General features: G+C 33.3%; 5 protein-coding genes across 7 annotated transcripts; 2 read left to right on the top strand and 3 right to left on the bottom strand.

Moving 5' to 3' along the window:
- Positions 1–44,994: 44,994 nt before the first annotated feature.
- On the top strand, positions 44,995–71,940 carry LOC143911128 (putative protein kinase C delta type homolog). Its single transcript, XM_077429890.1, has 6 exons — positions 44,995–45,421; positions 52,879–53,045; positions 61,152–61,267; positions 62,876–62,961; positions 63,377–63,512; positions 71,490–71,940. Exons 1-6 carry the CDS (start codon positions 45,329–45,331, stop codon positions 71,561–71,563), a joined length of 672 nt encoding a protein of 223 aa, XP_077286016.1. The 5' UTR covers positions 44,995–45,328; the 3' UTR covers positions 71,564–71,940.
- Positions 71,941–78,615: 6,675 nt separating this feature from the next.
- On the top strand, positions 78,616–94,519 carry LOC143911113 (uncharacterized). 3 transcript variants are annotated; one of them, XM_077429862.1, is made up of 10 exons: positions 78,616–82,443; positions 86,319–86,420; positions 90,734–90,811; positions 91,570–91,706; positions 91,819–91,992; positions 92,683–92,837; positions 93,100–93,238; positions 93,463–93,651; positions 93,729–93,869; positions 93,972–94,519. In XM_077429862.1, exons 1-10 carry the CDS (start codon positions 78,951–78,953, stop codon positions 94,119–94,121), a joined length of 4,758 nt encoding a protein of 1,585 aa, XP_077285988.1. In that variant the 5' UTR covers positions 78,616–78,950; the 3' UTR covers positions 94,122–94,519. The 3 variants fall into 3 exon arrangements, with proteins under 3 accessions (XP_077285988.1, XP_077285998.1, XP_077286007.1); XM_077429872.1 differs by lacking the exon at positions 86,319–86,420; XM_077429881.1 differs by lacking the exons at positions 86,319–86,420; positions 90,734–90,811.
- Positions 94,520–95,837: 1,318 nt separating this feature from the next.
- Positions 95,838–103,320, bottom strand: LOC143922791 (uncharacterized). The gene is made up of 16 exons (XM_077446124.1): positions 103,086–103,320; positions 102,767–102,933; positions 102,546–102,706; positions 102,041–102,459; positions 100,591–100,817; positions 100,043–100,145; positions 99,810–99,934; positions 99,440–99,730; positions 99,077–99,361; positions 98,505–99,004; positions 98,222–98,405; positions 97,940–98,135; positions 97,090–97,853; positions 96,801–96,993; positions 96,206–96,319; positions 95,838–96,072 (listed from the first exon to the last, which is right to left on the bottom strand). The coding sequence occupies exons 1-16, from the start codon at positions 103,126–103,128 to the stop codon at positions 96,005–96,007; spliced, it is 3,840 nt and encodes a 1,279-aa protein (XP_077302250.1). The 5' UTR covers positions 103,129–103,320; the 3' UTR covers positions 95,838–96,004.
- A 7,703-nt stretch (positions 103,321–111,023) lies between these two features.
- LOC143919252 (uncharacterized) lies at positions 111,024–117,034 on the bottom strand. Its single transcript, XM_077441467.1, has 16 exons — positions 116,591–117,034; positions 116,314–116,480; positions 116,084–116,244; positions 115,565–115,983; positions 115,244–115,470; positions 115,074–115,176; positions 114,871–114,995; positions 114,500–114,790; positions 114,094–114,378; positions 113,526–114,022; positions 113,276–113,459; positions 113,000–113,195; positions 112,169–112,929; positions 111,845–112,037; positions 111,639–111,752; positions 111,024–111,562 (listed from the first exon to the last, which is right to left on the bottom strand). The coding sequence occupies exons 1-16, from the start codon at positions 116,763–116,765 to the stop codon at positions 111,495–111,497; spliced, it is 3,966 nt and encodes a 1,321-aa protein (XP_077297593.1). The 5' UTR covers positions 116,766–117,034; the 3' UTR covers positions 111,024–111,494.
- Positions 117,035–120,230: 3,196 nt separating this feature from the next.
- On the bottom strand, positions 120,231–138,537 carry LOC143917015 (voltage-dependent calcium channel subunit alpha-2/delta-3-like). Its single transcript, XM_077438379.1, has 24 exons — positions 138,428–138,537; positions 138,275–138,356; positions 132,111–132,441; positions 131,903–132,034; positions 126,604–126,866; positions 125,720–125,989; positions 125,463–125,645; positions 125,236–125,376; positions 125,072–125,155; positions 124,919–124,999; positions 124,770–124,844; positions 124,596–124,700; positions 124,416–124,487; positions 124,102–124,307; positions 123,900–124,033; positions 123,320–123,416; positions 123,129–123,245; positions 122,783–123,053; positions 122,404–122,652; positions 122,210–122,330; positions 121,973–122,130; positions 120,725–120,798; positions 120,420–120,618; positions 120,231–120,341 (listed from the first exon to the last, which is right to left on the bottom strand). Exons 1-24 carry the CDS (start codon positions 138,535–138,537, stop codon positions 120,231–120,233), a joined length of 3,666 nt encoding a protein of 1,221 aa, XP_077294505.1.
- Between the last annotated feature and the right edge of the window lie 4,225 nt (positions 138,538–142,762).

Raw genomic sequence — 142,762 nt, 5'->3', positions numbered from 1 at the left:
TCGAGGCGTTATTCCATACAGGTGAAGCATAGGTTAATAATGGTAATATGAGCGCGCGATAAAATTTTATTTTATTTAGCGTTGATAAAGAACTATGGCGATTAAATATTGGGTATATTGAGGATATACCCCGCATCGCCTTGCATTTCGCAGCCTCAATGTGAGGTGCCCATCTCATTCTTTTATCAAACGTTACTCCCAAATATTTTATCACTGACTGCCATTTCAGACTTTCTCCAGAGGGGATTTTCAGATCTGAACTTGGCTTATGCTTTCTAACACTAAATAATATGGCGTTTGTTTTGGTTTGATTAATTTGAATTTTCCACTTAGTTCGGTCATTGTTTTAATTGCAAATTCAAGATTTTTAAGAATAGTGTCTGGTTTTTTGCTACTTGTGAATTAGGGCTTCCAAACCGGTTTTAGCCGAAACCGAAAAGCCGGCTTTTTGACCATTTTTCAAAAAACCGAAAACCGGCTTTTTGGCTCGATTAACCGGCTTTTTAAGGTTTTCTTTAATTAATGGTTTTTTCCTCAAAATTAACAATTATGAATTTTAAATTTCTATGAAAGATCAAAATAAATGTGTATAAACGCTCTTAGGTATAGGCGTATAAAAGCTACACTTCTTTCTTTCTTGAGCGGTTTCTTTGAGATTTAGTAATGGACCAGGTCATAAACCAATAAAATATTATTGAAAGTATGTAGTTTCAATGGCCTACCCAACTTCAGGTATAGAAAGCATCCTTATCTATCGCAAATCCTTGTACTTGAAAACATCAAAAAAAGTAGTCAAATGATTTATGGCAAAATGCATAGGAATTTCCGAAATATAATTGATTTTTCAACGAAGGAATTGCCCTTTAAATATTGAGGCCACATACCTACTTTTATTATGGATTTAAAATGTTCGTGATCAAATGAATTTGCCGTTTCAAATGAATTTGTTTCCGAAATTTGCAACGGTTGCTTTTGGATTTTTTAAGCTAAAACAGATGCGTAAAAACAACTTTGAAATCTTTGTATCTATAATATATCTAGCTTATTTAAATCATTTAATTATATGTGCGTATTTAGGATCTGCCATTTTACGACTGTGATATATGTACATATAATACAAATTTTATTATTTGTAATATTTGTAATAATAATATAAAGTAATGGTCTTATGAAAGTTCATAATGTTTATAACTTTATTTAATTTATAAAAAACTATTTTTTTTACATAATATAGATATATATTATGCAAATATATACATATTTACATTTTTTTTTCGATATAAAAATTTTAAACTTAAAAAAATAGTATTTTTCTAAAACCGGTGAAAGCCGGCCAACCGGCTTTTTATTTGTAAAAAAACCGAAAACCGGCTTTTTATTTCGGGCGGTTTTTTGGAACCCCTACTTGTGAAGCAAGCTGTATCATCTGCATATAGGGCTATGTGACAGTTTTTTGGAATAGGTATGTCATTTATATATATGGAGAACAAGAGTGGGCCAAGCAAGCTCCCCTGCGGAACGCCAGCTGCGATTATTTTTGGAGACGATAATTCATTATTTACGCTAACCACTAGCTTTCTACGAGTTAAGTACGATTTGATGATGAGAATTAGGTAGTTTGGTATTTTGTTAATAAGGAGCTTATGAATGAGTCCATCGTGCCAAACCGTGTCGAAGGCCTTTTCTATGTCGAGACATACCATTCCGGTACTTCTCTTCATATTAATGTTTTTCGTCACGTGTTCAGTTAGTCTTGTTAGTTGTTGGGTCGTGGAATGTCCAGTGCGAAATCCGAATTGTTCATTTATTAATTTCTTATTTACGACTTTAAGTAAACGAGTGTAGATTATTTTTTCCAGAATTTTTGAAAGCGTGCATAGTAAGCTAATGGGTCGATAATTGGCCGGGTTTTTTGAGCTTTTATCAGGCTTAAGTATGGGAATTACGTTGGCTGTTTTCCAGTATTCTGGGAAATACCCGGTGAGTAAACATGCGTTGAATATTTTAGATAGTGAGACTAAAGCTTTAAATGAAAGTTGTTTGATTATGATGTTATCTATTGAATCTCGCCCAGGTGCCTTTTTATTTTTTAAATTACGTATTATATTTTGGATTTCACACGGATGCACCAATTTTATATTTTTAGTACTGTTAGTGGGAGTTTTTGTGATGATTTTAATGGACCGGTTGACTTTATTATGCGTTGGTATGTGATTGTAATGTTGTGTGAGTGTCTGAAAGATTTTGATAATAGTTCTGCTTTGTCGCAATCACGCGTCACTGAGATTTCTGCATCATCTAATGGAGGAATCAAGTTTTTTGTCCTGCGAATCGCTTTAGCTAATTTCCATAGAGAGCCATCAACTGAGCTTAATTTTTCTAATTTTTTAGACCAAGCTTCATTTTTGATTTCTTTGATTCTAATTTTAATTTGATATGTGAGCTTATTTATTAATGTTTTCAATGCTGGATTTTTTGATGTTTGCCAAATTTTACGGAGTTTATTTTTAATTTTAATTAGATTTGCAACAAAGTCAGTTATCTCTAGTTTGTGTTCAATGTATTATGTCTTACGTGTGTGAAGGTGTTTGGATCGAGTTATTGATTCCGTCAGGTGTATTATGGAGCTGTCGATTTCTGTTTTGTTTGTGAGTGTGGTAGAAGTTAGAATAGTTTGGTCATTAAGTACGACTTGAACTCTCGCCAGTTAGCTCTCCCGTAATCCCAACTATGCTTGATGATTTCCTCGGGTTTCCCGTCGATTGAGAAGATTATCGGGAGATGATCAGACGACAGGGTTTGAAGGGCATTTGGTGTCGATATTTTTGGGCAGTTCTTGACGAGGACAAGATCTAGTGTGGACGGTTGTGAGTTATTTGTGGGATAGTGTGTGAATGTATCCGGATGAAGTAAGATTGTATCTGTTAGTTGAATGTATTTAAAAAGAGTTGTGCCTTGTTGGTCAGTGTTTACGCAACTCCATAATGGATGTTTGGCATTAAAGTCACCAGCTACCACTACCGAACTACCAATGTTAAATATTTTGTTAAGATCGGATGCCAATAATCGTTTTTGGGGAGGATTGTAAGCGGATGCTACTATGTGACGGGTGTTGTTAATTGTTAGTTCGATGGCGGTTAGTTATAAATTTTTTAGTGGCGGAGTTATTACGCGACAATGTTTAATTGAGGATTTTATAAAAATGGCAACTCCCTCTCCATGCTGTTCTCGGTCTTCGCGATAGCAGTTAAAGTTAGGTAGGTTAATACGGATATGAGGTTTTAAGAAGGTCTCGGAGATTAAAACTATGTCAACACAGTACTCACCGATCGCCGACTCTAGTTCGTCAATCTTATTCTTAAGTCCACGAGCATTCCAAGCTAGAATGTTCAGGCGCCTCCCGTTAATCAAAGACATCGAGATATTCGACAAGCATGAGTGCCAGCTCTAGTTTGTCGGTGCAATCCTGGAGGATCTTCAACATCTTCGCCATAGACGCCATTGAGGTTAGGTCTGTTGTTGGTTGAATGTTGGGATTGGTTGGTTGGTGGGGTTTTTTAGGGATATTTGGGATATTTGGTGAAGGAGTTTAAATGGTCGGTAGCTTTGGGAAGTTATGATCGTTAACGACCGGGATATTTTGTGACTGCACCACTGGGAGTTTCCAGGGGTTGGCTTTGACAATTGATGCTCCATTCTTCCTCGATTCCAGCATTTTCAGATGGCTCTGTCTTTTTGGACAGTCTTTGAAGTTAGCGGGGTGAGATCCTGAACAGCCTGAGCAGACAGCAGGGGTAACTATCCCTTGATTGCATTGTGCGGTGAGGTGAGCGCCGGCACATTTGACGCACTTGGCCTGCCGATTGCAGTTTTTCGCAGCGTGTCCATATTCTTGGCATCTGAAACATTGAGTAATATTTTGAGATTTACTAGTATACTTAACGACACTGACCTTTGTGTAACAGGTGTACCGGATATCTTTAATCTTCTTTGCCGATACCGATGGCTCGAAGAACACCAACTATAGCTCGGTGGCGTTGCTCCTAGGCTCCTTCGTTTTCATCTGTATGACTTTGGTTACTGGAAATCCCTGTCTGATGATGTCATATTTAATATCAGCTTCCGGCAATTTCGGCAAGCCACGTACGACACTGTAGGAATCTCGTCATCGTCATCGTCATCGAAACATTCGAGCATATTCCACAACAACAAACCACATTCCTCGCAGAACTCGCACACGTAAACAACACGTGCACTTCTTGGAATCAATCGCCAAACGTTCTAGTAAGTTCCACCCCTACAAGTCGAGTGGAACAAAACCGGTCGAAGCACACCTGCAGCCATTAAACCAAAATCGCTGCGTCGCCGAAACCGCGATGTAACTACCGCTCGACTCTCCGAACGCGTCCCTCTGGGAATGAGAAGCTGTCCTAGCAACAGCCAAATAAACAAAACAGTGATAGTGACAGTGACAAGTGACAAGTGACTGTGACACAACAAACAAACAAACCCACCCACAAGATGGCCAGTGTGCGGCGTGATGGCCGTGGTGGCAGTGACACTAGCGCTAAAACGCATAAATTCACGGAACACGATTTTAAAAAACTCGTGAAGGCGAACCAAGAAATGAGGGAAGAAAACGCTTCCCTCAAAAAGTTAATCGCGACTCACGCAGCCCAACGAGCAGCTGACCAAGCAGCCCACTCCGCCCAACTGGGAAACCTCGCGTCAAACATGTCGCAGGCCCAGTCGACGACGACAACGACCACAAAGACAAAGGACATGGCTACATCCCCCCAGACGTCACCCCGCAAAAACGGTAAGCGTAGAATGACGAGCCCACCCAACACCACACACACACAATTACAGTCGCCCCCACCCATCAGCAATAGATACGCGGCACTCGCGGAATCCGACTTCGACTCCGATTCCGACTCCGTGCAGTCTAACAAAATGGAGGTTACTTCCGCTGCCAAGTCCCCACCCGCATCAGCAGCCGCACATGAACCCACACAACCACCCACACCTACACAATCACCCACACCTACCCAAACACCTGCACCACAACCGGAGGACTACTCCTTCCCTGTTGGCATCATCCGAAATCGGAAACATATCCAGAAGCGTCCAATTCACAACACACCCACCCAACAAGCGGCCCTCAGCACACCGTCGGCAAACACGCCCCAAACCCCTCTCACAGCTCAAATTCGTACACCCCCCTAGACCACAAGCCCCGCTCACCCATCCAGAAACACCGTTTCGGATGTGCTTCCCAAACCTAAATCTTTCTAAGGTTGCCATCGGACTACAAGTTAGTTCAAAGGAAACTCGACCGACGTAACCACAAATTCACAGCCGTCTACTCTGAAAACAGAGTAAAAATCACACCTTGCACCATCGATGATTACCGCCAAATCACCAAAGTGCTCCAAGATGAAAAATTTCAATTCTATGCCCACCCTCTAACGGTAGACAAACCACTCAAACTAGTCATTAGAGGCATTAGCCCCAACTATTCCGAGTCAGAAGTCCTCGCCGAGCTGGCCAGTCTTGGCTACAAAGCCAGTAAAGCCACCGTCATGAAATCACGACGTGACAAGCGCGACATGCTCATGTTCACTGTCGAGACCACACGCGACGAAGAGGGGAAGAAGCTGTTCAACCTCTCCAGCATCTTCGGCCAACTGGTTCGCATCGAATCACTTCGCCGTGGTGACACTGTACCGCAGTGCCACCGCTGCCAAGGCTTTGGTCACGGCTCCTACAACTGCCATATCGCCCCCCTGTGCATCAAATGTGCAGGACCCCATTTGACCACTGACTGTGTGTCAACAACCTCCACTCCAACTTGCACCAGCTGCAGAGGCCCTCACGTTTCCAGCTACAGAGGCTGCCCTTCAAATCCCAACAACAAAAGCAGGAAGAACTCCCGTCAACCCCGAAACCCCAACCCCTCCCACCCCCACCCGACGAAGACCAACGTACCGCAATATAGACACGAAAACTCAAATTTCCCTCCCCTAACCCCTCCCACCCAACAACCCAACATCAACACTAGCTGGAACCCAAACCAAGACCTTTCAAATCAGATGAGCAAAATCGAACAGTCCATTGACTCGATAAATGCCATCCTGCTCATGCTCACCCACCAACATAAAAAATGACTTGCTACCTCAAGATCGTTTACTGGAACGCTTGCCGCATACTCAGCAAGCGTGTCGAATTCGAGCAATTCTTGCTCCAACACTCCATTGATATCGCACTAGTAAACGAAACTTGGCTCAAACCTGGCAATCGACTACACTTCCCAAACTACACCACATACAGAAACGACAGAATAGGCAAAGCCGCCCGCGGCCGATCACCACAGGGATAGAACTGACATCGGTAGAAGTTTGGACTAACACTGGCACCCCACTCATCCTCCACGCAGCTTACAACCCACCAAAACAACACTTACTCACCACAGACTTGGACAAAATATTCAACACTAACAAAGCCACCATTGCCGCAGGTGACCTTAACGCCAAACATTCCAGATGGAACAGTCAAGCCACTAACAATAATGGGAAAATTCTCTTAAGTTATTCCCAACTTTCAAACCCAAAAGTTTCCGTCACGGCCCCAGACGAACCCACAAGAATCCCCATTAACTTCAAAGGCAGACCCGATATCTTAGACATCGTTCTAACTCAAAATTTTCCGGGCGCGCAGTCCTTGACTGTAATAAATGATCTTTCTTCCGACCATCACCCGGTCATACTAGAACTCACCAACACCCCCGTAACTATTAACCCCATCCTCCGAAGTACCATATCTTGGGAGAAATTCTCAACGCTCCTTCATCACACCGTCACTTACCCCCACTCAATTCACACCACCCAAGAAATAGACTCCGCTATTAACATACTCACGGATGAAATACAGTCAGCCCTAGACGCCAGCATCACCACCACACCCCACTCTCCTCTGCACCCGCAAGCTTTACCCCCCGACATTCGCGATCTTATTCGCCTTAAGAATAGAGTTAGGAAGGCATTCCAAAGGAACAAGGACCCAATCCTCAAACAGCGAATGAACAGACTTCAACAAGATGTTAAAAACGCCTTGTGGCAACTACGAAACGACAACTGGGATACCAAACTCAGAGCGTTAGAAGACGGACATAACGGTTTCTGGAAACTGTCAAAAATCTTCAGAAGCAACGGCAACAGGATCGACAGGATCAAAGTTGGAGATAAGTTCATCTACTCCACCGCCGATAAAGCGGAAGCCCTAGCCGACAGTCTCCAGGACCAATTCTCTCTCTCAAACTTTAACCTGCAAAGTGACTTTTGCCAAATGGTTGAAAGCTCCGTCAACAGCTACCTCGAAAACCCAGCCCCAGTACCCATTGTCGTCACTTCGCCGCTTGAAGTCCTAAACATCATCAAAACTATCGCCGCCAAAAAGGCCCCTGGCCCTGACGGAATTTCCAACAAAGCTCTAAAAGAACATGAATTTCCAACAAAGCTCTCGAAAAGCCATCGCTGCACTCACAGCAATACTAAATGCCACCAACAGAATCTGCTATTTTCCGACTCAATGGAAACTCGCCAATGTCATTCTCATCAGAAAACCCTACTCGAACCCCTCCCTCGCAACAAGTTACCGACCCATCAGCTTGCTATCCTCACTGAGTAAGATCCTGGAACGGATCTTAATCTCAAATCTCAACAGCGAAATCGTAAAAATTGACCTTCTTCCCAAAACACAATTTGGCTTCAGACCCCCAACATTCTGCCGTTCACCAGATTCACAGAGTTGTTGAAACCGTTATAGACGGCTTCGACCACTACTGGAGCAATCTTCCTAGACATTTCCAAAGCCTTCGATAAAGTCTGGCACTCTGGCCTCCTTTACAAAATGATTGCCGCCAACATCACCCCCCACTCAATACGTTCTATCGCATCCTTCCTAAGAGAAAGGAGATTTCAGGTCAAACTCAAGGACCGCATATCAACTCAGCGAGGCATCTCCGCTGGGGTACCCCAAGGCTCCATCCTCGGCCCCACGCTATTCAACCTTTACACACACGACATACCCACTCCTACACATAGGTACACAAACATCGCACAGTATGCCGACGACACGGCCATCTTAGCGAGCTCCGTCGGCCCCAAGGGAGTCTCGCTCGCCCTCCAGAAGTACTCGGACCAACGGTAGCGTGGTACGATAAATGGCTGATGAAAATCAACCCGGATAAAAGTCAGGCAATATTCTTCTCCAGACGTAAAAAACGGTGCAAACCAGCCAAGCCAGTCATTATAAACGACAAACCAGTCAACTGGACCACGTCTACCCGCTACCTGGGGGTAATAATCGACCGCAAATTAACCTGGAGACCCCACATCACTAACGCGGTGCGTAAAGCTAGGGCAGTTGCGTCAAAGCTTTACCCACTATGCAAACCAAACAGCAAGCTCTCGCTTAAAAACAAGTGCTTGCTGTATAAATCCATCATCCGCCCACAAATCACGTACGCGAGCCCCGTGTGGGCTCACACTACCATCTCCAACAGATCCATACTCAGACTACAGACAATTCAAAACAAATTCTTGCGTGCCACGGGCAACTACGACTGGTACACAAGAAACACTATAATTCACAATGACCTAAGCATTGACTACCTCGACAAACACGTACACAAACTTGCCGTGAACTACTTCAAGTCTCTCGGCAAAATAGACAATCCCCTGATCAATTCCCTCAGTGTGACCAAACTCACGTTCAATCAAAGACCCATCGACATTCTGAAGATAGGTATAGAGTAAAATAGCACCCAATTTAATTAACCAGACTCAACCACCTCCAAACGGTCCATACCCGTTAACCACCCACTAACACACTAACCCCGACAGTATCCCACAGATGATGCACTAATTTTGCTTAGTGTTCCAGATCGACAAACACCCCACAAGCGAGGAGCCGCCAGCCCGCACCACAAACATCACCGAGAGTCCGATCCCATACAACACGTTCGATAGATATGTTAAGGGAGTGCCACTACCCTATAAACTATCGTTAAAACGCAGCCACAATGAAGAAGAAGCAACCACAGTCGACCCACAGCAGCAAGCGTCGACACACAGCAGCCGACCAGTCGACCCACAGCAACAAGCGCCGACACACAGCAGCGGACCAGCCGAACGAGCCAGCAACACACTGCCGCATCCAGAGACCTTCTGAACATAGCCGAATGCCGAGCCAGCAACACACTGCCATATCCAGAGACATCTGAACATAGCCGGATCCAGAGCAACGACACATTGCAGATCCAGTGGCCCGCACGACACCAAGTCAACAGCCAATAGCCGCTTCAAGAAAACTTCCCCAAATATTCTAATACACTTGTACAATATTTAGGCAAACAATAAAACAACTTTATTCAAACAAACAGCAGTATTAACCACTAAAACGCAGACGAACTCGTCTATAATACATGGCGGACTGGTGGTGAAGAACACCTTCACAACTAAATCAGTCCCCATAACATTTTTTATTTCCTTTTCCTCCTTCCTGGAAAAGGTATGGAATTGTCGGTCCGGTGTCAATCCATCCCGAAGTTTTTTAAAGTCTTCAATACTTTATGGGGGATGAACAAATGAGACGACTGGCATGTTAATGCACGTGTTTTATTTATGACAGCTAAAGGTAGAGTGAGTAGCCGCTCTCCGGACCCAGCCGAGTTGGTCCCCACTCGCAGGAAGGTAACCAAACTCGACCATGTCGTATAGCGAGCCGCCACAACTTTTAAATTGTATCTTGACATCATTTTGACCAATGTAAGTCATTGTGAAGTCTTTTACAAACTTCTTGATCGACTCAATCATGCTGCCGTGAGTGCCAGTAGCTGTCATGATGATGGGCGGGATTCTTCCACCGCTTCTGGGGACATCGGAAACTTCCGAGAGCCCTTCAAATTTGTTTTTCTCCTGAATTTTAAATTCAGGAGCAACATCTTTCACGTTCTTTGCCGTATGTTTTGGAAACTGCCACTCGGTCTCCATCTGAGCGGTCTGAGAGCAGCCTGGTTGAGGAGCTTCGGTTGTAGTTATCAGTGTCTTCTTCAGTCGCTTTTTCAGGTTGGATCCTCGCATGGTGCCAACATGTGTTCTTTTGGTGTTCGTTTTGTGGGAGGTGTTTGTTGTGTATGTTAAAAGGTGTGGGTTTTTTGACGGTATGGCGTATCGCTGTATTATGAGCGCTCGCACAGAGAGTACGTCTTCGGTACGTCCGTTCGCACGGAGCGTCGAGAGACGAGTGTATCAAGTATGATACGTGTAATATGTTCGTATTTAATACTATACATAATTAGTTTGAATCAGAGGTCAATAATCAGTACCTTTATTTTAAATGCTTTTAATCATAATAAATTGAGGTTGTGTCAATTGGCTTTATAAGAAAGGGGTCGTAGGTCGCGTTGCTGCAGTTCAAGTGTGGTTTACTAAGTATTGCCACGCTATTATGATGCAGTGCAGTTCCGCCTAGTGCAGTTGGACCTTAACAGGAATAATAAATTTCATGCATTGATATTTTAAAATCTCGAGTTGGAATTTTCGCATGATCAAGTAAATAAAGTAAAAAAAGTTTGTAGATAAAGAAAAAATTTCAGTCTGATCTGTTCAGCGGTTTGGGACATAATTGGATCCAAAAACTTAAAAAAGCTATAAGGGTACGATTTATGGTCATCTTAGAAATTTTGAAAAAAAATTACGTCGTATCGATAAGCATTTTAGTAATTGATACTAAGTTTCAGTTCGATAGGACTAAAGGCGTGCAAAAGATCCTAAAATACACAGACACACATACTATCATTTCAGTGTATAATATTTATTGAACTAAAAGACGTTTCAGTTTATTGAACTGAGACGTTTCAATTTATTGAACTGAAACATTTCTCAGAAACGTTTCAGTGTATTGAACTGAATCGTTTCTTTGATTTTGATTTTTAAATGCTTTTTATTATTAATAAATTATGTTCACAATACATCTTATATATATTTTAATAGCTACTGATCTACTGATCATTTTCTATTTTAGAATTTTATTTTATTTGGTTAGTAATCATAGTATTATATTATTCTAATTTTAATGTACAGCATAATAGGAAAAACAGCTCAAAAACCTATTTACAATTCTTATAAATGCTCATAATACATCTGATACATAATATTAATTAAAGACTCTCTAAAGTCGATGACCTAAAGCAGATTGTGTTTAGGTAATCTTAAAAACGTATCAGTGTATTGAATTAGATCTTTTGGTCCTGATTTTATATTAAAAAAGTAAAAACTGTAAAGTGAGTCTGTTATATCGTTTACTTTATATTTTTTTAATTTTTCACGTAAATCTTCACTATTTCCTGAATTATGGAAGTACACAAAGGTCAATCCTATACATAAAAAGGATGATAAAATTTATATTGGGAATAGTAAACGGGTTACATCCCAAATGTGAAACATTACTAGGATAACCGCCGCTACGAAAATCGCGAGTGGGTCTCCTGTAAATAATTAAATTAGTGCAAACTTCGTTTTACTAGAATAAAAGTGGAGATCCTAAATTTTCATAGCACATAAATTTGATTCGACTAAAATAGACACAATGCATTTAAAAACATCAATTTGTACAAAAAAGTAAAGAAAACTTAAGTGACAGATTGAAACATATAAAATAAAATTTTAAAAGGAATAAAAAATTAGTTTAATCTAGTATACATACCTTGTTCTTCAACGTCTATACAAAAACACTTTTATACAAAGCATAAAAATAATGACAAGGAAAATTATTCAACAACAAAATGCCGCGAGCAAAAATAAGCTTATCACACAAATGACAGGATTCGACTGCGACTACATTTGGCTAGTTAGCTTAACCCAGGTAAGAACTCCGCAGTTTAACGTCAATTTATCTACCTGCTTTGGGACCCCAACATAAACTCAATTTGTGAAAATTTGAATTTTTGATTTTTTGCCAGCTTTTGAGGCCATATACCAGTATGTGTGGCGTAAGAAATGGATTTGTTGCTATTTTGAAAGGAAAAATTAATCACGAGGCACATGTTTACCACTGCATTATTCATCAAGAAGCGCTTTGTGCGCAGACATTTCCAGAAGAAATTTGCAAAGTTATGGAATCAGTAGTTAAGATTCAGTAATTAATCAGTAATAAGATAGCTCCATTATAGCTAATGTTCTTAGTCATCGCCAATTTAAAGATTTTTTAGTTGAAATAGAAAATGAGTACGCAGATCTTCTGCTGGAGAAAAGAGGAAACGTTTTAACACGTTTCGCTTCCTTATTAAGAGAAATTAAAACATTTCTCCTTGAGAAGAGTGTACACTATCCTAACTATCCGAACTAACGGAATCAGTGGATCCAAAAATTTTATTTCATGTTAGACGTTACGTCTCATCTAAATCAGCTTAATTTTAAACTACAGGGTATAGTATGGTACAGGGTACCATTTTGATTGACTTTTCAAGTTAATTAACACTTGATTTTTTTTATAAATATTTGTGTTACCAATATTAGGATACATATTTTTTAAGTAACGAAAAAAGCGGGGGGGGGGGGGGTCGTAAAAATTAAACACCACCCTGATACTTTTTATTTAGCACTACACCACTTTTTTATTAAACATTTTTATTTAGCACTACACCACTTTTTATTAAACACTATACGCTTGATTGTCATGAACTTATTTTATGGATACCTTACTTACAATTTAATTTTTATTAATAAATAAGATTATTATTAAATATTATATTGAGTTTTGTTTAATGTTTCTATAGTTTAATTTAGACTTGAAACTTAAATTTTAATAAACAGTGTACCTACCTAGTCCGTAACGTAATTTTAGATTTGATAATAATAAAAATCTCGTAAAAAAAGCATATGCTGAGTAGTATTTGGGCAGTTTTTGTACGGCAATTTTCCGAAGAATTTTCGTGCGTCAGGAGACCAGTTATCCTGACGATTTTCGTAGCGGCGGTTATCCTGGTAGCAATTCACATTTGGGATGTTATCACCGAACCATTGGGAATTATGGAGACTATTTAAAATCATACTACATAAGTATATACTATCATTCTAAGCAGACTCTGATTGATCAGCAACATGGTTTTCGACCTGCACGATCCACGACAACTAACCTTTTATCATTCTCTAACTTTGTTTCAAGATCCTTGTTACAATATTTTTTACTTTTCTATGATGAAAAATAGCACTTAATTAAATATAGGTTAATGAAATTTAGCGACTTTTTTATATTTATCTTATTGATACAAGGATTGTAATAGAATTTTCTCGCGAAGAGCACACATATTTAAAGGGAAGAAAAATCAAACAAGAGTAAATTTCCACTTCCAGTTGAGGTGTGTTCACCAAATTTTTTATACATATAACTTGGTATTTAACTTAAGCTTTTAGATATGAAATTTTTCTACCAAAGGTTTTTGAGAAAAACAAAAATTCTACTTCTGGTGAGCATATGTACATATATACAGTGGCGGCTCGTGGATAAGATATCTGGGGGTGCTGCGGTTGATTAAAAATAAAAAAAAATGTTTATTTGGATTATATTTTACTACTAACATAATATTATCAAAATTAAACATTATATGTATTTTATTTCATTATAAAATTGATTCTTCTGCCTTTTTTCTTTGAAAAAAGATCTATCACCTTTTCGTTAATTTTTTTACTGTTCATAATCATTTTTTTTCAATTGACAGCATAGACAAAGCCGTCAATCTTTCCTGAACCATTGTGTTTCTTATTCTCGTTTTTTTTTTTTTTTTTTTTTTTTTTTTTTTTTAATTTTATTTTTTTTATTTCATACCAGGAAGGCATTACAGGTAAACCCCAATGCGCCTTCCTGGCCAATTTACAAACAATACAGCATTTTTTATTATATACATAAGTCGCTAAATTACGAGACACTGACTTAAACTCGACAATTAACGAGACATCTATGAATTGTACATACATTTTTTTATTGTAATATTTACATTAATCATACTCAAATAGTGGTGATATAGTGGGTAGGAAGGATTTTTAGCCAATTTTTAATCGGGAATCGTTTCAACAATGAAATCAGAGAAAATTGGCAAACTCTGATAGGAAACGATCAACCAGGAGTCACAAATCCTGGTCTGACCAGCAGCATTACAGATATACTCAGAAAAATTCTTTTCAATCGAGGTCAGCTCAAGGTATATGTATGTCTTTATTCTATTTAATGATGAAAAACACCGTTCTGGCTCAGAGGTAGTTGAAGTTGTAAGCAGAATTTGAATAAGTTTTGCTATTTCCACACGAACTTTGCATAAATTGATTGCAAAAATAAGTTTTAAAATTATAAATAAATTGTTAATACTATGCATTTCTTTCCTTGAGTAAAACACTTCTAATTCAGTTTGAAGTTTTTCTTTATCTAGCATTGGATATGATTCAACGGTTAGTAGTAGATCTTTCATTGGCATTAACTTTCAATACTTTTCAAAATTTTCTTTATTAAATAATTTCACAGCTTTTAATTGATTAGAAAATGTATATCTTTCTTTTACATCCTTAATAATAACATAGCACATATTTTTGGCTTCTATAATATGTGCGATAATATATGCATCACATATTTTTGGCTTCTATTTTTTCTCGTATTTGTATAATGACATTAGTAAAACTTTTTAAGTTTTCTTTAATTGAAAATGCATCGATATTACTAGATTGCATTGGGTTATAAATAATTTCTACATGGGGCATTAACTTGTGAAAAAGTTCTGACTAAAATAAAAAATTGTATTCAGTAAATTGGTAGAATCTATTATTGTTTTATCAGTATTTTCGGAAGAATATTTAAGTTCTTGAAAACATTGGCTCAGCTTCTCTTGATTTTTATACCATCTTAAATACTTAGAGTGACGTGTAGAACAGCGGTTTCCAAACTTTATGCTACTACGCCTCCCTAAAAAAAAATTTTTTTTGCCGCGCCTCCCCACCTTTTATTTTTTAATAGATATAATAATATAGACACGCTTTAAATAATAAACCTTTATTTAAAAAAAAAATACTTAACCCTACAATAGACAGAAGATTAAAAAGGTTTTGCTATAACATAAATTTATACAAACACGTATATTTATTTTTATAATAAAATACATCTAACACATCAAAATTTAATGCGACGGATGTTGTTGTTTGTTGGCACAAAGTTTATCAAATCTTGGGGGCAATATGGAGAGTGCCACTCGTAACTCCTTTTCGACTATTAACCTGGCTCGATATTTGGTTTTCATTGCAGCTAGTGCCGAAAAGCCCGTTTCGCATAAATAAGATGTTACAAACGGTAGAAGCACTTGCATTGCTTTGCAATACAAAGATTCATACTCTCCACTAAGATTCATCCAAAATTTAATTATGGTTTCATTTTGAAACTTTTGTGTTAGAGAGCTATCGCATGATAATTCTATCAATTTTTCATTTTCGATGGTTGTCAGCTCAAATTCGTCTTCTTCATTGTAATTAAATGGATTCTGTATCCACAAAAACTTTGAGAAATCAAGGTCTTTGAAATAATTGGAAAAATGCAGCACTAAACCATCCAAGTGGTCAATAAAAAGATTTTTACTTGCTTCAATATTGGCTGTGGCCCAGAAATCTTTGGAAAGTGAAAACATATCCAACTCATTCTTTTGTAAATTTGATTTCCATAACTTCAACTTTTTAATGAAAGCTTTTACTTTGTCTTTTTGAACAAATGGATGTATTTGTGATCCCTGCATTGATTTATTTAAACCGCTCAATTTTCCAAAAATTTCAACCAAATAGGCAAGTTTAACAATAAAATTGTCGTTCATCCACAAATGTGCCTCTTCATGTTGGTTTTCTTCGAGAAAGGTTGCTATTTCTTCTTTGAGTTCAAACACCCTTTGAATCATTTTTGCACGAGATAGCCAGCGAACTTCACAATAATACAAAATTGAGGTATAATTAGCTTCCATATCAGCACACAGCTTTGCGAACAGCCTTGCTCTCAAAGGACTGTTCTTAATGTAGTTTATAATTTTTATAACTTTTGTAAAAATGCTGTTCAATTCCTCGCTCATATTTTTTGACACTAGAGCTGCTCTGTGAAGCATACAGTGCGTTCAGATAGCATGTGGTGCTTTCTTTTTGACCAATGCTTGAAGACCTGCTTTGTGTCCGGACATTGAGTGAGCTCCATCGGTACACAGTCCAACGCAATTATTCCACTTTATGTCGTTTTCTTCAAAAAACTGTCTATTATATTAAAAATTTCAATGGATGTGGTCTTCCCAAGAATGGGTTTGCAAAATAATATATCTTCTAATATATTATTATCCGCGACATATCGAACATATGCAATTAAATGGGCATCTTTAGCTATATCAGTTGCCTCATCTACTTGTATTGCGAATTTTGAAGTACAAAGACGAGAAACTAATTGATCGCAAATATCTTCAGATATATCATTGATTCTCCTTCCGACTGTATTATCAGCTAGTGGAATTTGTCACAACTGTTTTGTATACGATTCGCCGAACATTATTCGAACCATATCAACAGCTGCTGGTAAAAGTAGGGTTTCTCTTATTATATGTGCTTTCTTACATTTTGCGATTCGGTAAGAGACATGGTACGAAGCCAATAATGCGTTTGGTGTAACTGAAAGTATTTTTTTGAACGTTTGCTTCTGAATATTTATCTCATCCAATTTTCTTTGAAAAAATTCTATGGGCTTTTCAACGTATTCAGAATGTAGAGTTTCTAGGTACCGTTTTAATTTGACTGGTCTCATACTATCTGAAGCCAAAACTTTCGAACACAACACATTGGTTTTTCCAAACCTATAATAACACCTTTATCTATAATAACACTTTAAGCTTTATCTCCTTGTCCTTTTTTGATTTTATTTCCACTTGTATAAGCATCAGTATCTTCATTATTGTCGACTTTTCTCTTGTAACCACTCAAAAATTTATCCATTCGGCTAAAAAATATTTTATTGATATAATTTAAACAAATAATAATGAAATGTAATTATAAAAATATACTAACTATTATTTTCAGAAAGAAATCACGATAAAAACAATATCACATCCCGACAATACGCTTCAGTTGACACTTCAGCCACGAGTGACTTTTAAATTTGAGGTTATTGTTTCATGCAACTAGCGGTCGCTTTGTGCATTACCGAAAAAGAGCGTTTGCAAAGGCGCGATTTTTAAAATCTTCCTCTCCGGATATTTTTTTATAGGAATTAAATGTAGATATAAAAATGAAAGAAAAATAAAAATAAACATTCATGCATTGAATTTTTACTGTTAAGCTACGATATGAAATTTATTTGTAGATATTATGGTTTGAAAATTATTTTTTTATAAAAGTTTTGGCGCCTCCCCTGGCAATAGTCCGCGCCTCCCCAGGGAGGCGCGCCTCCCAGTTTGGAAACCGCTGGTGTAGAAGGTGTAAGAGGTGTAGAAAGAAAGACAAAAGGTGCAGAAGAAATGACGAAAAGTGAGGAGCGTGTCGAGCGCGCGGCGCAGCGCGCACACGAAAGCAACAAGAAATGTGTATAGCACTGTTGGGAGTGCAGTATGGACCAAGCTTCTAGCTGCCCCCGCGCCCCTCCTTCACCCACTCGAGCAAATCCATCGAAAACCGTACTGCAAAAAATCATACACGATGCCTCACTTTCTGATATTAGTACCGCGATGTATGATCATTATTGGATATATCGGTGTGCGGGCGAGCTTAATACACGCTTAAATAGTATATAATAATATTAAATTTTTCTCAATTTCCTTGGGGGTGCTGCAGTACCACAGTGCGTATGGACGAGCCGCCACTGCATATATATATAAACCCGATTCCATGTTGCACAAAGCTATCTCACAACGCACATAGTAAAAGAGTGAGATGCAACACTAATTTCCGCCTACCAGCAGGCGTCCCTCTCTTTGGTTCACGCAAAAAATAATAATACCAGAAAAATAATAAAAATACTGACCAAAAATTGATATTACTATGTATGAAACAAATACATAAATAATAAAAACATCTTTAACAGTTAAGAAAAACTTCATGTTTCATTCATACTAAACATTACGCAAAAAATTATTTATGAGTATATTAGTCAATCAGTTTATTGAACAAAAACATTAAGCGATAAATTTAAAATATTCTAGATAGTTTCGAGATTCTAATAAATGATTTCTCGAGAAACGAGAAACGACAATTTTCATAATTAAATATTCTAGAGAAATGAAAATCTCGAAATTTCACAAAAAAATATTCTCGACAAACGAGAATCAAAATTTCTCGAGAGTTATCAAAAAATCTCGAGACGAGATTTCTCGGAAAAATGCACTCGAGATAGATGCACTCTCGAGACATCTAAACTTTCAAAGATGCTCAAGGAGACCTAACGCAATAGAATTCCACAAGAGGTATTTGTATGTTATCGGAGGGTGCTAACCTTTTTTTGTGGAATTCTATTGCGTAAGTTCTTTTGAGCGCCTTTGAAAATTATGACTTCTCGAAACTGCACTACCATTACTATTATACTATTCTACTAATATACTATACTATACTATTCAGTGCAATTTAGTGCATCTTTTCGGGAACCGTTTGCGACAGCTAGATGCTAGGTTTCGTTATGCGCAATGCTTATAATTTTAATAATCAGTATCGTCGCTACGGTACGCGACGATTCGGCGATGAGACCGACTGGGCGATATTTATAAGATAACAAATCATCTGTACCTATGTACATATTCTCCGAAATAATATAATAGAAAAATGATCGATTGAATCTTTCGCGCAGTGCTTTTAGTTTGTTTTCAAATGGACACACATTTTTCTCTTTTAAATGTTATATTTCAGTTTTATCTACTGGATAAATTCACACCCTATTCTCAATTTTCTCAACACTGTAATAGTTATACATAATTACAAAATATCGCAGGGCTGAAATAACGCAGTGCCCAGTAGTCGCATTGTCGAGTAAAACCTATCGCCCAGTCGATCTCGACCGGGTCCCCGTTGCTAGGCCCGTGCGGGGGGGGGGGGGGGTCCACACTGGGTGTCACCATTTATGGGGTGGCACCAAATTGTTCAAATTGAAATACGCTAATTCGTAAAATTCGTTGTATGTATAATACATATGACGTTCCTCGAGCGACTACACGCCTCATTGTAATTTATGTATATACATATATACAGCTTTTTATATTTATACAGTTATTGCGACATCCATCGAGTGGCGTAAGTGCGGGGGTAAGCAATGCCCACGGAGATAGGGGGCCATAAATTTCATGCCAGAAGAATCGCTCCGAATTAAAAAAACAATGACAACATTTGATTTTGCATTTATTTGTGTATGTTTATGCAAAGTGATGAGTGACATTAATTATGATTCAAAATTTTATAACGTTATCTAGTCTTAGATAAAGCTATTTTAATATTAAATTGTGTCCATAAAAATTTAAGTGACTTGATAAATTCCTATGAAGATATAAAGTTAGAAGTTAAAACATTAACAAAAAAGTGGGTAGCATTTTGATGAATTAACGATTTCATATCGATTCAGATTATCGATTTGACAACAGAGAACATACATACATATATTCAGAGTTAATTTTTTTTCCTATGTAATCGACAGTAAAAATATTCAAATTAACACTTTGTATGCGGGCGATATTTTAATTGCTCATCGCCTGACAGCGGGAGATTTTGATCGAAAAAATCGTAAACTGAAGAAAAATTTCAAAATATTTCAAAAAAATTTTGAAAACTTTTATAAATGTTTTTAAATTGAACATAGCTTTCAAACCTATCGACTGATTCAAATAAAATTAAAATTAAAATTCTGATGATAATTTAGAACCTTATAATCACTCGATTAGTATTTGGACAATCAAACTTCCCGTTCGTGTTGACTGCACAGGGGTTGGTGTGGGGTTCTTCGTAGCTGGTGTAGATGGATTGGTGTGGACTGTATTTTGATAGGTTGCTGGTTTCCGCTATAGATATTGCGGAATTTGTACTCGTCGTTTATTGTCACAGAATAACACACACGCAAGATGGTGGCGGGCGAGCACCAGTAAAGCCAAAGATGGCTGGGGCGAAGATACAACACGTGAAGGGGTGGCGACACCGGTGGGGGGGGTGAGGGGGGGAAGGAGTACGAGGAGCGGGTGAGGGGGGGGGGTGAGACACGGACGTCGCGGCAGTAGAGCCTGACGCCGGCGAGACAGCACGAGCGTGCGGCCTTGACCGTGACTGATTGATTTATTGGTGCGCACGCTATTTATAATAATTGTCCGACCCCCTCCTCCCATAGTTTCGCACGCTCCAAGGTGTCTCAAACTGTGGGAGGTCATCGAACGCAACAAAAATTCTTCCATACTCCCGGGCGTGAAAAGTATTTTTCACTTGTAGTACTAAGCTGGAAGAATTTGATTTTTATTCGCCAGGAGTGATGGTTGAATTCTTGCTCAAGAGAGTTAACTGGTTCAAGTTGATGTTCTTACAACTGTGATTTTCATTGATCCATCAACTTGACCTTGTTACCATTGATGTCGTGTCATAGGTTAAGGAATAGGAAGTTGCCGCCCTGGATGATCGCTAAGTTAATTATTATAAGCTATTACATAGTTCAAAATGAAATTACATGTAATCGCTAAAAATAAGTATGATTTGAAATGAATCTGGATGTACACAGTACATTGATTCAACCTTGAATAAAATTACAAGCTATTTTTGTTCACAATTGTTTAGAGTGCAAGTTGCATGGCTTGTTACACGATAAGTTGTTACTGCATGTTGCCTGCCTCTAATCATTGATAATGAGCTAGTGTGCATCATAATATTTGATAATAATTAATTTTGAGATGATTTTACAGAATGCATCGACTATAGCGATTATGCAATGCGTCTAAGAGCCAACAGCGGCTGTATTGCGAACATGAATACGCATTGCATTTGTTGAAATGACCGAATTGGTCATGTTTGAAAGCAGACACTCCAAGAGTTATGTGTCGCTATACAAATTAACATTCATTAGTTGATTTCAATTGAATCATGTTAATTAACATTTGAGGAAGCAAATTCAACATGTTGATCACCTAACAGTTGGTGATGCAACCCTTTTAAACTTAAATCTAATTGTTAGATATGTTATTAAAAAGGCTTAGTTTTAATTACCTATAAATATTTTAATTTAAGGTTAAGAATTTAATTTTGACAGGTGTGCTGCCATGTTGACATTGGCTAGCTGTCACCTGTTTGTTTATAAAGTCCTGTCATAACAAACGGACCTTCTTTTGGGGTTAAATGTTGTTGACGGCTGATGGCCGCCATTGTCTGTTGACAACCGAACTGTCACAAACGTTTTCACTAACTCTCTTTTATTAAGAAGGGAACGAAGCTTGATTTTGATTTGGGACTCTTCCTTGCTCCTCCTGCGGTGATGAAGTTGTGCTGGAGGGTAAAGGGGCCAGCGCGTGAGCTGACGGACCACTCCGCGGCTGGTCCTGACGTCCACGACTCGTACTCGTTGATCAGGACCGGGAAACGTCTGGGTCACTCGTCCTAGTACCCAACGTGTTGGTTGTAGGCACTCCTCTCGTAGCAGTACCAATTGGCCTGCTGTCAGGTTTACTCCCTTATCGTCCCTCCATTTTGCTCGTTCTTGCAACGTTTGGAGATAGTCTGCGGACCAACGCGCCCAGAATGAGGTCGTTAGTCTTTGTATCTGCAGCAAATGTGAAGAATCATTAGAGGATGAAACATTTTTAACATTGGGCAGGGCGAGCAGGGGTCTACCGATTAGGAAATGACCAGGAGTTAAGGGAAGGAAATCTAGAGGGTCGTTGGAGAGAGGCGTTAGAGGTCGGGAGTTCAGGCAAGCTTCGATCTGTGTTATGACGGTTGCAAGTGCTTCAAATGTGAGTGGCACTGCTTTCAACATTTTTCTTTTTCCTACGACTTTTGTTGCACTATCATTTGTCACTTATCACTTTTGTCGTTTGACGTAAAATATGATACGTGATCGTTTCGACAGGCTTGGCCATTTTGCGAACCATGGATTACATGGGACCGGGATTACTTTTGTAGCCATTTTAAATTTTAATTTAGGTTTATACTCTGAGTAGCCATGACATGGTCGGTGCCACGTGGATTGCTGTTTTGTGCGGTTGATCTCTTCAATCACCGCATTATTCTGGAAATGGCAATGAGTTTGATTTAGAGTTGGAGTTTGGCAATTCTCCATGTGCTCTAAAGTTGTGACGACGTGTTCGTCACACTTTGTTTTTTCCGGCGAATGGTTACTTGGAACGTCAAGTGGCTTCGACGTTTTTATCGGTTCCTTGAAGTTTACTTCCGATAAAGGACACTCCTTTGGGTTCCTGGGGATGGTCGGAGTGTTGCCGGTTTTGGATTGTAAGTCAACTTGTGCAGTGGTTGACCAGGTTTCCTTTTGTATGAAGTCTTGTGCGAGAGCGCTGATGGTTTGTGTATTATACAGTTTTGATTCGTGGATGCTTCGGTGGTGTTTCCCCTTGCATATTTTGCATCGATATGTAGAAGTACATTGGTGCGATGGGTGCTGTTGCGACAGGCAATTGGAACAAATTTTATTTGCTTTTAGGAATTTGCGTCGTTGCGTAATTGTTTTTTTATGATAGTTGTCGCAATAGATCAAATAGTGCGGCAGTGAGCATATAGGGCATCACGGCTGCTGAAGTGATCTATTCGAAATCGCTTCATCGGAAATGGCCACGTGAGATTTGACGTGTTTTGTAGATGCTGCATCCGATGCTCCAGCCGATTGCAAGGCGTTGCATCTATTATTCATAAATTGCTCGAAATTTTCGTAGCGTGGAACATATTTGTGCAGCAATGACATCTCCCAATTCACTCTGATGCGTTGAGGGATTTTCCTCAACAAGATGCAGATCAGGACACCATTCCATTCGCCGTCGGGTTGCAGATTCCACTCGAGTGCTCGTATTGACGCGTTCACCTTGTCCAACAACGTTCTAAGCTCTTGATAATTTTCCTTTACGATCGGAGGGATATCTAAAAGAGCGTACATTTGCATGTTATGGTTTAACCGAGGATGTTCAAATCGGTCGGTTAGTAAAGCCCATGCTTCTTGGAAACTGTTATTCGAAACTTTTATGTCGAATCCATCGATCAATCGTTTCGCCTCTCCGCGCATTTGCGACTTCAAAATTAAGAATTTCTCCCATTGGTTGTACGCGTCGTTTTCTCCTACGAACCGGGAAACAATAATTTGGAATTTTTGCCACTCATTGATGGACCCATTGAACGTTGGTAGGGTGATCGGCGGAAGTTTGATGAATTCGCTTCTAGTCTCCGTTTGCGGATTCCAGCTCACTCGTTCGGTGGCCTTTTCTATGGTGAGGGCTTCCATGCTGTCTTTCAAGTTGCCATATTGATTGATCAGCTGATAGCGTTCTTCGATGACGTAATTGAGTTCACCGTCATCATTGTTGGCGTCCTTTTCCCGTTGCGCACTTTCTTTAATATAGTTGTTGAACGCCGATTTCACTACGTTGAATCGGAGTTCGATTTGAGTGCGGCTGCCGGGAACTTGTAATAACTCGCCATAATCCTTAAATACTTTGGTCACAACCTTTAAATTCTGAAATTGTTTGATATCCTTGGCGGGTGCAGGTACGGCCATCGGCGCTGCATTTCCGGTGTTAGAAAGGGTCTGCATTTTGTCTTGCAGTTCGTGGAGTGACATCTTGAGTTTTGAAATGTCCAGTCCGGTTGTGGCTTGTGATTAAGTTAATTATTTATTGATCTACTATGCGAGAATTGTTTATGTACATGCATGCATGTAAGAAATATTCATCCAACGAATTAATTGAATGAATTGGTTGATGATTAAGGTACACGTTGCACAAAGACTTTACTACTCGTAGTGTGCCGTGAACAAAAGGTATACCGCGTCGTTGGTTTACATTGAACGTGATATTATTATTAATTAAAAAATATTTTATTTTTAAAAGATTGGGGATCTGTGACGATCCACTTATTGCATTGTTGTTATGGTCCGTACGCACCAAACCAACGACGATTTTGGGCCAACTTTTAAAACCAGTAGCGTTCAAAATATCGAAATAAAAATTAAATAAAAAAATTGAAATTAAATATCAAAATTAAGCTAACGAGCGAGATTGAGCTAAAATGAGATCATCGTTGATGTTTTGAATTACAATAATGTTTTGAATTATGACGATGCGCATTACAACCAGAGAAATATTATAATTACGAGCGAAAAAAACCTTGTTATTGTTTCTTTTAAGTCGTCACGATAACTACAGTGTTTCCCCCTTCGGAAATATTTAACCAACGACGATTTTGGGCCAACTTTTAAAACCAGTAGCGTACAAAATATCGAAATAAAAATTAAATAAAAAAATTGAAATTAAATATCAAAATTAAGCTAACGAGCGAGATTGAGCTAAAATTAGATCATCGTTGATGTTTTGAATTACAATAATGTTTTGAATTACGACGATGCGCATTACAACCAGAGAAATATTATAATTACGAGCGAAAAAACCTTGTTATTGTTTCTTATAAGTCGTCACGATACACCAATGTGTTTCGCCGTCGATGAAATATTTAACAAAAAAAATGTCGGTGATTTGTCAAAGGGTTTTTTTTTTCTTTCGTCGAAATAAAATTAATAATCACACATTATCCGATAAATTTTACCTCTGAGATGGATTTAATTATTTGATTTATTTCGACGAGAGAAACAATTGAAGACATTATCCGATAAAATTTACCTCTGAAATGATTTAATTAATTGATTTATTTCGACGAGAGAAACAATTGAAGACAAAAAAATTTCCTTTGATAAACCGACAACGTGTCGGGTTGAAACCATCACTCGGTCACCCATACTAACACATGATATATTCTCAGTAACTGCGCATTACGGGGAAGTAAAAATAATAATTCTTTGATTTTTTTTTCGATCTTAGTACGTATCTACGTAAGTCAAAACATTTTCGACAAACAAAAGTCGAGGATTACCTGTATGTGATTGTTGATGATCTAATTTTAGGTCAATCTCGAAAATTTATTTAAATTGGGCATGTTCTGTTTTAACTTTCAATATTTTATTTTAATTTTAATACATTGATTATAATTTTACTTTGATATTTGAATTTAATTTTAATATAATAATAATATTTTTAATTTTGATATTTAATTTCAATTTTTAAATTTAATTTTTATTTCGATATTTTGTACGCTACTGGTTTTATCCTGCTGGTTAAATAGTTGGACCAAAATTGTCGTTGGTTTGGTCCATACGCAGCATTACTGTTGTTTGTTTACATTGGGCGTGTAACGATTGCAAAACTGTGGGGCTCAATATAATACTTTCAACCACTTTTATTCTGTCGACTGTGGTCGATATTCAACGATTCCAAAACTGTGGGAATGCGTATGAGTATTTTTTATTCCTATAATTATCCGAGGTCAGGTTATGTGCCACCTCCGAGGTGACATTTTCTCGCCCATTCAGTCGAGACAGCCGCTCCTTTGCGTCTTCTCGACTCAACGGTACGATTGAGGAGGATCCTTCGAGTATAGACAGGTGATTCTTTCACATCCTCTAACTTCGAGGCCCTTTGCTCTGCTTTGCGCAACCTTTAATGCGCCAAAGTCGATGAGCCGATACCTACTACGGGTAAATTTATACGGAAATAGATAAAAAAAAAACAGAGAAATTGATTCGACAGTATGTTCCCACTTCGTTGTGGCATAAAGCTGGACGCAAGCAAGTGAAAGAGGAGATGCTGATTACGTGTAATTAAAATAAATTGTTCCAAGTAAATTTTCAGCAAAACTTTAACATCAATAAACAACAGTAGAACAGGGAAAACTTCCGACCGTGTGTCTTAGCGCGGAAAGTATGGAAGTTTCTTCGGTGTGCTTATAGCACCTAGCGTTACACATTTGGTAACAAATTTAGCAAAGGGGAGGAATTCCGACCACGTGCATCAGCATGAACAGTACGGAAATTCGAAGAGGAAAACAAATGTCGACCACGTGCATCAGCACGTACAGAGGATAATTTATTTTCGTGTGCCCGGTGAAACCTATTGTTACCTCTTTAGGTAACAATCACTAAACCATTTAGTGGGCACGACAATAATCTCTACCGCGCTCATAAGCGTGGATTACTAGAGGGGGTAAATTCCGACCACGTGCATCAGCATGAACAGTACGGAAATTCGAAAGGAAAACAAATGTCGACCACGTGCATCAGCACGTATTGTTACACATTAGGTAACATAAATTAATTTAACAAAAGGTCGATCATTATTGGGAACCGCCGGGTGTCTTTTTTGGGACGAACACGAAATTCATTGTATGTAATAATTAAAAAACAGAGGAAAAATCCGACCGCGTTTTATATAGATTTGCGCGTCGTGAATTTTAATCCGTGGTGAAGCGCATCAATCCCAGAGAGCTGACGATTGACTCATGAGTGATTATTTTATTTTTAATTACTGAATCGAAAGTTTCGTGTAGTTCGCACCGTCAAATACGCGTTGCGCGAATGTATGTATGTACCTCCGCTGACTCGCTCGCCGATGAGTTTATTGTAACAATTTTATGCACGCGATTTTTTCTTCCGACCGAATTGCAACAAAATTCGCAGTTGCGTAGATCGCTAATTGCGCTTGAAAAATACATTAATTTAAAAATAGATCTACGCTTATCTGAAAAGGAAAGGGAGAAAAGATATATGGAAATCAATATACTGGCCTTTTCACCCTGCTCCTCTCGTCTCTGCTGCAGCAATTTCCGCTTCGGCTCGACCACGTGTATTCTTGAAATTTCTTCTACGTCGTCCTTGGCTCTGGATTGTACTGGACCACGTGCACAGGTAGATCCGCGTCGTATTGAACCAGATTAAATCCAGCTGTTGATGTTCACCAAGTAGACATCCGTCGATGTACTGGATGAAGAAACGGCTTCAGAAGGGCCAACATGGACAATCAAACTTCCCGTTCGTGTTGACTGCACAGGGGTTGGTGTGGGGTTCTTCGTAGCTGGTGTAGATGGATTGGTGTGGACTGTATTTTGATAGGTTACTGGTTTCCGCTTTCTTGTAACGGGTGAAAGTTCATCCCGAATCGGCGGCTCGTGGCGTAGAAGAGGTAGAGAAGTAAAAGATATTGCGGAATTTGTACTCGTCGTTTATTGTCACAATAACATACACAAGATGGTGGCGGGCGAGCACCAGTAAAGCCAAAGATGGCTGGGGCGAAGATACAACACGTGAAGGGGTGGCGATACCGGGGGGGGGGGGGGTGAGGGGGGGAAGGAGTACGAGGAGCGGGTGAGGGGGGGGGTGAGACACGGACGTCGCGGCAGTAGAGCCCGACGCCGGCGAGATGGTACGAGCGTGCGGCCTTGACCGTGACTGATTGATTTATTGGTGCGCACGCTATTTATAATAATTGTCCGACCCCCTCCTCCCATAGTTTCGCACGCTCCAAGGTGTCTCAAACTGTGGGAGGTCATCGAACGCAACAAAAATTCTTCCAGTATTCCTAAAAAGGGGTTACCAACTTTTTTTATACAACACATTTTTTTAAGTGAGGAAAAAAATTTAAAATATTCTAATCATCTTTATGATATAAATTATAGCCAAATTTAAAATATAATAATTTTTGGACAGGGGTAACTAACCTTTTTTTATACAAAAAGATTTTATAAGTGAGGAAAATATCTAAAAATATTTCTACTGTCTTTTTGCAATAATTGATGATAAAGATGATGGGAATGTGTTTAGATTTTTTCTCTTTAAAAATTTCACAAAGACGATGGAAATACTTTTTAATATTTTTCTATCATGAAATTTTATTTGTATAAAAAAAAGTGTAACGTTGGGGTGAAGTGGGTGGCTTTGACTGAACAGGGAAAGACCAGCAGAGATGGGAGTCCAAAGGAAACGACAGTTCTCAGAGAAAGCTGTGGTCCGACTCGACTTCCGAAGGAAAAGGACGCTCCTTTTATACTCGAGAAAGTAGCGGTACTTTCTCCCACTCCCCAGCATCCGAGGGCGGGGGTAGTTTCCCTCCACTCCTTCGGCTGTGGGGGCGTACGTTACAAAAGGTTGTTTACCTATGTCCAAAAATCATTATATTTTAAATTTTGCAATTATATAGACGATGGGCAAATTAAAAAAAAAAATTCTCTCCTTAAAAATTTATTTGTATAAAAAATGTTGGTTACCCCTGGTTCACGTAAATCACGATCGGCGAACACGATTTCAAAGCGTAGGTTACAGTCACCCGACGATTAGCAACAATTCACTGAGGACCTAAATCTCCGTTACCCGACGACAAAGTGTTAAGACGCGTTTTGCGGGAATGCAGGTAGTGAAAAACTATTTTGGTTTTCTTGAACCTAGGAAAGTTATTAATATGCCGGAAACAGATATTCCAGACCATTTTTTGAATCTTGAAAACACCTTTACACATTTCACACCGATTGATCGCTTTTATCAGTACAACTGTCATTAGAGTTGTAAAAAATCATAGGAGAACGGGAAAAAATAGAAAATAGGGATTAAACGTGGAAAAAAACATCCACTAAAACGTTTTCCCCGGAAGTAAAATGGGAATTTTCCCACCCTTGCTTTCCCATCCTTGCACACACAGACATACATTTTTTCTAGATCATGAAACCGTGATCAGTAATCGATTCCGAGTTCGAATCAGTCAAAATCTCGAGTTAGAATTTGCGCATGATCACAAAACTTCATCTATTGTTACTACGTACATAGACAAAGAAAAAAAAAACTTGATGTATGCACATGCACCACAGACTGATTTTTTTTCATGAAACGTATAAAATTAACACATAAAGCTAGAAATTTTCCCAAAAATATATTCTTGGTTTTATTTTAAATGCAAAAATTATGTCCAACTGAAAATTTGATTTCTTTAATTTTCATTTCTTCTTTTGTAAAGTAATATATTTTTTACCAGAACGTACATATGTATGTACATTTATTTAAAAAAAGAAAATTTAATAAGATAAAAATGAAATATAGTTTTCCGTTTTTATTTTATTTGTATAAAAATAATTATTATGAAAAAAATAGCACAAAGGGTTTTTTTTTCAAAACAATTCTTCTGTCCACAACGGACGGATAAAACGGGACAAATCAAATAATTATACAAAAACGACGGGACGAACGCAAAGCACGTAAATAATGATTAAAAATGTGCTTTAATAATTTAATTTGCAAATCTAAATCCAAGTTTACAACGAATATAATAATTTGTTAATTTCTAAGAGCACATTATGTATGTACATACATATGTACGTTTGTGTATTTCGTACACATATGTATGTATATTTCAACTGATTTTAAATGCGACAGGAACAGGATGGTCGATCTTCAGTTCCACTTCTCGGAACTTTTCAACAATCTCATAAATTTCAAATTTAAAAAAAAAATGTATAAAGAAAGGTTATTCGATGTGTTTTGATTAGATATTCCCGGAATTAATGTCGTTTTTGTAATAAGCTATTTTGAGTCGGTCTCTTTCGGTTCGTTGACAAGTGAAAACGTGTCTTGTCTTTTATTTCTTCTTCTGGATTCGTTGCGTTCCTTTTGAACAAAAAAAATCTTTTGTACTCCATCCAAAATGATAGAGACGTGTCCATCAGAAGCTCATTTAAGTAATAGTATTGTTACGTACGCCGCGGATTGAGCGAATTGAGCGCACTTATTTCCAAGAATTATATCTGGACTTTAAGTGCATTTAGGCTAAACAATGACCGTTATTAGTTATTTCTCAGAATCGGTACGGGAAGACCCAATGTCGTGGAAATACATATCCGAATACGCGACTATACAACAGGTAAACAGATTAGGCGTCCTGAGAGATCTACCCTTTATAAGGCGGTACGTAGGCGATATCAGGTCATTTCTGGACGGAGCACTGGCAGTACGTATATCTCCTGAATCATCTATAAATGCTGTGAAACGACTATTGGCCTTTTACTTGGATCCTCCACCCACCCCTACGCAACACTGGTCGTCAGAAGTGGGATCCAAGATGGGCCGTGGAACAAAGTCACCAGCGAAGGAAGAGAAGCTACAGCGAAGCCATCCTCGGGAGCTGTAGGAGAGAGTTCGAGCCATGGAGACACGAAATAAAAAAATGCAGTTTTCACTGCAACACACAGAATCGGTCATCACATATTCGGTTGTCGAATTGCAGTTATCACTGCAACTCGACTTTGATATTATCGGCGGTGGTCGCCAAGAATCCATTGGGATGACGGAAGGGGGATACGAAGCATTCGTACAGGCGCTGCCGGGAGAGGACAACTGGAGACACTGTCGACGAGGGGCAGGATCCGGCAGAGGCAGAGTGAGCAAAGGTCGACCGGGACGAGTGCAGTTCACCGGTCCACTTACGCCGCAAGTACCAAGAATTAGCGGCTGTTGGGGACGACGATCCACGGGAAAGCATCGTCGTCAGAAGAGGAGCGGAGATCAGGAATGCGGAGGAGCAAGAATTCATCAGGATAACGGAAGGAGGTTACGAAACGGGAGGTTTCGTACAAGTGCTGCCGGGAGAGGACAACTTGAGGCGTTGTCAAGGGCAACATCGGAGAGCAGCATCCGGCAATTGCAGAGTCATCCAAAGGGCGACCGGGACGAGGGCAGTTCGCCAATTCGCCGCAAGTAGCAAGAATTAGCGGCTGTAGGGGACGACGATCCACGGGAAAGCATCGTCGTCAGAAGAGGAGCGGAGATGGACTACAACTAAGAGCTGTCGATTACAAGCCACTATTCCCTTCAACTGTTTGTTGACGGCAGATGTCAACACACTGAAAAAAAATCTAATTGGAAACTAGTCGAGTCTAATTGGAAACTAGTTAACCACCTGTTATGTCACAGGAGTCGGAAAGTAAACGGATTGAAATGGAATTCAATCGGAACCATGCAACGGCAGAGAGGCACATCTATCAGATTGGATAAATGTTGGTTGGTCAGTCGGTGGAGTCAATCAAGTCACTTTTGGGAGGATAGAGGCACCGCTTCAGAGGGAATGGCAACGGAAGCACGTTCTGGGTGGAACGTTGGTCTGCAGCAGGATGCTGGGCTACATGACAGGAAGACGGGGCCACCGCAACAAATTTGTACGTTGGGGAGACGAGCGACTTGGATCAACCACGTGAGGGCATTTGAAACCGAAGAAACGCCAGATCGCGACTTCAACGAGAGAGAGTGGGACAATTGATATATGTCAACATCGAAAAAAAATCTAGTTGGAAAATAGTGGAAACACGAGTACCTGAAAAAATACATGGACAGTTGCAGCAGTGTTTAGAACATCTCACAGATGTAACGGGAAAATACATCAGAAAGAAATGGATTTCGGTTGGGTCAATCGAACAGAAAAGAAGCACATTCAACAGAGTGGCAGACTGTTGGGTGCACATTTACCAAGGTCAATGGAACGGAAAAGAAACACAACCAGCAGAGTGGCAGACTGAGGTGTGCACATTTTCCAGGGTCAAGGGAACGGAAAAGAAGCACCACCAACAGAGTGGCAGACTGAGAGGTGCACATTTTCCAGGATCAACCGTCATTTTTGTGAGGATGGTGGCGATTCTTGTAGGACATGGCTTTGGAGCACGTTCTGGGTTGAACGTTGGTCTACAGCAGGATGCTGGGCCACATGACAGAGGAACACTGGGCCACCGTAGCAAATTTGGACGATGGTGACACGAGAGACATGGACCAAGTCACTTTTGTGAGGATGGGAGCGATTCTTGTGGGACATGACTTTGGAGCACGTTCTGGGTTGAACGTTGGTCTGCAGCAGGATGCTGGGCCACATGACAGGAATACGGGGCTGCCATAGCAAATTTGGACTTTGGTGATACGAGCAACATGGACCAAACACGTGAGAAAATTTTGGACCGAAGAGCTAACAAATAATGATTTCCAAATGTAGAACATCGGATGACTAATTTTAGGGGATTAGAAATATAATGTAATTGTTTCCATTGTAAAGGTGACGTAAATTGAAGTGTAACGAAAGTTTAATGTAATTGTTTCCAATGTCAAGGTGACGTAAATTGAGGTGTAACGAAAGTTTAATGTAATTGTTTCCATTGTAAAGGTGACGTAAATCGTAGTGTAACGAAATTTTAAATGTTTTTGTTTACATTGTGAAGGTGTCGTTAATTGAAGTTTAACGAAGGTTTAATGTAATTGTTTCCATTGTAAAGGTGACGTTAATCTTACTGTAACAGAATTAGAATTGTAAAGGTAACGGTAGTAGAATTTGAATGTCATTGTTTCCATTGTAGCTGTAAAGATAACGGCTGTAATTGTTAATGTAACTGTGACTGATATCGGAGATAAATGTAACTACTGTAGATTTATCAGTTATGATTTGTTGGTCAATCGGGACGATTTGACCTAAGAGGGAGGCAATGTTACGTACGCCGCGGATTGAGCGAATTGAGCGCACTTACTTCCAAGAATTATATCTGGACTATAAGTGCATTTAGGCTAAACAATGACCGTTATTAGTTATTTCTCAGAATCGGTACGGGGAGACCCAATGTCGTGGAAATACATATCCGAATACGTGACTATACAACAGGTAAACAGATTAGGCGTCCTGAGAGATCTACCCTTTATAAGGCGGTACGTAGGCGATATCAGGTCTTTTCTGGACGGAGCACTGGCAGTACGTATATCTCCTGAATCATCAATAAATGCTGTGAAACGACTATTGGCCTTTTACTTGGATCCTCCACCCACCCCGTACGCAACAGTATGTTATTGTTGTTTCACGCGATAAAAAGTGCCGTAGAGGCTTCAAAATTCATTTGCGACATACATGGCGATATACTGGATGTAAGGAAGTGCCAACATTGGTTTAAGAAATATCAATCGGGCAATCTCAGCTTGGATGACGAGCCTCGAAGTGGACGGTGCGGTGCGGTGCATTCAAGAGATTCTATCTCTAAGTATCTCTAAAGGCGGATATCGAAGCAAATCCAATTTTGACTCTTGATGAATTATCGTAAATCCAATGTTGACTCTTGATGATATATATCTTGATGCATTATAAATAATTGAAAAAATTGAGTTTGAATTTTACTATGAAAAACGACATTTATTCCGGGACGACCTAATACACATCCTCTCCTTTTTTCACAATGAATAATATAATAATTTATGGTGCTAATTGCGATGCGAACAAAGTAAAGAAACATTTTCGTTAAAAATTCACAATTGACGTGATGGTACAGCTCTTTTTCAAGTAAAAATACTTATTTTTTAAGATAAAATCTCGATAAACTTTCCGAATCGTGTATTTTGTCCGTGAATTAGCGGGCTTACCGATTTTAGGATAGCAATTTTGAAGCTGAAGGGGTCTATTGGGCCTGACGGTGTGCTCCCTGACCTATTAAAGGCATGCTGTAATTCACTCTTAGAGCCTCTTCAGTTTATTTTTAACCTTATTCTGGGTTCTGGTAATTATCCTGAAAAATGGAAATTATCTAGAGTCATTCCCATTAATAAAAGTGACAAAATTACAGACCCATTGCTATCATCTCGGCTATTCCCAAAAATTTTGATAATATCCTTCACCGTTTGATTCTTTTGCAGTTCAAAAGATTGTTTTGTGATGAGCAGCATGGTATTTCACCATGTCGTTCCACTACCACTAATCTTGCCTGCTTTTCATATTATACCATGTCTTAAGTTGACGGTGGTCAACAAGTTGATGTAGCCTACTTTGACTTTCGTAAATCATTTGGTCTTGTTAATAATGACGCTCTTATGATCAGATTAGCTGAAGTGGGCTTTTCTCCACGTCTTCTTAAACTCTTTGCTTCTTATCTTAGTGATAGGAACAGTGGCGTAGCGTGAATTCCCGGTGCCCCCCCGCAAAATATTTTACGGCACCCCCCCTCCCCCCCCCTCCCCCATATATTAATATTAGCAAAATAACTTTCCAAATTAATATTTATACTTTTTTACGTATCGAAATGTGTACCTATATATCAAAGTGCATTAAAGTTTAATCTGGACGACCAACAAGCAGTGCACAATCTGTTTAAAGTAACTGACGGTGAATTTTCCTTAAAAACTTCTCACCGGTTAATGGTGACAGCGAAAAATTTATAAATTTCATTGGTTTTAATCATATAATTTTGTTTTATTGTTTACACATTGAAAAAATATCGGTCTCCGTCACGGGCCCGAATGTGAAACGCCCGAAAACGCAAATATCGGAAGGCAAAGATCGAAAATCGAAAGATCTTAAGTCGAAAGATAAAAAAAGGGTGCATGGTAAACGGTACATACTCACTTAATTTGTGCGAGCAGGATACAACAGGAACAAGAGGAACGGGCTTTTCCTCCCGTATTAATGTGCGCGCGCAGAATACGGGAGGAAAATCTTGTTCCTCTTGTTCCTGTTGTACCCTGCTCGCGCTAATTAAGTGAGTATGTACCGTTTACCATGCACCCTTTTTTTTTGATCTTTCGACTTAAGATCAGACCAAAAAAATATATACAAGAATAAGAGAATTCTCAGCTAATAGGTTGAAGTGGCACTGACGTTCAAAAGATGGAAAAAGACGGTAGTCATCTAGCCCTATTGGCATAGATCAATTACACAATGAGGATAAATTCAAAATATTTTAATGTATGTACATACACATATAGTACAAATAGGTTGAAAAATAAGAGAAGTTTTTAAAAAAACTACGGAACAAATTAAAAAATCCGTGAAAAAGGCGCGCTTCGTGGCGCCCCCCAGGTCTCGGCGCCCCCCCGCATTGCGGGGTCTGCGGGCGCGGTAGTTACGCCACTGGATAGGAAGCAATTTGTTAGATATGGTATTTATGAATCTCCTTCATATTTTACGCGATCTGGTGTAACTCAGGGGTCCACCTTAGGCCCTTTATTATTTACTATAGTTATTAATAACCTCCTTAAAGTACTACGCAATACTTCATGTCTCTTGTTTGCAGACGACGTTAAATTATTCTTTGCTGTTAAGGATGAGAGGCAAGCCTCTCTCCTTCGAGCGTATATTAACGCTGTTTTAGAGTTCAGTTCCAGTTTAGGGCTTGACCTGAATACTTGTAAATGTGCCATTATGAGTTATGGACGTGCAAATTTGCTCTATTGTCACGGATATTCCATCGGATCCGTATTGTTGAAGCGTGTGGAGTCTATGGTCGACTTGGGTATCACTTTTGATCCTCAATTCACCTTTCACAACCACATCAAGACAGTCGCTGACGTTTCCTTTCGTTGACTTGGATTTTTCTTGAGATATGCTAGGCTATTATCCAACCCTTGTCTTCTCGCTTGCTTTTAAACTCGCTTGTTAGAAGTAAGCTAGAGTATAATGCGATTGTGTGGAATCCGCATGAAGCAAACTACTCTCTAATTATCGAAAAAGTTCAAAAAGCATTTCTTCGTTTTCTTTATAAGAAAGAGTATGGGTACTACCCATATCTCTATCCTACTCCTTTCCTTTTGGGCATGCTTGGGTATAATTCCCTTGAACTTCGGAGAAACTTCTCGTTAATTCGTTTCGTTCTCCAGCTTCTGCGTGGTAATACGTCATGCCCGTTGTTGCTGGAACAGTTGGGACTTTATGTCCCTAGTAATTATGTGCGCGGTAGACATCATCATTTGATGGTTGTACCTCCTGCTCGCACAGTTCTTTTTCGAATGGCTCCTATACCAAGAGCTAGGAGCTCTTCGACTTCTCAATGAAATCGTTGCTGCCGTCCCTGAATGTGACATTTTCTACCTTGGTGAGCGTAGATTGTCGGATATTATTTTAACATATTTATCTGGTAACCTGCGCTCATCATTATTTTCTTAATTTGAATGTGATTATGAGTGGAATATTGGTCCACTCTCTTCCATTTGGGCCTCGCTATGATTTTATTTTTATTTATATATTGTTTTATTTTATGTTAATTTTTCTTTTTATTTCTCCTTATGTACATTTTTATGTACTATATTTCTTTTGTTAATATTGTTACGTACGCCGCGGATTGAGCGAATTGCACTTAGACCAACGGATATCTGTTATCGGATTAACTAAATGCATGCACTTACTTCCAAAGATTATATCTGGACTCTAAGTGCATTTAGGCTAAACAATGACCGTTATAAGTTATTTCTCAGAATCGGTACGGGAAGGCCCAATGTCTTGATACGAATACGTGACTATACAACAGGTAAACAGATTAGGCGTCCTGAGAGATCTACCCTTTATAAGGCGGTACGTAGACGATATCATTCATTCTGGACTTAGCCGTGACACTGCGTGTATCTCCTTAATCATCAATAAATGCTGTGAAACGACTGTTGGCCTTTTACTTGGATCCTCCACCCACCCCTACGCAACAATATGAATATAAGAATGTGAATTTGGATTTACTTTTTGATTTTTACACTCTTGTACACTTATTCTTTTTCTTATGTATTATTTTTCTTTTGTTTTCTGTTTTTTTAATTATTTTTATTTTTTATTTTATCATGTTTTTTCTGCTTTTGAATTTTTGCTTTTTATTTTATGTATTTTATTTTTCTGTTTTTCTTAATCAAATGTAGGCCATTGTGGCGCATTAGGTTCTTCCTGTAAAGCCACAATGGTCCAAAACTACTATAAATAAATAATTTGTTTATTTATTTGGAAGAAGTTAAATTTTTCTTGGTTATTATAATATATAACTTAAAGAAAATTATATAATAACCAGATAAAGGATTTCTTTTCAAATTGTTTTTTGATAAATATGAAAACTTATTATGTATATTAAATAATTAAATACACCATAAGTTATTTTAACTTTTTAGTTTTTTAATGTATAAAAATAAAATATAAATACCTTACAAAATATATATCACAATTGGATTAAATTCAACTAACATATATGTTGGTGCATCAATGTACGTTTATTGTACATTAAGTATACACACGTGCGCGTACGCACCTACCGGTGACCGTCCGGCCAGCGGCTCGACTACTAACTGTCAGTTGGCGTCACACTTCTGCCAACTCACAAACAGTGTACACTTATGTGTACCACTGTTTGTACATCACTCCTCAACATTACTCATTACATAATTCACTCACACACATAAAATCCCACATATATGTATTTATAAAAGACAACAATTTAAATATTGATTCATTAAAATTTTATTTTCAAACTGTACAAGTATTGCTAAATTGGAACTGTTTCATTCGAAATAATATTATATGTAGATACAATGTCTTCTTTTACATATAACAAGTCAATAAGAATTTTCCATTCAACGATTCAAGCATATTTTCGACAAACCTGTGAACAAAAGAAAAAAAAATTAATTAAGTAAAACAAGATTTTCAGATCAATTATTGAACTTATTGAGTTCAGTTTGAAATTAAATAAAAAATAAAACAACAATTAAATTTGTATCCAGGGCCGACGAGAGGGGGGAAAGGGTATGCAAATAACCCGGGCTCGGCTTTATGTACATTTTTAGCAAAAGTATAAAAGCATTATTTGGCCTTATACTCTTAGGATTTTTTGGACACTGAGCAAAATAGTTTAACTGTTTTCGAATAACGGATTTTACCTACTTATTTGCATAATAAAATTTAGGGAAAGATCTGCTCTGGTATTTAGAATGGTCAGTTCTCTCGTCAGAATATCCAAAACAAATTAGTAAAATAACCCTTGGCCGATTCAAGTGGGTAACAAGCGGACAGTTAAAAGTAAGAGATTAGTGCATTTTTACATCGATCATGAAGATAAAATTTTCACATTTACCTATTTGCAATTTTTTTATGAAGCTTTTAACTTAAAATTTCAAATGTGATACACGTGCTATTCCTAGAAAAATTCAACAGTGACAAACTAATAAATGATTGATTTTAATCGTTAAAAGTATCCGTTTGTCTTCCGACTTTAGAAAAATACGTTATTTAAACATATTAAAATTTTGCTGTATAATTGTGAACGGTAGACTGGATTTAGAATATTTCAAATCAAAGTTAGTTTTTAAATTAATAATATTTGTCATTTTCGAATTCATTTTTACAATTCAACTATTTTCTATGTTGATTATTTTAACCCATAATGAACATGTATAAATCTGAAGTATGTATATGTACATATATGTATAGAGACATTTAAAAAAAAATCATCCCAAATTCAATACATTATTACCTACTATGTACCTGATTTTCTATAAATAATTTAAGTTGATATTTTACTGTTTTTCTATGTTATGTATGTTTAATTTTTATTTCATGTATGACAGCATTATTTTTTTTAAATGAAACTATTTTTAGCGTGTGTATACATGTTTTGATTATTTCATTTTTCATTTAATGTGTTGTTATAGTTAATTGTTGTATTTAATTAATTTCATTTGTTTCAATGTTTGTATTGTATTTATGTATATAAATTAATATGAAATATATTTTCACTAATTAGCAACGATATTAATCAAAATACCCACATCACTTTTTTTTACATATTTTGAAATTTTGTTTTTACTAAAATGGGTCAAGAAGGGGGGTGGGCGGATTTTCAAATTTGCATCGGGGCCCAGATTTTCTCTCTACGGCCCTGCATTATGTATCTAACACTCCAGACTCCAGACTCCAGAAGATCTCCAGACATTTCCATGCATTGAATTTTGCTATGCATATTGCTGATAACAATGTCGGCTTGTATAATATACCTAAAGAGTGAATTGCCTTATTTTATCTGCTTTGTGAAATGTTTTGACGAATTTTTTCCTGCAAAATTACACATCCTTGTATTTTCAAGGGACTTTTATTCGGTATGAAAAGTGTGCAAAAAGGCAATGAAAATAAAACTGGTTGGGGAAATCCCAATGTCAATTAACATGGACCGGAGTTAGCAGTGTATATAATATAAATCAAAAATATGTATATATAAATATGGAAATTATACATATCGTACTGCTGAAATTCATCTGTACATGTCATCGCTTTTAATTATAAAATTTGACTTGTATTGTTTCAATATAACATTTGAATTTTATCATTTATTATAAGTAGAGTGGCAATTTGTTTTTTAATACATATTTCATTAATTTAATATAATATTTCAATGCATATTATATATGTACAATACATAAGAAGCTTTTTTCAAACAAGACGTAGTGCTGTTTCAACAATCTTACTGTAAATACGCTGTTGTTGAAATCGGATTATTTGTTTGAAATAAGAAATGTAGAAATTTAATTAAAAAAAATAAAATAAAAACGTAGTTGTTAAAGAACGTTTGTTTGTTATTGGAAATGAAATAAAATTTACATGATGTGGGGATGTTACCAAAGTAATTTAATTTAAAGAGACATATTTTACGCAAAAAAGGAATTTAAAAAAATCTACAATTATAAAACAAAGTTAAATAATTGATTGTGATAAATAATATTTTATAATAAATAAAAGAAGTATATTTTCATAGCAAAAACGTTATACATGTTAGGTTAGTATGCGAGCTGTTATATTTGAAAGTGGCGGAAGTCCAATTTTCAGTTACAAAAAATTTATTTCCGTTTGACTTAAATCACAAATTTTTATCACTAAATGTTATGTCCCGAATCTCGTTAAATGCAGAATAAATGTATTATAAGCCAGCAGTACACAGTAAACGCAAAACATTATGTTTGATGTTTTGCGAAATATTTCTCGAAATGAAGAAAAGTGGACATATGCCACTTTCAAATATAACGACTCATATGTACATATGTATTTTTATAATTTTCATAATTAATATTTGAATTTGAACATTTTATGTATGTATAATGTTAATTTATATAAAAAATTAGCTTAATTTTAATTCTGTACTCGTATACATACATACATATGTACATACATATATAAAAAAATCGGATTTGACCAACCCCTGAATTCATCTACATATGTATTTGAGGAATATAAGAAGGTTACAAAACAAAATTCAATATTGAACCGTACGGACAGATTGACTCTAATGTATTTAATGAAGGTTGTTATTGCAAATGTAATTACATGTATAGTTTTTGCATGATAAGGAATGTGACGACATGTTAAACGCAATGGATCTGTTTTGTTAAAAAATTTTGTGGAAAAAAAGTTATTTGCAATTATAATATGCTTAAAGTTTAATATATTTATTTACTATTTCGTCATACTTATATTTCTGAAAAATGATTTTAATACAAACACAAAATTACAAAGTACATATAATATATGTTCTTTTCTTAATTAAATTAAATAAGCTTGATAGCTTAGATATATATGTATATATATAAAAAATAAATAAATAATTAAATCTCACGAAATAAATAAGATCCTTGCTTGTTTCGAGGAATATTTTTTTTTAATTCGGTTCAATTAAATCGAGATATACCCTAAAGCGGGATGTTCAAATAAAGTCTGGAGCTGCATTTAATATATCTCCATAAAAATATATGTAGAGAAAGCTCTCTTAACCATTTTAGTGCTAGTAAACGGCAACAGAAAATTAAGGGCTTTGTCAGCAAGCTGTTCATATTCTTCACTTATATCTAGCCAAAATTAAAAAACCTTATTTTTTTTTTAAATTCAGCTTTTAAAATGCTATCACTTGAAAGTTCAATCAAGTTCTCATTTTTTCTCGATTGATAGTGACGTAGCTGTCCGAAAATGTTTATTATCAAAAGGGTTTGAAATCCAATTGTTTGCTTCTGTTGCGTAGGGGTGGGTGGAGGATCCAAGTAAAAGGCCAACAGTCGTTTCACAGCATTTATTGATGATTAAGGAGTTACACACGCTGTCACTGCTCCGTCCAGAATGACATGATATCGCCTACGTACCGCCTTATAAAGGGTAGATCTCTCAGGGCGCCTAATCTGTTTACCTGTTGTATAGTCACGTATTCGGATATGTGTTTCCACGACATTGGGTCTCCCCGTACCGATTCTGAGAAATAACTAATAACGGTCATTGTTTAGCCTAAATGCACTTAGAGTCCAGATATAATCTTTGGAAGTAAGTGCATGCATTTAGTTAATCCGATAACAGATATCCGTTGGTCTAAGTGCAATTCGCTCAATCCGCGGCGTACGTAACACTTCTTTAGGTTTGGAGAAGTAGTTTTGGAGAAGGTTTCAAATAATTCAGTTTGTTCCTTTTCGATACACAGCCTCCTAAAAACTAATTTTATAATCATGTTTTCAATTTTATCCGCAACATTAAAGATCGTTATCGAGCTATTCTGAAGTGTCAAATTCAAGTTATTTATTTTTTGGATCGCAAACGTGGTAAATTTAAAAGGAAAGTAGTAGATTTTTTCAGATTTTCGACTGTACATATTGACGTCGACTATGATTAGTTAATGTTTATATATAAATATAAAGATAATGTTTATTAATTATATAAAAAATATTTCCTTTTTTATGATTGTAAATCATTCATTCCTGCATGTCCGCCATTACTGTTTTTTTTTCGCGTACCACTAACCATCAACCGCGTTCAAAATTCAAAAATCACAATTTTCCATGTTGGCAGAAAAATTTTAGCACTTCGATTTTTCAGTTGAAAACAACTGCCTCAATATCGGATTTGAGTGCGTAATACCTAATTAACGAATTCTGACAAAAACCTTAACAGCTCTAAGTTTGTACATAAAAAATACAAATATAAATTTTCAGCTTGATACGTTCAGGGGTGTGGACTAGGGTTTCTGTAGTCCCGGACTTTTTCAATTCCCAGAACACTGGATGGAACCCGGGACACATGTAAAAAACATTTTTTTTTCAATTTTATCTATTTTTTATTAATAAAAAAAATATTTATTTATTTACAAAATATAAAAAAGTAAACAATACATAATATATCTATTAACTGGAAAAAATGTAATTATAAAAGTAAACTTATTTAAAGTAGCTTCTTAAGAATACTAAAATATTTAAATGAAAATCCGAAAGCCTATTTCTAGGTTTGGTACATTAATTTTCAAGCAATGGAAAAAACTCTTTCAGTTTCGGTCGGTGTTGGTTTTATTGTTCAAAGGTACGAAAACAATTTTTTTAAACTATCAGTTTTTTTCCTGCCAGCATGTATATTTTAATTAAGTCGAGGCTATTTTTATTTACGTTATTTTGTACATATATTTGTCTTTGATAACTCCTGATTTAATTCTTCATTCATCGTTCTCAATTCTCCGAATAATTCATCGGTAAAGGTCAAGTCCTTCAGTATTGAGATTTTCCAAAAATAGAATTACAAGAAACGATTTTGGCCAAAAGCACAGAACCATTATGCTCATAAAACTTCCATGTTTGGGGAATGCGCTGTTCTTACTGATAAAAAACAAACGATTCTATATTTTACGATTCCCTTCGTGCAGTCGTGAAAATTTTGTATATTTTCAAGATTTGTTTAAATCCAATTCTTATCTCGAATTCCTGGGAATTCTTATCTCGAATCCCGCGACACGGGACAGCAAAAATTCCGTGAATTCCCGGGAATGTCTGTCCCGGGTCGACCCGGGTCAGAAACCCTAGTGTGGACAGAGTAGTGGGCACAACATTTTTGACTTTTCTAAGAGGAAAAAATCCCACTTCCGGTTCTTTAAATTAAGTGATTTATTTTTTATTTTTACGTAAAATCACTATCTTTATTATACACAAAAATATCAAGAAGATTCAAATAATTTAAAAGAACAAAATATAATAATGAAATATTGTTTAAAAAAAAATACTACTTCCGGTTTACGTATTCTGACCAAAACGTCAGCTGCTCTAAGTTAGTACATAAAGAATACAAATATATATTTTTTTTATTTTCATCACATTGATACAAGAATCAAACTTGAAAAAAATAGTGGAAGAAAAATCGAACAAGAGTAAACAGCCACTTCTGGTTGACGAATGCTTACCAAACTTTATAAATAACTTGGTATTAAGCTTAAACTTCTAGATATGAAATTTCAGTTTAATAAACCAAAAGGTTTCTGAGAAAAACATAAAAACCTTGATTCTCTAGAGTAAAAGTACTATTTCCGGTTCAGATAAAAAAATATAAAGTTATAAAGATTATTATTTCTATTAGATGTAAAAAAATTTCAGCCCGATTTAGTTAGCAGTTTGGGAGATAATTGAATTCAAAAACTTAAAAAAAAGCACACCTATAAGGGGAAGTACCTTTTCTGGTCAACTTAAAAATTTGAAAAAAATTAACGTCGTGTCGATATAAATTTCAGTAACCGATACTAAGTTTCAGTACGACAAGACAACGGTGTTCAAAAAATCCCCAAAATACACAGATACACACACACACATTTTTTTCTAGATCATGAAAACGTGATCAGTGATCGATTCTGAGTTCGAATCAGTAAAAATCTCGAGTTCGAATTTTCGCGTGATCACAAAACTTCATCTATTGTTACTACGCACATAGATAAAGTAAAAAGTTCAATTGCATGTTTTCATATTTCAAAAACGTTCAATTGCATTTTGCAAATTCTCCCGATTTTTCACGCAAAAAATACTCCCATATTGGCGTTCTTATTTTGAGAGTTTGGCTACATTCTTTAAATTTTCGGTTGACATCCATGGATTTCTAAGATTAAATAAAACACAATAAATAAATTCAACAACATCACTTTGATTTTGTACCGTCTAATAATTATTCATCGAAACAATCCACCTAAAATAAAAGCTGCAATTACATACATTCACTTTATTAAAAAAAAAATCGGATGTGACTAACCCACGACTTAAGATATGTATTTGAGGAATATAAGAAGGATAAAAAACAAAATTCGTTAATTAAACATATGTACATACACGTTCACACATACCGGCTATGAGCATTTTCGATACAAATTGATTACAGATGTATGGAAACTTACACGAGACAAAAGTTATACTTTTGATTTCTGAGACAAACATAAAAAACTAGAGTAAAATGTGTGTGGCTTATTAAACTCGTCAATTTATAGTCATTGTAACCGATTGGCTAATTTTTTTTTTTTTGGTAAGGGAATAAATGTCGACTGCACCCATTCTTGAGGGACTTTACCAGCTTCATATATTTGATTGAAAAGTTTCGTCAGTATTCGAATGCCTTTTTCATCCAATAATTTTAATAATTCTACTGGAATAGAATCCTTTTCTGGAGCCTTTTTATTTTTGGCCTTTTTGATTGCATTTTCAACCTCAGATTGTAATATACTCAGACCTGATATTTAAATTCCTTCCCTTATTTCTGGTTCAGTACGTTGTGTTTGAAAATTTTCTTCTGTATATCCCTTCCAAATGTTACATTTTTCAGCCGATCAATACTACATGTGTACAATAGGCCCCATTGTTCGAAAAGATTTATTTATTTAATAAGATCTTATAATTTTTGTATTTTCATGTTGTGATCGGGATGGAATATGTATAATAAAGAGAAAATAAATTCGTCTGTATTTCGGAAAAAATAGACTACAAAGAAACAATTGTGAACGCAAATAAATTTTTGAATACCTTCAATTTCCTTTGATATTTTCAAAGGCTCAAATAAAATTAATAAAAATATATTTTTTATGTGACCACACCCTAAGCGACACCACCGCTACCGTAACACGTGCGATATCACTTAAGAAATTTTCACTACCGGGAAATACACCATTTGAAACGACTCCTATTGGCAGCTTTGTGTAGCTTCTATATAATTTTATGAATCGGATTTTTATAAAAACTACAGAATGGTACAGTTAATTGGCGCCAGTGTCCCTCCGGGTGCGATTAATACGCGGGAGATGATCTGCTTTATTTTTAGCGAACGTTTTCGCCAGTGCGACGCTCTCCGTCGCCATGGCGGCCGCGGCGTCTATCGCCAAAATTAAATACGCCGACTTGATAACAAAACACCAGTAGATCACTGGCAGTCCAATAAATAACACGTCCTCCGGGTATCGTCGTCTTTGTCGCCATCCGGGCGATTCCATCTCGTTGGCCAACAAGACAATAATTGTGATTCACGCGTGTAGGGCCCGACCGTATAAATAGACCGTGTTGTGTCCGTGAATGTATGTGTTGCAGCAGCAGCAGCAGCATCTAAAGACAAAAGTGCATTTCGTTGTCATGAGGTCAGGGTCGAGATACTGCCGGCTTGTCGTGGTGGTTAATGATGATGTTCACGAGGGGAAATGCTAAGAAGGCGGTGCCGCCGCCTAAGAAACCTTCTAGGCAACCACCATCTCCAGACCATTCAATACCGGTAATACAACTTCGTCGTAATCAAATTTCAAAAAAATTGCAGAATTATTTGCATCACTTAGTAATTATATAAATACAAAACCTTCCGAAGGGCCGATAACACTTAAAAAATTAACACTTGAGGCTAAATAAAAGTACATATTTAAAAGTACATACAATACACAACTACAATATACAAATACCACCATTTAATTTAAGCAGACAATCGGATATTGTCTAACACATTCCTCAGCATAATCTTTAGCCTTCTCCGGAATTTATGAATAGAAAATCTGAAATTCTAAAGTACATTTGAATAGATACATAGTATATAAAATTCCATATATTTATTTAATGTATATATTATACATATGTAAGTCGCCCGGGAAATGTTCCCGCAATTTGTTTTGTCTCGTTTTGATGACATCGTCCGATTTCCATTTTTCGCTTGATCTATCAGCAAACAATTCTGTGAGAATATTTGAAGGAAAAGTGCTCACTGATTTAAAACTATACAGGAGTTGTAGACTGATTGATTTTGCTGAATAAAGTGAAGGACGTTGTTGGAAAGCGTTCTGAGCTCCCTCGAGAGACATTGAAAAATATATTTTTTTGCATAATGATATGCAGCTACAATATCGTTTAGTTTGGCAATTTTTGTTACGATATATATTTCGTTTTCTTAACATTTATTTGAAAATTTAAAAAATGTGTTTGAATGTACGTATGCATACGCATTTTAATTTCAATTGATTACATTTTTATTTTACTTGAAAATTGAAAAACATTACACTGAAATGGTGTGAAACAAACGATATTTTTGGATTTAGATATTGTAAAATATTATAGAAAATTTAAAAATAAATCACAGACTCGAAAAATTATACGATGATAATTTTTGCCATTCGGCAAACAATTGCTGTTGTAATTAGCGTCTCTAATAATTTAAAACGTTTTACGCTGCATTTTCTTTAATATTTAAAATGAGACTTTTTTTTAAATGAGACGCTTTTGTTTTTTCACTATTTAAATTATACATATTAATATTTGTTTTTATATAAATTTCATATAAATATTATAATTGTATCAATAATTTTGAAATATTTATCATTTAATAAGAATTTTATAACAATGTATTAATCCATTGAAGTAATGAAGTTTTATAAAATATTATCAGTAGTTAAGCAAACTTAATATTGTTACTTAATAAATATGGATCGGATATTGATTGACGGATCGCTTTGATAATACTTATAATTTGTGATATTTAAAATTCTACAGTATCTATAGGTACAGTATTAAAATAGGCTACAGTATTTAGCCTAAATATATAAAGTTTTCTATTAATTTCGGAAATAGGCTTTGCAAAAACCTAAAAACAGTGATTAAAACACTAAGAAGATTTTATAAAAACGTATGTATGTATGTACATATATACATACATACATATAATATATCGAAATTAGCATTTTTTGTATTTGAAACGCTGACCAATGATCTCAAATCCACCCTTAGTTTTTGATCTTTTTCAGTGCGATATTCGTAAGCAAGGTACGCGGAACATTCCTCTCTGAAAAGCGAGGAAATTATGAAGGTCGCTTCGTCATAAAGTTTCACCGTTGCAGAAGTTTTCAAGAATCCCTGCGCGCGCTTAATCATCGCCAAAGAATGTTGCATTTTCTAGAATTGGGTCACAAACGAGTTTCCACTGGAGGTATTTCGGGAAACTCATGGAAAACTCGTGCACTTGTTGAGTGTAACGGAACCACTTAACAATACACACACTCATGCGAATCATAGTTCAATGTTTAGTAGCCACAGAAGTATACTGTATACATTTTATTGATAAATATATACATACATACGCGTATACATACTACATATAAAAGCGATGATTCATCTTGTGAAAATCAATAAAAACAGCAACGTGAAAAAGACCTAACATGAATATATTGCTCATATACATAATTGATAACTTATTTAGTTATTTTTATTTAATTTTTCTAATGTAGCGTATAGTATTTGCAGATGAAAACGATTCTGTATTTGTTTATAAGTCAGCGTTTGAAAAGTTTATCTAGTGAGAAATCGAAAAAAAAAACACTGGGGTATGCGGCGGATAAACAGTGAACGTGGGCCACCCGTAATGGCAGTCGCGTCTAATTTCGGAAAATCAATGCGATTCTCTTGGGAAAATCAAGCATAAGATAGTCAGAGTTGAGCGTTGGGTACTGAATGACACCGAACTCCCAATGATACTGACTTTGAGATGTCTCGAGAGTGACAACTGATATTTAAGCGAAAAGTTCAATTTTCGGTGTTTTAAAGCAGACTAATCACCTGAAAGATGTATTCGACTGAAGGGTTTGCAACAGTCTGCAAACTGGACCCAACAGGAAGAAACTTCGATATGTCAGTCGATTACACAAACATACATACATATGTACATGTATATAAATGATAAATGTTGCGTGTTGGTCACGTAAGATTTTATCGAATAATTTTGATGCAACACGTCATCTCGGGCCAAATTATATTTAAAAAACCATTCAGTAGAGTTAAAAATGCGTTAAAATATTTTTGTCGCAAAAATTTATATGGTTTCTTATCAAGATGAAGTTCGTTTGAATGGTGTATATTTATAGAGTTTTCCCGTATCAAATTCTACGCGTCTGATACAACATGCACTAGACATTATTTATTACACATTAAGCGACCCCACGAGTCAGTGTTCCAAGTTTTTCCCGAACTTAACTCGAAAAACATTCAAGTAAATCAACACCGAAATAAACGTTTTCTTAGATGGTGTCGAAAAAAGTCGTCGAATAGAAGACGGACCAACATCATAAAAAGTTCAACAGACGTGCCAAAGTTCCAAGCATTAAAATACTTGTTAAAAATTGCAGAGTATCGAAAACTTATTCAATTGAATTATTACAACTGTGTATACTTACATATATGTATATACATAGGTACATGAGAAATAAAACACACACCTTTGTACGAGTATGCATGTCGTACATACATATGAACATATGGAGTTATTGCACTGTTGATATTTCACCAAGAAAATCCCACTCAAAATGTAAATGTATCTACATATACATATCTATGTACGTATAACATGGAAGAGATATGGATTTAGCGTTTCAATTTTTAGTGGAATGGGAAATGAGTAATTTTGTACTAATAATTAAATTTTGCTGAAACTTCACCTGTTGATTTTGCAGTAAGCGAAACTTAAGACAGAACAAAAGTGATGAAGATTGATTAATGTTCAACAGAAGCGACTTGGAGATGAAGTCATTATTATGGACATTTTGGAGAGAAATGAACCTACACAAAAAAAAAAATCAATGATTTTTATACACTGAGATTATTTATTTTCAGCGTATAAGAAATAAGTAATATAATACAACAAGGTGTTATCAGTTTGATCTCTTCCAGACATTTTTCCACGAATAAAAGGAAAAATATCGTATGAACGTCGAAAATGCGTACTTTAGCGTATTTTTCGTTTATTCGTTTTTTTTGATCGGTGTGATATGAAGAAAAGATAAATAACAATAGAAATATTTATATCTTATGTGTGAATTTAATATTATACTTGTATGTAACGTGTACGCTAATTATATTTATATGGAAAATGAAATGGTTCAAAAAGGAACAAAAATATATCATTTTCTTTGAATTTATGAAATTTGTTTGGCACGCTCTATAAATGTTGTGCAAAAAAACTTATATTATGCTAAAAGATTTATTTTTCATCCCTTCGACGAAAATCACTTATTTTATTTCGTTATTTCCAAAATCTTGGAAAAGTAGAATAAAAATTTCCCAACCCATAGGTAATCTCCAATTAATAACACCGAGATGTGGAGACAACTTCGAACTAATATACCCAATCTCTGATTTCCGTGATTTATTTCCGTAGCGTGAATACTTTGAATTTTTTCGCGCAGTGATTTGAACCCGCACGATATACAGTTTGGCAAACTTGAGTGGTCATGTGTGATATATTACATTTATAAAATGTTATGTATACGTGGCCGTGAGCGTATATTGTACATATGTACATATATATGTATGCATGTACATGCATATGTATGTACATACATATGTACGTTTATAACAATTTTAATAACACGTAGTCTGCGTCACGACAAGAGGAACTCTCGTGAATTACTATGTCTATATAGTTTTGAAGCCAACTGTGCTTGAAGTATTACATATGTATATTGGAAATAATGCTAGCATTCGGCCGTTATGAATTTGATATTGTATATTCGATGTTGAACTTAATAAAAGAAATTCGGATGTGACCAACCCATGAATCTATATATTTAAGGAATATAAGAAGGTCACAAAACAAAATTCAATATTGAACCGTACAGACACATTCACACATACCGGCAGCATTATGAAATACTAATAGCTAAGACAGCATTTTCGATACAAATTGAGCGCAAATGTGAAAAATGGAAACTTCCACAAGACAAAACTTCTACTTCCGGTTGTTGGATTTTGTTCAAATTTTTTTATTACTTAAAATCACTATCAGTATTTTACATAGTAAATAACAGGAAAATTAAATAATTTTAAAGGTAAAAAAAAAAAAATATTGTTTAAAAAAAAAACTACTTTCGGTTTATGAATTCTGACCAAAACCTCATCAGCTCAAGTTAGTACATAAAGAATAGAAAGATAAATTTTCATCTTGATACGTTCAGGGGTGTAGACAGAATAGTGGCCACAACATTTTTGATCTTTCTAAGAGGTTCCGACCACTAAATCACTAAATTTAATAAACTGACTTCCGGTTCATTAAATTTAGTGATTTTTTTTATTTTCATCAAATTAATACGAGAATTATACTTGAATTTTTTCGTGGAGAGCACACATGTTTAAGCGGTATCGATAAGAATTTCAGTAACCGATACTAAGTTTCAGTTCGATAGGACTGAAACTATGTAAAATATCCCCAAAATACACAAACACACACACACACACATTTTTTCTAGACCATGAAAACGTTATCAGTGATCGATTCTGAGTTCGAATCAGTCAAAATCTCAAGTTCGAATTTTCGCATGATCACAAAACTTCATCTATTGTTATTACGTACATAGATAAAGTAAAAATGAATAGCTTTGTGTGAAACTACGGTACGTACATACATATGTTCTTTGGTACGTTGTATACGCACTAGGGATCTCAATCTAATATTCGAATATTCGTTATTCGAATATTTCATCAACTATTCGAATATTATTCGTGTATATATTTTTTTATAAACTAAATACACAAAATCAACACGAAAAGAGTGATGACGAAGATGTCGACGATTATGAAGAAAATGAAATATATAATTGTGATAAAAATGAAGATAATGAAGGAGATGAAATGTCTACATGTGAAGAAACGGATTGGTTATCATTAAATACGGAAATTTTTGAAGAAAATCACTTTTCGATCGATAATAATCTCTACGAAATTTTAGAAAACATTTGAAAAATAATACGAATATTTAAGAAGTCACCGGCGAAATATAAATTTTTACAAGAAATCATAATTAAAAAAGAAAATAAAAATTGAAATTATTATTGGCTGTAAAAACGAGGTGGAATTCAATGCCAACTATGATAAGACGATTCATTTAAATTTATGCTTGGTACATATGTATATGTATGTATGTAAATACCTTATTTTTTTTAATTTTCGAATATATTCGAATAGCTCTTAATTTACTATTCGATATTCGAATAGTTGAAGTGGACGAATATTTGGAATCCTAATATGCACCTCACTTCCGTGTTTTATTTTTTATTTTTTAGTAGCCTCTTCTTATTTAAGTTTGCTTATTAGAGTCATTCTTTAACGCGTCTATTTTTACGGAATTTTATTTTGATTTGAGTTTTGTTTCGTAAAAACATTATACATGCATACATACATATGTATATGTACAGTAGAAACCAGGAATTTTAGAGGGAGGGGGGGGGGTTGGCAAAACACCGTCACCTCCGGCAAGTATTTTTCACATGATTCTCATAATTATAATATACAAATTATAATTAAAATTTAGGGGGGAGACAATGCCCCAAAGGCCCCCTCTCGTGCGTCGTACATTATACATACATATGTATATGTAGTGTTGGGATTGAACGAAAGGCTGATGTATGGGCTATGGCTGAGAAAGGGTATGTTACGACCGATTGTAGAGAGGGGATGGAAAGTGGCAGAGGGCGCGAAAGGACCGCTATTTTACAGTTAGTAGAAGTTAACCTTCCACTGGGGGCGGTTGGTCGCTAAACCACCGCGTGGTGTCGTTTTAATAAACAACATGACTGAAAACGCACGTGTTTGATCTTCAATTCCACCGCCACATCCCATCGTGGTCCTGAACAGCGTCAACTGTTTAGGAATTCCACCCACATATATGTATGTACATATGTACATATACATACATATACATATGTATAAAGTACAAATTTTGAATTTAAGTAGTAATTAATTGAATTGCAATCTATTTTTAGACTTAATGAAAACTAGATGAAATTTGAAATAGATGTAACATATGTATATGCATATATTTATTTTTGTCACTCATTTTTGTAAAAATTACCTGACTGCTTGTGTTATTTTACTAAGATTGGTGATATATGTACATATGTAAATATTATATGTAAATACAAACATGTTTTAATGTTGACAAAAATGAAAACAAACAAGAAAATTCAATACGTTCAATGGTGTAGAAAAAATCGTGTGGTTACAACATTTTGACGTTTCTAAAAGGTAAAAATCCCAATTCCGGTACATCAAATTTAATGATTCTTTTTATTTTCATCACATTGATACAAATATTATACTTGAATTTTCGGGTTTGCTACAATTGGTTGAAAAAGAGCATGCGGCTGCATGCTCATTTCGATTGAATTTTGACTGTTTGAATTTCAGCATGTACGAAAGACGAGATATTCATGTGGTTGCAGCGAAATGAGCATGCGGCCACGTGGTTTGCAACCATTTGTAGCGCAGTGCTAAAAGCCATATCTTCAACTGAAATCGGGAAGGGAATATTTTGAAAATATTTTTTCTCGTATAAAATTTCACGAGCTGGTCAAAAGAGGTGAGGGCCGGATGAAAAGTGCTCGATGGCCATAGGCTAGGGACCCCTAACTTAGATAATTGGATCTGAAAACGGAAAAGATGATTACGTAAATATAATGTGACCCAATCGAGTTTGCCTACGTATTAAATTTAATTTATTTTATATTACAAACGACATATGTATGTATTTAGGCTTTTTACTCTTTTTATATTCATGTATTTTACAAATGATATATTACAATATAAAAATGAAGACGGATAAAAAAGAAAATTGTCATTTTCAATATCTCTTAATATAATATATGTACATACATACATATTTTTTTTGAAAATTGTAGATATTTATATTTTATAATATATTTTTATTAGGAAAAAGTTAGAGTACCCCGATCAAAAGTCACCCACAGTATGAGTTCAAGTTCTAATCCGACGACCTCTAGAGCCAACTCAGCAGCTGTAGATGGTTCTCCAGGTGAACCACAACAGTCCAAGGCCAAGAAAATTTCAAAGAGGAGAGGAGCCATCAAGCACCACAGGTATAGCAAAAGTTAAATGTTCAAACCAGTGGCGTGCGCTGAAATTCTCTCTCTTTTTGTCGTACAGTCTTACTTAATGTGCACGAACAGGATTACACATTAAATAAGGCTGAACAACAAAAAGAGAGAGAATTACAGCGGACGCCACTGGTTCAAACATTAATTAATATTATATTTTTAGAAAGTGCTATCGATGAATTTCATCACTATTGAATGTGCCCTAATTGATATAGGTTACTAATTGATATATGTAGGTTAGACATACACATTGTATAATAGAATATTTATGTTTACATACATACATATGTATGTATATGTATTTCTGTTCGGATAGTGAAATCCCACTCACGCGCTTCCGCAACTTGAGTCACTGTCACAGTGAAACAATTTCTTGGTAATTACACGTCAATCAAGGATTCTAATCAATTATGCTGCGAATATACATATGTATGAGGAAGTGTTTATTTATATTTATACACCTTTTAACATTTATATTCTTATAAAATTAATTAGAGCTTAATTATTTATTTTTGTTTTCCTATTAACATTAAATAAAAATTAATTATTTATATTAATAAAAATTCCAAAATTCCCGTTCTGATGGGTATCATTATTATCTTTACTGCCTTTTGTCCACTGTCGTAGAGGTTGCAGTTTTGTCATGGTCGTTCTCTACGTGTGTACATAAAGTCTTAGGGATCCCAAATATTCGAATATATTCGAATATCGAATATCTAATAGTATCATTAAATTATAAATTTGTAGCTTTAAGAAATTCAAGATATTATTAAAATTTTAAGAGAATCACGAGCCGTAACATCAAATAGAACTAAATGTGCTGTAAATTGAAAATAAAAAAAATAAGTCCGTATAAAAACTATTCGAATATTCGAATTTGGGATGTATGAATATTCGGATTAGGGATATATAACGGTATTTAAAAGTGGTCAATCTTCAGTTCCAAAAGCACTATTACTGTTTGACTTAATTCACAAATTATTAACACTTATTTAAATAGATATTTCCCGAATTTGGGAATAGCAGAATAATCGTATTTAAAGATTATCAGTATTTTTGAATATTGTTAAACGCGAAACATTATATATGTATGTATTTCATGTTTTGCGAGATATTTCTCGAAATAAAGAAAAGCGGACTTATGCCACGTTTAATTATATCGCCTTATATGTTTAATTATTTACACAATAATAATAACATAGTATTCAGTGCAATAAATACGGAGATTTCCACGGCACGGCACTGATGATATTATTATATACGTATGTATATTTGAAACCCTCGTATCATCTAATCTTTCAGTAAGCAAAACAATTTAAGCAGTCAAAATTCATTTAAAATATTCAATTAATTAGGACAGAAAGCAATACTTAGATAAAATTATCAACGATTTTGCCTCTTAGGAAGCAAGGAATGTAAATATTTAACATAATTTGTTTTTAAATTCTAGTCATTTCAGTGATTCTGTTTGTCTATTTGTGTCGTATTAGAATCGAATACCTACTATTATTATTTTTATTTTATTTTTTTCAGTATATCGTAGTAAACATACATACATACATACATTTATATATTATGTTAAATAATTTTTGCATTTACATTTGTCAAACATGAACAAAACTATTTTTTTTGACGATATAAAATATAAATGTACGTATGTGCATATGTATGTATGTATGTATATACTATAATCTCGTGTCACGACATAAGGTCCAAAGCTATAAGATCCAACGACAAGGGCACCACGAAAGAAGATCCACCCGTTAGAATGCCCACCTGCTAAGTGATCCAGACAGTAAAAAGCCCAGATAATAAAACGTCCAACCGAAAAACATCCACCTTTTAAAGGTCCAGCCACAAAAAGTCCGAAAACATAATATAAAACATAGATAAAGTAATAATAATATATATAAAAACGGACTGTCGCTAAATATAATTTATTTGTATATTTGTATATATATTTGTATATATGTGACGGACGATCAACCGTCAACCAGTATGGGGAACAAATTTTTTTTCATATTTTTCATTTTTTTCATGTTTTCAGTTTTTTCTTTTTTTTTTATTTTTTCAGTTTTTTCATTTTTTTCAGTTTTTTTAATTTTTTCAGTTTTTTCATTTTTTCAGTTTCCCAGTTTTTTCAGGCCCCGGGGTGCCGAAGGCATCGGAGGCGTCGGCGATGCACAAAACGTAATTCGTAATTCGTAATCACTTCGTAATTTGTCATTCGTAATTCGTGCATCAATTTCTTTCCGAAACCAGTCGATTCAATATCTTTAACTTTATTTTTATTCTAGTTTCAATTCCTTTTCGAAACCACCCGTTGAAATCAACGGGTCCAACACTAGTGTTTAATAAAACGCTCCATATTTACATAAATCGGATATCGAGTCAATTTGACTCGGTACTCGATTGAATACTCGACAGGTTTAAATTTTTACATACCTTACTATTACTGCACCTGACATCTTGTCAGGACCGCAAACATTTATTTTTAAGCAGGGTTTCTAAACCGGGCAGCAATTTTTTTTTTCAAATAGTTTTTTTTAGCAATCCAAACTTTTACGTTTGCAGAGCTTCTGAACTAAGGTTCGCAAATCGTCATTATGAAACTCTGCATTTGATAATCAAACATTAAGGTACAAATTATTGTCCCAATACAACAAACAATAATATTCGATAGCATACTCGGCGAATGAATCGAATTAGGAGTCAGGTGTGGTCAACCGGGTTTAATTTTTTAAAATTATTTTCCGAATATACATAATAATAATGTTGGATTAAATCATTGCACCACCTGACATCGAGTCAGGTGCTGCTAATCTATTCAGCGCAAAATCAATTTTTTCAATAAATTTTAAATGCGTTTTCGAAAATAATTACTGTATTGAAATTGTCGGCCATATCTACATGATAATTTTATAAATGCGAATAAATTTATTTGATACTCTTTGTGCCTTGAAATATTACGCAAGCAGGGTTTCTCAACTAAGACCGCAAACATTTATTGTTAACAATTTAGCAGGGTTTCTAAACCGGGCAGCAATATTTTTTTTCAAATAGTTTTATTTAGCAATCTAAACTTTTACGTATGCAGGGCTTCTGAACTAAGGTTCGCAAATCGTCATTATGAAACTTTGCGTTTGATAAAAATGAGCAATATGGAAAAGTATGAAAACGATCGGATAAGATATATGAGATATAAAAAATGACCTCTAACACGAAAACCATGTGAAGTTAAGTAAAAAGAGGTAAGTAAAAAATGGGAGATTCTTTGGTTTTCGATTTTTTCCCCAAAAATTATGTTTTCAAATCCTACGTATTCAGAGTTTCTCAACTGAGTTCCGCAAAAAATATTTCTTTAAAAGAGTAAAATCTTACGTATGAACGGATTCTAGACCAAGGTTCGCAAGCCCGTCTTCATGGGTTCTGCTATTCATATCTAAAATGTACGCGTATACATATGTATGTATGTATTGACGTATTTATCGACCATTGATTTAATCGATCTTATTCTAATAATTTAATCGATCATATTCTAAATATAATATTATAGTGTAGCAAATGCCGGGATCATACGAAATTCATGGCTTAAAACGAATGAAATTCCAATAATTTAATGTATCACTGTCCTAATAGAATTTATGATATCATGATATTATTTTATTGTTGGGTTCAAGGTAAGTGTATTGTTTAATTTAAAAACACGTGAAACTTAATAGGATACCCAATATTAATTAATTTTAAGATTTCACCACATCAACATAAAAAATCTCAAAATGATTAATTAAAAGAAAAATTATATTCATACATTTATTTAATTACTGCACTCTCTAAGATGAAACCAAGGGCGGTCCAGGTTGTAGATGAGTAGTGGGAAGTCAAGTAGATAAGTTCAATAGTCAATAAAAAAACAGGCCGCGAATCAATAAAAAAATAGGCCGGATAAATGTGAAATGAAATTATTTATTTATTTATTCTAAACAGACCATTGTGGCATAACAGGGCTCCTAAAGCGCCACAATGGTCAAAAAATATAACAAAAAAAAAAAAAAAAAAATAACAATTTAACATAAATACATCCATACATAAACATAAAAAATAGCATTTAATAATAACAGATAAAGTAAAAATATCAAATAAAATATAGCATAAGGAATGCCTTGCACCTACAGCCAGTTTCAATAAATATGTAAGAAACAACTACAAATACAAAACATCCCTGTAAGGCCCAAATAACGGATGAATGTTTTAAATGAAAGTTGAACTAAGACTGAATGTACCTATAAAAAAGGAATTAGTGGTTTTCCCCTAATTTAAAAAAGGTAGCGTAAAGAGGTTTTTACAAATCCTTTTTGTCTTCCGGTGCATAGATATGAAACTGGCTAAAATTGTTATTTTGACATGGGTTTTATCATCAATTGTATTGTTTTTAAGATCATCTATTATATATAACTATTACGTTTTATGTTTATTTTTATCACTGTATATTGTTCTACATATTATGTTTAACATTTTATAACGATTTCATTATTAAAATTATGAATATGCTTTCGATTTTTAAATTTAAAATACCTTATTGCTACATTATTATTTAACCCGAGGATTTTTCAATCAATGAACTTTGTTTCACTTTGGGACCTATTGAAATTAACTTAAAAATATGAACGCCGTATATGAGTGAAATTCTACATTTAGCGAAATTTCAGTACGTATCGTTTTCTCAGAAGTCACATGTAAAATCAAGTTCTCGAACAAATAAGGTCATACATATATATGTATGTATATGAATCATGTACACACAGACTCTATAAATAACACATACATATTTGGATATTTTCTATGAATCAACTGAAAATCATTTTGAATTTTTACGTTAATACTCGGAATTTTAAATACCCGGACCCGGCGGGTTTTGTAGGCCGGGTCCGGATCACTCGAAACAAAAACAAAAAATACCAATCATTGCAATTACATTTTTTAACGGTGCTTTAATTAATAGTCGATGGAATATTACATTATACATACATAACCAATGTGTTATTCATTCATCTAAGCCAAATTATTATTTTTCAAATAACAGTACTTTTTCAAGTAATAATTTTCATGACTAGGATTACATAACTTGTATTCAACGTTATCGATATGTGAAAAATAAAATCAACATTGGGATTTGGGATTGAGATGGGATTTGAAAAAATTATCAAGTCAAGATTTGTTGGTTTTAAATATGCTTTATTAAGTTGACGACAGAACATAAAATAGAGTAAACAAGATGTAAGAAAAAGGTTTTCTACCTGGGATACTAAATCTAAGGATACGAAGATTAGATTAGAAGTGACCGCTGTACATAGAAGCAAATCCCCATTTTTGTTTTCAAAAATGTATCTTTGTGAAAATATAAATTCTTGTAATTTATGGCCTTGTGCTTTTAACAAGAGCCAATATAAACATCTGTGTCGTTCACCATCGATATTTAGCGATAACTGTTGTACTCAATGGACAAATGCTCAAATAACGGGCTGTTTTTTTCATCTACAGCAAAACATTATGAAAAAAAATGGGTTTATCCCAGTTCTATAACGAAAACATAGATAATAGGATAAAATTCAAAATGATAGCCGCATTGGCGTTTGTTCCACCCGAAAAAGTTAACAAATGTTGGGAAAAACTCCTAGTATGTATGACCTTATTTGTTCGAGAACTTGATTTTACGACATGTGACTGAAATTTCGCTAAATGTAGAATTTAACTCATATACGGCCTACATATTTTTAAGTTAATTTCAATAGGTCACAAAGTGAAACAAAGTTCATTGATTGAAAAATCCTCGGGTTAAATAATAATGTAGCAATAAGGTATTTTAAATTTAAAAATCGAAAGCATATTGATAATTTTAATTATGAAATCGTTATAAAACGTTAAACATAATATGTACATTAATATACAGTGATAAAAATAAACATAAAACGTAATAGTTAAATATAATAGATGATCTTAAAAACAATACAATTGATGATAAAACCCATGTCAATGATACATTAAATTATTGGAATTTCATTCGTTTTAAGCCATGAATTTTCTATGATCACGACATTTGCTACACTATACTATTATGTATATTTAGAATATGATCGATTAAATTATTTTCATTTTTTTGAATATTTTTAGTGAAGTATGTTGGTTGAAATGCACGATAATTTAAATCAATGGTCGATAAGTATACATATGTATACGCGTACATTTTAGATATGAATAGCAGAACCCATGAAGACGGGCTTGCGAACCTTGGTCTAGAATCCGTTCATACGTAAGATTTTACTCTTTTAAAGAAATATTTTTTGCGGAACTCAGTTGAGATACTCTGAATACGTAGGATTTGAAAACATAATTTTTGGGGAAAAAATCGAAAACCAAAGAATCTCCCATTTTTTATCAAATGCAAAGTTTCATAATGACGATTTGCGAACCTTAGTTCAGAAGCCCTGCATACGTAAAAGTTTAGATTGCTAAAAAAAACTATTTGAAAAAAAATATTGCTGCCCGGTTTAGAAACCCTGCTAAATTGTTAACAATAAATTTTTGCGGTCTTAGTTGAGAAACCCTGCTTGCGTAATATTTCAAGGCATAAAGAGTATCAAATAAATTTATTCGCATTTATAAAATTATCATGTACATAGATATGGCCGACAATTTCAATACAGTAATTATTTTCGAAAGCGCATTTAAAATTTATTGAAAAAATTGATTTTGCGCTGAATAGATTAGCAGCACCTGACTCGATGTCAGGTGGTGCAATGATTTAATCCAACATTATTATTATGTATATTCGGAAAATAATTTAAAAAAATTAAACCCGGTTGACCACACCTGACTCCTAATTCGATTCATTCGCCGAGTATGCTATCGAATATTATTGTTTGTTGTATTGGGAAAATAATTTGAACCTTAATGTTTTATTATCAAATGCAAAGTTTCATAATGACGATTTGGGAACCTTAGTTCAGAAGCTCTGCAAACGTAAAAGTTTGGATTGCTAAAAAAAACTATTTGAAAAAATAAATTGCTGCCCGGCTTAGAAACCCTGCTTAAAAATAAATGTTTGCGGTCCTGACTCGATGTCAGGTGCTGCAATGATTTAATCTCACATTATTGTTATATTCGGAAATTAATTTAAAAAAATTTAAACCCGTCGAGTATTCAATCGAGTATCGAGTCAAATTGACTCGATATCCGATTTATGTAAATATGGAGCGTTTTATTAAACATTATTACTTTATCTATGCTTTATATTATGTTTTCGGACTTTTTGTGGCTGGACCTTTAAAAGGGTGGATGTTTTTCGGTTGGACGTTTTATTATCTGGGCTTTTTACTGTCTGGATCACTTAGCAGGTGGGCATTCTAACGGGTGGATCTTCTTTCGTGGTGCCCTTGTCGTTGGATCTTATAGCTTTGGACCTTATGTCGTGGAACCCAAAATAGTTTGTCATTAAAATGGGATTAAAAAGGTTCATTGACGAAACTCACGTTAAATAAGAATATTTGATTGTATGTATGTATAATTCTATCAATATTTCAGATATGTATATTGCATACTGGACGGGAATCACTTGTTTATAACGTGATATGGTTTGTTTTTGTTTATGCAAAAATATTTTCACTCAATGAGTAGATCTAAAATTTGAAAATTTAAGATAGTTCTCTAACGATTTTATATATAATATAAGCGTAGCGCGAGAATAAATTAAAAGCAAAGAGTGATTTATATTTTATTGGAAAATTGATTTATTGAATGTGTTACTACGGCGAGAAACGTTATTCCAAATAAATCGCACATCATAAAAAATTATGATATGTTGTGTTATACGTTTTATTAAGAGTGGATAGATTATGTAGTTGTTGCAGAACTCTGGCTTTGTTAATCTACATATATAATTTGTGTATGTAAATACATACATATGTAAGTATAACGCCATATACGCGAATTTTCGGATTTTAATAGTCATAGTATTATTTTATATAATTTTATACATTGTGATAAGTAAAGTATTATAAATCTAATGTATTGTATTAATTGATATTCCAGAATACATGAATCGAATGGACATAAATTTGCTGCCAAATTCTTCAGACAGCCGACGTTTTGCGCGTTTTGCAAAGAATTTTTGTGGGGTTTCGGAAAGCAGGGATATCAGTGTGTCAGTAAGTTAACAATAGCCTATAGCAGCGGTTCCCAACCTTTTTTTGTACCACCATATAAAAATAATTGTATTTCATGAAATTTCTCATTGCAAGTGTAATTATATAGTACTAGTGAAAAGCCCGATGAAACATCATCGCATGGGTATAAAATTATTATATATAAAACTAAAAAAAAATCTGTAACCGGAACCGTTATTTTCATAGACTCTCATAGATAATTTTCAATTCTTTATTTGTAATAATTTTCAATTCTTAAAAATACGCAGACTCCCATAGAGAGTTTTCAATTCTTTATTTAAAGACTTCGTATTTTTACATACCTCCTTTATTTTCTATTATTATTAGCTATCGCCCCAAGGCTACTGCAAATCGAAATCGATTCACTCGATCCACGACAGCCGACCACTTCCGACGACTACCGAAGATTCGACTTTACTCGGCTTTGATTGGTTGCCCATACGTTCTGTACGATTATTGAATATTAACGTTATTTAGAACAATCTTTGTATCCGTACCATGGTGTAGTGGTCAGCGTATATTGATCTGGGCGCGAGGGAGTAGGTTTGACTCGGCGTCCTGGAATTAATTTTATTTTTCAAATATCGTTAAAATATAAATCAATTTCAATTAAAAATATATATTTAATTGTTTTATATGAAAACAAAAAAAAATGGTTCAAAACCTCGCTAAATAAAATTATTATAATTACGTATTTTTATATGGCAAGAAGGAATATTTCAATTAATGTTAAAAAAAAAGGCGAAATGAAGAATTGGATTTGGCGTGCAGAATTGCATTAGCTCAGTTTAGACCTATATGAGGCTATTTTGAGATGACTGGTTTGAGTCGCGGCAAAGTCGTCTCGACGAAAAATGAATTTATCGATTTTTATTGATTCATTCATTATGTTCGGCGTGCGTTAGGATACAGACACACACATACGCGCACGCACGCACGCACGCACGCACGCACGCACACACACACACACACACATCTGTTTTGTTACAAAAAGTTAATAAACTAAAAAAATAAAAAAAAGTTATTTGCGGAGTCACAATTAGAATATGGTCAAAGATTTATATATTTATCTACTATTTCGTCATAATTCTATTATTGATAAATGGTTTTAATAAAAACACAAAATTACTAAGTACATATAATATATTTTCTTTTCTTAAGTAGATCTCCTCACAAAATAAATTTTTAGAGGAACGATTTTTAAAATTCAGTTTGAATGATGCGAGATATTCCCTTTAGTCTGGAGCTGCATTTTATGATTGTTAATCTGAATGATTTACATGTCCGCCATTAATGATTCTTGCATGTCCGCCATTACTGATTTTTTTCGCGTACCACTAAGTGTTACGCGTACCACAGGTTGGGAACCGCTGGCCTATGGTATTACAAAACATATGTAATATGTACATATATACTTATGTACCTCATGTAAGAAAATATGCCAGTGGCTTAAGATGTTTCCGCGTGTTTTCATCCTAAGACAAATTGGGTAATCAATTAGAAAGCCGATGTTTGGATTTAATTTTTGTAAAAATAATTTCATATATATATACATATGTACCTATATAAATATTATGTTTGCATTTTCAGCTTGCCAAACAGCTGCTCACAAAAAGTGTCACGGAAAACTGCTTGGATCATGTCCACAATCAAGTTTCAATTCAGAGAGTGCGATTGTAAGTGAACGTGAATCACCTATTATAATTTTTTTTTTTTAATTAATTACGTTATGTACTTAAAACTAGTCGATTGAGAGAATCAAGCTCTTCTGATTTACAGTATGTAGTACCAACATTTTGTTAATTGATGAGTTCCATAATTTATTGGAGTAATGAAAAGTCGTTTTACATTGCGCTTATAATTAGCTTGTAAATTCGCATTGCAATATTCCATGGGATATGACAAATGATATCCAAAATGACAATAATAAAGTAATTTGGAAATTTAGTAAGAAATGTGACACTATTTTGAAATTGTTCCCATGATGTTTATAAGCTCGCCTATTTCAAGTTAATTTTTTCCCATAAATTTGTTGGATTATTTTTATCCGATTTAAATGATATCCAATTATATTCAATTATTATTGTTCAGTATCTTCGGCAACGGTTTAAAATCGCCATTGATGTTCCTCATCGCTTCAAGCCACATTCCTTTGTGTCACCAACGTTTTGTGACCACTGCGGGTCACTCTTATATGGACTGTTTCGACAAGGTGTGAAGTGTGAAGGTATTTAATGTTTATTTTATTTATTTTCTGATATTTTACTATTAAATGATTTCTGAAAGCATTGACAATTTATGACTTTTGTAAACGATTTAAGATTAAATAAAAATGTGTACTAAATGAAAATCGCTGAACTTAAAATTTCCGCCACATTTTTTTTATATATTGACTGACTATTAAGATATCTGACAAATAACTAATAAAAACTAATAACCACCCCTTGTAAAAAAGCTTGTAAAAACAGCAAGAGATGCCAGTATAAAATTTTAAATTTTTATAACACATTTGAAATGCATTCAGTTGTTTAACCAATGCTGAAATGTTGTTATAATGTGTGTACATGAAATGCGTCTTCGATCGTATTTTATTCTTTTATTAAAATTGGAATTTGATAGTACCATTAAAAAATAACATTTTTTTATTATAAGGAGAAACGTGCACTAAAATGAATATTTTTAAAAATGCAAGAACAGATCTTCGTTATATAGAAATTATTTAAAAATGATTAAGAATGTTTAATCGATAATGTATTACAGATTGAAAAAACGTAAAATTAGGGATCTTTTTTTAAATGTATATGAATAAGATATAGAGGCTCGTATTTTAGCACTTTGCGATAAATGCTAAAATTTAAAATATGTACATAGACGCGATTTTTTGCTAAAATCGTAAAATATGTGAATACTAGTTGTTTTACCCGGCTCCGCTCAGTATTTGTAATATAAACAGCTTAAACATGGCGAATCTAATTGTAAATATTCATTTGTTTTTTTATTAAATTGATTTGAATCGAAAAAAATATGTATCGAATCGTCATAGAAACTGGTTTGTTTTCGATGCTACGATCTAACATTACATACACATTATATATTAGATATGCTAAATCACGATAAAAAAATATTTTAATATAAAGAAACATCAGTATAACAGAAACATATATCGATATAAATTTACCCATTCATTATGGGAAGAAATTGAGGACTGAAAACGATGTCTACACGGTGTTGAATGAGTTTCCGCCACCGAAGCAACATAGATAACTAAACATATGTATGTACATACCTAAACATATGTACAAACATAACTGCTTTTTTTAACTGATGTAAATAAAACAATTGACTTTTAATCTAAATTTAAAATGGTTACTTAATTCACTCTTCTTGAATTCACTTAATTTTATTGTGAAATATTGGGTGAACTTTGGTCAAACCTGATCTACATAAGTATGTACATAGGTACTGCAACTGTTGATGACCACAAAAATTAAATATGAGGAGTTTGGTTCTGCTGCAATAAAATTCATTTTGTGTAAATAGCGTATAATTTAATGGTAGGTGGATAATTAATGGAGTCATCTGTAGAAACTTGTTTAATGCTTAGTTTTAATAAACTTTTGTTTAATTCTGCAATTTATTTTAAAATTGGGGTCTATTTAACTCTGCATTTTTCCATATTACTATTTCTAAAATTTATTGTGTGTTAATTGTATTGAAATTTGTGTCGTTTTAAAAATATGTGTAAATAGTAGAAATAGATACTAAAATCTAATTCCATGGATTCGCTTCAAAATGCTAAAATCTAAAATCATAGTGCTAAAATCGAAAATTCGGTTCCGGTTCGGTTAAAAAAAAATTTACGTCGGGTCGATAAGAATTTCAGTTACCAATACTAAGTTTCGGTTTGATAGGACTAACGGTGTTCAAAAAATGCCCAAAATACACAGCCACACAGACACATACATTATATATATATATATATATATATATATATATATATATATATATATATATATATATATATATATATATATATATATATCGGTTCAGTTCCGGTTTTCGGTTCTCTTGCATTTTAATATAAGCAAGTTGTTGTATTATACCTATAGATACATCCACACCGTCTATACCCCTCTTTATACGGCTTTTCGCTATAGCTTATTGTGATCAAATTGTACATAGTTAATATGTCAAAGGAGAATATTTTCTAGCATGTATGTCCATATATGTAGCTTGCTACTTGTGCACTGTGGAATAGAGGGCGGATTCTGATGTAGCTGAAATGCAGACAAAATATTATTTTTTTATTCATACTTAATTGACTTTCTCTAGGCTTACTAACTCTTCATCTGGCCCAGCTTTTAGGAACAAAAGTGCGACAACGGTATAGAAAGAATCTAGTAGTTTGTTTTATTCTAGAGGCATGGTGTATCTATTTTTTACGTTTTGTAGTTTCAATTTTGATTGAATTCAAATCCCTTAAAAATCACTCAACGTCGTTTGATCGCTTTGCAATTTCATAATGGATTCTTTTAATGGCCATAATGTCTCAACGATGACATTAATTTCGATACATTTATGTTCTGGGAAATAGTACTCCATATTGTTGTACAGGTCTTTTAGTATAATTGTCGTTAAATTTTCTTTATAAGAGAAGGGATTCTTAACTTTTTAACCAACTCGCGTATAATTTTATTTAAATCGGAATCGTTAATAGAATCTTTGATTGCTAAAGTACATATGTGCCACACATTTTTTCCGATTAGATGAGATAATTAACAGTTCTTAATTGAAGGGAGCATATTTGTCTCATAATTAATATTCTGGTTTTCTTCGTCTATTTCGGTTTCTAAAAAGTTCACAAATTTGATCATATTAGCTCCATTATTATTGTAACAGAGTAGAACATAGTAGTTTGATATGAATATTATGTTTATCTAAAAGATTCAAAATCATATTTTTATGTTAATTTTACAGAACCGACAAAAAATTAGTTGGGTTTTTGGTCCAGCAAAAATAACGGTTGTTTCGGTTTTTGGATTTCAGTTCGGTTCCGGTTCGGTTCCCTGCTATAATATTTGTCTTTAGTTTATTTAAATAGATGTCGTTAGTAAAATATATCTTATTTTTTGGATATTACATTAAAATAAAATTCATAAATATAAATATTTACATATTTAATTAACAGACACATTTGTCTTTTACAACTTCTTACATAAAACTAAGTAATTTTTTCAATCTTTGTTTTTTTCAATTTTCAATATCATAAATATATACATGTACAATAAGTTTTCAGTGTCCTTCAAAATATTTTAGATTGAAATCATTCAAGTATTCTCTGATTTATATTTAAAAAATTATCTGAGTTGTAACAAAAATTGGCAACCTACTTATCTAAATCGTCATTTTAATACTTATCTAAATCGTCATTTTTCAAAACAATGTTACTCATTGTTATCTTATTTTCTTACATTCTTATTTTAAAAATCAGCAAAAATTTTTACAGGCCTTCAAAGCTATGATGGAGGTCAAGTTCTTTAGGTTTCACTAAAAAGTGAATGTTCGCAGCCAAAAGTTAATTTAGAAACTTACGAAAATAAGAGGGTCAGGGATAACTAAATATTCGCGAGAATTTCCACAAATTTTCAAATACCATTTTCCAACACATCGCTTAACGAATGTATGATTCAACAGCATGTAGTTGAATTCAATGCACATTTTTCATTTTAAGATTCTATAAATTTAATTTTTCTGTATGAACGGCATTTGTATAATACTAATTGAAGTGCGTGTATCATTGTCATGTGATTGTCACGATTTTCAGGAAAGTCTTGCACTACTCATACTGAGAGACAACAGTGTCACTCGACAGGTGACGAATGCTTGACACTTCATTATTTTTAGCAGACGTCGTGCTCGTTCAAATGAACTGACTGTTCTTGGTATTTGGATCGATCAGCCAATAGGATGTCACACCAAACTTCACCATGGTCGATGGTCACAATGTTTACATCGACTTATCTATACAATCATCAGTACATGTATATATGTACTTCTTCTTGTACCCACAAATATTTTGAGAGCACATAGATTCATATCATCACATATGTAATTTTGTACAATATTTGCATACTTGTATCATACATATATGTATGAACTTTTATTTTTTTAAGTATCATTTTGAGTATTCAATATTTTTATAAATTAAAATGTATACTTATAATATATATATATATATATATATATATATATATATATATATATATATATATATATATATATATATATATATATATATATATATATTATTTGCAAATTTCTCATGAAAATGTTAGTACAGTTGAAGGCCTGTCAGTGTGATTCACACTCTTATTTACAGCCAAATGCAAGTGTTCCTAGATGCTAGAGCAGATTGCTATGATGAATCCCTTGACATGCATACTGACTGATAAATACTGTATAGCTATTTTCGTCTTTACACCTAATAGACTGCGCATTCATATCCTTATCCAATGCTAATTGCGTGCAATTTGTGCACCTGACTCAATGCGCTCATCCAAACGGTAATCATCCGAATTAGAATGTCTTTCGAATATCAGCGATATTCGAATTGCAACCATTGTGTAAATTTAATTGGAATAATTCATACTTTCGCGTACCTTTATAATATTTTATTAAAAGAAGAAATATTGTGCAATTGGCTGTTTATACATACATATATGTACATACATATGTCCTCATGTATATACAAACATATGTATGTATATACTAGTGGCTTGCCGTCATTGGACTAGTCACTAGAGGGACTAGACTTGTCCCCTAAAATCTTTTAACTAAAATTAAAAAAATATCAGTAATTCAATTACAATAAATTCAAATCGTTGTCCATATTGATATTTTTCACTCACAGTTTCGCGAAGTTCAGAAACCGGAAGCGGCTCTACCCGAGGTAGTGGATGGTTTATAGTAATGTCCGTCGCGTCGTTTGCTTGCACGGACTCGCCGTCTTGTTATGTATAGACATTCTGTCGAAGATAAAATATTTTTTTAGTTTTCCCTACTATTCAAGCATTTACGGAATATTCAATAAGAATATTCTGATTTGTGTCGATTAAACATTATTCTGAATTATTTTTTTGTTGTTAAAATAACTCATATTTACACATAACTTTTAGAGTAGAACTAGGGTGACAAGGAGCTCAGCTCGCGAAACGATTCCCTCAGAACAAATCAGTGCGGAGCGCGCGTAAATAAATAACGAGGCCTTGGAATGTTGCATTCTCGATCGATTGTTCGACAAATCATTCAGAAGATAAAGTTTTGGAGACAAACAAGATGTTATTAAGAAAGGTACACTACTTATTTATTTATTTGTCCATACCTACCTAGTTATTTTAAAAATCACAACACGCCACATATTTACATATAATATATAATTTCGAAAGAGAATTTGTATGTAAGGTTTGTTGGAACATCGAAAACAAATATATGACAACGATATCGATATCGTTAATATTTTTTTTTTCGATTCAAATAAATTTAATAAAAATACAAATGAATGTTTACTATTACATTGTTTTGCCATGTTTAAGCTGTTTATATTTCAAATACCGAGCGAAGCCGGGTAAAACCACTGGTACACTATATTTACATATGTATAATGTTTAAAACACTTCAATAGAATTTGCGTACCCGCCATATACAATAGTAGAATGAGCTATTAATTGATCAGTACAAATCCAAATTAAATCACGGCCATCAGTGATTATCAAAATGTCTTAGTATCTTCCCATTGTTCCTAGTAAGATCTTAATGATTAGAAAATTCAGATCGGCTGTCACAGTTAGCTGGCTTCATCTAACAATAATTGTTGAAGCAGTTTCAATTAAAATTTCCCTATATTTAACGCAACAAAATTTGCACACAATTCTATAATGCAATAATATTTTCAAACAAATTTAAAGAAAGTCAATACAATCAGTGAAGTATGTACATTCAAACATACATATTGAATTTGAGAATAATTGAAGCATTTGATGTTTGGTGCTATCAAAGAATGCTATGCATTTCCTAGGAAAACGAGTGATTATGTCTTATGAAAGAAAAGTACAGAAAGAGTTTTATTGAAAATAATTAAACATAGAAAACTCACATATGTATGTACTTCGGACATTTCATAAGAAGCCCAAAGTTCCGCCAATTGCATTATTCTGCCTATTAGTGGGTCGTAAATGCTTGTCCTAGTTGTGGAACATTAAAAACTGGACAGGAGTAACCTCCAGTGGCGTAGCTACCGCACCTGCAGACCCCGCAATGCGGGGGGGGCGCCGAGACCTGGAGGGCGCCACGAAGCGCGCCCTTTTCACAGATTTTTTAATTTGTTCTGTAATTTTTTTGAAATAACTTTTTTAAAAACTTTTCTTATTTTTCAACCTATTTGTACTATATGTGTATGTACATATATGTATGTACATACATTATTATACATATTTTTAATTCATCTTCATTGTGTAAATGATCTATGCCAATAGGGCTAGAAGACTGCCGTCTTTTTCCATCTTTTGAACGTTAGTGCCACTTCAACCTATTTGCTGAGAATTCTCTTATTCTTGTATATATTGTTACTTTATCTATGAACGTAGTAACAATAGATGAAGTTTTGTGATCATGCGAAAATTCGAACTCGTTTTTCAATGTGTAAACAATAAAACAAAATTATTTGATTAAAACCAATCAAATTTATAAATTTTTCGCTGTCACCATTAACAGACGGGAAGTTTTTATGGAAAATTCACCATCAGTTACTTTAAACAGTTTGTGCACTGCTTGTTGGTCGTCCAGATTAAACTATTAATGCACTTCGATATATATGTACATATACCGATACGTAAAAAAGGTATAAATTATTAATTTGGAAAGTTATTTTGCTGAAAGTAAATAATATGAATATATGGGGGGGGGGGGCGCCTTAAAATATTTTGCGTGGGGGGCACCAGGAATTCACGCTACGCCACTGCACGTCACAAGAAGTCGGTAATCATTCCAATTGGGAGGAGGCTAACACCTGTATCGGACATGCCTTCATAAGAAGAAGATTGATTTTGTAGATATGTATATATGTAGATATAAATCTTTAGGATTGTTTGCAGATAAAGATGCATGGGAAAGTTAATATTTGACGGCCATCGTGTATCATTGTATTTAGTCTAGTGACTGTGGGGGATGGTATACGAGCCAAAATATAAATTCCTCGTAAGCCCTTAACACTCGTATGTACCTATGGTTCGAGACTAACGCGAGCGTAACAACAAACCCCCCTAACCCAATTGGCACTCGAACAATCGAGAGATAATACTGAAATAGCATATTTGATAGCATTTCAAGTTGGCAATGACCGATCGAAATGCACTTCGAAATAGTCAATTCGCTGCCGGTCGGTAGCGACTTCCGATCGATCGCCAGACATTCGTCAATATTTGAATTCGAAAAATATGTCAGAGTTCATACAGACTCGACGTGTGCCAAGCACAACCCCAGCTTGTTGGAAAATCTTACCTAGCTATCACCAAACAGACAATCACAAGTTTGCTTAGTCGATTATAATTTCATTTCATAATTTGACATGCGACATTGGTAAAAATATATTATTATAGATGATATATTTTTATAAATGGATGTATTTCAGTTTTCCTGCATTTAATTGGTTAGCAATAAACAGTCAACATTCAGGTTTTATATCAATTTCTAGAATATCTGGAATTTCATTTTTTTAGAATAAAATCATATTTTAGTATAGATGTTTTAAACAAAATTAAATTTTATAGATAAAAATCCCATTTCAATCATAGAATAGATTTTTCAAAATCACATTTCTTTGCCAAAGTGTTGATATCAAAATAAAATAAATGTTTTAAAATTCACCAATATTTTTTTTTAATTACATCCAATAAGATCTGAAAACTGTCTAGTACAGTGCTATTCAAACGCTGGTCCTCGGCCCAGTACTGGTCTGTGGATCGGTGATAGCCGGCCCGCGGACAAAGACATAATAAAAAAAATAAAACAATAGCTTATGACAATGTTGCATCATCTCATCACCCCCTCCCCCCCTCTTCGCTAAAAAATGCGATGTTGTCTTTCCGCTGTGTAATCAGTTGTCATTTGACAAATTTATCAGAGAGATTTGATTTCTATTTTCCACCAGATGACGATCCACGAAAGGGAAAAGGATGGAAGCGAAATCCATTTTTGCCATGGAATGATATATCAGTTACATAATTTGGAAGATAAACTAATTGATATGACTACAAATCAAGGATTAAAAAAGTATTTTGAAACCACAACTTCACTTGCGTCCTTTTGGATCAAATTGAAAGCAGAATTTCCAGATCTTTATGAACTTGCACTGAAGACTCTTTTACCATTTTCATCAACTCACCTTTGCGAGACTGGATTATCAATTCAGACAAAACATCGTAATAATGTAGATATTCACGATCCATTACGGGGGGGCATTGTCATCGATAAAACCACGACTGGAGGATATGCTATCTAATAACAAACAAGCTCATATAACTCATAAGCTCATTAAGTTTTTTTCATTGTCATTTTTCATCTGAATATGTCGAAATAAAATAAATGTTACTACTTATATTTTTTTTATTTTTATTTGTTATACAAGTTTTAACCCATATACATGTATATCCTTTTTTATTTTAAAATATGATGCTGGTCCGTGAAAATTACTGAAAAATATATACAGGTCCGCCAACGCAAAAAGTTTGAGTAGCACTGACTCTAGTATGATCTAAAATGCTGTGTAAAGATTTTTTGTAAATATAAAAAAGGGAATCCGAAAGTATTCTCATCCTTTCATTGGCAATTAAAGGAAAACTATACAATTTAGTAGTTTGTAGTAATGATATCGATGAGTTTTGTTTTACGCTGCCCAAAAAAGATTCATGAAATCTAGAATATCAAAAGAACATTCTAATGGGTTGATTTCATTAAGCATACATATGTATGTATGTATACATGCAAATAGCAGTATGTTTAGCAAACAACCCAGATAAAAAATATGCCTTGTGGTTTATTTTTGTAAACATACCGATCAACAAAGAAATATCATTAGTGAATTCATAAGTCGACGCCTTTCCACAATATTTCATGGAGATTATTCTCGGAAAATTTACTTACGTTGACATTGAAAAGTAATTTACGGCTTAAAATTTCAAAATAGGAACGACGTTTCCTTGTTTACCTGGTATCTTTCACTACTTAATAATGGGTGCGTATTTCCATCACTACGTCGACGTTAATATTATTCGCATCGAAAAATTCGCAGGCCCATTAATTCATCTAACGAAATGAATATAAAATCGAATTGAATCGCCGAACGGACGCGATAAATCGATGATACCTAAGTACATATAAACATATACAAATATACGCATAGTATTATATTATAGTTAAAATAAATCTACTTTACATATGCATGTATATATATACATATGTACAGATGTGAGAACAACGTACTATTATACCGTGGGGAAAATTAAATTTATTTTAAGAAACGCTTGCACTTACACTAGAGACTATTTTGCGTAGTTTTTGTAAGTTGTTTGTTTTCACTTTTGTCTCCGTGTTTCTTTATATTGTTAGTTTTGTGTGCGTGATTCTTTGGCGAAATGTCAAACCACTATATCTAGCGAACACGCTTCAAACGTCATTCTTGTATAATATTATACGAAGACAAAGTTTTATATTCCCACTTATAATTAAACCAAATCCATATTTTTTTTTCTGAGATGAAGTTTCTACACGCGGCCTGAAGTCGTACTCTATTTGAATGGTTTATCAAACGAGACTTTATTGAATTATGATAGAATTGTGAAAAATGTTAATAGTGGAGTAAATATTCGTATGTATAACGATTACTATTATCGATAGTGGAATTTGATATTAAATTTTTCTCATTATTTCGTGTTTGCTTTGGCTTAGTAAGCTTTGGCATTGAGCTTTTTTGCGTTCGCCGCGCATTAAATAATCACTTGTTTTATTTTATTTTTCTTTCGTTATAAAATGTTATTTTTCAATGCGCTTGAAAATCGTCACCTGTCTACAGACATACATACGTTCCCGTAACGTTAAAGCAAGACCAATGATCGGTGCGATGATGATGTATACAACGGCAATTTGTGTCGTCGCAACCAGACACTAAACAAAATGGATTTTGGTAGATTTGTTTTTACAAGAGTTATTTCAGTAGTAATATCTATTTATATAAAGATTGTGATCAAAACATTCACGATTTCGTAGGCTCAATGGTGTTGCATTATATTGAGCTCTGCGTCACACTTTTTAACATAGTAGGCTAATTTTGATAACATTTCATATGTGTACATATGTATTATCAAACTCACAATTAAAATTTGAGTAAGATTCGAATATCATACATATATGAAAATATACAAATATATTATTTAATATCATACATGAAATTAAACAAAAATTATACCAGGAGTTCTATCACAAATAGAGATTTGAGAGACAATATGTCATCAGACCAGTCTTTATAAATTTGCCTGCCGTAGAGGCTGTTCATAGATTCACCGATCCTTATCAGATTATTCTTTATCCAGAGTATAATATAATTTGTTGGTTGGCTAGCTTTTTTGTCAATTATATAGTGCAGAGCAGTGGCGTAGCCAGGATTGTGTCCTAAAATATTTGATGAAAGCAATATAATTTTCATAATTTACATTTAATTAAAATAAAAGCACTTTACAATATAAAAATAAGGGAAATACGTAAATAACGCTGAATCCTTCAAAAGTAGTTTAAAATTCACAGATGCTATCATCGTGTTTTTATTGCAAACATATCTAATACTTTTTTCTGTATTAAAATTTACACCCCAATAAATATGTATTTAATAAAGCAATATGTGATGTATGTGAATGTTCGGAAATATTAAAGGGCTGCAAATTGCAATTGTAGCTAATGCGTTTATTGGCGGATTTTCATTGGTACTTTATATACGTATGTATGTATATGTATATATACGCAACGTTCACAAAATATATAAATATGTATATCTCGGATTGTAAGTTTTTATCTGATTTTTAATACATTTAATGGTTAAGTACTTCATCCACCAGGAAATAAACATTGGAAATTTTCAGGTATATGTTTACGTCCTAAAAATCTGTTTTGGATTTGTGATAAAAAAAACTATCCAAGTACAAAAATTTTTTAAAGAAAATAATCACATTGCTTAAATTCCAGATTTTTCACAAAACTAGATTCTTCTTTATTTAGCATCTTCGATATTTCTTTGAAGCCACGGAATATAATTGAAAATTCACATTCATTTTTTTGTTTACAGTTTTTTTTTATGATAGATTCAATATTTATGGCCACATCCATTGGACTGCATAAATGTTTTTTTCTGTTTGTCAATTAAATTGGTGGAAAATGTCCACCACCAAGAAACCAAGAAACCCATAGAACCCTCCTCTTTCTGGGAGGGAATTTCCCCCCCCCCCCCCCCAGAGGAAGGATTTAAAGATTTCAAAGAGAGAATTTACTTAATTGCTTGGATTCTTACTTTTTTCTAATAAAACTGTGTATAACAAGCTTTTACATTTCTTCATTCGCTAATATATCTATCTATATAAAATTGAATGTCTTTTTGTCTGTCTGTCTGTCTGTCTCGTATAAGCCACACAACCGATTACGATGGATCTTTCAGGATTTGTTGTATGCATGTCCGGGAAGCTTATTGTGAAAAAAAAACGTGAAAAAACCTCTATAATAATATTCGTAATTACGATTTTACCGACACGAAAGTTCGAATCGCCATTGTGTAGTCAAGGAAATTCGTTCGTTGGTGTATGACGACACGGCGTCATACACCAATTATGTTACTAGTTGGTGTATGACGACACGGCGTTGAAGAGACGTTAATAGAGCTCCAACCATCACTTGAAACGGGAACTGGAACGGGAACGGGAATTGCATGCCTTATTCTGGCATTGCACCGCATGCCGGGTTCATCTGGTACATATATAAAATAAAGTAAAATACTATTTTCATATGTGCTTGGGCCAAAAGTCAACACATTATCAATGGAGAAGAAAGGCCTCAATGTGTTATTTGTATCAAAGTTTTATCAAATTATTCTATGAAAACAGCAAAGCTGAAGCAACATTTACTGAATTTTCATCCATAGGCAAGGAAAAAAGCTTTTTTAAATGTCATGAGAGTGCTCTTAAGAAATAAAGCTGGATTCAATAGAAGATTTTCACGACAAAACCGAAAACATTATTGAAGCTTCTTATGTTGTAGCACTAAAGATAGCAAAGCAAAAAAAAAACTGTAATTGGATTATTACGCACATTGCGATCGCCTAAAAGACAATGTTTCCCATTAAAATCGCGAATACGGAATATTTGGCGCTCGTATGATAGTATTACATATGTACCAAACATGAATTTGAATTAATCGTCTTATCATAGTTGCCATTGAATTCCACCTCGTTTTTACAGCCAATAATAGTTTACCAATTTTTTATTTTCTTTATTCATTATGGTTTCTTGTAAAAATGTATGTATATTTCGCCGGTGACTTCTTAAATATTCGTATTATTTTTCTGATGTTTTCTAAAATTTCGTAGAGATTATTATCGATCGGAAAGTTTCAAACATTTCCTTATTTAATGAATAAAAATCTGTTTCTTCACATGTAGACATTTCATCTTCGTCATTATCTTCATTTTTATCACAATTATCCCCATTATATATTTCATTTACTTCATAATCGTCGGCTTCTTCGTCATCACTCTTTTCATGTTGATTTTGTGTATTTATATGTATTTTGAATGTTTATAAAAAAATATATATATACTCGAATAGTTGATGAAATATTCCAATAACGAATGACTGAAAAGTCAGACGAATAATTCGAATACTCGAATATTCGAATATTCGATTGGGATCCCTAATTGTAACATTTGTTTAGGAATGAGCAAATTCGAAACTATAGTTGAAAAACAAATGAGTACACATATTTATGCTGAAAGATTGTGCACGAAAATTGGGAAGCATCTCTGATATATGTATGTATCTATATCTATTGAAATGTTATATCACAATATGTAGACTTGATTATCTAGAAAAAACTTTGCTGATAAAGAGCTTCTTTTGCAATGCATCGCTGGTGAGCGATCATCGTGGTCGTATTGGTTCAGACGAGCGTATTTTCACGTTTTCCACGGTGGAAGCAGCTTGCCAGAGTTTTCTCAGACGGATTGCGTGGGTGGGTCGTACAAACCAAAATAGTGATGCTTCAAGCTGTAGTCCGTACGTCAGAGCTCACTCGCCCCTCATAATCAACGGCCATCTTTCACTGGCCGTAACACCACAACAATATGATTGATCGTGCTCTCACCCATCCGCACGCTATTTACCAACATTGTCAATTGGATGAATTAAAAAATATATAATGAAATTAAGAAATTACGTCATCGCATATTCGTTAATTTTCATGCGTAAGCATTGAACTTTGTCGCACTAGCTAACAAAAATAAAATTAAAAGCGACACCTCCATTATCGGACCTGAAAATTTCATGAAAAATGTTTTTTTCAGCACAATAATTTCAAATTTGGAAGGTTTCGGTCGCTAGACATCTAAATTTGTGTTCTTTTGTCCGAGAATTTCGATCTTAGTGTGAAAAAACTACTGTTTTCCACGAAATTCCAAATTGTAATCAATGCGCTTTTTCCCAAAATCACATTGTTATTCTGGAAAATTCTAGGAAAATTAAGCTAAATACACACTCCCACTAATTACCTTAGCCCACATTCATTTTTTCTTTGATTTTTGCAATACTACAGTCTATTTTTGCAAGTATACTAATGGCTGAAAATTCTATTGTATTTTAGCAACAAGCGTGGGATATTTCTAAATGTGACCCAAAAGAAAAAAAATATTACGTATAAAAAAGTGTGCTTTACTAAATTTTTCAAAGAGTGACTGGATTAGGTGTGGTTAGTGGTTTTTTTTTTGTTTAGTTTAATTACCAATACGTCAAACGATTCTTGTTCAATAGTTTTTGGTTTGACGAAAAAATTTGATTGTTTTTATATATTTTGGTTTATGAAATACACCCACGACTTCGTTAGAAAATAATATAAAAATAAATAAATAAAAAAAGATCGAGTAGAATCATTAGACGCGATTTTGAAACGTGTTCCGCGTGTCTACGCTGCTGAATAAATCAGTGGACCAAGAGTTGCGATCACGCGCCTCTGGTGACGTCTTAAGCCAAGTTGCCATCGTCAACTTCTGCTAAGGTGTATATATAACCCCGGTTATTTACACTCTATTGTAGTAGATAAAGCATGGATGCAGTCGGAAAAGTGATTTAGAAACAAAAAATTAACTTTTGGAGATTTTCATAGATTGATTTCGAGATTGAGCATATCTTTGATTGATTCGATATCATTTATAAATGTATTTACAACTGATTTTTTGAATTTAATGTGATATTCACTAAAATAGTCGTTTATAAATTTACGTTATGAAGGCAATATTATAATACGACTTACAATTTATTATTACGGAGGTTTCCTTTTAAAAAACGCGAGAATGCATCAATAGCTTTTAAATATGCGATAAATCCAGGTAGAGAACTGTCATATCATAAGCCCACTTTAGAGGTCAATGAAGTAAACCAATAAAGCCCTCTACACGAGGCCACCCCCTCCACCCCCAACGAATACAGTCTGAGATACCCTTTCGTCGGAGAACGAGACGGTTTTCCGGCAATATAGTATAAGAACAACCGCACATCACTGTTCTATTAAAAATACCCGCAAGTTACCTACCAGTACAAACATACAATTAAATAAAAATTTTAAGGAAAAAAATAAAAAATGATGAGCACGCGTAGCACACATACATATGTACATGCATGCGTACGTAGAACTATCATATAAAAATTTAATTATTATGTTTTTCTTATTTTAAAAAATTATGCGATTTTGAAAAATTTTGACACGGAGTTGAAATTATAAAATGACAGCCAGAACGACAAGCAAAAATGACAGACATTTCATAAAAATGTTTGTTTATAATTACAAATTTTAGTCAACTCATTACTATAATCAATTCGTACAATTTCGAATTTATGCTTTAAATCTGACATACATATGTACATACATAACCACAGCGAAGTACACGCACGTATGTACATATTGTATACATATGTACATATACGAAAATTATTTTATATCAACGTATAATATACATATCTCCTTCTACACCACTGATAGTCAGACGCATCTCGCGTACGTACAGTTCAATACGATTTGGAACGAAATATTAAGTGCAGATGTCACCTGGGTGACTCGCGGAAAATCAGCCCTCCCCACAACAGAGGGACATGTGTATTTCTAGAGCAAGACAAAATAATTTCTTTGATCAGGGGCGGGGGGTCAGATGACCGCGGCCAGTGCCGCACCAGCCGCCGCCATGAGATGACCGCTCGAAATTAGCACCGGGAACCACCAACACACGTTGTTAAATAATAGTTGAGTAGTGCGTGAGTTCATTTGATCTGCAAGTGCCGCCCCTTCTCCCTTGCTGACATTTGTAGCAGTTATGCCTTTGTTCTCGGATTTGTCCAGTTTGAGCATGTATTACGGCGGCTCGTTGGGCTCTTATGGAACACCAAGCTCCTCGTATGGATCATCAAGCTCTCCGTACAGTGGATCCAGCTCTCCGTACAGCGGATCCAGCTCTTCCTACAGCGGTTCAGGTTCTTACAGTAGCCCCTACCTCAGCTCCGGTGGCAACTATAGTACCCACTCTTCTTTAGGAGGATACTCTAGAAGTCCTCTTTCTTCCTATTCTGGAATTCGGTCTACTTATGTTCCGACGAGAAATTATTCACCGTATCTTTCTACCATCAATGAGAATTCTTCAGCGCGCCGTGTCGCTGGGTCGGCCAATATCCTTAAAAGACTCAGTCCTGATGTTCAATCTCGTCTCAGTCCTAAATACAAACCGCAAAAGCCGATCACAATCAACACTGCCGACATAGACGTGTCCCGCAATAAATACACGAGAACCGAGCCAAGGTCAGAGGTCACCAATGACGCAGATGAAGCAGACGTCCAAAAAGACGCTTCGGGGATAGAACGTGGACGGAGTACGATTAGACGCAGTCGTCCTGTTGTCAGACTTCATACTATCAGAAGAAAGGATAGAGATTCGCCGAAAACAGAAAGGGGTTCGATCAAAAAAGAAGAAGACGACACACCATCATTGACTGACACATCTAATATTAATTCACCGTTGTTCAGTCCCACGAAACAGAGTCCCAAGTCAAAATGGAGGGAAAACCTGTCAGAAGACCTCGAATATAAGGATAAGCGTACTAATAGGAAGACTCCAGGAGAAAAGTTAAAAGAAAAGTTCTTAATACGCGATACTAAAGAAGAAGAACTAGCGCTCTTAGAAAAAGAATACAGGGAAAAGAAACGGAAAGAAAACTTAAACACGTATACAGAATCAAATATGGCAACTCCGACTCCTATAAAAAGACACAATTCCTCAAAAAGGCATAGCATACGAAAAGTTTTAAATTGTGATGGAGTAAATGAGGAAAATTACCATAATTCGATTCAAAGGAATGTTTCGAAAAGGATGTCGATCAAAGGTGAGCAAGCTAATGAAAAAGATTTAGCTAACCACAGAAGATTTTCACAAGAAATGTTGGAAGAGCAATCTCAAATTTTTGATGCCCTCATTAGAGGTGAGAATTTGAGTACTACTCAATTAGACATTTCAAAAGTTGGACTTTCGGAGCCAGAAGCCTCTGCAGCGACCGAGTTTAGCAAAATTGGATCTAAGCGAAAGAAAAAATCTTTGGATAATCTAACAGAAGGTTTTGGCATGCCACAGTCAAGAACAAAATCGGACAATGCGATCAATGAGATGATTGATAGTTCAGAACGAGACAAATCTCCCGTATCAATAGCGCCAAAAACTTCACAAAAAATAAGGAAGTCTTCGTCGGGGAGTATGATTGCGACATTGGATTCTATTACGGAAAATCCTAAGGAGCCAATAGTTCTCAAAATGAATGCAATCGCAGAATCTCCGACTGAGTTGAAGGTTGTAGAACCATCGGTTAAAACTCCAAAGTTTAAACCAAAAATTTCATCAACTGTTCAAGTAAACAACGTAGAATCCAATTTGAAAATAAAAGTAGACGATATCGTTATCGAAGAAATTGCTAAGCCTAAACCGAAGTTAATTTCAAATATAAAATATGAAGTGGTGTGTGACGAAAAAAATGAAATTGTGAATGAAAAGGAATTGTCAAAAGTTGAAAAGAAAAAAGCCTCTCCAAAAAAGGCAAATACTCAACTAGATAAAAGACAGTTAGAAGTAAGCGAATCAAAAAAGTCCGAAACACAGAAAGTAATGCCGCAATTATTACAAGAAAAAAAGAATGCTCGTCAGTCAACCATTGTCAATAAACAAAAAAACGAGTCCAACGAAGAAGACATAGATGACTTTTGGAACAAAATTGGTAAAAGAGAAACAATATATTATAAAGACAGAAGAAAGCGTTTGCAAGAAGAAGCAGAAAAAACTAAAAAATCAATTTTTTGGAATCCAGAAGATGAACTAAATGCCATTCAGGAGATTGCAATTGCGGAAGAAGTGGAATTATCTAAAAAAGCAAATTCACCAATAGTAGATATTTGTAAAATTGATGATAAGACTTTGGCTAAAAATGATAAAAGTTTGATAAAAACGGAAACAATAAACGAAGTACAGGTGCTTTCAAAAACTCCTCTCACAAAATCGAATTCAAAAGTGTCTTTTGATTTAATACCAAAAGAAGAATTGAACCCAGCGGACGAGTCAAAAAATGATACAAATTTAATTAATGAAAAAGTAATACCGCAGAAAAAAACCATCGATCTGCTTTCCAAAACAAAAGAGGAAGTTATTGTAGCGTCGCCGATAGTTAAGAAAGAAAACAAAGGCGAAGATAAAATTCTAAATGCTAAAAACGAAACACAGGTTGTTGAACTAACTGACAAAAATCCAACCAAGCCCGCTACTGATATTCCAACATTTAATTCATTAATTGACAATGAAAAAGAAATTGCCAAGGTTAAAAAGGAACCAGTAACAGAAAATAAGACAATGGCAGAAGAAGTTGAAAATCAAACAAAATGTTCAAAAGTAAAGGATACACCAGCACTTAAAACTAAAAATTCACCAACAAAAGTTAAGCCAGTTGAAATTACACAACAATCCACGAAAGAAATTATCGCCAAAAAAGAAAAAGTAAAACCAACGTGTGAAACTAAATCGGAAGCGATTAAACAGATAGTAAAGAGTGAACCACTAACTGTTGCTGAAGACAAAACTGATGATAAACCTAATACGATTACAATAAAAAGTGAGCCACCTGTTGTAGCTGTGGAAAATAAAAATATTGAAAAACCTAATAAAATTGAACCAAATGTCGAAGGTGAATCTCAAGCTAGTATGGATGATAAAAATATTAAGAAACCCGAATCACCTATTCCGATTGTCATTACGGAAGAACAAAAGGAAGATATACCAAAAATGGAAGAATTAGGCGTAAAGAATGAAGAAAATAAAGTAGAGAAAAATGTTTTTGAACAGAAGGAAACTACTCCATTGCCAATAGTGGAAGAGCCCACATCACTAAATTCGAGCAAAAAATATTCGAAAACCAGTACTATCTTGAATAAAGACATTATAGTTTTGCCGAAGGCACCTTCACCAAAGAAACGTATTGTCAAGGCCGAACCTGCGCTAAGACCCTTGATAGCAACTCCGAGACCTTTACAGAAGAGAGCCGACCTCAGAGCACAAAGACGAGCAAGACTAAGTGCAGGAAACGTGACCAGCTCCGAGGAAGAGTCTTCGAGCGAGGAAGAAACGGAGTCTTCGGAATCATCCGAAGAGGATGAGTTTTTCGAATGTGAAGTGACAAAGAACAAAAGTGACAAGGACGTGAGGACTTCGACAAGCTCCAACGATTCTGGATTCGACTCATCAGCACCTACGTCACCAGCTGGAATCATTTGTATTAAAAAAGGTATACCGAAAGACGTCCTATTTACATATATATTGTGTAGAGGCTGTAAATATTTTCCGCTATTTAATTTGCAATGTTCGTAATTGTGTTGATTTTGTAGACCGCATAATAATATTTTCCAATTTTTGAGAAGTATGCACATACATATGTATGTAGATGAAATGAATATGGGCTATCGACAAGGTTGGGCTATCAATTATTATACATACATACATACATGACATGTGCTAAGTATCTTATCAAAACGTATTTTATAATATAATATTTATATTATAAGTTAATCCTACTTACATACATAGCTCACCATACTTCAAAACTGTATAAAACATTAATTATGATCTTATACCTACATATGTATATACATTCATATATTAACCAATAATTGTCCATAACAATAAGAACATTTCATATATCATTATCATTGCATCCATTTATGACTAAAAAGCATTATACGGAGTACGATTTTGTAATTTTAATCAATTAATTTTGAAGTTTAACTATAAATTATATATACATACATATATACGATATACATACCTATATATAATTGACAATTATGTACATACATAAAGGTATATATATATATATATATATATATATATATATATATATATATATATATATATATATATATATATATATATATATATATATATATAATTGTACTCACAGCGAGATTTTTATCGGTATTGTTATTAAAATTTATGATTCAAAATATTTTCGGCGCTTTTTCAATCGGTGACGTTTTCATTCAAAGTTTAATTAAATGCATATATGTACATGTGTTATTGGGCTACTTTCTATTTTAAATAATAAATTCGGTTATTTTTCCATTAAATGACGAGTGAAATCATTTGTAATTATAATATAAATGGATAACATCCACTTAGCAAGAAGTGTGCGAGCAAGGCAGGTTCAATAGGCTCTGCTTGGTTAAGGTTTGTGAAAAAAAATATTATTTGTGGAAAAACGAATATAACGTTCTTATACGATTATTTTATAACGATTATAACCTCTCTGGAATTTTACCAAAATTACATTATAAAATTGTATTCTTTTTTAATCGACCTTTTTAGTTTTATCACTTGAAACTTATCAAGTTTTAGTTTTCCTCGATTGATAATGTTCGAAACATTCTTTAAATAAGAATTTGAAACCTATCAACCTGTAACACCTGCATAAGTGAAAATAGTGGGAAGTGAGACGGACAAATGTACACAGTAATTTTTGCAAATCTACAAGTTAATTATGTAATTCGTCAAAATCAGCAAAAACTATGCCGTATTTCCGTCATTGATTTTTTTACGCACCCTTTGCCACCAAGCATGTACACCGGATTGGGAATCGCTGCTCTAGAGAATAATTTTCGCTTTATCTTTTTCTCGGATACCTTTCGGCGTTTTTATAATAATTGAACGAAGTATGCAGAATCTGAAAGCTTACATTTGCTTGTCTCCTTTTTATGAAATTTCAAAATTTCATATAAATTAAACTGAAAATATTTTAAGTCGATTCGCAAGCGTTCGTTGATCGACATGTCATGTCGTGAAAAGACTCGTCTCATAATTTAAATTGCAATTTTCTTGTTTTGATATTTTTGTCGAATGTCACATTTGTTATGTTAAACGGCGCTCGTTGCCAGGCACTGTTTCTCATGATTGAATTTTCTCTATGTTTACTCTGTTTTAAGTTCCGTCCCACTCTTGTTTAAGAGGGTGGTGGTCATTTGAAGAAAGTGTCTTGTTCGTAGTCGGTCTGTCTTTATTCGAATTGCGGTTCGTTCTGGTTTGGGTCTCGAATTCCGATCGCAATGTCGCAGTTTGCGCTTGTGCCAAGTGGTAGGCGTGACGATAGCAGCTCGTGACTGTTGTTCTTGCCTTTAGGAAGGCCATCGTCAAAGTTTAAGGTGAGAGATGGCCAGGTGAGATGATGCCAACGAGATGGGGTCGCGAGCCATAACTGAACGGTCGTTACAAATGACATTTTTATGACTTCCGGTTATGCTCGATATGCAAAATATGCTGATTCACTTGTGTATGTGGCAACCCATGTATTTTACTATTTTTCGAATTTGATAATGTTGGGTGACCGTGAAAAAGTCGAAAATGTTCGATTACCATGCATACATATGAAAAACGATTAGTATATATTATAAATATATCAGTGGCGTGCGGTAAAACTCTCTCTCCCCCCGTCGTACATCTTCACTTAATTTGCGCGAGCAGGATTCAACAGGAACAAGAGGAACAGGCTTTTCCTACTGTATCCTGCGCGCGCACATTAAACAAGGCTGTATTACAAAAAGAGAGATAATTTCACCACATGCCACTGATATATACATTATATATACATAGTACCGTTTACCATGCACCCTTTTTTTATCTTTCGACTTAAGAACTTTTGATTTTCGATCTTTGCCTGCCGATATTTGCTTTTTCGACCTTTTCACTTTCGGTCCCGTGGGGTAGACCCGATAATGTTATATGTACATCGGTCTCCGTCTCGAGCCCGAATGTGAAACGCCCGAAAACGCAAATAACGGAAGGCAAAGAACGAAAATCGAAAGATCTTAAGTCGAAAGATCAAAAAAAAAGGGTGCATGGTAAACAATACATACTCACGTACATACTCACTTAATTTGCGCGAGCAGGATACAACAGGAATAAGAGGAACAGGCTTTTCCTCCCGTATTAATGTGCGCGCGCAGAATACGGGAGGAAAAGCCTGTTCCTCTTGTTCCTGTTGTATCCTGCTCGCGCAAATTAAGTGAGTATGTACCGTTTACCATGCACCCTTTTTTATCTTTCGATTTTCGATCTTTGTCTTCCGATATTTGCGTTTTCGGGCGTTTCACATTCGGGCTCGTGAGGTAGACCCTATGTACATACATATGTAGTATAAAACGTAATTTTCTTCGTTGGCTTAAATAATTTCGCAAATATACATACATCAAACACAGGTTGAATAAAATTAATGATTTCATCAACTAGGTGTTATTTTATTTGAAGATACTTCTACATTATTATTTTGTACATACAAGCAGAAGTTGTATAAAAATAATACATATTGATAATAATAATACAATAAATATACCCAGGGCTTTTTTTTTTAAAAAAAAGGTGCCGGAACTCACTTCTTGACAAGTTTTTTATTAGAAAAAATTGTATTCAAATTAAATTATATAGAATATTCGTTTGAAACATAAAAAGTGCCGGAACGGCGTTCCACCGCGTGGGAAAAAAGCCCTGCATATATCTAAGTTGAACGATGTTGGGTCACATTTACGCGTGTCAAAATGGATTTGTACAAATATATTCGGATCAAAAATCCATTTATGTGAGGTTAAATTCCATTTATGTAAACATCCGTCTATCAAGTGTTATTCTTAAGAACATTATTCTCTGTACCTTAAATGAAGTTTCAGTTTCAGTGAAGTAATTTCAGTTTCTTTACAACGACATGGATGAATTAATTTAAAACAAATAAAGTTGAAAATAAACTATATTTTTCGTAAGCTTTTGAATGTTTTCAATAGAAGTGTATCCAAAATCATGCGGCGGTGATGTGGTTAAAAAATCATACAATGATTATTCGAATCGTTTTCTGGAATTATATTATATTTTACAAATCAATTTTAAATATTGAGCTGTTTTTATCTGTAAATTGGTTGAATTATAAAATTCAGCTTATGGTTCTGCAACAAAAAGAAAATTGTCAGTGCTTTCTATTTGAATTTGTGTGATTTAAATATTTCAGATTATCTATAGTTGCATAAATGTGAATCTAAAATTTTATTATCTCACTGTCACTTCCGTGATAATTTGTTAATGTTGATTTTAATATCTGGTATTTTATTTTCTTTTATTAATTATTAGAATGCGATGTTAATTGCCACAAGAAATGCGAGAAGCTGACAGCCAATCTTTGTGGTATCAATCAAAAATTGATGGTGGAAGCTTTGGGTTCTGTATACAAAGGTGAATATTTAAAACATCTACCATTGTCATATTTAACATAGCTGCCATTGTCATATTTAACACGACAATCAATAATTTATGTCAACCGACATCTGAAGCCGATACTGTTGTTCGTTCATTTCTATTATACGTCGTCACGACTAGCTCATGGCGTCACCAGAGCTGAAAATACGTCAAATTAAAGGTACTCGGCTATTCTCAGATGTTCTGGTTTATTTAGAGTGCATGATGCACTACGTAAAGTAAATTTTAATGTGAAGTGCATACATTTATTCCTGGAAATGCACTTTTATGTGTATAATTTGGTAAAGGTAAAATCGATAATATTTTTTTCGTGTTTCAACGTGTCGAACGCCCAGGTCGGAAAAGCTCTTGCCAGACATAACGCCAATGCCAAGTGAAAGCTCAGCGACTCGCTCGTCGGAAAATGACGCAATCTTCCCAATGCTTTTCTTTTTTATTTCGACTGTGTTTATAGCCGGTTGAGACGTTTTCTTTTTAGTCGTCTCCAAATATTTGTAAATTCGTGGAAAATGTATAAGAATTGGTTGCAACATTTTTTTTTGTTTAATGTTTAATAAAGTTTACAATTTTATGTTCACGTTACATTCAAAATTATTTTGTTCTCATTTATTGTTAAGAATTCTGTATGAGAATTATCTTAATTTTAGCTATATTATGAAATATCATGCATATACATATATATATGTAATAAACATACATATGTAAATACACATCTTTGGGTAGAATCCGTTTTTTTCAATACGGTCTTTCAATATAATATTTGATCTTTGATAATTATTTGACTATTTGACAGGGCTGCGGAGTCGTTGATAAAACATAACTCCGACTTCGATTTTCAATATTTAAAATATGTAAAATTCAGTGAGTTGATTATATATTTTATAATATATATATTTATATATCTTATATATATTTTAATAGCTACTGATCTACTGATCATTTTCTATTTTACAATTTTAATTTAATTTTGTTAGTAATCATAGTATTATATTATTCTAATGTTAATGTACAGCATAATAAGAAAAAGAGCTCAAAAACCTATTTACAATTCTTATAAATGCTCATAATACATCTAATACATAATATTAATTAAAGACTCTAAAGTCGATGACCTAAGGCAGATTGTGTTTAGGTAATCCGTGTTTATACCTGAAGGGTATAGACATTTTGTTGTAATCACCGAGACTCTTCACAAGTGTGTTAGTATGGTTATTAGTGATTCTGTCATAGAATATACTGGTTAGTTTGTTAGTAATGTCTGTGTAACAAACTTAAACACATACATATATGAAACTAATAATATGTATGACTTTGGCGTATCGGATTTGTCACATGCCTCTGCTCAACATGAGAAAAGGACAAAGATAGAAACACTTTGCCCCAGATCTGCATACATTGGTTGAGTTACTCTTAGTTAATAATTCAAAATGCATTGTATTTTTGAATGTACATACATAGGTATGTATATTATTAAGTAAAAAAATAAACGCGATTTTAACGTAAAATCGGAGTTGGAGTCGCTCGAATATTTAACGACTCCGATTCTAGCCAAAACGCAGTGACTCCACAACTCCGACTCCGAATCCACAGCCCTGCTGTTTGATGCAAAAATAATGCTGTACATAATATTATTTAATGAAGTCAAAATCATTATAAACATTATTCAGATTATACTTATGAATACATACAGTACATAAATGTTATATTAAACGCAAAAAATATTACATCCGTTAAAAAAATTTCAATATTGAAAACATTTGTGTGTTATATTTTAATTACATAAATAGTATATCGATGGCTTGGTGCACAGATTTGTATTGTGTGTCCATTTTTGAATTTATATCGAATGTAGTATACATAAATTACCTTGAAAGGAAAAACCTGAATTATTCCAGCATCTACCAACTTAAAATTCGATACAAATTCAATAATGGACATACAATATCTGTGCACCAAGCGATCGATATATTAATTGCAATTTTATTTGCAACAATTTTGTTGATAATTTTGGGCAACGCGATGTTAATTATATTGAAGTTGGGTTTGATTTGTGCATTGGCACATTATTGAATGAATTCCTCTGGGTCGTCTACCCCGTTTCTGCAATGGACGGATGCGTCTGGAGCTTTTCGAGCTTTGCACACTCGACGTTAATGATGACGAAGAGGTCGTTATAGATATTAACGAATCTACCGTGAAACAATCTGACACTCGAGAAGCACGTTGCGCAATGTACCGGTTATATACGATATGTATAACTGCAGTACCAGAAATAAGTATGTACTTTCATGTAGTGAGTGTCCCCGATACCAAATATACACACTGGAAAGATTCACTGCGGAAGAGGAAGAGAGATATGCATGCATAAACTAGGGATTGCAATAAACCGGTAAACGGTAAATGATTTTTCCGGTACTACCGGTATATCAGTATTTACCTGAAGATGAAAAAGAATTCGTGGATTAGATAACTGTATGTGGTTACTTTTCCTAAAAACGTTAACCTATATTGAATCGTAAATAATTACAAATAAATTTCAGGTGAATAGTGTCATACTCGCATAAATGCATTAAAGTATATTCGTAATAATAAATAACTTTTATTTTTTATTTTCTATATTAAACCAATTATATTTATTTATTTAAAGTTTGGACCATTTGAAATTTTCAATCATAATTGAAACAACCGGTTGATCGCATTTATTACTATTTGCCAGTGAATGTATTGTTTTGAAATCGCCACATTTAATACTGAAAATAAACGAATTCCAGACAACCTAATACACAATACGCCATTTGCATCGATTTTTAATGTAATATTATGCAATAATATGCCTGCATATGTACTTAATTCACGATATAATATTTTACGGTAAATTTTAAATTGTATCGGTAAACCGATATACCAGTATAGATAGCTTTATACCGGAATTGCAATCCCTAATATATGTACATACATATGTATGCATGTATTATACATATATACAATATATTTATTTAAAATAAAAATTTTATATTCTATATTATACATACAAACATACATAAAATGTTATATTCTATTTACAGAATTTAATTGGTAAATATGTCATATTACTATACAATATATTAATACGAGTATAATACTAGCTTTCAAAAAATGTTACAAGAGATATTGATGATTAGCTTATAATGTGGAAACACAAGCTTTTTCCATAATTTGTATCAAATATACTTCGAAACATAATTGTAAATGATTTTCTTGGGACGCAACCCAACTACTTGATTAGCTTTTGTACGAAAATAACTTCAGGTGTTTGTCGGTAGTGCCTGGTGGGACGGATTCGGTGTGCTTTTATCATTTCTTCGAAAATAATAACCGGACCAGAAATAACGGATTCTCAGTACATATTTTGTAAACCTTTTTTAGAATTTTCGATTAGCATTTTCTTCACGCGAGTCAATTTTCATTTTTTTTAATTAAATTCCATTGTGGAGCTTATTTTAATTTGCATATTTTTGTAAATGATCTAAATAATTTTTGTAAATGATCTTTTTTAATTTAATTAAATTAGATAGTTATAAAAAATATAGGAATAGTTTCTTTCCAGAACAATCAATTGTGAAAATACATATTGTAAGTTTCCAACACTCGGCTGTATTTTTTTACGTAAAACGTAAGCTTAACACGGAATATCATAGATCATGATCATATCATGATCTTTTGGAGAGAATCCAAGAAATAGACATGTAGTAATATCATTGTGAACACGATCTCATAAACAAAATTTACTTCTGTTAGTTGTCCACGATGTACTCGCACCTACATATATTTCGATCTATACATACATACATTTATAGGGATGTACACACGTATTATCTACATCTTATACTATTATCTAAGTGCAGAAATTAAAGTCTCAATAAAATTAAATGTGTCGTTATTTTAATTAATATATAAAATAATTATTTTAAAACCCTTGATTTGGTCTTGAAAGCACTGGTTCGTATCAAAACGCATTAATTATTATATAATACAAATAATCAATAAATGCACACTTAGCCACACGTTTAATGACTTCAACTCGTATTCACAATATACCATATTCATATTCATACCTAAGGTACCAATTTACATATACATATGTACATATATAGGATAATATCATCAATAATCTAAATTAACCGTATGTAAATCTAGTATAGTATTATAAGCATTCAGATGATCTCTTATATGAGTTCCGAGTGATCTGCCATCACAACTTAGGCAGATATTTTATTTTTATGGTGTGTTGTGTGTTTCGGGGTATCCAGGGGGTGGCGAAGAACCAGGTGAAGGGGCAGTAGCTGGACCAGCACCCACAGATCCAAATAACTGCGATAGGACTCTCGGTAAGATCTTTGCTGGTTCCCCTGTCTTTTATGACTGTTTCACCTATTTTGGCTTCATAGTTCTGGCCTTTCAGAAGAATTTATGTGCTTTTTTTGTGTATCAGCTGCTTAGTACATATTGTGAATCATTCTCTGTCAAAATTTGCATGCATCATTGCAGTGAATATGTATGTAGTGTGACTCTCAGAGGCGTTATGAATTTAAATTTTTACTTTTATCAATTTTTCCTGCCTCTACCTTACATGTATTATTTTAATGTACATACATACCAGTAGCGTGCCATGAAAATCTCCCTGTTTTGTCGCACAGCATCACATATGTACATATGTACGGGTTCGAGAGCAAAAAGGGGCGATTTCCACGACGCGCTACCGTGACAAACATAATATGTATATAAATTCTAGCTTATATACATATTTCGTATCTAGTTCATATGTACATATATATTTGATACCATATTACTGTGAACATCACTATTATGCAAACCTATTTATTTTGTGAATGTATAAAATTTAATATATTATATACCTATTATTTAATTTATTACATATTAATAATTTTAAATATTTATACATACAAATGTGTACGTAGATTTTTTATGGATAAATTTATATAATTATCTGATATATTAATTTGAATTTTTTTTCCAAAATTATTATATCAATTCATTTTTATACTTTACATACACATGTATATGTATACATATAAAGTCAATTTATGAAAAAGGAAATTTATTTCATTCATAATTTATTTTGTAGAGGCATCTACCGCATATAGTGCATTCCAAAGGTCGGGTCGCGTGACTCCACCGGCAACGACAATACCACGGTTTCGCAAATACACGGTTGAGGACTTTTGCTTCTTGAAAGTACTTGGAAAGGGAAGTTTTGGCAAGGTAATAATCACACTTTCTATCACAAATTGAATATCAAATTCTAAATATACGTAATACTTATGTTATTTTATTCATAAAATTGAATATTCACTGTAATTATTAATCTGTTTAGGTACTCTTGGCTGAATTGAAGAACACAGAGTATTATTATGCCATTAAATGTTTGAAGAAAGATGTAGTTTTGGAAGATGATGATGTTGAGTGCACTTTGATCGAAAGGAAAGTTCTAGCTTTAGGCACAAAACATCCTTATCTATGCCATCTATTTTGCACGTTCCAAACTGACGTAAGTGACCAATTTGATTTTTCGTTTTGTAATGTAGTGTGTTAATATTAGCATAATATATGTATATACTATGTAGTTGAAGTTAATCTTCCAGTTGTAATATGTTTTGACTAGTTGGAATATATTTCATCTAACCTGGTACCAACTACCGTTATAGTTTTAGTGTATTTTCAGTTATAATATATTTTGACTAGTTGGAATATATTCCGTCTAACCCAAGTAAGTTTATTCATATGGCGAATTACATTTCAACTGGTCAAAATATATTACAAATGAAAATACAGTTCAATTTGATATCAGGTAGTATGGAGAGTAGAGGCTTTCGTTAAAACGTCACTTGACTATTAAATTGAGTTGGAAAACCACATTTTTGTTTTGAACACATTCTTATACAGTATCTCATTACCTTTATTTGTAATATCTAGCAAATATTAGCGCATTATTGAATTATAAAGCATTTGTAAAAACATCAAGGCTGTCAAAACTCAAATGTTATATTACAACTCGCGCACATTGTTGAATGTGTATTTACGCTTGTAAAGATATAATTTACAAGTTATATTGTAATTATATTCGAATATGAATGATCTAAAATGCCAGTTGGGATATATTACAACTGAAAATACACGTCGACTGTAACATATACATACCTATACTAATATATTACATGTTTTCTATTTTTAATTACAGTCACATCTATTTTTTGTTATGGAATATTTGAATGGAGGTGACTTGATGTTCCATATTCAACAGACAGGAAGATTTTCTGAAGCCCGAGGTCGGTTCTATGCTGCTGAAATTGTATCTGGTCTGAAATTTTTGCATAAAAAAGGAATCGTCTACAGGTGAGGAAATTCAAAAAAATATTTTTATCTCAAAAATTCAACCAGTAATTAATTTCTGATATAAATTGGTTTATCTTAGCAAAACCCATAATAGTCTGTTTCATTATTGTAATTAATCTGTATCTATAATACTACAATATGTAATGGTTTATATTATAATTAATTTTAATTCAAAGCAATATTATTCATTCCTTTAAATAAATTAATTGAAAAATGTGTGAAATTACAAATTCGTTTCTTATATTACTTTATTTCAATACAGAGACTTGAAATTGGATAATATACTCCTGGACTACGAAGGCCACGCAAGGATAGCTGATTTTGGCATGTGTAAATTACAAATTTACTTGGACAAGACTGCTGACACATTTTGTGGAACACCTGACTATATGGCACCAGAGGTGAAAATAATTGCTTCCAATTTTTCAAACCGACTCAACGTTCCAATTAGACTTACTAATCGAATAGTTGTGTTTGTTTGTTAATTTATTACCAAATCAGCATTGAATTTGCGTCACCATGACACGCGTGGCTATTAGCCAAGCTTTTGTAGATATCGTTTTGGCACTTTCTAAGCCGGAACCACGCATGCTATTAAATAAATAGGTATATTGCTACTTTTCAGATCATCACAGGCCAAAAGTACAATCAAACCGTGGATTGGTGGTCGTTTGGAGTACTTTTATATGAAATGTTAATTGGGCAAAGTCCTTTCAGCGGCTGCGACGAAAATGAACTCTTTTGGTCCATATGCAACGAGCTGCCCAGCTATCCACGGTTTCTTTCCATAGAAGCTTTGCAGATACTCAATATGGTATAATTATTATGTTTATCGTTTATGTTGATTTATCATATGAAGTTAATCTACATTTAATTTTAAACACATTAAAGCTGCTTGATAAAGAAGCAACCACAAGGTTAGGAGGTTCAGAATGTATCTGCGGTGATATATGCGACCAGGAATTTTTCAGACCTATTCCCTGGGATAAACTGGAGAGGCGACAACTAGAACCACCATTTAAACCCCAAGTTGTAAGTTCAACACTTTCATTTATGCATTATTTTTTTTAACTAATAATATAAATATACGTAGAAGAAGAATTGAGTATAATCTAGTTATTGATTTATTTTTAGCGACATCCAATAGATACACAATATTTCGACAAAGCATTCACTGGTGAAAGAGCTCGTCTCACGCCTGTTGAGAACAACATCTTGCGCAGCATGGATCAAGCTCAATTTAGAGGATTCAGCTATACCAATCCAAACGCGACAGACCATTGACATATTCATGATGAAAATTGAAGAAGACGGCTCTTTGGAAGAAGTCGAGTCTCGTTGGTGCAGTTGTAATGGCTTTTTTAAGTCTTTAACACTGACAGATAGCCTTCCTTAAACTTATCGCTGAGCTCCAAGCTTACTACTCTTCCACTGTTCTCATTGTAATGGCTTTACACTTAACGGTGAAGAAATCGAGTTGTTTAAGGAGCTTCATATACCCTTTTCCCCAAATTGTGTTACCTATATTATATCTTGCTAAGTATATTGATCGACATGATGAATCAAGTATGAAAAACGTATTAAAATACATCACGGTAATTGCATATCTAAGAGTTCCTAGAATCGTAAAGTATCATTAATGAAAATCCCGCCAAAAGTCTACCTAATAGACATTTTAGATGTATCTTTAGACATTTTAATTAATCAATGATGCTCAATTTGTACAACATTGTATTAGATATCTTTTAGAATAATAATAATTTTTTAATACTATCTTGTATGTTTGTCTAAGAAATTTATGTATGTATGTATGAACCTGTAATCTATATATATATATATATATATATATATATATATATATATATATATATATATATATATATATATATATATATATATATATATATATATATATTTATATATATGTGTCTGTCTGGGTTGTATGCGTTCCTATACCATCCAACCGATTGCGATGACACTTACATGAGTTACTGTGTGCATGCCCGCGATGATTCCCAAAAACGGGAATTGTATGCGTTATTGTGGCATTGCAACGCATGCCGGGCCATTACCATTTTGTGTAATGATAAACTAAATCATTTTTATTTGTGAGCTAAAGTCTATTTAGAAGCTTTTTAAATCCCTTTTAGATAAAATCTCAATGTATCTTATTTATATATACATACTTGTGTACCTATATAAAACTTATTTCTTAAGTCTATATTAATATCCAGTATAATGTATTGATTAAATGTTTCAAAAAAAAAAAAAAAAAAATATATATATATATATATATATATATATATATATATATATATATATATATATATATATATATATATATATATATATATATATACATATATATGTATATACATATACCTTAAAGTAAATCGCTAGATCAATAAAAGTTTTTATATTATTTTTATTAATTTTTGTTTGTTTATATAATTGAAAAAAAACTTCTTTGAAAAATTAAATTTACGGAATATCTGGGTAAAAAGACATTCGCTTAAGAATTGTCGAAAAATAAATAATTTTTTTGTACAAATAATGGGTCGAGATTGTGTGGTGTAATTTAAAAATTAATGTTGTTGGTAAAATTTTATATGTTATAGATCAAATATATTATTTTCAATACACATAATATATATTATTAATTATAGGAGCTATAGATATGTAGAAGCTACTTACATATTTTAATAAAAAATTAATTTATGAACTATAAAAGCAAAATAAAATTCTCATTCAGATTTAACATTAAAATTCCATTCGAAATAACTTTGCCAAAGAAAGTGATATATCACTCTGTGTACAATAAGCTAAGTAGGTGCAGGAAAGATTCCAAGAATATTTAATTTTGATTTGTCAAGCACAAATTATCATACTTCCAAAATATAGCCTACATTACTGTTTGTTATTTAATATACACACATATATGTATGTATGAAGAAAAACAATATGTACATATGTACAATTTATGAATATGAAAAAATATTACTTTATAGAAATTTCTACTTCAAATTAGAACACTTAACCTATGAATACATCATAAATACAAATAAAGTTAAAAAAAATAAGCACCGTTATCAAACATTGATAAACATATGTATCATATATCCACATATGTATCATATAATATTTTAAAATGTAATTATACACATGAACTATATCGTAAACTCGTCAATACTACAATTGGCTGCTTTGATAATACTTTCTGTAGTAAGTGGAATATCTGAAATAAAATAAATTATAAATATAACTATTTCTTATTTAAATACATACATACATATATAACACATATTGATGATGGAAACTATCTTCAATTATAGCCAAATATTTGAATGAAATTGCATGAACTGAATTACCTAGATTATACCATTCATTTGTTGGTAGTCCTATTTCTTCTCTAGCAGAAGTGATGGCTTGGCGTAATGCTATAACAATTCCAATCGCCATATTCAATGGAGGCTCTCCAGTTGCTATACATAGTTAAAAAATATTTGTATATAAAAAAAATCGGTCTCCGTGACGAGATAAAATGTTAAATGACAGAAAACGCAAATATCGGAAGGCACAGATCGAAAATCGAAAGATCTTGAGTCGAAAGATCAAAAAAAATGGTGCATGGTAAACGGTACATACTCACTTAATTTGCGCAAGCAGGATACAACAGGGACAAGAGGAACAGACTTTTCCTCCCGTATTAATGTGCGCGCGCAAAATATGGGAGGAAAAGCATGTTCCTCTTGTTCCTGTTGTATCCTGCTCGCGCAAATTAAGTGAGTATGTACTGTTTACCATGCACCATTTTTTTTTTTGATCTTTCGACTTAAGATCTTTCGATTTTCGATCTTTGCCTTCCGATATTTGCGTTTTCTGTCATTTAACATTCCGTCTCGTCACGTAGACCCAAAAAAAAATATTTTTAAAGATTTTACCGCATTCGTTTTGTTTAATTACCCTTTGAGCGTAAAACTCCAGCAGGATTTGGAGCATTTTGAAGGAATTTAATACGAAAATCAATAGGTATATCTTTTACACCAGGTGGTTTATAATTCCATGTGCGATTGGTCAACAACGCTCCTGTTTTTTCATCATAAACTAATTGTTCTGAAGTAAAATAGCCCAAACCCATCATATATGCCCCCTCCACCTGATATTATTGAACCAATATATAAAATATATCAAAACACTTAATTTCATAGAAAATTATTGTAGAACGAATTGCAAATAAAATTTCTATCCGTACTTGTCCAACGTCAATCAAAGGGCTCAAGCTTTCTCCAGTGTCTTCAAGAATATCAACTCGCAATACTTGATGGTTCCCAGTTAACATGTCAACTTCCACTTCAGCAACAGTGGCAGCCCATATGACATAAGTAGTAATATCTTTAGGCGTGAACATATAGTGTGCGCATAAGTCTACTTCCATAGCATGAGCCTTTTTGATCAATTCTGGCCATGTAGGATTTGTCATAGCCTCTTTAATAGGTTTCAATTTCTCCAACAAAATTTCACAAGCTTTTATAGTAGCCAAAGAACAGACTTCGCTGGCTGAACTCCCTCCAGATACCATAGAATTTGGTGCTATTAAGTTATTACTTGGCTTTATAGCTACCGTATCTAAAGGTACTCCCAAAGTATGAGCACATACTTGTGCTATCTTTGTGTTGAGGCCTTGTCCCATTTCTATACCACCGTGTGATACTGAAATGGTTCCATCGCCATGGTAAATCGATACCAAAGAGGCATAGTTACCAAAAAAGTGCATAGGATATTTCAAAGGAATTAAGCTAATGCCTCGTTTTCGCCAGCGATTGGATATGTTGAATTCATTCACTTGCTCACATCTTTTGTTGTAGTCTGATGATTTTTTCAATTTTTCAATAATTGTCAACAATGGCTTACTATCTTCACCCATATTCACTATTCGAACATCAATAGGATCTTTGCCAGTTACCACAGATATGTGATTCATAATATTTTCAATGCCGGCTACACCTTCAGTTGTTCCTATGGTTATAACATTTTATGTGCAATAGATTCAAATAAAAATATCATTAATTATTTTTGAATTCGTAAAAAAAAAATATTAGTACCTGGAGCTCTGCAAGGAGTATTAGATGCTGTATCAGTCAAAATTCCATAACCTTCAACAGACCAAGTAGAATAGTCATAACAATTTAAGAAAGGCCCTTGTACGAAGAGTGCCACATTATCATTGTGACAACAACCATTATCTTCATAAAATACATTTTTTAAATACTGAATTTTTCCATCATTATTAATTCCAACCTGTCGAAGTTCATGTGCATGTACATTAATATTTTTAACTTTATTTTATATTTTTTCTTTATAATGCTATAAATATTTGATAGTACCTCATAGTTGGCGGAATAGGAATTACGTTTACCAATTGCCAACATATTTGATTGCAGAGGCATTACTAATCTTACAGGCCTGTTCAAAATTTTAGCAGCAACAGCACATGCTGTTGCAATTAAAGCAGAACGACTGATTTTTGAACCATATGCTCCACCAAGTCTTCTAACTTTGACATTGATACTAAAAATAAATATATAATATAATTAAATTATATGTACATATATTACTTTAAATTGCCAATTATTGAACTAAAATTTTATTCATATTTAATGTTTTTACCTGTTGAGAGGCATATTCAGTGCATTAGCTACGGCTATATTAACCAAGTCCATCCATTGTGTAGCTGCAAAAACGTCGATTCCATCCTCAACTGGCACACACAAACAAATTTGAGTCTCCATTGTGTAATGATATTGACCAAATAAGTCAAAGGAGCCTTCGATGACTTTCATTACATCGTTTCCTTTGGTTGTCGCCTCAAATTTCATTTCATTTTTCAGGAGTCTTTTTTCTACATCTTTTGACTGAAGTGCTTGTCTTATGTTCAAAATTGGAGGGGAAGTTGTAACATTTTTATAAATCACTTTGACTTTGTCTGCAGCCCTTATAGCCAATCCTGTGCTTTCTGCCACAATAAGTGCCAAAGGCTGACCATAATATAATATTTTCTCACTACAAAATATTTCCTCTCTTGAATCCAATAGCATGAGCTCTGGAGTAAAAGAATTTATTCCTGGTATATCTTTTGCTGTAAATATTGCATGGACTCCTTTCATAGCCTGCAATTAAAATCGGTATTTGATCACAAATCACAAAAAAATATATTCACTTTATAATTATTTTTAAATTACCAGTGCTTCGGTAGCATCTAATTTCTCTAATATACCATTGTGAATTGTTGACAGGACAAAAGCTGCACGCAATTCCCCAACTTGCATTGGAATGTCATTGATATATTCAGCTTCTCCAGAACATTGTACCAATGCCTCAATTTTGGGAATAGGTTTATTCAATGGCCAAACATCTTTATTCGTGTCAAACTCTTGTTTTCCATTAGAAACTGGTCGGTTGAATTCTTCACCACCACTTTTAAACCGCTGGTCGATCAGTTCTACCGGACTTATGTGTAAAATACACTAAAATAATACATCATCTATTAGAAAATTTGATTTTCATTTTGAAGACTATTATTTTAATATGAAGTACATAAGTACCTTATAGAAAAGTCCAACAGCTAATTTTCTTCTATAATCAGGTGATGGTTCTGGTGGCATTACATTAGGTTTAATTTCATCATTTAAACATTTTATAGCCAAAATGAACGTTTCTTTATCGAATATGTTCTTTCCAACCAAAAATTCTTCAGTTTTAGTAGCATGATTGAAATTCGGATGTATACCTCCATAAACAATATTCAACTTTTCTATGACATTTTTGGTACTGTTAAATTTGAAAAGGAAACCAGCGTTGACATGAGCATGAGCATTTTGTGCCCGAGGCATTATCTACAAGAAATTCATAGTATGTAACTATATACATACATTTATAAATATACATAATTTTGAATTATTATTTATACAATACCTTGTAGCTCTGAAATACGTGATTAGAAGTTTGAGGTACTAAATTAATTTTATGTATTAATTTTCCTTTCATATCCGTCTTTAAATATTCTAGTGGAGACATTGTGCAAGTATTTTCATTTGATACTAAAACATTTTTTAATTATTCTTAAATATATGTATGTATGTATTACATATATGTACAAACAAATTAACATTAACAATTATTTATAATTTGCCATAAAAATATGATACCAATAGTTATTGTAGCTTCAACTGCTTCCAGCATCACAAATACATCAGATTGAAATTCATTGTGTTCATGTTTGATGGATAGATTTCCTCCAATTGTTCCAATCTTAAATTAATTTCAAATATAACAAATCGCAATAAATGTTTTAGACACAAATCACACATGTACTTATGTAAATTGTACATAAGAGTGTGTGTGTTTAGACACAAAACACACACATACTTATGTAGATTGTACCGGTGGCCGTCACTGCATCGAGAGTGACTTGAACGAAAGTCGAAAGATCGAAATTTTTTCGCGATTTTTATGACGATGTGTGAAATAGTCCATATACCATGCATACATATGAAGAGCGGGTAGTATACATACATATATATTGTACCGTTTACCATGCATACATTCTTTTTGATCTTTCGACTTTCGATCTTTCGACTCTCGATCTTTGCTTTTCGATCTTTTTCACTTTTAATGCAGTGACCCAGACCCAGATGTTAAAGACGTATGTATGTTTGGACTGAATGAAGAATTAATTACATAATTAATAGCTTACGTTTCTAACTGGAACGTGTGCAATGAGATCCATGTGATGATACATTTGTAGTAAGTATTGGAATTTTTGGTTTGAATTTCCGATATCTTGAAATACTTTCATGATTTCATTCAATGTCATTCCTCCACCAAGTTGTAACACTTCCGGATTTATTGTATAATTTCGCAATTCAACGACAGACGTAATATCAATGTTGATTTTCGACTCGTGTTCAATTTTGTAAATGCCTATTAAATATAATAATTTTGCATTATGTCAATTTTAAAATTTATTACATATTAGAAATTTATATGTATGTATATTCCCAAAAGAGATATTTTCACATACAATATATTTTAGTATGAATGTCATTTAATTTTTGATATTTTTGTAAATGTATTGGAAGAAAATTTTTGCTAATAACACTGTTCGACACGAAAAATGGTTAAGAGACGATATATGACTTTTCTTATAGATCTATGCCCATTAAACACGAATTTGGTAATAAAAAATGTTAGTTGGCTCGAGATTCGAAGATATGTATATGTGTTTTTTAAATCGCGCAATTTTTCTATATCTTCGTGTTGTTCGGTCGATGTCTCAAAATCTGTCAATTTCCTATTCAAAATGAATATTCGAATCTATAGTCGGATATTTTATCTTTCATTTGTAGTACATTTCAACTTTAAAATCTCTCTAAGTAGTCAGTTCAAATCAAATGTCAAAAGTACGTATTTTCACTTGGATTTTTTCCTACTGATAATAATATTTTGTGTTGAGTATTTTCTATTGAAACATGTTTATTGGGATAGTGTTCTGGCCACACTATTTTTTTTTCGTTTAAAAGGGTTAATTGGAAGTGTGCTGAATTGTAAATCGGTAAAATTTCGAGCTAAAAGCTCGTACTAGTATTTACTCGTATTTACACGAATCTGAATTGAATTGATAGGGATAATATATTAAATTATCTTTATATGAGAATTAAATAAAATTCCACTTAGAAAAATCATATTTCGACTATTATTGTAATAACAAAAATTCTATTGATAACTGCCTTACCTCGATAAAATAAACGATTTTTGTTATTAATCCACAAGAATCGAGAGAATACTAGAGAAAGTACTACAAATGAAAGATAAAATACCCGACTATAGATTCCAATATTCATTTTGAACAGAAAATTGACAGATTTTGAGACATCGAATAAACAACACTAAGATATATAAAAATCGCGCGATTTAAAAAACACATATATCTCCGAATTTCGAGCCAATCAATTTTTTTTATTACCAGATTCGTACCGTTCACTGGGCACAGATATATAAGAAAATCATATCTCGTCTCTGAACCAAAAAAAAGTCGTCATTTGTCGAACAGTGTAATAAAACAAATGCAAGAGAGAGATAGATTATAACTGTCAGGCTTGAGAAATTTTGAAATAAATACCGCATATATGTATATTTTTACAAACCTTTTGCAGTATTTCCAGCAATTAGCCTATAAGAATCTATGCCCTCTTTATTGAATATGTCAAAAATATCTTTGATCGTAAACACTTTGTACCATTTCATATCTTTGCCATCTACTTCAATCATTGTAGTGTCGAGAACCATTTTTCCAATTGATCTTTCCATGTTTGCCGCACAAGTACCTTCCTCAGTATAATCATTGCAACTTTTTGTGCATATCACACCTGACTTGGCACACATCTTCGTTTTGTCCAATTCCTCAATATCTAATACAGTTTGAATCAAAGAGGGGTCGGCGTCTTTTGAGAATGATTTAAATGCATCCATTATAGATCTGTATCCCGTACAACGACACATATTTCCAGCAAATGAATCCTCAACTTCCTTCATTGTGAGACCATTTGGATGAGACTCGTTCAAACTGTGATAAGATGCGTTATTCACTAATATATGTATATTGCAATAAAATATTTATTTACAAAAGAATTTAATAATGTGTAGTATAACCTGTACATATTCATGACCCAACCAGGGCTGCAAAATCCACATTGAGTACCATTGAAACCGGCAAGACGGGTTTGAATGGTATGATAACCATCTTTTCTGTTGCCAATTCCTTCAACTGTAGTAATGGCCCACCCATGGCAAGAAAGTATTGATACCAAGCACTTAAAAAAATTACAAATATTATCAAATAATATAATAGACAACATTATATTTTCACTTACTGAATTTACTGCAAATGTTTCTGGCTCTTTGGTAACAGGGTGAATAAAAGAAACAGAAACGATGCAAGCTCCACATCCTCCTTCAAAACACATTCCTTTAGTTCCCGGTAATTTTGCAACATTTCTCAAATAACTATTGAGGGACTTATTTGCCTCAGTCTGATCCACTGGAATTGTTTTATCAAATATTTATTATTCATTGTTAATACATATTTAGGTAAGTACATATGTAATATTTATGTTGGTATACATATGTACATATATTATATTATATACAAAATTATTTTATTATATCTAAATATTATCTTTAAAAACTCACCTTCATATTTTGTACCATTAATTGTAAATTTGATAGAAGACATGTTTAACTACACTAGTTAAATGGATGTTATGGATTGCCAGTCTATTAGTTAACAATCTTTTATACCTTTATAAATAGTATCAACTTAAGATAGCGAATCGATCGGTTGATAACGATTGTGGTACTTAAATTCAAACTATTTTTGTTTTATTACATGAAATAAACTGATAATGTATGGATAATGTTCAATATTGTTACACGTAAGACACATGTAGTTGGTAGAGCTATCAGAAAATAAATGAACGCAATTTACCATCAAGGTCACATGCAATTGATTACAATTACGTTGAATGATGTCAAGTGAGAAAATCGTTATTCTTCATATATCACGAAATATATGAAGAAAAAGTAATTCATATGATGACTATTTATTTTATTCATTTATATATATGATATAGCTTAATAGAAAATTATATTTAATTATACAAATAATATGAGTATACACACATACATACACATATGCATGTGTGTATGAGTATACACACATACATACACATATGCAATGAAAATAAAAATTTCGGGTGTAACCAACCCATGACTTTATCTATGTATTTGAGGAATATAATAAGGTTACAAAACAAAATTCGATATTGAACCGTACAGACAGATTATGAAATACTAATAACTATGACAGCGATACAAATTGAACGCAAATGTATGGAAATTTGCACAAGACAATAGTTCTACTTCCGGTTCTCGGATTTTGTTCAAATTTTGTTATTACTTAAAATCACTATCAGTATTATACACAATAAATATCAAGAAGATTAAAATAATTTAAAAGGTCAAGATAAAATAATGAAATATTGTTTTAAAAAAATATATTATTTCCGGTTTACGAATTCTGACCGAAACCTTATTAATACCACAAAACCACTCCCGGTTTATTAAATTTAGTGATTTTTTTTTTATTTTCATCACAGTGATACAAGAATTATACTTGAATTTTTTTCGTGAAGAACACGAAACACATGTTTTAGGGGTCGAAAAAAATAGTGAAAGAAAAATCGAACCACTGTAAGCTGCCACTTCCGGTTGAGGAATGCTTACCAAATTCTATACATAACTTATAATTACGCTTAAACTTCTAGATATGAAATTTCAGTTCAATAAACCAAAAGGTTTCTGAGAAAAACATAAAAAACCTTGATTCTCTAAAAAAGTACTACTTCCGGTTCAGACAAAAATATTTAAAAAATAAAAGGTTATAAAGATTATTATTTCTATTACATCTAAAAAAATTTCAGTCCGATTCAGTTAGCGGCTTGGGAGATAATTGAATTCAAAAACTTAAAAAAAGAGGACACCTGTAACTGTAGGTACCATTTCCAGTAAACTGAAAAATTTGAAAAAAATTTAAGTCATGTCGATAAGAATTTCAGTAACCGATACGAAGTTTCAGTTTGATAGGACTAACGGTGTTGAAATAATCCCCAAAATCCCCCACAGTCACACACACACACACATTTTTTCTAGATCATGAAAACGTGATCAGTAATCGATTCTGAGTTCGAATCAGTCAAAATATCGAGTTCGAATTTTAGCATGATCACAAAACTTCATCTATTGTTACTACGTACATAGATAAAGTAAAAGTAACTATTTATACAGGGGTGTTGCCATTTTTATTATACACTATTTGTATTTCGGTATTTGTAATATAAACCGCTTAAACTTGGCTAATCTAATAGTTAACATTCATTTGCTTTTAAATTAATTTTATTTGAATCTGGAACTAAAACTGAAATCTGGATCCGGAACTCAAAAATGAATCCGGATCCAGAACTAAAAAAGGGATCATCCGGAGATGAAATAGGAATCGGAAACCGGTACTGCAAAAGGAATACTATCCGGAACTGAAAAACGAATCTGGAAACGGAATCGAAAGCCATATCGATATCGTCATCACATAAAATTATATTTTTTCGATAATGTCACGTATTCTAAGAACTAAAACTTACATAAATACATACAAAGACTATTTCGAAATTATATGTATATTAGAAGATTTAGTACATTTAAATATATATATATATATATATATATATATATATATATATATATATATATATATATATATATATATATATACATATCGTTAGAAAGGTCCCCTTTACTTTATTTTGTCTCAAAAACAGATGTGTAACGTTTATTTTTCCGAAAGTTCGTATATTTTTTGTTTTCAAGAAAGGTTTTAAATTAATATTTTACTGAATTGGTTCAATAACAAACGATTTTATTTCTCGTATTTTTATTTTATTTGCAGACGTCCATTCTCTGACAAAACAACGAATGAGATGAATTTAAACTTCATGTGTTCGGTCTTGGTCGGTCTTGAAACTTCATGTGTTCGGTCTTGAATTTAAACTTCATAATTCGGTCCAAAAAAAGTTTTAGTTATTTAATAAAATTGCTTTCTGACCAAAACTTTATCAAATTTAGTACATAAAGAATACAAATAACATACAAATACAGTCAAAACCAGTTTTTGAGGATTATCACCGATGCATTTCGCTTCGTCACAAATGAAGAGATCCACAAGGACCTTAAAATCAAAAAAGTAAAATAAGTCATCCGAGAATGCGCCGGGAGGCACGAGTTGAGACTGCACCGTCACCCTAACATAGAAGCGTTGCAGCTATTGGACACAACTCACCAGCAGAGGTGTTTAAAGCGAAAAAAGCCTCACGAATTGGTGTTCTGAATGTGAGAGATTCAGAAGCCCAATTCACAATTTTGGGGACAGAGTGATGATTCCGTAGTGCCCGTACATGATCTGAAAAGCAACGATATCGCTGGTGATGATTTATCGGGAATCGATAAGATGGCACCGAAAAAAACAAAAAAAAAATATATATATATATATATATAATATATATATATATAATATAATATATATATATATATATATATATATATATATATACATATCTGTGCTATCGTTGTGTCTGGACGTGTTAAATCGTTCGCATTCTACCATGGAGGATATTGTTACTATAAGCCAGAGAATACTCGCGGACCTTTCAAAAAAAGGATCTGGTGCCAATGTCCTTACCAAGGACAGGGTGCGATACATCAGCGACGAAATTAAAAATATAGTATCCATCGCACGCGTCGCTTTTAATAACCTGGCCTCGCTAAAAATCGCTGTGGAGTCCCTCCAGACTATCCACACTGATGTCGGTGAAATAAAGAGGATGATGTGTCGTCCCTTTCCAGCAGCTCTGGCTCCAGCTGTTTTTGTTGAACCTACAACTCTGCAATCGGGCGAGGTAACATTACGAGAACTCTCCACACTGTCAACTGAATGTAACAATACTACAGTACATAAACAAACACCTGTCAGATGCCCGTATGACGTTATAGCGGCATCCTCTACCGTTTCACCTCAGCCTTATTCAGCTTCAACTTCACTCGCGTCTGCTTTAGCTTCAGCATCTACTCCTGGGTGTGCTACTGTTTCTGCTTCTACTGTTTCTGTTTCTGCTTCTCCTCCTTCTCCTATAAAACCTGCGAAATCTTACAGTCAGGTCGCAGCGCTATCTTCTACTGCTTCACCTCTGCCATCTTCATCTTCAGCTACACTTACATCAGCTTCTGCTTCAACATCTGATTATGTTCCTGTCTCTTGTGCTCCTGCTTCTGCTTCTACTGTAGATCCTTCAAATTCGTTCAGTCAGGTCGCTGGGACTTCTTCCGGGAGACTGCCATACACTCGTGGATCTGGAGCACCTGATAAAACTTTACAGGTGGCCACTATTCCGAAATTGAAGAATGTACACGTTTTTAATTTGGCAAATAACTGCACTTGTGATACTGTGAAACAGTTCATATTAAATAAAATTAAAAATAAAAGAATCAACGTTTCTCAGGTTGCTAAAACTGACATGTGCTCGTCATTTAAAATTAGTGTAGATACTGAAACTTTTAATATAATTATCAATCCTGAATTTTGGCCTATGGGTACTGGCATAAGAGAATGGTTATTTCTCAAAAAAATCTCTTCGAAACCGATTGCCCAAACCCGTGACCCGTAACATTAAACTTTATTATCAAAATGTGCGGGGTTTAAATACAAAACTCAAGGAATTCTACAACAACGCCGCTTCTAGATCTATTGACGTCCTTGCTATTACTGAAACATGGCTAAACTCATCTGTACATGATGCCGAAGTACTTGACAGCAGTTTCAATATATATCGCCATGATAGATCTGCCAGAGGTGGTGGTGTTCTTCTAGCAGTTAAAAATACAAATATTATTTCGGTTGAAAGACTTAGTCATCTTGAGGACATTCATGAATGTGTATGGCTAAAACTAAGATTTGTTAACATTCCTTTTTTTATATACATATGTACTATTTATTTTCCACCAAGATCTCCACCAAATATTTATAAGCGATTTTTCGATTTAATTATATCTAATTATTCACATTTAAGTAATGGTCGCATTTTTATATCTGGAGATTTTAATCTGAATTCTTCTAACTGTTTTCCTGATGACCTTAATTTTTTTATATCTTTATTCAACTTAAAACAAATTAATACTATTCGAAACTATTTTAATAATTCCATGTTGGATTTTCTATTAACAAATTTAGATTGTCAGAATATTATTATTTCAAATTCAGTTGATTCCTTGGTTCCTGAAGACAGCTATCATCCTGCTCTTGATATTCATTTAAAATTAACTATAACTTATTCCTCACTTCGTTTAATAAATAACTGTCTTAATACCTCTGTCCTAAATGGATGGTTATTTACAAATGTTGATTTCAAATATTTAAATGATATTCTTTGTAATTGTCAATGGGAGCGAGTTTATGAGTGCAAAGATGTTAATTTGGCCCTCTCTAATTTCTATGACATTATATATTCTATTTTTAATGATTGTTTTCGGTTGAAAGGATTAGTGACGAGTAAAAGGATTTATCCGCCTTGGTTTACTAAAGAAATTATTAATCTCTTAAAAAGTAAATATCAAACACATAAACTCTGGAAGAAATCGAGCAATCCTCTTATCTTAAATAATTTCCGTATTTTACGTACGGAAATTAAGAAATTAATTAATAATGCATATAATGTTTATGTAGCTGATTGTGAAAGTTCCATAGTTAAAAACCCTAAGAAATTCTGGAACTTCATCAATTCTAAACGTGTAAATCGTGTAAAGTCGACCATTATGTACAATGATTCTGGATTGTTAGAGGGTGATCAAAACATTGCTAATGGATTTGCCGACTTTTTTAAATCAGTTTTCAATAATCCTACTGATTCCATGGAACCTACCAATGACTCGGAATTTACTTTCCCCACTTTAGCGATTAATCATCTTAACTCTTCCGATCTGAAATATGGCTTTCTAAAGTTAAAAAATATTTATTCTTCCGGTCCTGACTCCATCCCTAATTACATCCTAAAAGGATGTGAGGTTAGTCTCTTAGAACCTTTAAAATTCATTTTTAATTTAATTCTAAGGAACTCTTCATTCCCCAATTTATGGAAATGCTCTAAAGTAACTCCTATTCATAAGAAGGACGATAAATCTTGTGTAAGGAACTACAGACCAATAACTATCTTGTCAGCGCCAGCCAAAATGTTTGAGGTAATATTACACAGATACATTTTTAATCACTTTCAAAGTATGCTCATTGATCAGCAGCATGGCTTTCGACCGGCCAGATCAGCTATTACAAACTTGTTATGTTTCTCTAATGACATAACCAGCACTTTGGATTGTAATAATCAAATGGATGTAATATATACTGATTTTGAGAAGGCGTTTGATAAAGTTGATCATAAAATTTTGGTTAGTAAATTAAGTTTTATTGGATTTACTTATAATCTTGTTGGTCTTTTTATTTCTTATTTACAGGATCGACGTCAATTCGTTAAGTTTGGGAGTTGCTTTTCTTATGAGTATGTTGCCACTTCTGGGATTCCCCAAGGATCAAATCTTGGCCCTTTATTATTCCTAATATTTATTAACGATATTCAATCTTCTATTCACCATTCTAAATTTTTATTATATGCGGATGACTTAAAAATCTATAAGAGAATAATTGATTTACCTGACGCTCTTTATTTGCAAGAGGATTTGAATTCTATTTATGAATGGGCTAATGTTAATAAACTTCCCTTCAATATCTTAAAGTGTCGGGTCATTTCTTACTCTCGTTCTCGTTCTCCTATTAAATATCCGTATAAATTTCATGATTCTCTTCTTCAGAGAGAATTATTTATATCTGATCTGGGAATAGTCTTCGAAAATAGTTGGAGTTTCAACATTCACATTGAGAATATCTGTGATAGGGCAACAAAAATCCTTGGATTCGTAATCCGTAATTCGTCCGAACTAGGGCTCACTGCCATTCGTCTCTTATATTGTACATTAGTTCGCAGTGTGCTCGAGTTTGGCTCCATTATATGGTCTCCCTATCAACTTCGTTACTCTCTAATGTTGGAACGAGTCCAAAGGAAATTCCTTAGATTTTTATATCTGAAGACATTTGGATTTTATCCATATCTGTTCCCTAGTGCCTTTGTCTTGGGATCTTTGGGTTTCAACTCCCTGGCAAAGAGAAGAGATTTATTTCTTGGGAAACATTTCGTAAAATTACTTAGAGGAGAGATTCACAATCCCACTATCCTGGAGAAACTAAAATTCTGGGCCCCGGAAAATCGTAGAGTTTTAAGAAAACATGATATATTTTTACCAATTAGGGCTAAATCAAACGTGCTCATGAACTCCCCCCTCTCGAGAGCTGTTCGACTCCTTAACTTACTGGCACATTACTTGGACCTATTCGATGCCAGTTATGTTGAGTTGGTGGAACACATCCTAAATAGCACGATATAAATTTTTCAATCTTATTTCTTTGTTTTTATTTTGTGTACATATTTTTTACTTGATTTTTATTATTTTTTTATGATGTTTTTTTTTTATTTATGATTTTTATTATTTTCTTATGTTTTTTTTTTATTAATGATTTTTATTATTTTTTTTATGATGTTTTTTTTGTAATTTTTATGATTTTTATTATTTGTATTAAAATCACATTGACGCTTTGGGGCAACCTGTCAAGTCTCTGTGGTATTGATTTTTTAAAATAAAATAAAATAAAATAAATAAAATAAATAATATTTTCGTTTTTTTTGTGAAAATTTCCTATTGAATCCAGCTTTATTTCTTAAGGGCATTCTCCTGACATTCAAAAAAACATTCAGTAAATGTTGCTTCAACTTTGGTGATTTTATAGAATAATTTGACAAAACTTTGATACAAATAACACATTGAGGCCTTTCTTCTCCATTGATAATGTGTTGACTTTTGGCCCAAGCACATATGAAAATATAATTTAATTTATTTTATATATCTACTAGATGAACCCGGCATGCGTTGCAATGCCAGAATAAGGCATGCAATTCCCGTTCCCGTTTCAGGTGATGGTTGGAGCTCTACTAACGTCTCTTCAACACCGTGTCGTCATAAACCAACTGGTAACGTGGTTACCAACGAACACATTTCCTTGACTACACAATGGCGGTTCAAACTTTCGCGTCGGTAAAATCGTAATTACGAATATTATTACTGAGGTTTTTTCCCGTTTTTTTTCACAGTAACCTTCCCGGACAAGCATACAACAAATCCTGAAAGTTCCATCATAATCGGTTGAGTGGTTTAGGAGCCTATACGAGACAGATAGACAGACAGACAAACATACAAACAGACATTAAATTATATATATATATATATGTATATAGATATTGGGTATATTGATAAAGACTTTTTAAGTGAAGGAAATATGACCCTTTTACGAGATGTAAACGTAAATATTTGTCATACGCGAATGTATTCTCACATTCTAAAAGGTAACCAATGCAAAAAAGTTTGAGAATCTTCTAAAAATTATGTGCGCAATTTATTGTGATATGTTAACAAATTGCTGCGTCATTGTAACACTATGGTAGCAAGGTAAAATACATGATTGATGAAAAACCAGAAAGTTTTTTTTATTAAAATAAGAAATAATGTGTATTGTTTATCAAATAATGAATATTTTACATGTCATTAAATATAGATATGCATTATTATACATCAAGTTTTCATTACATATGTTCATATGTTCGTAAATTAATCTAAGGTTACACATTTTATTATAAAAAAAATTGTAGATATACCTATTGCAATATGTTCGTATAAACCTTATCAACAAATATTGTAGGATTTTTCTTATCTAAAACAATGATATCTATGTATAGGTGTGATGAATAATTCCTATTGTTGTATATTTTCAAGAATTTAATCAGTTTCTCTTTTTTTAATTTAATTATATTGTGTATATTTTTATTAGATGTGCTAAATATGTTAAATTTCAAAATCGTTAATACTGCTGTTGGTAGCCTGTATGATATTTTCAGTTGTCAGCGGTATATCTGAATTCAAATAGAATTTATTTTAGTATGAATAATATGGAAACATATTATTTTAGTGAATTTCAAATATATTTACCTATGTTATACCATTCATTCGTTGGAAGTCCAATTTCCATTCTAGCCGAAGTAATGGCTTGACGTATTGCAGTAACAATCCCTATAGCCATGTTTAGTGGAGGTTCTCCAGTTGCTATAATTATAAATAAAATTGAATATACACATATAAATACACATATCAAATATAATATGTATTTAGACTATTAAAATATTTGAAATCTTTACCTTTAGAGCGTAAGACTCCGGCAGGGTTTGGAGAATTTTGCAGGAATTTTATGCGAAAGTCTATAGGGATATCTTTTACACCCGGTGGTTTATAATTCCATGTGCGATTGGTCAACAATTCACCTGTTTTCTCGTCATAGACTAAATGTTCTGAGGTATAATATCCCAAACCCATCATGTAAGCTCCTTCCACCTTTAATCATTAATCATATCAAGTTGTATAACAATTCTATACAATTAGCAATATATTTAACAGTAGAATATAATTACTATCAAGGAATTTAAAATTTAAATCAAGTATAAAAACAAATATTTTATACTTACTTGTCCAACATCGACCAAGGGGCTTAAACTTTCTCCAGTATCTTCAAGAAGGTCGACTCTTAGCACTTGATGGTTTCCAGTCAACATGTCAACTTCAACTTCAGCCACAGTAACACCTAGTATGAAATACCATGTGGCATCTTTAGGTGTAAACATATAATGAGTGCAAAGGTCTACCTGCATCATATGAGCTTTTTTAATCAATTCAGGCCAAGTTGGATTTACCATCGTCTCTTTTATAGGCTTCAATCGCTCCAACATCATTTCACAGGCTTTCATTGTAGCAAAACAACATACTTCGCTAGCAGAACTACCCCCAGAAACCATGGCATTTGGTGCTACCAAACTATTACTTGGTTTCACAGCTACTGTCTCTAAAGGAATTCCAAGAATATGAGCACACACTTGTGCTACCTTTGTGTTAAGACCTTGTCCCATTTCTATACCACCATGAGACACAGATACGGTTCCATCGCCATGATATACTGACACCAATGAAGCGTAATTTCCAAAATAATGCAATCCGTACTGCAGAGGAATTAAACTTATTCCTCGTTTGCGCCATCGATTTGACATATTGAATTGCTGAACTTGGGAGTATCTTAGATTATAGTCTGAAGATGCTTTCCAGTCTTCTATTAATGTTTTAATTTTGTTTCCTTCGCTCATATTCACCAATCTTACTGCAACCGGATCTTTACCAGTCTCCACCGCTATATGTTCCATGATGTTTTCTATTGCTGCAACGCCTTCGGTTGTGCCTGTAAATCAGAATATATTTTTTTAAATAATGCGACAAAAATGTCTATGCATATTTATAACGAATGATACCTGGAGCTCTGCAAGGGGTGTTAGAAGCAGTGTCAGTTAAAACACCATAGCCTTCGACAGACCATGAAGAATAATCATAACAATTAAAGAAGGGTTCAGCTAATCCTTCTACAACATTGTCATTATTGGAACAACCATTATCTTCATAAAATACGTTTGTTAAATATTGAATTTTTCCATCGTCATCAACACCAACCTGTCAATAAACATTTTACATCTTTAACTCCTTTGAGTTCTTACAAATACAAATATTAAGGGTTAAGCATGTGATAATACCTCATAATCGTTAGAACAAGGATTTCGTTTACCAACAGCCATCATGTTTGTTTTAAGAGGCATTACAAATCTGACAGGCCTATTTAATACTTTGGCAGCAACAGCACAAGCTGTTGCTATCATAGAACAACGATTGATCTTGGATCCATATCCACCACCCAATCGTCTAACCTTGATGTTGATACTAAAATATTTCAGTTTTACAATTATATAAATTCAGGAGATTTAGTTAAAATCGACCGTAACTTACCTATTGACAGATACGTCCAATGCTTCCGCTACTGCAATATTTATCAGATCCATCCACTGTGTGGCTGAAAATACGTCCATTCCATCCTCTATTGGGACGCATAGGCAAATTTGAGTTTCCATTGTATAATGGTATTGTCCGAAAATATCAAAAGAACCTTTTATGACTTTCTTCACGTTCTTTCCTTTAGTTTTCGCCTCGTTAAGTATTATTTTATTTTTCAAAAGTCTTTTGTTCACATTTTTATCTTTAAGTGCTTGTCTAATTGTCAAAATTGGAGGAGTAGTTTTGATGTTTGTATACGTTACTTTAACTTTTTCTGCAGCTTTCATTGCTAATCCTGTACTGTCTGCTAAAACTAGAGCTATTGGTTGACCGTGATACAATATTTTTTCACTGCACAATATCTCTTCATTAAAAATTAAAAGTTGACTGGTAAAAGAATTTTTGCCAGGTATGTCTTTTGCAGTTATCATTGCATGTACTCCATCCATGGCCTGTAATAATTTTTATTAATTAGTGATGAAAAAATTATTAAAGAAGTTTCTATTTGAAATATTTTATTTACCAAAGCTTCAGTAGCGTCAATTTTATCTAGAGTTCCACCGTAGATAGTGGAGAGTACAAAAGCTGCACGCAGCTCTCCTGGTTGTCTAGGAATGTCGTTGATATATTCGGCTTCTCCAGAACATTGTACCAATCCTTCAATTTTTAGAACTGGTTCATTTAATGGCCAAATATCTTTATTTGTATCAAACTCTTGCTTCCCGCTTGAAACTGGTCTATTGAATTCATCACCACCACTTTTATATCGTGAATCAATCATACCAGATGGACTTATATGGAGAATGCACTTGAATATATAATATATACAAATTAATTTGGATGTAATGGTTAGTATCTATTTACACAAATAAATAAATTATAAATTAAATTAAAAATTAATTAATAAAAAACTAAATGATTTATAATACCTTGTAAAATAACCCAATGGCTAATTTTTTTCGGTAGTCAGGTGTCGGTTCTGGTGGGGTAACATTGGGTACAATTTCGGTGCTTAAATTTTGAATTGCAGATTTGAACGTTTGTTTGTCAAATATATTTTTCCCCACCAAAAATTCTTCTGTTTTAGTTGCATGATTGAAATTTGGATTTACACCTCCGTATACAATGGTAGCTTTTTCTACAATAGTTTTATTAGTGTTGAATTTGAATAAGAAACCAGCATTGATATGAGCATGTGCATTTTGTCCTCTCGGCATTATCTACAATTAAAGTATTGTTTTTATGTTTGTAATTATAAATACTGCAAAATTCATAATTTTAAAATAAAGCATCAAAATACCTTATAGCTCTGGAATACATGATCAGATGTGAGAGAAACTAAATTTACTCTGTGTATCACTTTTCCTTTCATGTCCATGCTTAAATATTCCAGTGGAGACATTGTGTAAATATTTCCACTTGAAACTGTAATAAAATTTCTATTTAAACTACTATTTTAAGCTAAATTTAATAATGAAAATATTATTTATAAAAACATTATACCAATGGAAATTGTAGCTCCTACAGCTTCTAGCATTACAAAAATATCTGATTGAAATTCATTGTGTTCGTGTTTTATCGATAGATTTCCTCCGATTGTTCCAATCTTAAAACGATTTTTTTAATTGTATAATAATAGTTACTAAAATTAAGCATCTAATTATAGTACTTACATTTCTCACTGGAACGTGTGCGATTAGATCCATGTGATGGTACATTTGAAGCAAGTATTGGAACTTTATATCAGAATTTCCAACATCTTTGAATACTTTCATGATTTCATTCAATGTCATTCCACCCCCAAGTTGTAATACATCTGCACTCATTTCAAAATCCCTTAGTTCAACTACTGAATTAATATCAATGCAAACTTTTGGTTCATTTTCTATTTTGAAAATACCTAAAATACATACATATATTAATGACAATAGCATTATTTTCATATTATAAAAATAAAATTCAGTGTAGTCAGTAAAATCAGTGTCAGCACAAACCTTTTGCAGTATTTCCAGCAACAAACCTGTACGAATCTGTACCCTCTTTAATAAATATGTCAAAAATATCTTTGAGCGAGAATGCTTTGTACCATCTTACATCCTTTCCATCAATTTCAATCATTTTAGTATCAAGTACCATTTCCTCGATGGGTCTTTCCATATTTGCTGTACAAGTACCTTCCTTTGTATAATCATTGCAACTTTTTGTGCATATCAGACCTGACTTGGCACACATCTTTGTTTTGCTTAATTCTTCAATATCCATCACCCTTTGAGTTAGTGAGGAATCAGCATCATTGGAGAAGGATTTAAATGCATCCAATATTGGTCTGTAGCCTGTACAACGACATATGTTTCCAGCAAAGGAATTTTCCGTTTCTTTCATTGTCAGGCCATTTGGTTGGGATTTGTTCAAACTGTTAATGGTTTTTCATAAAATATTTTTAAGTAAATTGACTATATTGTATATATGTACATATGTATATCTAAATTTTTTCCACAATAATGACATTGTACCTATACATGCTCATAACCCATCCAGGACTGCAATATCCACATTGAGTTCCATTAAATCCAGCAAGACGGGTCTGAATAGGATGATACCCATCTTTTCTGTTACCAATTCCTTCAACCGTAGTTATAGCCCATCCATGACAAGAAAGTACTGATACCAAACACTTTACCACCAAATAATATTAATTTGATGTTGAAAAATAATATACAGTGAAACTAATTAGAACACTTACAGAATTCACTGAAAATGTTTCAGGTTCTTTGGTAACAGGATGAAGAGCAGAAACTGAGACAATGCATGCTCCGCATCCTCCTTCAAAGCACATAGCTTTAGTTCCTGTTAGTTTGGCATTGTTTCTTATGTATCTATTTAATGATTTGTTTCCGACGGTATGGTCCACTATATTTTGTTTTATTTAGAAATAAATAAATTTATAAAATATATATAAAAATGAAAAAAACGATTAATAAACAATAAACAATTAATGTTAGATGAGAGAATTCACTTACCTATATATTCCGTCCCATTTATAGTAAACTTTATTTCAGACATTTTGAATTTTGTATATTCTACAACATTATTTTTGAAAAAAAAAATGAATTGTATAAACTGACACTCAAAACGGTAATGAACTGATAAAATGAGTATCTTATATACATATTCCTTAAGAGCTAATATCTCCATTATGAGAAGAATGCTATAAAGATAACATTATTTCATCTCGTGAACATACAATTGCATACAATTCAATATATGATTAAATTTAGGGTTGCCATGCATATTCTTTTAAAAGTATATTTCCTTTTATTAATAAATGCGATTTGTTGTTTTTTTTTAGTTGATATAACGTTTTGCAAAGAGAGTTCAGTAAAAAAACATGAAAACATGATCATTTAAAAATACCATTGAAGATCTTAAATAACTTTTGACCATTTAAAGTTCACTGAAAGATCTTTCAGCTGATGCGACGAATACTAGAAAATTATATTTGCTGTCCTCAAATTTTTTTTAATTTGTTGTTAAATTAAATTTATCACTTATTTAAAAAACATTCGAAAGTGAGAACTTAACTTTAACTTAAAAATTTTGAAATTTGTCGCATTCATTTAAATTTAAATTAAATGTCTTTACCAATCATATTTGATTTGAAAAGTAATTAAAAAACCTTTTTAAATAAAATTTTAATTTGAACCGTTTTTAATAAAATTGAAACTTTTCTGGTTATTAATGTTGTAAAATTTGTTATGAATTTTTTCATATCAAGTTCTTATAAAATATCTCGTTCAACATTATTAAAATAACATAACCGACTCAACGTTTCTGAATAATATAAGATCTTAAGTTGGTTTTGATCGATTTTTATTTTGAAAAACTCCTTTCTGAGTCATACAATGAATAAATTAGTTAATAAATAAATATCAATATCAAAAATATCAATCGATAAAAGAATTTTATCGATTAAAATATTTAATTTCGTGAGTTAAATCCATTCCCAATATGTCTTTTCCTTCTTCTGTTAATAAAAAAAACCACCCTACCTAATAGTTGTCACCACTATTAGAATATGATTTCAAATTTATCTAATATATAATTTCGAAAGAGACTTTGTAAGTTTGTATTTTGATTGGGAATATCGTTAACAACACAAAGTTTCTATGATGACATGGGGACGAAAGGGGGGGGCGCCCCGGCGCCCACCCGGCGGGAGACGGGGGGGCAAAGGCCACCGGGGCTTTTGGTTATTCTGGTTATATATGTATACGGGGATTCTGGTTACATATAATTTCGAAAGAGACTTTGTATGTAAAAAATATTGCTTGGGAACTTCGTAAACAAGTCAAAATTTGTATGACGACGAGTCGATTTTTTTTTCGATTCAAATAAATTTAATAAAAAAACATATGAACAAATGAATTGCAGTACCAGATTCCGTTTCCTGTTTCAGCTCCGGATCCGGATTCCTTTTTCAGTTCCGGATCCAGATTCCTGTTTTAGTTCCGGATCCGGATTCCTGTTTCAGTTCCAGATTCAAATAAATTTAATAAAAAAACAAATTAATATTTACTATTAGATTCGCCATGTTTACGCTGTTTATATTACAAATACTGAACGAAGCCGGGTAAAACAACTAGTGATCTATAAATTTATATATATATATATATATATATATATATATATATATATATATATATATATATATATATATATATATATATATATATATATATATATATATAAGATATATATATATATATATATATATATATATATATATATATATATATATATATATATATATATATATATATATATATATATATATATATATATATATATATATATATATAACTTTCGGAAAAATAAACGTTACACATCTGTTTTTGAGACAAAATAAAGTAAAGGGGACCTTTCTCACGATTCGCTCTATAGGATGAACAATTTCTAAGAATTTTACCCAAGGCATACCACTTAAAAACCAAAATATACTTGTTTCGAAATAATAAAATCTTTTTTTTTCAAAACACATAGCAGCGATTATTTTATTAGTTACCCAAAAGTAACATACATAAGAAATAAATGTAGATCCATAGTATCTCATTAATAATTGAATTCATAATATTCACACTTTTCCTTAGTTTAGGGGGGCGAGTGCCCCCATATGCCTCCCCCCCAAATTACGTCCCTGAAAAAAATGCATAATATTTTCAATTCATGTTAATCGAAAATCGGGATTTTGGGGAGGGGGCCCCTATCCTATATTTCTATATACATGGATGTGTCTAGATTAGGAATAGATTTTATATTCGGAAACTGTTTAAAATTGTGTATTTAAATCTTACTATATCGTCGAAGCATAATCAAATGTTATTTTGAAAGTATGAAGTAAATTTAAATCGCTGGTTGATGATGAATCGTCCTATCAAAATTGTTTTAAGCAATTCAGTTTATATTATTCACGGAAATTTGTTTATTCCCATTTTTATTTCAGTAGGTAGTTATTACATAGGTATGCATAATCTTGAGGTTGGAAATAGGCCCGGCAAAAGGGCCCACGCAAATGTTGAAACTTACATTTCGAGCCTAATAAAAAAAGTTAACCGATCCTTGGACTGTTAAAGCAGGTATTAGTTGTTTGTGTATATCGTAAGAAATTTGTTTTGTTGAAATGCCCAAACTTTAGGTCCCAAAGTGCAATATCCTATAAATTTTTACACACGTGAAATAATTAAAAAGTTATTTAATTTTACTGAGGGCCCATATTTTCTAACAGATAGTGGGGTCCACATGCCATCGGGCATGTTCGCTTGTATGGCCAGTCCGCCACTGCATACATATATTTATATATACATATATATGGATAATATTGATTACACAATATGTAATCAATATTATGTATGTATTTAATCGCACTTATTAGTCAGTTCATTTCATTCTGAATTGAATTGAAACAATCACAATATTGATACATGTCTATGATTACATTCATCTTGTTATTCTCAATTAAAATGGTTTCAATTTATTGTAAACACACATTTGCGATATAAATGACAATGATAATTATATGTAGAATATTTTTATTTCGCCATAAAACTTGTACATATGTATGTATGTACATATATACAATATCCGTAAATACGTAGTATATTAGTATGTAACAAAGATATTACGTCTTTAAATTATTCATATATCTGAATTATTAGGTTTACATATTCAAACTAGAGTAGTCTTTATTGAGTTAAGATATAATATACATATACATACACACACAGCCATTATGTAATACATTAATATTTCATAAATAATAAAATTAATATTGAAACATATTTAAAACAAAATATTATGTAGTAGTATGTTTTATAAATGTATTTTATTTGAAAAACTTGCAGCATTTTAATGAACGAATTTTATTGCTTAAACAATTACGTCTTAATATGCAGTAAAATTACATAAATAGAAATTAAAGCATCTTTTTTTAGTACCAATAAGTTATCTTCACATTATTTATCAGTTAGTATGTAAATATAATTCATCAATATTTTGAATACATCACAGAATTTTAAAATGGATTGATTTTAAACATTAGCTCAATATAATACCAGCAAAGTTGAATATAGTATTTATTAATAAGTAAAACTTTCAAACCCAATTTCAACTCATTGATATTTTAACTAATGCAGTCACCAATAAAGAACAAAGTAAATGAATAATTTCAATTCTTGAAAAGTTTGAACCTCGGCCACACGCTTTGATTTGAACCTCCTAAAATTTTAATAAAGTTTAATTTAAGTTTTTCAAAGACACCAATTGATACATTATTTAAAATAGTTATGTACATACATTGGGATGATGTCTTCTGCAGCTAGGTAATGGTTTCCTATCGAGTCCTTTGGTTTTCATCCGTATGCACGCCAAAGAGTCATTATGTGACACTGGAGTCGGTTTAGCAAGTATTGGAGCAACATCGTTCATATTACAATTGTTATTAATAATTACCATAATTAAATTGCTGGCTGGTATAGGTTGCACAACAAATGGTCTGAAAGTATAAGTATGTTAGAATTTAAATTGTATTTAATAATAAATAATAACTTTATTTCTTAAATAATACAAAATTTCAATATTACTATGTATGGACAATTCACCTTGATTCACAAGAAGCACGTTTTTTATATGCGTCCAATTTGTTCGGATTTTCTTGTAGTTGATAAAGCCACACCTAAAATATTATATTACACATTTACTGTACATGTCATAGATACATATGTACAATAATTTATTCAAAAGTAATGATACGGCAATAAACTAATAACACTGTTCGACACGAAAAATGGTTCAGAGACGAGATATGACTTTTCTTATAGAATTATGCCCAGTGAACACGAATCTGGAAATAAAAATTGTTGATTGCCTCGAGATTCGGAGATATGTACATATGTATATGTGTTTTATAAATCGCGCGATTTTTCTATATCTTGGTGTTGTTCGGTCGATGTCTCAAAATCTGTCAATTTCCTGTTCAAAATGAATATTGGAATCTATAGTCGGGTATTTTATCTTCCATTTGTAGTACTTTTCAGCTTTCAAATCTCTCTAAGTAGTCATCCAGTTCAAATCATAAGTCAAAAGTACGTATCTTCACTTGGGATTTTTTCCCACTGTTAATACTATTTTATATTGAGTTTTTTCTATTGAAACGTATTTATTGAGATAGTGTTCTGACCATACTATTTTTTGTTTTCCTTTAAAATGGTTAATTAGAAGTGTACTGAACTTTAAATCGGTAAAGTTGCGAGCAAAAAGGTCGTACTCGTATTTACACAAATCTGAATTGAATTAATAGGGATAATATATTAAATTATCTTTATATGAGAATTAAATAAAATTCCACTTAGAAAAATCATATTTCGACTATTCTATTGATAATTGAAAATTCTATTGATAACTGGCTTACCTCGATAAAATAAACAGTGGGAAAAAATTCCAAGTGAAAATACGTACTTTTGACTTTTGATTTGAACTGTATGACTACTTAGAGAGATTTGAAAGCTGAAAAGTACTACAAATGGAAGATAAAATACCCGACTATAGATTCCAATATTCATTTTGAACAGGAAATTGACAGATTTTGAGACATCGACCGAACAACACCAAGATATAGAAAAATCGCGCGATTTATAAAACACATATACATATGTATCTCCGAATCTCGAGCCAATCAACATTTTTTACTTCCAGATTCGTGTTCACTGGGCATAATTCTATAAGAAAAGTCATATCTCGTCTCTGAACCAAAAAAAAAGTCGTCATTTGTCGAACAGCGTAATTAGCTATTGTAACAAAAAATGTAATTTAATTACATTTCAAGTCATTACATTTATAGTCAAATTTACCTCATGATCACAAGGAGAAGCTGAATATATTGTTATCGTTGCCCATTTTAATAACAGTTCTTCTTCTATCTTGTCTTTTTCTTTATCGGTAAGTTTTTTTTTCCTTCTTCTAGGTGCTCTTGTAGTAATTTCTTCATCTTTTTCAATTGGATCAGATTCTACTTAGATAATTTGATTTTTTTAAATGTAAAGAAATGTGGAAATCTATTCATTAATTTTGTAACAAAGTAGGTATACCGTTTTCTTCAAAATAAATGTAGCTGTAAGCTGTTTCTGATGCAATTAGAGAAAATTGTTGACATATCCATAGTATATATGTAATAATGTATTTCAATGTGTCTCCAAAGTAAATTAAAGGCTAATAAGAAAAGCATTTTATATGTTTTGTGTTACACATACATACATATGCATTTAAAATAAAATTTACAAACTGTAAGAAAGGATGGAGCACGATTGGGGGTATCTTCTTCTTCGAAACAAACCGCTTGATAATCTGGTATGTGAACTTTTTTATAAACCCTTTCATCCAATAAATATTGCATTATTTTCGGTTCCAGTTCGCCGAAAAATTTGCCTGTATTCTTGGGAGACTTTGTAACTAATATGTAAGCATTGTTGTCCAACACGTAACACTCCAGCTCATCTGATTTGCATGTCGTGCAATCTTCATCATTTTCACACTGTACATGTATATACATATGTACATAAGAATACAAAATTTATTACACAATAATTGTTTGTTTTTCATATAATATGTATTAAAAATTAAATCGTTAAAGAAAATTTATTATATTTAAACAATGCACTTACTACAGACGTAATGTTATGAAATAGGCTATGGAGACTAGAATGATGAAATTGATATCCAACCACGGCAATTGGAGCTGCCAGTTGATCTTCAGTTCGAAAAATAGCATGAGAAGCCAACACAAAGGGGACAGGTCCTTTTTCATCGATTATTTCACCGGCATCTAGGTCTACTGAGTAAACATAGCTTTGTGGATCTACCACGTGTTGCTCGACGGCACGCTTATACCAAATTTCATCAATTGATCTAGGATACTTTTCACCAAAATCTTGGCTGAAATTTAAATAAATGTGATTATTTTACACATTACTTATATATTTTTTTTATATAATGAAGTCTCATGAAAACCTATGAAGATAATTTGAATCTGTAGATTGTATATGAAGAAATTGAATCCAACGAGTTAATCCACTATGTGTTGCCATAAATGCTAATGTAATTCCATACTTATAAATTAGTTGGTCACTAAAACATTTAAAATATACATACATAGACTGTAAAAATTACATCAATTTTTAATGTTAAAAAAATGTATATACATTTTAATTTTTCCTTCAATCGTATTATTTATATCTTGATAAAACCAAGCTGTATTTCGAGCATCACATATAAGGGCTTTCATTAGGTTTTTGTCACCTGAAATAATTAAAGACGACATACATATGCTAAATTCATAAAATAGTCACAAACATATGTACGTATATTGACAATTTTGTGTCTAAAATCGAATATTGATAAAGGTGCTGTAATCTAATTTTAAAAATTAAAAATGGCTTCAAGAAATCAAAATTTACATCTAAACAAATTAAATTAAATAAAAAATCTTGATATTTGTGTAGACAATTTTCTTCTCAAACATGTTATATTGATAATTAAAATGCATTGTTTCATCGTTTGAGTAATTGAAGGTAATCAGAAAATTATATCGCACAATAGAATAATCGGCATTGCAATATCTTTCAGTTTTCAATAGACATTTTTTTTATTGAAAATGTTGTTTATTTTTATTCTCTAGTGATTTTTATCCTTAGCAAACCTCCATGTTATATAACACATTAATATTTTTAAACTTTCAACTCGATTCAAAATATTGTAAACAAATCGATTACGAAATATTACAGTGGACAAAATTAGAATCATGTGATTTGTTGGGCCATTTCCATTTCTGTTTCTGTTGGTTCATTTTTTCCAAAAAATACAACAAATGCTCCTTGGGTGATGAAAATGTAATATTGTAGTCTCGGCAATACAACCTGAAACAATATATTGATATAATTGATGATAGTTTAATCTACAATTACCATTAAAAGCATGATATTACCACTCGGGATGAATTTGAAAACGCGGATTTTTAAAAAATTGCATTAAATTCGTCGATTTTGAGTGTGTCCAATAATGAAATTCTTCATCAGTTTTAACTTTTATTCTTTTTAACCCGTAAGGTTCTGGAAGAGCAACTACCAACGAAAAAACAGTTCCCGGTATTTCTGTCCAATAATACTGTCGTCTTATACGTGAAACCCGAGTCTATAACATTTTAAACACATTTTCAGTATAACAAATGCACTTTATATCTATAGAAAATATACATACATATCAGAAACTATTACACAAATATAATGTACTAAAACAAACCATGTTATCATAATGATATTTGACTTGCATCCACACGCTTCCATTTTCTTGATTCAATATCTCATTTCTAAACTGAAGTTTTTCAAATTAATATAACCATATATAATGTAAAATACTTCAAAATATATTTTATTATTACTCAATGATAACAAATTAATAAAAAATTATCCATGTACGTACATGTATAATGTCATCGTGAAACTGTCTAGGACCTGTATCGTCATCCATGAGTTCCACTTCTAACATGTCGACAGTATTGTATCCCGGTTTTAATATGCCTTGAAACTGAATACTTTGTTTATTTTACGAATATATTAAGTATTATTAATCTAATATCAATACAAAATTAATTACCACTGGTCTAAAATCTGGATGTATTAACACATATCCATTATTAGTAATGATGAATGCATAACCATTGACACCCAGCTATGTATAAAAAAGTATATGAATTATTTAATTCAAAACAATATTTAATTCATATAAAAGTAGTTAAAGAATACTTGATGTGGCATCATTAGACGTTTTATGTCATCAATAGGTACGTCTACTCCTGCAACTCCCAATAAATTCCACGATAAAGTCTGAAAATTATAAGAAAAAAATTCTTAAAATAACTTACTTAAAATTTTAATTAAAGAACACCAAAAACTTACATCATTTTTGGTTTTGTTAAATACAGGCATCGATACAGAAGTCATTAGCATATACGGCTTAGCTTCTCCATATTGATCAGCATGCTGAAATAAATTATGATTGTATCTGTATATGTTTTATGACTTGATGTTGAATTCGTGTGTTTATTTTTCACTATTCTTACTTCTTTTAAAGTTTTACTACGTCGCTTTTCGCGCTCTTTTCTAGTTTTGAAAAGTATCTTGTTTTGTCGATATGTCTTTATTAGATTCATCTGATCCTTATGCTGTTTCTCTTCCCATAAATAATCTGTCATTTTCGGATCCTGCAATCGAAATATTATATTTCATAGTTATTTGATATAAATGTACTTAAAATGACATGACTGATATTAAAAAATATGGTATATACGATCATGTTAGCATAAACTTGGGTCCATGACACAGGATGATCATCCCCATACAACGCAAGCGGTCTAGACATGACAGGCACATATTGCAATACTTGTTTGCGAGCTTCAGCTACATTTATCAAGCGGACAAAGTATCCTTGATTTGCGCAAGCTATCCAAATCTCCTCTCGCATATCATCCTCCTAATGGGAATTTTCAATTTTTCATTATTCATATAGACATTATAATAAAAATCGAGACGCAAATAAAATACAACCTCTATTCCGATTGAATATGTAAACACTCTCACAGGTATATTGGACAAGTTCTGTAAATTATACGATTTAAATATGTCATAATGGTTGTCGTATATTCCATCGGATATAAGCATAATCGCTTGATTACAACCCGCTCCTTCTAATGTATTATTTCTGAATCTTTGCAAAATGTCAAAAGATTTGATCAAAGCTTTTGGAAAATTTGCTATGCCATGAGGCTTCAAAGCATCCAAGCCCAATTTCAACTCTCTTACATTCGCCAAATTTGCCTGAAAAGTATTTGAGATTATAAAATAGCGTTTTTTAATCGTAGGTGATTATTTATATATGTATGTATATAGATCAGAGGTACCCAAACTAAGTCCCGCGGGCGTTTTATGTAAACAAATTTATGTAATATTAAAAAACTTGGGGGGAGGCGGCATTGCTGAAGACCCCAAAATGTATGTACGTAAATGGCAAGAATTTCTAAAATCCCCTATCATATACATACATATGTAGCACGGCCGTAAAGAGGGGGGGGGGGTGCAAGTCTCTCGTAATTAAAAAAAATTATACATATTTAAAAAATATATATATAACATCAGATTTACAAATTTATAAATGGAACATATACCTATACATACTAACCCTAATTTTCTAGGAATGAAAAAAAATCTTGTAATAAGTTGAATTAAAAAAAAACACTTGGGGTGGAATGCGTCTGTGTTTCACCCCCCTCCTGGCTTCGGTCGTGGTATGAATATATAATCTCCAGTGAATTTCTAGAATATCCAAAAAATATAGAATTTGGCCCGATCCGATCCTTATATAAGTAATTTTAAATAAACCTCGTCTTAAAAAGTTTGGAGACCCCTGATATATGTAGATATATTAGCGTTACCTGAATCAACGTGTCCGAAAAACACGTAACAACATCAAAAATAGTATTGTTGATCATTGTGAATACGTTGACGAAATCATTATTGCCCAAAGTATCTAATATATTATAAACAATTTGTCTGGCTACTTCCACTCCGGTACCTGTCATGGAACCTGACATATCTACAATAATCACCATATCCTTTGGACTAACTGCTGCTTCTATGTACCATGCTCGTGTACGACAATCGTATAGATCCACTGGATCTGCATCCCATTGCATAGCTTCAAAAGAAACACTTAAATTTTCATTTGAAAATATTTTTTTACCATATTATACATATGTACATATATTAAAGGTTGTGGCTATTTGCAGGTACTGTATCTGCGAATAATTGGCTATTTGCAGGTACTATATCTGCGAATTATTGGCTATTTGCAGGTACTATATCTGCAACAGACGCAAAGCCTTCTGCGCATGCGCGTGAACTGTCGAAGTTGTTAAACTGTTAAAATTTTGTTTTAAACCTCTTAAAGTTTTGTTCGAACTCGTAAAGTGACATAGAGCAAAAAATTTAATCCAAATTAGTTAATATTATTAACTGTTGGAAAATGATTATCATATACAACGTATAATATGTACCTACATACATTTTACATAGGTTAAGTACAAGTCGCGAACTAGCTAAATGATATAAATCTATTATAATAACGTGCGAAATTTACTTGCCTCATGTATAATGAAAGATTGATTAAACAAGTCTAGCATACATTAAATGTAAGAAATTATAATCGGATATTTCTGATAAAAATAATCAAGATTTCAATTAATTAACATTTATTTAATAATTTTAGAATCACCAGAATGGAAGAAATTCTCGAATTCACAAAAGGACAAACTTTTAAAGATTACGAATGCGTGAAACAATATTTTTATAAATTTTGTCAACAAAATTACCATCCATTTGTTGTAAACTGCCACAACAGTAAACAAAAAAATTATGTTTGCTGTAAGATAAGAAAAGGATGAAACAATCAAAAACGAACTTACCATCAACTTGCTGCCTTTGCATTGCTTTTGTTAAGCACATAGTAGATTGGCATGTGAAAATATTCTAATGATTCTATAAACAAATACTGTATCTTCGAATAAAAAAAAAATTTAGAACTATTACGATAATTCAGAACAATTTTGCGTTAACTGTTTAAAACACATTTTGATGTCGTTAATAGACAAGTCATTTGATTATTTTTTATGGATTTTACCTGATTTCAAAGATATAGTACCTGCAAATAGCCGATAATTAGCATATATAGTACCTGCAAATAGCCAATAATTAGCAGATATAGTACCTGCAAATAGTCAATGATTCGCAGATACAGTGCCTGCAAATAGCCGATTATTCGCAGATACATTACCTGCAAATAGCCACAAACTATATTAAATGTGGCCTACGAGTAGGCAATGTATTAGTTGAGTATCGCGAAATACTTGGTTCATTCAAATTATCAAAGATAATATCAATGTTGTGTTTTTCTATAATTTTGGAAATTTAGACTATATTGCCGATTAAATTTTCTATGGGGGCTCCGAACTCTTCGAAAACTGTCTACGGTCTAAAATTACTATCTACCATGAGAGAGAATACTACATTTTGTCGTTCTAAATAAAAAAAATGCATATTTTAACATTCTTGTTTAAATAGTAATTACATAAATAAGTTTCATTTATCTTCTTATATTATCTTATTAACTATATAAAAAAATGCATGCGGGTGAAACTTTACAGTATAAGTTGTATTGTTTTTACCATAAACATTATATATGTATGTATGTACATGCATCAAATGTTATATATACATGAGTATAATGTTAAAAAATTCATAGATACATCAAAGTTATTCCCCAAGATATTTTAAATGAGTTTGAATTCAGAGATTTTGCAGCCGAGTTGTGCGAATCTGCCGAGTTTTTCATTATCCATTGATGAATTTCATTATGGTTCAAACGCATTATTATTCTGTCAATATATAGCTGTATTGTTAAATAAGTGTAAATCTTTCATTGGAGTTGAACGTCAATTCACTTTTAAATTATCATAATTTAAATGAACCTTTGAGTACTATTTACGCGCAAAAAAAATCAACCGCTTTTAAATAATCATAATTGAATTTGTGCCGGTTAGCTTTAAAAAGTAGGAAAAAAATATGTATATATATATATATATATATATATATATATATATATATATATATATATATATATAAATATATATATATATATATATATATATATATATATAAATATATATATATATATATATATATATATATATATATATATATATATATATATATATATATATATATATATATATATATTAATTTTTTATTATATATATAATTAATTAAAAAGTGAATCAGGGTCAATGGAAAACTCATTAATGATGTGATATGATTTTTGATGTTTCGTCGGTTTCTTCTTTTTAATATATAATATATATATATATATATATATATATATATATATATATATATATATATATATATATATATATATATATATATATATATATATATATATATATATATATATATATATATATATATATATATATATATATATATATAAATATATATATATATATATATATATATATATATATATATATATATATATATATATATATATATATATATATATATATATATATATATATATATATATATATATATATATATATATATATATATATATATATATATATATATATATATATATATATATATATATATATATATATATATATATATATATATATATATATATATATATATATATATATATATAATAATTTTTTAATATATAATATATATAATTAATTAATAAGCTTAATTTTTTAAATGTATATATATATGTATGTATGTATGACAACATAATTGAACCGTTAATGTATTTAAACGAGTAGAATTAGGTAAACATGGATGTATACTTGTATATTTATAAACAAAAAATCAAAATACATAGTTTAATATTCCAATGATATGAACAAAATAAATTTCACTGTAAAATATGATTGTACAATTATTACACAACTAGTGAATAGCCCGATGAAATATCATCGCATGGGTGTAAAATTATTATATACCCGTATAAAACTAAAAAAAAAATCCGGAACCGGAACCGTTATTTTCGTAGACTCTCATAGATAGTTTTTATTCTTTATTTGTAATAATTTTCAATTCTTTAAGTTAACGTTAGCAAAATGTTAATTAAAATTAACAAAATGTAATATTTTCCGATTATACACAAACGGTCATTGACCTCGTAACGTTGTATATTATTATTACACATAACAAATTACGTGCATATACATATTATGTGTATTTACAACACGTATCCTGGGCGAGGATATGGCGTGCGGTGCGGGCTCGTGAGAACATTTCGTTTGGATCGGAGGGTCCGAGGTTCGATTCCCGGCGCCCGCGGTGAATGAAATCAATTTTTTTCTCGAATATCGTCAAAATATAAATAATTTAAATTTAAATTTAAATTTAATTAAAAATAAATCTATAAAAAAATGGTTCAAAACCTCGCTAAATGAAATTATTAGCTCAATTTAGACCTATATTCCGGCTATTTGGGGTGATCGGTTCGAGTCGCGACAAAGTCGTTTCGTCGAAAAATGAATTTATCGATTTTTATCGATTCGTTCATTATGTTCGGCGAGAGTTAGGACACACACCCACACACACACACACACCCACACACACACACACACACCCACACACACACACACACCCACACACACACACACAGATTACCGTCTTTATATATATGACTAGTGTTAGACCCGTTGATTTCAACGGGTGGTTTCGAAAAGGAATTGAAACTCGAATAAAAATAAAGTTAAAGATATTGAATCGACTGGTTTCGGAAAGAAATTGATGCACGAATTACGAATTACATTTTGTGTATCGCCGACGCCTCCGGCACCCGGGGCCTTCGCCCCCGGCGCTTCCGTCGCTCCGGGGCCTTCGGCCCCAGCGCCGCCGACGCCTCCGGCGCCCGCAGCGCACCCAGCGCCCCCGATGCCTTCGGCACCCCGGGGGCTTCGCCCCCAGCGCCACCGACGCCTCCGGCGCCCCCAATGCTTTCGGCACCCCGGGGGCTTCGCCCCCAGCGCCCCCGATGCCTCCGGCACCCCGGGGGCTTCGCCCCCAGCGCCGCCGACGCCTCCGGCGCCCCCAATGCTTTCGGCACCCCGGGGGCTTCGCCCCCAGCGCCCCCGATGCCTCCGGCACCCCGGGGGCTTCGCCCCCAGCGCCGCCGGCGCCTCCGGCGCCCCCAATGCCTTCGGCACCCCGGAGGCTTCGCCCCCAGCGCCCCCGATGCCTCCGGCACCCCGGGGGCTTCGCCCCCAGCGCCCCCAATGCCTTCGGCACCCCGGGAGCTTCGCCCCCAGCGCCCCCGATGCCTTCTGCACCCCGGGGCCTGAAAAAACTGGAAAACTGAAAAACTGAAAAAATGAAAAAAATGAAAAAACTGAAAAAATGAAAAAACTGAAAAAATGAAAAAAGTGAAAAACTGAAAAACTGAAAAAATGAAAAAAATGAAAAAACTGAAAAAATGAAAAAACTGAAAAAATGAAAAAAATGAAAAAACTGAAAAAATGAAAAAAATGAAAAAACTGAAAAAATGAAAAAAATGAAAAAAACTGAAAAACTGAAAAAAATGAAAAAACTGAAAAAATGAAAAAAATGAAAAATCTGAAAAAATGAAAAATGTGAAAAAAAAAAAAATTGTTCCCCATACTGGTTGATTCATCATGTTCGGCGAGAGTTAGGACACACACACACACCCACACACACCCACACACACACAGATTACCGTCTTTATATATATGATAGTTGAAAGTGGCGTCAGCCCTATTCGTTGACAAAAATGATATATGTATGTATTTTTTTCTTGCATATTTATATAAATAAATTATAAATTTTTCTTATAAACGAATTAAAAAATAATCGATAATTTAAAAACATATAAAATAGTAAATGGACTGACATAACTTTCAACTATAATAATTGTACAATAATATTTTACAGTGAAATTTATTTCGTTCATATCATTTGGATATAAGACTATTTTTATTTTGTTTTTTATAAATATACAATGCATCTAAATTTAGCCGTTTTTTTGTTTTTAAATATTTTTTCGTTACGTTTCCACGTAATATTTTATTTCCAGAAGTCACCACGTTTGAAAGCTTGAATACCGATCGTCTTTAATGTAAAATATATAGATAAATTTCAAAAACATACCAGGATAGTGCCTCATTATACCCGAAGCGCTGCCGAAATATTGCCATGAAAGCGTCAGATCTTGTTCAAAGTTCTTTATGAATGTTTTATCGAGTTTTTCCGACCACCAAATCGCCCTCAATGTATTATTAGCTAAAAGAAGAAAAATTTTTCATCGATATTATACACAAAAGGTACGAGACTTTATCGGCGTTATTACACAACATACACCAATCGAAAACATCTGTTGGTACGTGAATGCTACTATATTGTGTGTTGACCAACTTGTTATCGAAATAAGGATCTTTCGTCAAGGTCATGTTTGGAATTATAGCTGTGGGATAGTCAAGAGGACGAAGATCTTGGTCTCCTTTACTACTGTAAAAAGTATGGTTGAGTGGTGGGTCATGGCTCGTCAAATTAGAAACAATTGATTCTGCAGCTTCGACTATTTTTTTCAATGCAGCCACTTTTGTCTTCATCATATATCGCAGATTTGAAACTATTTCTTGCACTAGTTGTTTTCCATTACGTAACTCCACGTGTGCTCCTCTGAAGCTCTGCAAACATATCCAAAATTAATACCGCAAACTCAACAAATCATCTCAAAAAATAATAACAATTTATCTCAAATAACAATGTTATTGAGTTTGTGATTTCATTAGATTGCTATTGTTTTTTAGCATCAAGCTATTGTTTTTTACTTTAAACTTGAAGTCTTTCATAAATAAAATGGAATGAGTAAGCTTATTTTTTTTATAATTCTTAATAGTTACGCGAAATTACAGATTGAATACTACGAAAAACTAGTGAGAATTTTAGTGAGAGCCTTTGCCTTCTAGGGCTTCGCCCTCGGTGCCCCCCTGAGCCTTTGCTTTCTAAGGCTTCACCCTCGGCGCCCCCCTGAGCCTTTGCCTTCTAGGGCTTCCCCCTTGGTACCGCCCTGAGCCTTTACCTTCTAGAGCTTCGCCCTCGGCGCCCCCTGAGTCTTTTCTCCTTTAAAAAATAAATCGAATCGGTGCCTATGAATCGAAAAAAAAATAAATCGAATCATTTGTTCGATGACGGCTGCGCCCCATTAGCTATTGCTATTTCCGTTTAGGGCTTCGCCCCTCTGCGCCCCCATGAGCAATTGTCGTTTAGGGCTTCGCCCCTCTGCGCCCCTCTGAGCTATAGCCGTTTAGAGCTTCGCCCCTCTGCGCCTCCATGAGCAATTGCGCCTCAATGAATCGAAAAAAAAAATCGAATCATTTGTTCGATGACGTCACCGATCTACGGTCGAACGAACGAACGAACCAAGGATAGATACATACATATATGTATATATACTAGTATTGGGCCCGTTGATTTCAACGGGTGGTTTCGAAAAGGAATTGAAACTAGAATAAAAGTAAAGTTAAAGATATTGAATCGACTGGTTTCGGAAAGAAATTGATGCACGAATTACGAATGACAAATTACGAAGTGATTACGAATTACGTTTTGTGCATCGCCGACGCCCCGACGCCTTTGCCCCCAGCGCCCCCGATGCCTCCGGCACCCCGGGGCCTTCGCCCCCGGCGCTTCCGTCGCTCCGGGGCCTTCGGCCCCAGCGCTGCCGACGCCTCCTTCGCCCGCAGCGCACCCAGCGCCCCCGATGCCTTCCGCCCCCAGCGACACCGATATATATATATATATATATATATATATATATATATATATATATATATATATATATATATATATATATATATATATATATATATATATATATTTGTACATATATATGTATATATATATATATATATATATATATATATATATATATTTCTCCATGTCGATATCATATGTAGGTGCACGCGTAATTTCTAAGCACCGTATGGGAAAGTTAAATAAATTGTTAAATTACAAATTGTCTGGCCGCCTTGAATGCTGAAAGCTTAAAAGATAGTTTTTCTCTTTTTCAGATTTCAATATTTTTATCCGATACTGTTACTCAAATTGTAAGTTAAGCCGAGGCATTAACTACATATATTATTCTTAACTACTAAGGGATAATTTTGTTTTTACTTTTCGATTGCAGTTTTTTCTGATTCGCGTTACTTTTATTATGTATCTTTTATTCAACTTGGCATACCTTTTCATCCACAAAACAAAGTCATTTCACTCCGATATTCAGTAGAGTACAGTCGTATTGTGAATCGTCGTTTTCGAACTGTCATCGTTGAAATTTCGTAAATAATTAAATTAGCGATTTTTTTGGTAAGTGGCTTTCAAATGATTTGTACTAAGCACATAAAAAAAAATTTAAATTAAAATTAATCGAATATAACCGGATACTCTGCTATTCTCAATTTTTACTATTCAGTACTCAGATAGTTGATGAAGTCGAGTATTTGGAAATTCTACTCCCATCCCCATTGCTCCTGAGGGACCGTAAAGTCGACATTTCAAACTGCCTAGTAGCAAACCGTCATTCCCAATATTTTACAGTAAAGACACTGATCTAAACAACACGGGACAGCGGCGGTCAAAAGTGAAGATACTTTCTTATGTAACATGAGAAATTCAATATACATATACAATCTACTCTGACTAACTGAAATTATTACCGAAACAAATTACACTTCAATCTATTTTTTATTTTATTTGGAGTGACTCACATAGACCCATATCAAATTTAGAGGCCATATTTATTGTTGGTCATGATTATTCAAATGTTTTTATGCCGAATCTCTGCTTATCAAAAACAAAAAATTAAAATAATTTTAGCAAAATCTATGTATAATTTATGTAGTGTATTTAGTAATTCATAGCGAATCTTTAAAATGATCCAACGTGTTTCCTTTATTTATAAAAATCTTTTATTTTATTCTTTATTTATGTAGTAAGTACATAATAATAATAGATGAAGTTTTGTGATCACGCGAAAATTCGAACTCGAGATTTTGACAGATTCGAAAATGTTGTTAGTATGTGTCTGTGTATTTTGAGGATTTTTAACACCGTTAGTCCTATCTGAAACTTGATAAAAAGAGGACGCCTAAAAGGAGACGTACCATTTCCGTTCAACTTAAAAATTTGAAAAAAAAATTACGCTGTATCGATAAGCATTTTAGTAACCGATACTAAGTTTTAGTTCGATGAGACTAATGGAGTTCAAGAAATTTCCAAAGTACAGAGAAACATTCTTACGGGACCCGGTCAATGCGGCGACGAGGCCGATTGGGCGATAGGTTTTGGAGTTCGAATCAGTCAAAATCTCGAGTTACTACGTACGTCTATTGTTACTACGTACATATGTACATAGATAAAGTAAAAACAAATGAACGGGCATTCCAACATGAGGGTGGCTAGGGGTGCAATTATTATCATTACTAGATGTATTTCTTGTACATCTAGTATGTGTATGTGTGTGTGTGTGTGTGTGCGATCGAGATCTTAGCAATGCGTTCGTCGAACGAACGGTCGTTCTCATGGTCCGTACGCACCAAACCAACGACGATTTTGGGCCAACTTTTAAAACCAGTAGCGTACAAAATATCGAAATAAAAATTAAATTAAAAAATTGAAATTAAATATCAAAATTAAGCTAAAGAGCGAGATTGAGCTAAAATTAGATCATCGTTGATGTTTTGAATTACAACAATGTTTTGAATTACGACGATACGCATTACAACCAGAGAAATATTATAATTTCTCTGATTACGAGTGAAAAAAACCTTGTTGCTATTTCTTATTGAAAGTCGTCACGATATACTACTGTGTTTCCGCCGTCGATGAAATGTTTAACAAAAAAACTGTCGGTGATTTGTCAAAGGGTTTTTTTTTCTTTCGTCGAAATAAAATTAATAATCACACATTATCCGATAAATTTTACCTTTGAGATGGACTTAACTATTTGATTTATTTCGACGAGAGAAACAATTGAAGACATTATCCGATAAATTTTACCTCTGAAATGATTTAATTAATTGATTTATTTCGACGAGAGAAACAATTGAAGACTAAAAAAATTTCGATTGATATACCGACAACCCACCGGTTTGCGACGCTCGCTCGATCACCCATACTAATACATGATATATTCTCAGTAACTGTGCATTACGGGGAAGTAAAAATAATAATTCTTTGATTTTTTTTCGATCTTAGTGCGTATCTTCGTAAGTCAAAACATCTTCGACAAAAGTCGAGGATTACCTGTTAGTGATTGTTGATGATCTAATTTTAGGTCAATCTCGAAAATTTATTTTAATTGGGCATGTTCTGTTTTAACTTTCAATATTTTATTTTAATTTTAATATATTGATTATAATTTTATTTTGATATTTGAATTTAATTTTAATATAATAATAATAGTTTTAATTTTGATATTAAATTTCAATGTTTAAATTTAATTTTTATTTCGATATTTTGTACGCTACTGGTTTTATCCTACTGGTTAAAACTTTGGCCCAAAATCGTCGTTGGTTTGGTCCGTACGCAGCATCAAACGATCTTATTTCTTTCCCTGTGTTTTTCTTTTTATCGCGAGGACAGGGGTGTGACATCACGTATGCTCGTATGCAATTAATTAAGACAATGTGTCGCGAAATGTCCGTTGTCTGTCTTCGAACAATATTTTCGCGTTATTAACGAGACGTGGAAAAGTTGGAAATCTTGGAATTTTAATAAGGTATCGGTGTGGCGTTACCTAATTATTTCTATATTAAAAAAATATAGAAATAATTAAATATATAAATAATTATATATATATATATATAAATAATTATATATATATATATATATATATATATATATATATATATATATATATATATATATATATATAATTATTTATATATATATATAATTATTTATATATTTAATTATTTCTTTATTTTTTTAATATAGATGTTTAAACAGAGATCAAAAATTAAAATTAGTGTTTCTGCTTGAGAATTTCTCAAATAAAAAAATGGTACCTACATACATATGTACATACATGAAAAAATAAAATGGTAAATACAGACATGTTCCTCTAAATTGAATAAAATACCGCCAAATTCTTTAATTCTCAATTATTTATATTAATTTCAAATTTATTAATTTAAAATTTTATAATCTAGTTAAATTTTAATTTTTTTAAATAAATTTTATGTGGGTAATAAAATCGTAATATTAATTTATTTATTTCTTTCAACTCCAACTTAAATTTCTTTTGTTCATTAATACGAGCAAAAGTTATCAAGATTGGGAAATATTTTGATAATAATAGCAATAAGGAATTAACCTATGTACTAGTTCACTATTTGTTCAAAAGCTCTCGTGTAAAGATTTAACAACGACAGGTTTTCACAGACATCTTAAAGGTATGGGGGAAATTTAATAAAATTCAATTACAGAATGCAATTTCCGGCTAGTCAAAAGAGGTAAAATCAACCGACAGATGCAGCAATAGCACTATAGGTTTTTATCACCAACGTAATCCTACTGATACCCTGATATTATTGATCAGATTTTATGCAAACAAAAAAGATGAGCCGATACAAAAAATAAATCAACATAAATTTTGAGCAGAAAAAGTTCAGCCTATCCATTGATGAAAGAACTAGTGCCAATAATAAATGATAAATGAATTTTCACATACATAGTTAGCACGTATATATGTATGTACATACATTGAAATTCTAATTGAATATACTAATATGCAAAAGTTTTAGTGTTGATTGCCGTAAAATTATGTACATTCTTTTGGTATTTCAAGTGAAAACGACATTCAAGATGGTGCTATTATACAAAAATTTGAAAGATTGCTTCCAGTACATCAGCAATTAAATCTATAACCCAACTAATTATCATGCACTCATATATCCGACAAGCCTTTGTATTTGTATTTTTTCCAAAGAGACTTATCAGCGGCAGTTTACCATACATAGAAAATAAGCGCGCGCTTGGAGCCCCCAAATCTTGGGGCCCCCGAAATGGGCTTTTGCAACCAAAATATACAACCAAATTATTATCATTGTCCACAATACCTTCATAAGTTTTGTAATTTACCCTATCCATATTTATGTCAATTTCATTAATTTGCTCATAATTTCATGTAATAATTTGCTTAACTTTGTTTTGTTTAGCCTAACATTGAAGATTGATACAGAAAAATAAGATCGAACACATTATTATATTAAATCTTTTTTTTTTATTTTAACTTTTTCAATTTGATTCTCGCTCCATTTGAATATTTGTGTAATAAATTTTTTAGATAAATTGAAGCATAATTCGAGTCTTTGCTTAGTATTAATTTCCTTGACTTTCATATTTTTAGTATGTTTTTTTCTCCTCTAAAATTACGAAAATGCCAGTCGCTTTAACCGACGCTTCCATTGGTGCCAATTGACTTAAATAATTTAAATAATTTAAAAAATGTATTACGTTTTGAACTTCTTTCCTTCTTGTTATCTGCTCTCCGATATTCCGTAATTCTAGTCCGAACCCCTGCGCCCAAGAGTGCACCCTATGATTGAAAATTACCATTATATCTATAAACTATAAATTTCAAACTGGTAGAATTTAGATCATACTCACAGGTTATAGTCAATACTTAAGTCCGGTGGTATTATTTGTGCGTTTTGGGATGATATGCACAAAGAAGAAATGAAGAGGAACGCAGCCAGACTGTCCACTCGTCGGCACATGGCTGCAGCAGAAGTCAAAGTCTATCTTTGGCACGCAAGCGCGCGTCGTTTACGCACCACTATTGCCAGGGATGATACACCTTTTTAAGCTAATATCTGTGTCAAAAATATTTGCATTTATATATAATAAAGAGTAACTACTGTATCTACATACTTCGTTTCCGTATTATTCATTATTCAGTATAATTAGTCGAAAATGGTAATTTGTTGCAATTTTTCGTACTGCTGTTGTTAGTATCATTAGTGGTAGCAGACCAATGGTAAAGCTTAAAATCAGACGACATATCTAATCTGAGCATTGATAAAACCAGTTTTGTTATCACATAACCTCAGGTATCGAACGGTAACGTTAAAGTTATTTATTTAAAAGCTTGAAACCTATCTTTTAGGATAATATTTTATGCACATGTATGTATATAAAACATATATTTGCATATTTCATACATGTATGTACATACATATACGAATCATCATTTTACGTATCTTAAGTATAGGGAGACAATTGTTCCAAATTTTTACTTGAATTTACTTGAAATTTTTACATGAAGTTCTGTGATCATGCGAAAATTTGAACTCGATATTTTGACTGATTTGAATTTGACTCAGAATCGATTACCGATCACGTTTTCATGAACTAGAAAAAATGTGTATGTGTCTGTGTGTTTTGGGGATTTTTCGAACACCGTTAGTCCCATCGAACTGAAACTTAGTATCGGTTACTGAAATTCTTATCGACACTAGAGAGTGAAAGTACTACTTCCGGAACCGGAACATGAACCGGAAGTAGTACTTTCATAGCGTAGTAACAAGTTATGTATAAAATTTGATAAGCATTCGTCAACCGGAAGTGGCAGTTTACTCTTGCTCGATTTTTCTTCCACTATTTTTTTTGACCCCTTAAACATGTGTGTTCTTCACGAAAAAATTCAAGTATAATTTTTGTGTCAATGTGATGAATAAAAAACTTAATTTAATAAACCGGAAGTGGGATTTTTTCCTCTTAGAAAGGTCAAAAATATTGTGACCACGATTCTGTCCCCACTCCACAACCCTGAACGTATCAAACGTATTTTTTATGTACCAACTTAGAGCTGATTAGGTTATGGTCAGAATTCGTAAACCGGAAGTATTATTTTTTTTTAAAACAATATTTCGTTATTTTATTTTTACCTTTAGAATTATTTTTATTTTCTTGATATTTAATGTGTATAATAAATACCGTGAGTTTAAGTAAAAAAAATATTTGAACAAAATTCGACAACCGGAAGTAGAGCTTTTGTGTTGTTTCACCGCATTTGCGATCAATTTGTATCGAAAATGTTCTCATAACCGGCATGTGTTAACGTGTATGTATGTTTAATTATTGAATTTTTTTGTCACCCTCTTATATTCCTCAAATACAGTATACTCTCGATTACCCGGTTTGCGGATTATCCTTGCTTGAAAAATATATTTTTTTTTTATATGAAATGAGACGCACCGATTGATTGCGACCTTAAACATGCCTGTTATTTGAAATAAATTATGTCATGTTTAAGTATGTCAAATTATGTCATGTTTTAAATTAAGAATTGTTTTTCGTTCCCTTTTTAAATTAAATTAAATTATTGCGTCAATTCTTTCCGTCGCTTTTGATCATCGAAGAAGTAACAAGTGCGTGTATTCAGAGCAGATTTTTCCGGACACACGCATGTTTAATTATTATCAATTACTTTGCATGTGAAATTATTTTCTTTGCTATTAACTCGAAATTATTTTAGATTTACATACCTGTTCGAAATATAGTGATAGTTCTGCAGGTCCGAAACGAAAAAGTATGAAAATGTCAAGATACGAAGATTTGGATGAAACTTTACTCATATAGTTAAATAAAAAATGAGCCGAAGGAATACCAATTAGCGGTCAAATGTGTATGGAAACAGCCAAGTTTTTCCATGAAAAATTAGGATTAGTAGACAACTTCAATGCTTCGTCTGGGTGGTTGACTAGATTTTTTTTATATTTTGGCAACAGTAGCGCTAACTGTAAGTACTAACGGCTACATATCTGCTTAACTATAAGCGTATTTCTTAATAAATAATGAGCATTGAAATTATGAAATAAAAATTTGTGTTGTTAATATGATTTTATACTCGGGACCATGTCAAAATCTGATGATTCGGATTATGCGTGTTTTTCAATTATCCGTGCCCTCCTTCCCAGCATAAGCCTGGATAATCGAGAGTGTACTGTACATACATAGATAAAGTCATGGGTCGGTCACATCCGAATTTTTACTTTATCTTTTTTTTTACACATATGTATCTATATGTATTTAGAAAGGTTGTAAATCGCTAACATTGAGCAATGGCAGTTTTGTCCTTCGTCATCCATTGAATTTTAAAATTGTACCCTTAATTTTGAAACGATAGTTTATCAACACAATTTAATGTATATATTTATGATGCAATGTTATTGTTTACGCTTTTTGTTGTAATTCTATACAAAATAAATGATTCATTTATTTTGTATAAAAGTATTCGAGTCAATAGTGAGTGGCGCCAGTAAAACAGCATCCGGTAGACGTTGCTATGACGACGCGGTTCGTTCCCGACATTTTGGCGCCTCAACGTCTTTCCAAGTGCCAAAATAATAACTTGGAACCTTTATGAAATACATACATATGTATATATACATACGTAAAAGCTTTCATCGATAGAATGCGTATTTCCCGATAATTTTATTAGATAGTTTAATTATTTAGAAATTGATTGATAAATGACAGAAACAAACATCTCACATACATACATACATACATATAAGGGTATATATGTATGTGCATATATTAGGGTTGCCAGATTTCTTCCAAGTCAAGCCGGGACCCCCCCCCCCTCCACCCGAAAGAATTAAACAATATTCTTAGACCACTTAGTTTTTTCCTCTCCCCAAGATTTTGCTTCGCTTGGGCTGTCATGTAGCTTCTACGTACATTTTAATTTATATTAAACTAGTGGTTTTACCCGGTTTCGCTCGGTGTTTGTAATATAAACCGCGTAAACATGACTAATCTAATAGTAAACATTTTATTAAATTTATTTGAATAGTTTTATTTTATATAAATTTATGACCACGCTTTTCTTGGTATACGCCTCTTCTACTAGTACATGATGTACATACTATAAAATACGCTTTCTTTAGTTGAAAACAGCGTCTAAAAAATTTAATTTTTTAAAAAAGCAGATGCGGCTAATATCGCAATATAAAACGTGTCAACGTAAATGCCACACCGATACCTTATTAAAAACCCAAGATATCCAACTTTTCCACGTCTCGTTAATAACGCGAAAATATTGTTCGAAGACAGACAACGGACATTTCGCGACACATTGTCTTAATTAATTGCATACGAGCACACGTGACGTCAAACCCCTGTCCTCGCGATAAAAAGAAAAATACAAGGAAAGAAATAAGATCGTTTGAGAACGACCGTTCGTTCGACCTGAAGGCTAACGTTCGACGAACGCATTGCTTAGGTCTCGATCGCGTACACACATATGTACATACACACACACACATACAACAAATACATCAAGTAATGATAATAATGCCACCCCTAGCCACCCTCATGTTGGAATGCCCGTTCATTTGTTTTTACTTTATCTATGTACGTAATAACAATAGATGAAGTTTTGTGATCATGCGAAAATTCGAACTCGAGATTTTGACTGATTCGAACTCGGAATTGATCACTGTCGATCGATGTGTGTGTGTCTGTGGATTTTTGGGGATTATTTGAACAACGTTAGTCCTATCTAACTGAAACATAGTATTAGTTACTGAAATTCTTATAGACAAGACGTAAATTTTTTTCAAAATTTTAAGTTGACCGGAAATGGTACCTACCCTTATACATACATAGGTGTCCCTTTTTTTTTAAGTTTTTGAATTCAATTATCTCCCAAACAGCTAACTGAATCGAACTGCAATTTTTTCACATGTAATAAAAATTATAAATTCTATAATTTAATATTATATTTTTACCTGAACCGGAAGTAGTACTTTTACTCTAGAGTATCTAGGTTTTTTATGTTTTAATTTGGCAAGCATCCATCAACCGGACAGTGGCAGTTTCTTGTTCGATTTTTCTTCCACTATTTTTTTCGACCCCTTAAACATGTGTGGTCGTCACGAAAAAAATTAAGTATAATTCTTTTATTAATTTGATGAAAATAAAAAAAATTAATTT

This window comes from Arctopsyche grandis, chromosome 1 (genome assembly GCF_051622035.1).
Source record: "Arctopsyche grandis isolate Sample6627 chromosome 1, ASM5162203v2, whole genome shotgun sequence".
NCBI lineage: Eukaryota > Metazoa > Arthropoda > Insecta > Trichoptera > Hydropsychidae > Arctopsyche > Arctopsyche grandis.
This window is presented reverse-complemented; position numbering and strand designations above follow the sequence as displayed.

What these genes read in the sequence shown, in the direction of transcription:
- LOC143911128 (XM_077429890.1), top strand. Translation starts at nt 45,329, where the DNA reads ATGATGATGTTCACGAGGGGAAATGCTAAGAAGGCGGTGCCGCCGCCT. An exon ending in CTCCAGACCATTCAATACCG is followed by an intron (nt 45,422 to 52,878) that starts GTAATACAACTT and finishes TATTTTTATTAG; the next exon opens with GAAAAAGTTAGAGTACCCCG. An exon ending in GGAGCCATCAAGCACCACAG is followed by an intron (nt 53,046 to 61,151) that starts GTATAGCAAAAG and finishes TTGATATTCCAG; the next exon opens with AATACATGAATCGAATGGAC.
- LOC143911113 (XM_077429862.1), top strand. Translation starts at nt 78,951, where the DNA reads ATGCCTTTGTTCTCGGATTTGTCCAGTTTGAGCATGTATTACGGCGGC. An exon ending in AATCATTTGTATTAAAAAAG is followed by an intron (nt 82,444 to 86,318) that starts GTATACCGAAAG and finishes ATTAATTATTAG; the next exon opens with AATGCGATGTTAATTGCCAC. An exon ending in TTTGGGTTCTGTATACAAAG is followed by an intron (nt 86,421 to 90,733) that starts GTGAATATTTAA and finishes CGGGGTATCCAG; the next exon opens with GGGGTGGCGAAGAACCAGGT.
- LOC143922791 (XM_077446124.1), bottom strand. Translation starts at nt 103,128, where the DNA reads ATGTCTTCTATCAAATTTACAATTAATGGTACAAAATATGAAG. An exon ending in TGGGTCATGAATATGTACAG is followed by an intron (nt 102,460 to 102,545) that starts GTTATACTACAC and finishes ATCTTATCACAG; the next exon opens with TTTGAACGAGTCTCATCCAA. An exon ending in CTGTTGGACTTTTCTATAAG is followed by an intron (nt 99,362 to 99,439) that starts GTACTTATGTAC and finishes GTATTATTTTAG; the next exon opens with TGTATTTTACACATAAGTCC.
- LOC143919252 (XM_077441467.1), bottom strand. Translation starts at nt 116,765, where the DNA reads ATGGAGATATTAGCTCTTAAGGAATATGTATATAAGATACTCATTTTA. An exon ending in CACACGTTCCAGTGAGAAAT is followed by an intron (nt 115,177 to 115,243) that starts GTAAGTACTATA and finishes AATCGTTTTAAG; the next exon opens with ATTGGAACAATCGGAGGAAA. An exon ending in CCTTGGTCGATGTTGGACAA is followed by an intron (nt 112,038 to 112,168) that starts GTAAGTATAAAA and finishes TAATGATTAAAG; the next exon opens with GTGGAAGGAGCTTACATGAT.
- LOC143917015 (XM_077438379.1), bottom strand. Translation starts at nt 138,537, where the DNA reads ATGTGCCGACGAGTGGACAGTCTGGCTGCGTTCCTCTTCATTTCTTCT. An exon ending in CATATTCAATCGGAATAGAG is followed by an intron (nt 125,646 to 125,719) that starts GTTGTATTTTAT and finishes AATTCCCATTAG; the next exon opens with GAGGATGATATGCGAGAGGA. An exon ending in CATTTATTTTGAAGAAAACG is followed by an intron (nt 122,131 to 122,209) that starts GTATACCTACTT and finishes TTATCTAAGTAG; the next exon opens with AATCTGATCCAATTGAAAAA.